General features: G+C 39.2%; 1 protein-coding gene across 4 annotated transcripts; it reads left to right on the top strand.

Moving 5' to 3' along the window:
- The first annotated feature begins 66933 nt into the window (after nucleotides 1–66933).
- On the top strand, nucleotides 66934–141962 carry TRIQK (triple QxxK/R motif containing). 4 transcript variants are annotated; one of them, XM_081952804.1, is made up of 5 exons: nucleotides 66934–67007; nucleotides 82825–82869; nucleotides 99025–99104; nucleotides 129153–129238; nucleotides 140064–141962. In XM_081952804.1, exons 3-5 carry the CDS (start codon nucleotides 99044–99046, stop codon nucleotides 140175–140177), a joined length of 261 nt encoding a protein of 86 aa, XP_081808930.1. In that variant the 5' UTR covers nucleotides 66934–67007; nucleotides 82825–82869; nucleotides 99025–99043; the 3' UTR covers nucleotides 140178–141962. The 4 variants fall into 4 exon arrangements, with proteins under 4 accessions (XP_081808930.1, XP_081808929.1, XP_081808931.1 ...); XM_081952803.1 differs by lacking the exon at nucleotides 66934–67007 and adding an exon at nucleotides 80781–80863; XM_081952805.1 differs by lacking the exon at nucleotides 66934–67007 and adding an exon at nucleotides 81890–81909.
- The last annotated feature ends 2217 nt before the right edge of the window (nucleotides 141963–144179 follow it).

The following is a 144179-nucleotide window of genomic DNA, read 5'->3' as shown; positions in this document are numbered from 1 at the left end:
TGACCCTGGTTCTTTCAAAATGGCGGAGTAGCTGGCAGATTTTAAAAAAACCCTGGTGCTGGCAATCCTAAATCCAGGCTCTGGCAACTTGGTAGAAAGCAATCCTGAGTAACAATCCCACCACTATTCACCTGGAAGTCCTGACTAGCTGCTGCAGTTCTCCAGAAACAGCCAAAAGGAGAGGAACAAAACCCTCCCTCCATCCACAGACCCAAATGAACAATGATTGAGATGCATGTGGTTTTGGGAAGATAGATATGCTTTGAGACCCAGGGAGGTTAAAGAGAGGGGGGAAAGTTAGGAGAAGATAAAGCAATGTATACTATAAAATAGTCATACAAAATATTATGTGATATAGGGTCAAATATTGTGGAATTGTAGATAGAATAGATTTGGAGGTGGCACCCTAAGTGATGGATATATTCAGTAGGAGAGGAAAGGCTCTTAAACTCTTTCACTACAGATGGTCTTTCTGTGTTAAATAATTTTCTCTGTCAAATGATCAACTTAAAAATACTGTTTTTCCTCATAGCATAGCAGAGTGATGGAGAAACTTTTTGGCACCGAGTGCTGAAAAGGCCAACAGAAACGTCACACTGGCTGGACTATTGCAATGCTCTCTACATGGGGTTTCCCTTGAGATGCACCCGAAGGCTGCAACTGGTCCAGAATGCGGCCGCGCGGGCAATCATGGGAGGTACTAGGTACTCCCATGTAACACCTCTCCTGCGCGGGCTGCACTGGCTACCTGTGGCTTTTCGGGTGCGTTTCAAGGTGTTGACTATCATCTTTAAAGCGCTCCATGGCACAGGACCTAGGTATCTGCGGGATCGCATCCTACCCCATACATCCCTGCGGCCGATTCGCTCTCACAGAGAGGGACTCCTCTGGGTGCCGTCCACTAGGCAGTGCCAGCGGGCGATGCCCAGGAGTAGGGCCTTCTCTGTGATGGGCCCGACCCTCTGGAATGACCTCCCCGCCGACATCAGAATAACCACCAATCTCCGCTCCTTCCGCAAGAAACTTAAGACTCACCTGTTCAACTTAGCTGGCCTGGCCTAACCGTAGTTTTAATCTTTCTAGCCTGTATTTTAAATTTTAGAGGTAATCTTTTAGGTTGCTTTTTAATTTTTATTACTGTACAGCCTAACATTTAATCTGATTTTAGGGGTATTTAAGATTATTTATTTTGTACATGGTTTTTAGCTTGCTGTCTGTACACAGCCCCGAGTCCCCTCGGGGAGAGGGGGTGGTCTATAATTTCAATAAATTCAAAAATTCAATACACACATTTGTGCTCATTGGGGCCACCTTGAGCCCGGAAAAGCCAAACCTCCGGGTTGTAGCATGCATATGTGCCTGACAATCAGCTGGCCGGCGTGCATGCGCACAACAGTTTTTGCCACTGGCATGTGCGTGAAGGGATCATGCTCCGAAAAAGCCAGATTTCCAGGTTCTGGCCTGCATGCACACCCAACAATCAGCGGGCGAAGGACAGCTGATCATCATGAATGCATGCATTTCGGAAACCTGAAAGATAAACAGGCAAGGCCGCATGTGCCAGGCATAGGTTTGCCAGCAGGGTTATAGCAGATTCACAGAAGAGAAGAGATTTGATCAGTCAGAATCAGAATGAAAACTTGGTAGTGATTTGGTGTTCATATTTGATGGTTGCAAGATACACACACAAGTTCAATTTATACTGCTAGGTCTTCGATATATCCTTAAAGAGTCAGTCAGTCAATCAACTAGTTTGTGAACCTGTATATCCCCATCCTTCACATACTTCATAGATGAATAAGCATAAATGTAGAGAAGCACAGAGGCAGTAAAAGACAGTTCTAGTTTACTCTTTGGGGGAGGAGGTTGAAATAAGCATAGAAAGTTGGCTTAGTATGACTCCTAATGCTCAAAACTGTGTTTTTGTAATTTATAAATCATTATGAGCACCTATCAGCTGCTAAAAGTTAATGTTTCTCCATAAGTTTCCCCCATTTAATATGCTGACTTCATATGTAGTGAGCTTGATCATGTGCTTTGAAACAGAGCCCTCACCAACGGTGATGATTTATCTTTTACACTAGAGTTGTATCTCCCTGATGGCTCTTTAAAGGCACTGTCAAATTATCACCCAAGTGTTGTAAAGAAAGATGGCCCAATTGGATTTAGAAGACATTTACTGATGGGGAGAAAAGTAACAGAATCTCTTCACTTGATAAAGCGTGCTAGTATCTTGCAGACAGTTGTTGAAAGTTTTAATAGTTCTAATCCCTCCATCATTAGTCATTATGAGAATCTAATTCAGAGGCTGTATAAATTGACTGGAAGGAAAGAGGAAATCACAAATGCATAGCTCTGAGCAGGGGTGGGATTGAAAATCTACCCAGTTGCTGGGTGGGGGTAGCCAGGGTGGGCGTGGCCTATTTGGCCTCCTGAACCACAGCAGGGGGAGCATTTTTGCCCTCCCCAGGCTCCGGAGGCTTTCTTTGAGCCTCCAGGAGGGCAAAAATGGCCTTCCCTGGGCTCCAGAGGGCCCCCTGGAGGCCAGAAACAGGGCCATTTCTGGATTTCTGGAACTTCTTAAAGGTCCATTTTTCACCGACCCAGAGCCTCCACATGAGTCCTGCACTTATCTGGCATCCAAAACAGGCCACATGGAGACTCCTGGGAGGGGCGGAGTGGGAGGGGTGGGGCCAGCCAGTCCTTTCAACAAATTCGGCAAACCAGATGTAAAATTAGCATCCGGTTCCCCCGAACCGGTCCGAACTGGCTGAATCCCACCCCTGGCTCAGAGAGCAAATTTGTTCAGAAGTGTCTTTCTTCAAACAATAAAAACAAACCCTAAAAACAAAAGCCAGCTTTAAAAAAATCCTAAGTGAAGTTTGTAGGAGATATAAAGTCAATCTCTACCCTGGAACCATTGGAATGCTTTTAGGTACAAAAAGAAATATTAAATGATCTTGTAGGATAAAAAGAGGGTCAGCCCCATGGAACACATGGGATCAACTAATGTACCTGTGAAGAAAACTGATATAGTCAAATTCTTGTGTACTATTGTTGTGCACTTGAATCTCAGTATGCCTCCTCTGGCATGCTAGATTTCAGAGGAACTCCAGAAAGCTCACTTTAAGGTTCAGTAGGATATTCACCAGGTTTGTTAGGAACCATTTGAAAAGAGTTCAAATTTAAGAGTCATGGTGGTGCAGTGGTTAGAATGTAGTATTGCAGGCTAAGTCTGCCCACTGCCAGAAGTTCGATCCTGACTGGCTCATGGTTGACTCAGTCTTACATCTTTCTCAGGTTGGTAAAATGAGGACCCAGATTTTTGGGGTCAATATGCTGACTCTGACAACCACATAGAGAGGGCTATAAAGCACTTTGAAGTGATATATAAGTCTTAATGTCATTGCTATAGTCTAGCAGCTAATTCTCTGATTAATTGGGTACCCTACTTCTTCCATAAATTAAGAAATGGGCCAGTGAAAGGGAGTAAAGCCCAGGGTAATAAGTTTATCTTGGCTGAATTGTATCAATCCAATGGAGATTGGTGGGGAACAATGCTAGTATCCCCATTTGCCTTTATGAACAAAAGTCCATCTGTCAAATAACTAGGCACAGTATTTGTCACACAAATTTATAAATGTGGTAGGAAATGTTTTAAGAAAATGACACCTGCAGCTTTTTCTAGATCCTTTACAGCAGAAGCCAAGAGAGGCATCTATCCTTTTTTACATGTAATAAAGGAATGTGTTTATGTCTATATGTATGTTTCCCTTCTCTCCTAATGTCATGTTATCACGTCTGTCTGCATTTGGGTGTATGTGTAGGTTTGAGAAGCATGAGAGGGATGAAGAGATAAATTTTTTAAAAGCTGTGCTCTGCCCTAACCCTGGGTTATTAGTCTGTTTAATGTTATTATCAGTTCTCACCATGCTCAGCGTAGAATTGCAAAGATAAATAGGAGGTAAAAATAAAGCACCATGCTGAACGAGGAACCGCTAATTCCAACACACTGATTGCACTGGGTGAGGGAGCAGGGAGAATGTTATTTCAAGTCTTCCATGGGGGAATTCTCTGCGACCTTGCTAATGGACAAACACAAAGTGTGAGAAAATACAGGCTGCGCTTTAAAGTGTGGACTTCAAAAAAACTACCAAAAATGAAGACTAAAATAGCATGACGGGGTATGGAGAAGAATGTAACTTTTAAAGCAGCTGTTTAAATCTACAGAGAAGTAGATACTCCATTGAGAGTTGTGGAGGATTTATGATTTAAAGCAACTTTACCATGGTATGTAAAAGATTAATGGCAGGAGCTGAATTAAAGAGTGCATTCTTTAGTATGGAACATATTCCCTCTCTTCTCCCACCTCCCTTACAATTTCTTCCTTGAGGCATTTAAGTGTACAGCTCAGTGATAAATGATATAAAGTATTTGGGAAAGCAAATTGCTGATAGACTGCTTGAAATCTCTGAACAACATTTGGATTTATAATCAAATTTATGTTCTACACATAGGCATCTGTGCCTAAACGTGATGATGCCAAATTGCATTGTGCATTGTGACATCACAATGCAAGCTGTGAATTTTGGCCTTATGTTGCAATGTCACATGCAAATATATAAAAGATGGAGTTTGGATTATGAATTGGAGCACCTGTTTTTTCACTTTCCATCCAACTTTTCTTGTATTTTCCTGACCCACATACAAAAGGGGTCAGGATCTGGATTTATGGGCCCAGCTACCATCTTGATATTTTTTACCTTTGCTGGATTGAAACTTTATTTGTATTTTTGGTCCAGAAGCTTGGTCCAAGCTAGGGATCCTTTTCTTGTACTGTCCTTCTAGCTTCACAGCAGTATCCCTACATGAGCTGCTCAGTTCCACCTCACAATTGGTGTTTGGTACACTTAGATTGGTAGTTCAATGGATTTTAATGATGTTCATCTGTCATGTTCAAAGAGAACCTTGGCATCTAACAGGTTGTGGGTTTGTTCATGATGTGTCTGCAGGTAGCTGGTAAGGCTTATATGGGGATGAAATGTTTGGCCACATGGTGGGCAGACATGTGTGAGCACCATTGTTGGAGCATTTGCAGCTCTGGCTTTGTGGAGTGCTTGCTTTTCTTGTGCTATGGTTGTTCTTCTGTCCTCAGATGTCTGGTAGCCTTGGTGGATCAGTGTGCGCCATGTTGATTGATCTTGTGCCAGGGTTTTCCAGGAGGTGATTTCAATATCCAGGGACTTGAAGGAGGCTTTCAACATGTCTTTGTATTGCTTCCTTTGTCCCCCATGCAATCACTTTCCTTGAGACAGCTCACCATAGAGGAACTGTTTGGGGATGTGGTGGTCTGGCATCCTTGCAACATGGCCTGCCCAGCATGTCTGGGCTTTCATCAGCAGGGTGTGAACTGATGGCAGGCCTGCTCTGGAGAGAACTTCTGTGTCTGGCACCTTGTCCTGCCACTGGATCCTCAATATTCTACGGAGGCAGGTCATGTGGAAGTGGTTCAATGGATTCATGTGGAAGTGGTTCAATAAATTTTAATAGGCTGCCCTTGGAAGTAAAGTTGGAAATGGCTCATGATTTTATGGCTCCATTGGCTTATTCCAGGTCATTATGGAAATGCTATAAAAAGGAAGTTTCATGTTAAATCTGCTCTATACCTCAGAACAACGGAGGCCTGATCTGGTCAGGAGTGGGTTTGTTTTGATATGTAATCCACTGTCATCATTAATCTCTGCAGAGAAGTCAGATTAGTTGGAAGACCCACCTCTCTCCATATATCTAATAGGTTCAGTTAGTTTTCAGTAGGTGCTTGAAGAGTTTCCATAGAGTAATTTTGCTCCAATATTCTGTAAAACAATGCCAATATGCAAACTTTCTTGTTTAGGAAGGTCGTTGGTGATGATTGCTGTGAACTGCCATTTTATAAAGAGATAGATAGATAGATAGATAGATAGATAGATAGATAGATAGATGATAGATAGATAGATAGATAGATAGATAGATAGATAGATAGATAGATAGGCAGACAGATAGCAGCAGATAGACAGACATTGCATTTGTGAAACATTCTTGAAGCAACAGATTATCTGGACCCTTTTCAGTTATGGTGCAGGTCTGGACATGTTGCTCTTATTATGACCTATAACAGCCTCTATATTAAAGGAAAATAGTTTTAATGCACTAAATACATGGCTAGGACCATTTGGAACAGAACATGTATCACCTATTTGCATTTTCCCACTGAAGCTACATCAAAAGGACAAAGCTATCCAATTTGTAATAATATGAACGTGAATATATGCCCACCACTTTCAAAGAAAATGTCAATTAATTGCTTTAAAGTCTGTTCAAGTTAGTTTACATCTGGATCTCAGCTGCAATGGAGAATACCTTCATATGAATCTTTGGGTAACATTATGAATAACAGAGAACATTTGCATAAGATTAAATTTATCCAATTAAAAAAAACAGAAGATATATATACAGAACAAAGAATGTCCAATTTAAGTTGTTGCAAGGATGTCTTGTTGTTGTTGTTGCTTAAAGAAATATAGACTGGGAAATGAAGCCTCTACTTTTCCCTCTTTGAAGCTCCTGGAAACATTTATCATCTTTAATAGCCTCCGTTCCTGTTTTTAGCAGAGGCGTAATCAAGTGTGGGCTAGGAGAGCTTAAGTTATACTACATTATCCAAAGCCATCAAAATGAAATACATCATAACTATGGCATCATCGAGGTTAGTAATTCAGTTATGAAAAGTTTTCACCAACTGCAAAAGACAGAAAACGGAGAATGCTCACTAAAAGACCAACCTAAACCTCAACTTTCAGTGTCCCACACTTTTAAATGTATGTGCATTATTGACAATTTGTTAGAGCCTGTCAGTGAAATCAGTCATTGTCTCCTTCCTGGCTTTCTCTCTCTTTCTCTCTCTCTCTCCCTCTCTCTCTCTGTCACTCCCCTAGCTCAGTTTTATCACGTTGCAAGCAACCTGTTCTCTTGGCCCTATTTACTGATGTAGCTGGAGGATCTCTGCAGAGCTTCCACCTTCATTTCCCCACAGAAAGCATTGATACATCTTGTCCATGTGACAAGTTTATGAGGGATGAGTCCAGTGATACTTCTCTTGTCTCCATCCTGCTGAATTATTCATCATTGGTGCAGCATTGGGAAAACTCAGAGAGAAAATGCGGAAAAAGGATTATATTTCAAGGAACTGGAGAGATGGGAGTGGGGAAACACACACACACACACACTCGCACACACACTCAGAAGCACAGAAACTTCTGACAGGCCTGTAAGGAAGAGGGCAACGTCCTCTCATGTGCTGGAGCCTATTCTAGGCATTATGCATGCCATTTTCAGAACTTGCCATCAAAAGCTCCTTTCAAGCTTGAGCAGCTATTCATTTATGCCCCCTCCTGTTTCTGGTTGCAAATGATTCAGAAGACAACACTGTCAAAGTAGGCGTGTCAGCCAGTCTGTCCTAGCTGAATTCCAGTCTGAATAGGGACATTCTATCGATGTGCCTTGTCTTGTTGATGCTCACCAGTATGCTGTGGTTGCTTTTACAATCTTGTTAGCATATACCTGTGTCAAAATAAAACAAAAAAAAGGTTGCCTGTGTCTTGCGTGGCTTTTAATTAGAGATGTTCACGAAAAACTGCCAAAAGGCCTAATCAAGAAAATGCAGTAATTCAACTGACTCTTTAGGGGATTGAGTGAAGACTATGAGAAGTATCCCTCATCTCTAAGGGCACACCATCTCTTCGTGATGTAAGAGCACTAGGGAGTAAGAAGAATTCCACACTGAATGCTGCTGTAAGAAACTTTATGTATTTCATCAACAAGTAATGGAATGTTTCCTGAATATGCAACCTACTTCCTTGAAGCAAAAGTCTACAATAGGATTTTTTCTAAATTGTATGAGTGGCTTCTGGCTTTTTTTAAAGAAAATAGACATTTTTTAAAGTGCCTCCTAGAATAGCCATGAGGCAAAGGGCTCCACATCTAATTGAATTTATAGATTTTGAGTTTTAGAAGTTGATATGACCATTTTTTAAAAGAAAAATGGAAATCTGTCCCCCAAATTAGGATGCTCTACTTTTTCTTAATGAGTTTCCCACTATGAAATTTAAATGTCTCTCACTCCAGTGGGAATTCGGGCCAAACGCTCATGCAGGTTTGAGTATCTGCCTACTCACAAAACACTTGGAGTGCCACTTCTTCATTATATAGTTTGCTTTGTGTGTGTTGATTGCATAGCTGCTCTTTAACATTTAATTAGGCAGGCTTATAAAAAGTGCATTTGCCATAAAAGAAATTAATCACCCTGAAGCCAAGCAGTGCAAGGAATTTAAACCTAGTAATGGGTATTTCCTGGACATAGGAGCAATAGCTTCTGCATGGGAGTGAGACTTATGGGTCCTCAAAACCTAGCAGGCAACTAAAAGCATAATTTCTACCAAGAAAGACATTTCCCAAAACGAAATACAATAGAGCTACTCATCAGTCATTGCTCATTTAATTAAACTTTGGAACAACTGATATTCTCTCTAGGCAAAGTTTCTGTCCTTTTTATAGATAGAAAAGATACTTAAATTCCAGGATGCTGGCTGGGGAATTCTGGAAGTCGACAGATCTTAAAGCTGCCCAGGTTGAGAAACCCTGGTTTAATGTTTGTTTTGCCTTATATGATTAACCTTTACTCTTTTTTGTGCTTATAAGGCACTTTGTACTCTTGCCTCCATCATGGAGAGTTTTATTCATCCTTACACAAAGGTAAATCTCCTTCAAGTTCAACTTCAAGTGGCCTTTTCTGAGTTTCCACTGCTTTCATTCAGGCTTCTCTCCTTTTCCCTTGACCACACTTGAGGCTGTCAGTGTTGTGGAAAACTCAAACTCCAAGGAAACTCCAAGACAGGCATTTTCTCAAAGCTCCCATTTGTTAGAATAGGTATACAGGCTCATCTGGGAAAACCGAAATCTGAGATTTCCGGGCTTAGAGTAAGAGTCCAAACCCACCCCCTGCACCCATCAGCCAATCACCTCATCTAATCCCAATCCATCCCAACTCGAGACAGCACTCCAACCACTCTTCCTCCAGGCTCTGGAATACCATGACCTTGACTGAAAAGAAGAATGCTATTTTGTCTAACTACATTCCCTCTACTAAATCCCCCCCCCACTCCTAATTTCCCAAGCACAAGAATGTGGCAGTGTGGAAGCTTCCGGTGTTAATATGGCTTCCAAAGCTGACATTCTCCCCCAACCTTCTTGCCCTCCCTTTTTCTCCTGCCCCAGAGGTGGCAATTGGATAAAGTGAACAGATGGCTCCCTTGCAACCTTTCCACAGGGCTGGGCATTGGCCTGGAAACTATCCACTCTCTGCTGTTGTGTCCCCTTCCATTTCTATTCTTTGAGAACAAACAAGACACCGTTGCAAGAACTAAAAGAGTGCATGATAGAAAAACTTGGTGGCAGATAATCAGGTTTTGTAGCCCAATAGTTGGTTAACTATTGTGGGATTTAGCTTCCAATTGTCAACCACTGCTTCAGTTTGGAAACATCTGCTCTCTATTCTGCAGGGAAGTGCTGATCTTGCAGTTGGTGTTTCAGAATCTGTTCTGAAGCAAACATTCCCTCCCCTCCCACTTTCTCTGGAAGAACTTTTCTTACTTGTTATTACATTGCAGGGCATTTGTTCCCTTAGCAGAACATATGTACCCAATCCCCTCTGTTAGAGGTTGGGAGGCTTGTAATAACAACAGGTTTTTAATTTTTGATATGGATACTAAACTCAGCGTGGAGTGGGTTTGGGTTTCCAACGTTGTGGAGTATACTCCAGCTTCTGTTTTTGTTGAGATGAAACCATTGTGGAAATCGGTGTATAATTTTTTTCTTTTTCATCTTGAAACTCAAAACTGATGTCCAGAAAAATAACCATCTCTGTTTCAGCTTCCATAGATTGACAAGTTTGGAAATATGGAACATAAAAAGGCCTCAACTACTACAATACTGGGTTCTTTTATTTCTCATGCTGGCCAGTATTGTGAAATTATTTAATTGCCATCTTACTTTATGATGCCCGGTTCAACTTAGTATGAACTTACTTCACATGCCCATAAATATAATAAATACCAGCTAAGAAGTTCATGTGCATTAGTTAGTATGCCAAGAACTAAATGGAGCTCTGAAGCAAAGAAAAAAGAAAGTCAATCTGCAGCTTGGCTCCAGTTTCCCACAAGACAACTGGCTATTTGTTGTGTTGAAGCATACTTCAATACAGTGTGACAACTGGTGAAATCATGAGAAAACTTGAGATGTAGTCTCATTAGGTCCTAATTGATTTTTAAATACTCTATTATGCCAAAGTTGGCATCTAATTATTTTCTTTCACTATCATGACATCTTAGTGGTAGTTTGAAGATGTAATGATTGTTCAGAATGTAACACAGTGGGCAATAGAGGGTTGGCTTGAAAAGGAGGAGGCAGTGAGATTCCCCCCCCCCTTTTGTGTGTGTGATCTGATGGACAGGTTTGATGGATTGTGCAGAACAGCAGAGAGGGATGTATGAAGTAGCAATGGGAGGCTTGTAGATGTTGTCAGACTCCAGCTGGGGTAGGACTTCAGTGCAGAGATCAAATACATTCCCTTTGTCAAACAAATCAGCTCAGACTTGGGTCAGTCATATTTACAGTAAAAAAAATCTAATTAGACAAACAATTGGGGGGGAAAGTCAAACAGCTTTCCATAGACTCAAGTCATGATTGCAATGTGAAAGGGAACCTGAAAGAAGAGTCACTTTTGGAGTCTTACCAGGCTGTTCTGCCAATATCAGCTGCCATGGTCAAGTGGACAACTAATCCCGTTTCTCCAATAATTAGCAATGTGTGTGGTAGTAACTTCAATCAGGCTTAAAAGGGGCAATTGAGAACATTCTAAATATAGCGGTCAGCAAATGTCTATGGATATTCTCAGTCATCTAGGTCATGGTTTTCCCAAAGGTGTTTTTTGTCAGTAAATGGATTCTATATTCTGAAGGCTGTATAGCAGCATTTCTAACTTAATGCCCCAAACCAGATGAATTAAACTATAACCATACAATTTTAATCACTATGGCAAACTTATCTCTAAAAATATCTAGACTAAAATAATCTAAAAATGCCTGGAGTGGGGAAGTTGAGATGGGACTCAACAAATAACAAAACAATCACTCAGCTTCAAGACCATTTCATCTAGTGTGTTTTCCCAAAAATAAGACAGGATCTTATTTCCTTTTGACCCTCGAAATAAGCGCTTGGCCTTATTTCTGGGAAGGTCTTATTCTTTTTGAGGTGCAGGAGGCAGTGAGTGTGAGCAGCCTCATGGCTGTTGCTGTGTTACAATATTTTCGGGGACGGCTTATTTTTGGAGGAGGGCTTATTTTAGCGCATGCGCTCAAAAGCCCAATTGGACTTATTATCCAGGGAGATCTTATTTTCAGGGAAACCGGGTAGTAGATTTAAAAGTTATTTATCCCTTCTCTTTAAGTGGGCAACCAGTTATTTAGGATGCTTCATTTTTGTTTGAAAATAAAAAATTCTTATCCAGCCGTGCTATTATTTGAGATAAGTCTAGTCGAGAAATCAAGATATGCTGTGACAGGTCAGGATATCTCTGATTTAATTCCAAATCTTGGTTAGAAAGCCTGACATACAACCAACCCATGGATAGCACCCAGACACGATTATATAGAGAAGCTGGAGTATGGAAATTCACTTTCTAATAGGCTGAAGTGTGAGCCAGGTCTGACAACAGACTCTGGGAATGGAGAAATAGAATAAGCCAAAATTTTAATTCAGATATGAGCCAGTCAGGAGAGGGAGGCTGACTTAACACAAATGGGTTAAGAACCATTGGGATGTCCATCAGTTTGTGATGTCATCTTACAATCAGTAGGTTTGAGAGTCATCTTCAGGCCAGTAACAAAGCTGTATAAAAACAGCTTTTTTTCCTTTACTTGTTTTGGATGAATGCTCCCCTAAAATGATTGCCATAGAGAGTGGTCAATGAAGAAGTCAACAAAGTGTTTTGTGTTCTAAGAACTAGGTTGTCAAGCATCAGGGAAACTAGGAGATCCATGAAGTTCAAATGGGGATAAGGATTTATTGTAAGCTTAAGCTCTCCACAAGAATCTGAACTACTAATGGTAAAAGCAATTTGGTGATAGACAAGGAATTGACAATGGGCTGAACTTAGATCTCTCGTGGTTGCAAAGGGACTCATGACTAATGACATGTTTGACCTCTCCGTGGTCAAAAGCCTGGTCATCTCTTTCATGGGTCTTAATATGCCTTTGGTGTCTACAGTATATATGGCCAAGAAATATTGTGGGAAATATGTGTTATACTTAAGACTGGTTCTCCATGGTCTGGATTTCCTACTACTATTGGTACTGGGAAAGTTTTAATAGATCACTGGGATTAAGTTGCATATGATGGGTGTAAATGACTTTGGGTGGATTTGAATTGGGTTTTCCTAGTCCTAGTTCAACACCATAATAATAATACCACACTGTCAAAAAGTTAAGTTTGCAAATCTGGGTTAAATTCTAGTATGTTTATTCTTTCCTGTAAATATATTTACTCACCAGAACAATATTTAAAATATTTTTGGATAATCATATTTCCTTACCTAAATGTGTGCAAACATATAATTATGCTGTTACTTTTGCTATGTGCAAATTTTATTCTGATGATTCATGCCTACATTGGCACTTTTCTTATTTAGCTTTTGCTCACATCTGTTTCTCATAAAGAAAATCCTATTCATGTGATGTACTAACTTGGCTACTTGCAATTATGAAGACTCTTTTTTCAAGACCTTACCTTGGTTACAGCAGCAGCCTTGGATAGTTACAGACCTTCTTTTAACACCTTTAGGCTTCTTTTATTTATTTTTTTAAAACTGGAGATTTGACATTCTTATTATTTCAGGAAATGAAATTGGATTTACATTTAGACAGATTGTTCGGGTATACAAATGGCTATAAGTGTTTTTTAAAATGCTTTGATAGTTTATGCTGTATTTTATTTGGTTAGAAGCAAAAATGAGAGTATTTTACTGTTGTGTTCAGAGCTGGATTGCTAATTATTGGCTGTATTATTATAACCATGTAGTTGAATCCGGCATGATATGAATAGATGCAAAAATAATTGTTGATGGCAGATCATCTACACTTTATATATTGTGGATAGTTTCATACCTTCATTTTTAAGTCGAACTATGAACCAGATGAGACAATCTCATCCACTGAGGTCAACATGTCCTGTTGTAACACCAATTATCTGTTCACAAAGAAAGGCCAACAAAACCATTCCTTCAGTTAGGATGAATGAATTGGTTCTTTTCAGACAATGTATTTTCAACACCACAAAGAAGCCAGCAATTATTTAACAAATTTCTCTAGCTAATCTTCTACTTATTTAATTAATTTGTAAGGCTGCTTAGCCCTACCAGGACTCTGGATTTTGTACAATATCAAAACAATGCAAAAGAACAAAAAGATCCAGAGAAAAAAAATAACACAATCTCTAGCATATCTTTCATGACATAAGGCCAGGGATTGATCTCTCTGCCTGCCTGCCTGCCTGCCTGCCTGCCTGCCTGCCTGCCTGCCTGCCTGCCTGCCTGCCTGCCTGCCTGCCTGCCTGTCTATCTATAAAGCAATCATATACTGATTGGCACCAGTCTGATAAGACTCTTCTTTCAGTCCAATCAAATGGAGCAATTTGAATGAATGTGAAGCATCTTAGTTGGGGCCAATACAATTTTCCAAATTCCCTTTTACATATTTGATCCAAGTTGTTGATTCAACTGTCCAAAGCTTCAAAGGAGCACTTCACTTTGATGATGGCTCATGCAGAACAATCGGTCAAAGCTTCTTCCCAAAGCAACAAGTTTCCTTGCATTGAAATGTGAGCAAAAATTTCCCTGAGGTATCCAATAAGGTGACCAACCGTCCTCCTTTAGGGAGGACAGTCCTTCTTTTGTAAGTTCTGTCCTCCCTCAAAAAGTGTCCTCCTACATGTCCTCCTTTTTGATATTTGAAGGCTAATCTGTTGCGCGTTATGTGACGTATTTTATTAAACAGTTTTTAATGGTGTTTTTTTTACTTCATCGCAAGTATATTGAACAGATATTGAATCTTGTGTTGAATTTTTATCTAAAGAAATGCTAGACATTAAAATAGACAACAATTGTCTCTTTGAAGAAATTAGAAGACTGAATGTATATTTAAATACTGAAAAATTAATACAATGGGAAAATCAACACGTTGAAATTGATAAAAGATGGATGGATATTTTCAGCCATTTCAAAAATGAACATATTCCATGTGAAAATTTATTTATACTTGTTCAATTTATGTTGTGCTGCCCTGGAACTAATGCAGCAGTTGAAAGAGTTTTTTTCAATTGCCAATGATTTTTCGACAAGTGAGAAATTGAGATTGAATGTTGATACTCCAGCTGCAGCACTTGCCATAAAATTCAATATGAAGGATATTTCTTGTTCAGATATTTCCAATATATTGTTAGAAGATGATACATTGACAAAAAATATTAATTCAATGGAAAAGTACTCATTTAAATAATAATTAACAAGCATGTAAGCATAATTACAATATAAAATGTTGCAAATGTTTTTATTATAGATATATATCATATTTTAGTGTATTATTGTTGCAATGAATAAAATATTTCTTTTATTTACGATATATTTTTTCCAATTTATTTGTCCTCCTTTTCATTGTAAAAAAGTTGGTCACCTTAGCATTTTGGACAATAGAACGTGTTTTGTCCTCCTTTTCATTGTAAAAAAGTTGGTCACCTTAGCATTTTGGACAATAGAACGTGTTTTGTCCTCCTTTTCATTGTAAAAAAGTTGGTCACCTTAGTATCCAAGCTTCTCTTGCAGGAGTATAAGTAGAGAAGTGGTGGGTTGCGGATTCTGTTCCAACTGGTACGGTTGGAAGGGGCTTGCCGGCATCCACGTGGCCGCGCGCAGCATGCGCGCACATGCACATAGTGCATGCATGTGTCTTGGCTCTTCTGCGAGCCTCCGTGATGCTCCAGCTGCTCAGCGGAGCATCGCGCAGGTGCTGTATGCACTGTGCACGTGCGTGGAAGCGCTGAAGACATAAAAGGATGGTAAGGAGCTCGGAAGGGCGGGTGGGCCCTCCGGAGCACCATACCAGAACAGTATCCGGTGCACCAGGCTGGCTCCGGTACACCCATACCGGGGTGTACCGCCTGCAACCCACCACTGAAGTAGACATAACTGACTGCGTTTCAAGGTAAACTCCTAAGATAATGAGAGAGATGTCACTGAACTCTCCTCCTAGGCTAAATAAAGGGAAGGGAAGGTCATCTAATGACTAGTTGTTTTCTCCTGAAGCAACAAATCTGACACTGTCACCAGTTCAGATATTCACTTTCTCATCATTTCCTTCTTCCATAAGAGAGCACAGTTGAGCACAGAGGAAGTACTCATGCACCTTTCCCTCAAAAGACTATAGGTCAGTGATGGCTAACCTTTTTGATGTTGGGTCCCAAAAATGCGATGGCATGCACGCGATAGCACATGTGCGTGCCAGCACCCATAATGCAAAGTATGCCACACAACAACCCCCACCCACATTCCTACCTCACGGGCGCTGCACTATGCACCTCCAAGCTGAGCTTGGTGTTTCCTCCAAGGCTGGGGGAGGCTGTTTTCATCCTCCCCAGGCTCCAGGAAAGCCACTGGAGCCTGGGGAGGAGGAAAAACAGTCCCAACGGGCCAACCGGAAGTTATGGTAGGCCGTTGGGCCTGCTTTTAGCCCTCCCCAGGCTTTCCTGAAACCTGAGGAGGGTAAAAGCAGCCTCCCTGGCCCTCTGGAAGGCTGAAAATCAGCTGGCTGTTGTGTGCATGCATGCTGGAGCTGACGACTTATGTTCTGGCAGATATGGCTCTGCGTGCCACCTGTGGCATGCGTGCCATAGGTTCGCCATCATGGCTATAGGTAAAGGTTCCCCCTGCACATACATGCTAGTTGTTTCCGGCTCTAGGGGGCAGTGCTCATCTCTGTTTCTAAGCCAAAAAGCCAGTGTTGTCCGAAGACTTCTCCATGGTCATGTGGCCAGCATGACTTTCCACCAAGGTGGTGGTCCTATTTTTCAACTTGCATTTTTTACGTGCTTTCGAACTGCTAGGTTGGCAAAAGCTGGAACAAGCAATGGGAGCTCACTCCATTATAGGGTTCCATTATAGGGATTAAAACTGCTGAACTGCCAACCTTCTGATCAACAAGCTCAGTGTCTTAGCCACTGAGCCACTGTGTCGCTATATAGACTATAGATACATCTATCTATCTATCTATCTATCTATCTATCTATCTATCTATCTATCTATCTATCTATCTATCTATCTATCTATCTATCTATCTATCTACCTACCTACCTACCTACCTATCTATCATCTATCTATCTATCTATCTATCTATCTATCTATCTATCTATCTATCTATCTATCTATCATCTATCTATCTATCTATCTATCTATCTATCCATGCATGCATCCATGCATCCATCTATCTATCTATCAGGGGTGGGTTTCAGCTCCTACTGCCACCAATACACTGCAATGGGAGCTGGGCATGCACCACGGGCACACACGCTCTGCATGCATGCGCAACCACTGCCTGCGATGCTCCAGCTGCTCGGTGGAGCTTATATATATACATATATATACTTAAATACTGTGTATATATATACACACACACGCGTGCACACACACACTACAGATATAGGCAAATTGCCTGGATTTTGCAGTGCAAATAGGGCCTGCCTTTTCCCATTTGTCAGTTTGTTCACAAACTGAATGGAAGAGAAGAGTGAACAGAGGAAGATAGTGGCAACACCTGCCAGCAATGATCATTAGGGAAACCACTAGCTTCTAAGGGCTGTTCGCAAGAGCTGCTGCTGTTGATGTGACAACTAATTTAGGAGCAGCATCAGTTGAAGAGGAGGAGACAGCAGTTTTCCCTTGCCTCTCTTTAACTATGTGGCCCCATGTGCTTGAGGTACCATATTCATGTTGAGAAGACACTTTACTGCCATTTAGTGGTCATCTGGATTTTTACAGACCAGATAAGGTAGTTTTTTTCCCCCTCCAAACAACAACAGATTTCTTGAAGGCATAGGCAAAATTAGCAGATCCCTGGTATCTGTGTTCTCTGCATATTTATACTATATTTATGCATATATCTGTAGCACACTGTCCATGTTATCCACATTTCTGCAATGAAGGCTTCAGCAACTGTAATGTCCTAACGTAAACTTTATTTTAAAGATTAATTTTAACTCAGGGAAATGCTTTTTGCTTTCGCTCTTTCTGAAACAACTGTTCTTTTGGGGTATATTTTTCGCAACACTCATTACTTGCTCATTCATTCACTTACTCATGATGTTTTTGTGGATAAATTGGGTCAGAAAAGGAAACACAACAGGAGATTCAATTCAATGTTGCCTCAATCAAGGCTATTTTGGTGAATTTTGTTTCCCTACATTTGATAGCAGTCCTTCTGGATTTAGGCCAAAATATACATCAGAGTGGCAACTTCCAGCTTAGGAACACATTCAACCTCAAGCTATATACACGTAGCTTTAAATTGTCTCAGAACTTTGGTAATAATTACCTGTTTTTTTCTCTTCAGCTGCTGAGAGGAAGCAGAGGGAGACAGAAAGAGAGAAAGGAAGGTCTATGAGACCAAATATCAGCATCTCCACCCACTTTTTCATTATCTCTAATAGCCATGGAGCCTCTGACAAATTGCCTCCAAGGAACTCAACAGAAAAAAATGTTTGCACATCCATAGTAAAAATAATTTGCAATCACACTCCTTTCTCACACACCCTTTTCCTATTTTCTTTAACATTATATACTAAACTATAATGCTGTGATGGCGAACTGTTGTGGCCCAGCAGGATCCAGTTGAGCTACTGATGGACTCAGATAGCAAGGAACCATATGAGTCTGTCCTGGACGATGTGAAGGACGCTGTGCAGGGTTCAGACTCAGAACAGGGACCAGAGAGGCTGGTTGGCCACCAGGAGGAGCCTGAGGCATGGAGCAGTGGGGAGGATCAAAGGCAGTTTGTCCCTGATGCTAGATTGACAAGGGCTGAGAAACAGAAGCAGCAACTCCATAGGCAGACTCACAGAAGATGATTAAGCACAGGTGGTTGTGGATTGGCCCCTCCCAAGAGAGATTATAGGTGAGGCGTTGGGAGGGGACATTTGCAGGAAACAACCGTTCGAATTAGTAGTTAAGAAAATCTATCTGTGTATTCTAGCCGTGTCTGCTCTTTTGGACTATCTGCATTGCTTCATTCGAATTGTCTGGGTTGCTCTATTGAATGTGAGTTGTCTGGACCCTCAGCCAAAGGATTCATTATCTTAGTAATTAAACAGTGGCAAACAACCAAGCCTGTGTTCTGGTTTATTCACAGGCGTGGAGGGGAGGGGGGGTTCAGACCAGCAAAACTATGGCATGTGTGCCACAGGTGGCATGCAGAGCCCTCTCTTCAGGAACATTAGCCATCACCCCAGCTCAGCTCCACTGCGCATGCGCACACACCTCCCGCTAACCAGCTGGTCTTCAGGTCTCTGCTGTGAATACATGAGGGGATGCATGCGTGAAGGGCACTCACATTGCATTTTGGGGGCTCGCATGGCATCCCCGTGCCCTGTTTTGGCTTCCAGATTGGTGCAGGAGGCCTTCCAGGCCCAAAACAGGGTGCAGGGGGCCTCCTGCACCACCCTGAAAGACAAAACGGGACACACGGGCCCAGCGCACACACACACAGGCCCCATTTTGGGCGTGGAAAGCCTCCTGCACCAACCTGGAAATCAAAATGGAGTGCAGGGGGCACTGTGTGAGCCCCCCCTTCACCCTATTTTGGGCCTGGAAAGCATCCTGCACCACATTGGAAGCAAAAAAATGTGTGAAGGGTGGTGGTGGAACACATGCACGGGGGGCGGGGGGCATGGGAGGGGGGATGCACACACATTGCATTATGGTTGCTGTCACACACCTGTACACGCTTTTGGTACAGGAGGACAAAAACGTTAGCCACCACTGCTCTAATAAATGCCCATCCAATTTTTCTTATGTGTATTCGATTTCATAAATGGAAAAACTTTTGTTTTCGCAAAGAGAAAAAAAATCAGGGGCAGGTGGTAGACATGCCTAGAATGATGCCTCTAAGCAACTGAAATAATACTATTAGCAATAAGCAAAGGTGAACAGAGAATGACGATGTGAGGTGGTTTGGTTAAGGTATCATTTCTCAACCTCAGAAACTTTAGATTGTGTAGAATTAGATTTCTAGAATAGGGGTGTCAAACTGGCGGCCTGCAGGCTGGATGTCTCACATGCAGGCCACAGCCACCCCAGCTCCGCGAATGGGGAAAACGTTACAAAACATCATGTGATGGCAACATGATGCAGTGAGTTGGAAACCCGTGTTCTAGAATTTGCTGTCCAGAGGAATTATGGGAATTGAAATCCACACATCTTAAACTTGTTGAGGTTATGAAACTCTGAGTTAAGGTAATATATTATTAATGGGAGATGCAGGTTCAACTTGACTCTCAGCCGTGAAGTCAATGGATGACTTTGTACCAGTATATCCCTCAATCTAGCTCACAGGTTTGTTACTGTGTGGATAATACTGAAGGAGGGAACCTAGTGTATATTATCTTGAACTTTTGGAAGAATACTAACAAAATTAATTAAAAACTAAAATCTAGTTCTCATCTTGGCAATGAAAAAAAGCAAATAGTAAATAATAATTTCAAGATTTTAAAAAGAGGACTAGATAGAAGAGGCTTGATATGGGCATTTAACATTGTAACTGCAAACTATGATGATCAGAGCCAGTATTTTCTCAAGGTAATAGTAACTGAATATTATGTTCATTTAAATTAAACTAGTTCCTTGGATAATAACAAAATAATTAAACGAGTCACCAAGGACAGGGAACCAATTTATTTGAATCATGTTCATAAAATCTACAGCAAGAATCTACAAGAAGAGCCTGGAGGTAAAACAATAATATTGTTAGGAAAGGAGAGACATTTTATTTTTTAAAACACCTTGCTATTAAAAGGTCTCATAGTTTGAGTGTAATAGAAATACAGTAGCTCCTGGTTTTTATATTTGTATCTGTTTTTTTAAAAATATATTTTTATATTTTTAAAGCTTCATAACCTTACTCCTTAAGTAAATCTTTCATTTTGGCTGTCTTTAAAAATAAAACAAAAAGCTTGCAAAGAAAAAAAAGGGGGGGGTGATTGGGGGGGGGTGAATCCAAAAGTGCTTATTGTTTTAAAGTCAAGATAGTGACCATGCAATCAGACCCCCTTTTTTTACTTATGTTGTGATACACATTAAAAAAATGGACATTAGAGATTAAATTGCATTAAATGGTAAAAAAAAACACTTAGAAATAGAGTACCAAAGACTCAGTTTAATACATTTGGTTGCAAAAATTGTTTTGATTTACAAATTAAATTTCCAGGCATCTCTCAATGCAGTCAAATATTTATGCAAAAATACCATCTTCTGTGGTCCGAGGGACACAATGGCGGACTTCACACAATAGTGTCATTCATGTATACGCCTATTGCCAAAGGCACAAACCCTCCTTGCTGTATTTGATGAACTCTTAGCATATTTCATTATAGCTCCTTTCTTCTCCTTTTCCAAGTCCATTGGAAGTCACTATCTGCTTACATTTTCTGTAGAGAAGAAAAAAGCAGTAATTGCAGAGAAACAAATAAAAAAAGGATTGCAAAGAATATGGCAGCTGTTATGCAAATAATTTCTTGTTTCTAAAGAGCATTTTTGAAGTAAAATAGTGTGCACAAAATAAAGATGTGAATATGCAATGTATTCTTTCCTTAGCAATTCTAGTACAAAGCAAAACCATCTTCTTTTTCCTTATTGAATTGAGATTGAAATCAGATGAAAGCTGTTATGACTGTTAGTCTCCCCTGATTTGGCCCTTCCTAAATGGATCACAACTCTTATAATTCTCAATCAATATACTGGGTGACAGTGGAGCCATAGAAGTCTACGTGATCATTTGCTTCATTGAATACATAATCCCATTATTTTCCAGTGTTTTTCACTATGTTTCGGAAATCCTATTTGCCAAACAATATTCTCCAATTTAGGCAGAAGCCCGTTGGTTTTGCAAGTAGAGGACTCCTGGTTCAACTCCAGAATAAGTGACGTCAAAAATGATGGAAAATATTTGGCCATAAGAACTGTTTTTAGAATGAGAAATAAAAATCTAGGGAGATATATAGATTTAGATGGAGTCAAATCATTTCCTATTTCCAATTGTGGCCAAATCCGTTTTTGATATTTCCTTTAAAAGGGATTCTGAACAGAATTGGATACAGTGGAGTCCTCATAGGATGTGGTTCCTTTGTAGTTGAATCATATAGAATTTGGCTTTCTGGACCAATCATTTCATCCATACTGCTTATGTCCTAGATGATGCTAAAGAAAATATTGCTTGAAATGAAAAGAAGGTTTATTACTGAACCGCCCTCATCCCTGCCTTCCATTTGCTCTTTTCTGCAGATTCCATCCCCAGCATAAATTTGGCAACACTGATTGTATACGTGTCCAACTGCCTGGTTGTCGCATAAGTGCCAACTAAGAAGGATCTTATGGTCTGACATCAGTGGCTAGTCAGCTGCCACCTTATGCTTGCTTGTGTCTTGCTACCTTGTGGTGACAGTTTGCCACAAATGCTGGGGAGGGTGACTGGGGGGGGGGGGTGATGCTCAGGAGAAAATGAATGTAAGTTCTGTATCTCCCTGAGACGCTGCCTCAAGGTCATCCGGCTGGGAAAAGAAGGCAGCTGCATACCAACCTATGCTTGAATTGACTGCTCTTAAAACATCTTGCTTGAACCTGATTGGTCATGGGAGGGGGGAGGTCAGTGATGGGAAGCAGTTAAGGGAGAGAAAAGGTGAACTTATAGATTTTGGTGCGTGATTCTCCATTCTGGCTATGCATTACTGCAATACACTTGACTTCTAATAAAACTATACCTTTCTCAGCAAATGCAGCCAAGATCATTTCTATATGGAGGTTTAAGTGGTGGCAGGTCTGGCAGCCTGCCTGGACAACAATGAAGCATCTGCTCCACCTATTAAGAAGGAATCATTCCTGCTTCAGTTCACCATCTGGACTCTTTCACCATTTGAATTTGTTCCTTCATGTTGCCTAACGATAGAGGTGGCATATCTTTGAGGTTTTCTGCTTCTAGGCCAGAATTTGATATGTGAATTAGGATGGTGCACACCTTTGAAGACTGTTTTGATTTGGTGTAAGCTCATGTAAACCACCACTTGGCAGTAGCTTATTTAAGAGATCCTCCACTCCTATGCCTTCTAAACAGTGGGGTGAAATGACTACGTTGATTTGCTGCATTAAATGCAATTCTGAACATGTAGGGAGTTTACAATTTAATCCTGAGCTACATATAGTCTCTTCAATTGGAACAGAGGTTATTTCCATCTATGAAATGTCCAAGGAAGGATGTATCAGTACAGCTTTAGTAAAGAAAGTGGCATGAAGCATATCATCATCAAATGGATTCCATGTGTCTTGCACAGCTTTAAGATGAATGGTTTATGGCTTAAATCATTTGAGATTATCAATTATTTCATAGACCATGTTTAAAGATCTAGCTTAGAAAAATGGATATCTTTACCACATATAAGGTTGCTGAACAGACTTCTTGCAGATTGTGAAAGGGAGATGACATGGAAGAAAGTTAACACAAGTTGGGTTAATATTCTATTTCTGTGACCTACCTTGTGGCATTAAGAGTGGCCAAGCGTCAATATTGTGCCACTCTTATTGCGTCCGCAGAAAACCGCCCTGCCGCCCTGTTTCGGGTGACCCACTCCCTCCTTTCACAGAGGCCGCGGGAAGCCCCCTTGCAGGGTAGAGCAGAGGAATTTGGGGAATATCTGCAGGACAAAATCGCTCAGATCCGTAGCAAGTGGGTCCCCTTCAGTAGTCTAGAAGGGACGCCGGAGGCGAGTCTTGAGGGACCATTCTGAGAGGAGTTTGACTCTGTTACTGCCGATGATATGGACAGGTTGCATAGGCGACTGCGAGCCACTACATGTTTATTGGACCCGTGTCCCTCCTGGCTTATACTGGCATCCTGGGAGGTCACACGAGGCTGGCTCCAGGAGTTAGTCAACGCTTCCTTGAGAGAGGGGTTCTTGCCGGCCGTCTTGAAAGAGGCGGTGGTGAGGCCCCTACTCAAGAAGCTTCCCTGGATCCAGCTATGTTAACGAACTATCGTCCTGTCTCCAACCTTTGCTTTTTGGTGAAGGTTGTAGAGAGTGTGGTGGCACAACAGTTCCCACGCCACTTGGAGGAAATTGATTATCTAGACCCACACCAGTCCAGTTTCCAGCCCGGCCACAGCACGGAGACGGCCTTGGTCGCGTTGTTGGATGATCTCTGGAGGGCCAGGGATGGGGGTTGTTCCTCCATCTTGGTCCTATTAGACCTCTCGGCTCCTTTTGATACCATCGGCTACTTGATACCGGCTCGGCTACTTTTGATACCTCTCGGCTACTTTTGATACCGGCTTCCTGGAGCTGCTTTTGACACCATCGGCTACTTTTGATACCGGCTCGGCTACTTTTGATACCTCTCGGCTACTTGATACTGGCTCGGCTACTTTTGATACCTCTCAGCTACTTTTGATACCGGCTTCCTGGAGCAATGGCGGTCTGCCTCTGAGCTCCGTATGCCTACGGGGCTCCTTTGATGGGGCAGGGATGCTGCAGGTCCTCTTTCCCACCCTGAGGACCGGGGGTCCAGTAAACGATCACCCTGGCTTTTTCCAGGACCCAAGTTGGTCCCCCAAGGTGGTCTAACAGCCAGGGAGAGTGGGGAGAGCGGGCCAGCCGACCAGCTGATGGGGAGACGGCGTACAAAATTGGAGGAGATGCGTAAGAGGGCTGGGAGATGGCGGCTGGAGTGTTCGGGGGCGCGCTGGCGTCGGTGGAATCAGAAGCCTGCAGCTTGGGCCGGGAGCTTGAAGAGGCGGTGGCTGGAGACGCCGAGCCTGAAGCGACGGTGACCCGAGCGGTGGCGGCGGCTGGAGATGCCGAACGCCGAACTCCCAGCCGCTGTGGACTGCGCAGGAAGCCTGGCAAGGGCCGAGCGAAGGCCGAGCGAAGCGCGAAGCGCCGGAGGCCGGCGGGAAGGCTGGAGGCCGGCCGGGGCGCTGGAGGCCGGCAGGAATGGCGTTAGGGCCTGGAGCGGCAGCTGGGAGATGCCGAACATGCAGGGAACTACGAATGGTGGATGCAGGCCATGGCGGGAATGGAGCGCCGGAGGTCTGGTAGGAAGAGGGAGGCTCGTGACACTGGAGGCCGGGCAGGGATCAGGGGGCATGTTGGTGACTGGCAGGAGGCTTCAACGCCAGGTTTGGCAGAAGAACCATCTGCCTCCTGCTAGCTGCCTACTTGGTTGTGACCATCTACCCCCTGCTGACTATTTACTAATTATCTGCCCCTCGTTTACCATCTGTGTGCGCCCGGTTGATCACCTCCTTACCATCTATTATCCTACTGTTTTACTGACCATCTGCCCCCTGCTCATCATCATCATCATCAACTATAGACCATCTGCCCCTCGCTGCCAACCACTGACCACTCACCAGCCTCCACTTGTAGACCATCTGACCAGCCTACCATCCTCCACCTAAGATTGTGGTCTTCTGGCATTTGACAACTTCCACTTGCACCCGAGCCCCGGCCTTCTAAATTATACTGGACTTAAAGGTTTACATGCCATAACATCTACAGCACCTATAAATGATCTTAGGCCCTGCTGAAGCCATAGCTTACCATGTATCTGAGGTCAGACATGATTTTACTGCGGGACTCCCCCCTCTCGCAGGTATGGCCCTCCGCTCTTTCGAGGGCCCACCTTGATGACGGATTTATGAATCTAGAGAGGTAGAGGAAGCGGAGACTTAGGGGTTTTTTAACCAAATGTTATTTAAATGTTTTAGTGGGTTCCAGGGTGGGGGGGGGTTAACCAGGCCAAGCGAGGGGTTAGTGCCAGGCGGACAGGCGTGGTTGGGAGGGGAGTGAGTGGAGCGGGGGAGGGGAGGGAGAATAACGATGTTCCATCAGAGGGTCTTTTTATCTCAACGGTCGTAGGGAGGGGTGGGTGCGAGGATAGACGAAGATTCTGTAGCCGGTTGGGAGACCGTGGTCGTTGGACACGCCCGGTCATTTGTACCAACCCCCACACCCTAGGTGGCCAGGATCTACAGAGCCAGGGCCTGAGGCTGATGTTGTGCAACGCGAGGTCCGTTGTCAATAAGGCCCCCCTCATTAATGATTTGATCTCAGAGGGGGTGCCAGACCTTGCAGGGATAACGGAGACCTGGTTGGGCCACGAGGGGGGTCTACCCCTCATGGAAATGTGCCCACCGGGATACTGTTCATTCCATCAGCCGCGGGCCCTGGGTAGGGGTGGTGGGGTAGCGGTGATTATAAGGGAGGATCTGGAGCCGAGAGAGTTCACTGTGCCACAGATATCCGGGTATGAGTCTCTATGCGTGAAGTGGGGCCCAGGGAGACAGTTGGGCTTGCTGATTGTATACTTGGCTCCTCGCTATGCATCAGCAGCCCCACCAGAGCTCCTCAAGATGATTGCAGAGATGGCGGTTGAGACCCCCAAGCTACTGGTTATGGGGGATTTCAACCTGCCGTCGATAGGCGAATCATCAGAGGCGGCTTGGGAGTTCATGGCTTCCATGACAGCCATGGACCTGACCCAAATAATTCAGGGCCCCACACACGAGGGAGGCCACATGCTGGACCTCAGCAGTGGCAAGGGGGGCGTTCCACCAGGTTCGCCTGGTGCGCCAATTGCGTCCCCTATTGGACCGGGATGCCCTCCACATAGTCACCCATGCGCTAGTGACGTCCCGACTGGACTATTGCAATGCTCTCTACATGGGGCTTCCCTTGAGATGCACCCGAAGGCTGCAGCTGGTCCAGAATGCGGCCGCGCGGGCAATCATGGGAGGTACTAAGTACTCCCATGTAGCACCTCTCCTGCGCGGGCTGCACTGGCTACCTGTGGCTTTTCGAGTGCGTTTCAAGGTGTTGACTACCATCTTTAAAGCGCTCCATGGCACAGGACCTAGGTATCTGCGGGATCGCATCCTACCCCATACATCCCTGCGGCCGATTCGCTCTCACATAGAGGGACTCCTCCGGGTGCCATCCACTAGGCAGTGCCAGCGGGCGACGCCCAGGAGTAGGGCCTTCTCTGTGATGGGCCCGACCCTCTGGAATGACCTCCCCCCCGACATCAGAATAACCACCGATCTCCGCTCCTTCCGCAAGAAACTTAAGACTCACCTGTTCAACTTAGCTGGCCTGGCCTAATCGTAGTTTTTATCTTTCTAGCCTGTATTTTAAAATTTTTAGGGGTAGGCTTTTTTAGGTTGTTTTTTAATTTTTATTACTGTACAGCCTAACATTTAATCTGATTTTAGGGGTATTTAAGACTATTTATTTTGTGTATGGTTTTTATCTTGCTGTCTGTACACTGCCCCGAGTCCCTTCGGGGAGAGGGGGCGGTCTATAAATTCAATAAATTCAATTCAATTCAATTCAAATTAGCAAAGAATTTTCTGAATGGAATGATATTTATTTCCTGCACAGGGCAACCTCTAGAGCAGTGCTCTCAACTGTGAAAGGGATCTTGGAGTCCTAGTGGACAACCATTTAAATATGAGCCAGCAGTGTGCAGCAGCTGCCAAAAAAGCCAACACAGTTCTAGGCTGCATCAACAGAGGGATAGAATCAAGATCATGTGAAGTGTTAATACCACTTTATAATGCCTTGGTAAGGCCACACGTGGAATACTGCATTCAGTTCTGGTCACCACGATGTAAAAAAGATGTGGAGACTCTAGAAAGAGTGCAGAGAAGAGCAACAAAGATGATTAGGGGACTGGAGACTAAAACATATGAAGAACGGTTGCAGGAACTGGGTATGTTTAGCTTAAGAGAAAGAAGGACTAGGGGAGACATGATAGCATTATTCCAATATCTCAGAGGTTGCCACAAAGAAGAGGGAGTCAAACTATTCTCCAAAGCACCTGAGGGTAGAACAAGAAGCAATGGGTGGAAACTAATCAAGGAGAGAAGCAACTTAGAACTGAGGAGGAATTTCCTGACAGAACAATTAATCAGTGGAACAGCTTGCCTCCAGAAGTTGTGAATGCCCCAACATTGGAAGCCTTTAAGAAGATGTTGGATAGTCTGAAATGGTATAGGGTTTTCTGCCTAGGCAGGGGATTGGACTAGAAGACCTCCAAGGTCCCTTCCAACTCTGCTATTGTATTGTATTGTATTGCTTCTCAACTTCAGTAACTGTACAATTTGCGGACTCCAACTCCCAGTTAAGTTCATAGATCTTAGAGTTTTCCAGGTTGAGGAACAATGCTTTAGGGAGCAGGAATAACTCACACCAGAGAACACTGTCCAGATAATCTTCTTTCCTCACTTAAAACAGTTCCACCAAGTGAAGTTATAGGATCCAATCTGGATTGGTCACTACAACCAGAGGTTTAGTCTTCTGAGCTTTCAGACTCATGCTGGAGTCCATCTTTGTGGAGCTTTTTTTCTCACCAGAATGTGAGAGAGAAGTTCCCTAAGGATAGGCTCCAGCATGAGTCCAAAAGCTCAGGAGACTAAACCTCTGTTCCTGGTGACTGACCCAGATTGAATCCTGCAACATTATCTTGGGACATGTATATTTGCCTCCATTTGCAAGTGAAGTTATCCCTGTACTCACACCCCGTGGCTAGATCTAACACAAACAATGAATAAAAGAGAGGCAGTGTAGAGTGGTTGCTGATCTGTAATTCTATTCTTTCTATTGAAAAGGAATTAAATGATGGTTCTCATTATCCCAAGCACATATTTGCTCCAAAGATTATTCTTGTCTGCCCACATGTCACCTTTTGACTTTAGCTTTGAGGCTGTCATTCTCAGATGTCTGACAACCTTATCCCTCACCACCACCCCCAGACAAACACATCCCCCCTGTGATGTGCTTTCCAGCATGCTAAATAGTCCTGCTGACCAAACATTCTTAAATTGTTTGAGAAGCTCAGAGTCAGACAGTTTCAACATCCTGCTATACCAGAAAACCCCGCTTTCAAAATGTTGACATTTTTATGAATGTCCATATTCAGTACAGTCCGTATGAGACTCTGCTTCTTCACCCTTAAAGAGCTTTAAGAGGTTGTTTTGGCTAAATAAAGATTATCTTCCTTGTTGTTATTTTCATGGTGAGCAAAGAAACAAATTTAAAACAGTGCTGAAAGAACTTTTTCTGTAGTAAGTTGTGACACTGAACTGATCATAGCTGATCTCAAATGGAGAGAAGAGCTCAAGGATATCCAAGGGTTCTTAGATCACACTTGCTAATGCGATAATAAATTGGTTAATCTTTCAGATGCCCCAGTAACTGTTACAGTACAGTTTATAGCCAAATATTTTCAGTTCGATTAACCTGAATAGGATTCAAGCAGCTTCACTAAGTGCAGGATTGAAACCCTTCTGGTTTCATTTTCCAAACTTGATAGTTGTTTTCTTTTTCTTTGAAATGCACTTATCTATTGAAGATAATCTACCAGTCTTAAAGGTCTCTCCCTCTATGTCTTTTATGCAACGAGCTTTCATTGAGAACCAGTCAAATCCTTTCACTGTGGATATATTTTTGAATATTAAAATATTTCTTTAAATGCCATTAATGTAAACCGTTGCTGGGCAGGCTTTGTGTTTTATAGACTGAATCGCATAAAAGGTCATTAAAGTTACAGGCTGTGCTTTACTTCCACATGTCACACAAAAGGTGTCTTAGGGCTAATTTAATGACACGTGAAATTGGTAAACACAGGGCAAGATGGTGGCTGCCTGCGAGGACCAGAAAGCTTTAAATTCTTCTGTAGTGATGGCAACTGCCTCCCCTTCCTTGGAAACATTCTGACCTGGAAGGCTGAATCAGACAAAATAGGCCAAGGAACAAAACAGGAAGTCAAGTCAGCTCACTAATAAATCAGATAATGGTCCAATATCATTAACATGTGGTCTCTTATTGAAATTCATATAGAATTTCTTTCCTTACTTTTCAGCATCACTGGAAAGAGCTTAGCAACCTAAAAATTACCCCTTGTCTTCTGCAGTTGTTATTTACAAAATCAGTCTACCATAAGTTTCCTCTAATTGGCTATCCATAAGTCCCAATGAAAGAAGCTGTGGTTTCATACGAATCAATTCATCTTTAAAATTATTTGCATTATCATTTCGGTGTTTGTTTGTTTTTACTTTGCTATTTGGCAAGTCCACCGTGCATGGTAAAATTCCCCTTCATGTTTGTTACATTTCTAACATTGATTAGAAGTAGCTTTGTAGATCTTAAGATAATGTATGTGGTGTCACAGGCCAATGTAAATCATTTTATAAAAGTTGTCTCTTAACACAATGTGAATTTTAGTCCTTTTAGCCACATTGTCTCCACACGTTGAAAAGCACCATGCTAAGGATTGCTAGTCAGAAAAGGCTTAGAAAGAAGTTTACTCTATTATAAAACAACTTGCACTTAGACAATAATTTCTGATGTAATATTTGGAGATTTGAGGGTGATCCAATGATTCATTGGGATCAAGCAAATTGATTTGGTGGCTTGAGAAATTTCAAGTTAATGATTATCCTTGTTATTGTTTTAAAAACAGGAATCTGGTATACGGCAAACCAAAATACCAGCCTCCAGCATACAATGATGTCCAAGCATACCTCTGAAATTTAAATCGCCCCAAAGATATTGATAGTAAGCCCAGGCAAGTACAACATTTTGACATGTGTTCACCTGTTCCAAAGAAACAGCCATTCTGTGAGAACATCCATTATATGCTTTCTAAATTCCCTAAATTCTAAAATTATGAAACAGAGTACAAAATATATCTTCTCCATCCACCTTCTGAACCGGTGCATATATTTCCAAAATCTATCCCCATTCACCTTTTCTTTATATACTGGGAGAAAGAAAGGGTTTTAGGTTGAAAGCTGTGAAGGACAGAGAATTTTTATTATGTCTAGAAACTTCAGATAATCATGGCATGAACTCAGATTAACTCATTCATAAAAATGTAATGATTTGAAGATTATTAGATATGCTCTTTAGTCAGATCCACAGCCTACTTCCAAACTTAACATATCCTTGAAAGATTGCGTAGAAGAATCCACATCTGGCCTAGATGGTCATCCACTCACTAGCTAAACACATCTGAAGTGACTTTGAACAATTCTACATGAGATCCTGTTCTGACTCAGGGTTAACAGAATCACGAAACAGACTCCTTGTGCCCTGAAAAAAAACACAGCTTTTTATTTGGTTAATGCCTGGCATTCATATCCAGAAAAGTCCCAGCAATAAGCTTTTTAAGGTTTAATTGCAAAAACAGTCCTTATCAGCCCTTGGATAGTTGCCCGGCCGAGCTTCCAGTCACAACGCTGTAAAATGAAATACCTGGCAAGGAGTCTCTGTGAGATACAAATTCAGATAAGCAAATCTTACAATAATACAATACAATACAATACAATATCCCAAGATCCCTCCAAGATCCCTTTCACAGTTACTACTACTGAGCAAGGTACCACCTATACTGTACCTGTGCATTCCATTTTTGTTGCCTAAATGTAGAACCTTACTCTTTTCACCATTGAATTTCATTTTATTAGATAGTGCCCAATGTTCAAGTTTGTCAAGATCCTTCTGTATCTTAAGCGTATCTTCTGGAGTGTTGGCTAGCTTGGTGTCATCTGCAAATTTGATGAGTTCCCCATTTATTCCCTCATCCAAATCATTGATGAAGATGTTGAAGAGTACTGGGTCTAAAACAGAGCCTTGGGGTACTCCACTGCATACTTCCCTCCATGTAGATGCAGTTCCATTGAGGACTACACGTTGAGTGCGGTTGGTCAGCCAGTTACGAATCCATCTGGTGGTGATGCTGTCTAACCCACTTTTTTCTACTTTATCTAGTAGTAGGTTATGGTCTACCTTATCAAAAGCCTTACTGATGATGAGCTAATTGCTCATCCCCGATGGCCAGAGATGGGATGTACTGGTTGAACCGGGAAGCCGGGAGCCACAGCCACTCTGTCTTGGAGGGGTTGAGCTTGAGCCTGTTGTCCCCCATCCAGACCCGCACGGCTTCCAGACACCGGGACATCACTTCGACGGCCTCGTTGGGGTGGTTTGGGGTGGAAATGTACAGCTGCGTATCGTCAGCGTACAGATGGTATCCCACCCCAAAACCACGGATGATCTCGCCCAGTGGCTTCATATATGTGTTGAACAGGAGAGGCGAGAGGACCGACCCCTGTGGGACCCCGCAAGTAAGGGGCCTCGAGGTCGACCTCTGCTCCCCTGCCAACATGCATTGCGTCCGGCCAGAGAGGTAGGAGCGGAACCACCGCAACACGGTGCCTCCGACCCCCAACCCCTCCAGATGGCGCAATAGGATACCATGGTCGATGGTATCGAAAGCCGCCGAGAGGTCTAATAGGACAAGGATAGAGGAACAACCCCTATCCTTTGCCCTCCAGAGATCATCCACCAACGCGACCAAGGCCGTCTCCGTGCTGTGGCCGGGTCAGAAGCCGGATTGGCGCGGGTCTAGATAATCAGATTCCTCCAGGTGACGCGGGAACTGCTGAGCCACCACACTCTCAACAACCTTCGCTAAAAAAGGAAGGTTGGAGACAGGAGGATAATTTGCTAGCTCCTTTGGGTCCAGAGAAGGCTTCTTGAGCAGGGGCCTCACCACCGCCTCTTTCAAGGTGGCTGGTAAAAGGCCCTCACTCAACGAAGCGTTCACCAGTCCTAGTAGCCATCCTCATGAACCCTCCCAGGAAGCCAGTACAAGCCAGGAGGGACACGGGTCCAGTAAACATGTGGTGGCTCGCAGTCGCCCGCGCAACCTGTCCAAATCTTCGGTGACAACAGGGTCAAACTCCTCCCAGCGTGGTCTCTCAAGACTTGCCTCGGACGCCCCCCCTGGAGCACTGAAGGGGGTCCATCCCCTCGGGATCTGATCGATTTTATCCTGCAGGTATTCCCCAAATTCCTCTGCCCTGCCCTGCACTGGGGGATCCCGCTGCCCCTGTGACAGAAGGGAGCGGGTCACCCGAAACAGGGCGGCAGGGCGGTTCTCTGCGGACGCTATAAGGGTGGCACAATATCGACGTTTGGCCACTCTTATTGCCACAAGGTAGGTCCTTAAGTCTGCTCTTGCCTGTGTTCGGTCAGATTCGGAGCGGGAGGATCTCCACTTGCTCTCTAGGCGTCTCCTGTGGCGTTTCATCGCCCTAAGCTCCCCGTTAAACCAGGGAGCCCGGGTCGATCGATGCCATCGGAGAGGCCGCAAAGGCGCAACCCGGTCTAAGGCTCCGGCAGCCGCATTATTCCATGCAGCTACCAGGTCCTCTGCCCGGGAGCGGGACAGGTCTGCAGGAGGTGGCCCAAGCTCCGCCTGGAACCTATCTGGTTCCATCAGACGCCTGGGGCGGAACCATCTGGGACAATCTGGCTCCGCCTCCCCGCGGCGGGGGGTAGCGCCAGGGAAGTCCAGCTGGAGAAGTGAGTGATCTGACCATGCCAGGGGCGTGATGACTAAATCCCCTATTCCCAGATCACTCGTCCACTGGTCGGAGACAAACACAAGGTCCAGTGTGTGGCCTCTCTTGTGTGTGGGGTCCTGAATTACTTGAGTCAGATCCATGGCTGTCATGGAAGCCATGAATTCCCGAGCTACCTCGGATGCTTCTCCCATCGACGGCAGGTTGAAATCCCCCATCACTAATAGCTTGGGGGTTTCAACCGCCATCTCAGCGATCCGCTCGAGGAGTCCGGGCAGGGCCGTTGATGTATGGCGGGGAGCCAGGTATACTATCAACAGGCCCAACTGTCTCCCTGGGCCCCATTTCACGCCTAGAGACTCACACCCAGCTATCTGCGACACAGTGAATTCTCTCGGTGCCAAATCTTCCCGAATAATTATCGCTACCCCACCGCCCCTACCCTGGGCCCGTGGCTGGTGGAATACACGCTAACCTGGAGGGCCCATTTCCCCGAGGGGCAAACCCCCCCCTCCGGGCCCAACCAGGTTTCCGTTATTCCTGCGAGGTCCGGCTCCCCCTCTGTGATCAAGTCACTGATGAGGGGGGCCTTGTTAACCACGGACCTCGCGTTACACAGCATCATCCTAAGGCCCAGGCTCTGCCAATCCTGTCCACCTAGACTGCGGGGGTAGGTGCACATGACCGGCCGTGTCCAGCAGCCCCGGTCTCCCAACCGACTATACGTTCTTCTAATGTCCTCGAGCCCGCCCCTCCCTACGACCGTCGCTATTGCAGTGCCCCCTGCAGGAATGCTGTTTTCCCCCACCTCCCCCACTCCGCTCCCTTCCCCCCTGACCCCACCTGTTGGCCTGGCTATATCCACAACCCTAGGCTGGATAACCCTCCCCCCCACCCTGGAACCCCTTAAAACCTTTAAAAAACATTTTACTAAAAAACCCCTAATCCCCCGCTTCCTCCACCTCTCTGGGTTAATAAACCCTTCATCGAGGTGGGCCCTAGCCAGGGCAGGGGGGCATGCCTGCAAGAGAGGGGACCCTCGCAGTCGTAGAAGGTCAGACCTTGAGTAGATTAAGATGTTGGTATCAGACCATAGCTATGGCTATGGCAGGGTTTCATTTGTTGCAGGTCCAAGATGTAAATGGGAAAGCAGAGCACTTAAAAGGCAAGTGAGAGGGGAGAGGAAGAAACATCCACAAACCACAATCCACACTCCACAATCCACAATCCATCAGGGCCCAGAGGCAGTTCTTAGAGTATAGACGGAAATCGCAGCTCAGCGGGGGGGGGGGGGGATAGACAAAGTGCCAAGGCCAGTTTCCCGGCCTGTTGATCTTATGGAGGCCTCCGGTGGCCCCCTGGCTTCCTTCTTCGCTCCCGCGGCTCCTCTCCGACCCCCACCGGCCTCCTAGTCAGTCAGGCAGCTCACCACGGCCAAAGAATAGAAGAAAGGTATGGCGCCCGATGTTCCAGCGCCATCTCCGCCGCCGCCGCCGCCGTCACCACTGCCGGTCGGGCCTGAACGTCGCCCCCGAACGTCTAGGTGTAGCTCCCACACCGTTCTCCTCACCAAATCGCTCTTCCGCTATTCCACCGCCCTGGCAGCTGCGCAGACCTCCTCACCATTACTCCGCTGCCGCGGCCCAGCCTCTGGGTGCGTTCTCTCCTCTTCACCGATGTGTTTTCTCTCCTTCTCCCGTCCTCCTGGCTGCCTGGCCCCCCCAAGGGGGGGCCAAGCTGTTCTCAACAAGAGCCAGGGTTGCCACTCAACAATTCCAGACCCCCAGAATGACAAGTGGGGGCCGAAAACACCCGCTATCCCTGCCAGGGAGCCCCATCGTTCACGGAGCTCTGAGAAGGTCCGCCATTGCCCCCGGAAGCTCCTCCTTCCACACAAGAAGCTCCTCCTTCCACACAAGTTGTTCCTTGAGGACAACTTGCATGTTTCCCAGTAGTGGTCTCCAGGTTACTCAATGCTAATTGTTACTCATAAGATATCCTGCCATCTTTGTGCTCTCTTTTGGATGTACTGCCTAATTTCAATATCCTTTATAAATGGTCATGCTCAAAACTGGAAGCAACATTCTAGGTATAGTCTGACCAACTTAAAACAAAGACGATTTCTCATGATTTTTGATTCAATTAACCCAGGAATCCCAATCCCTGGACCGTGGTCCACTACTGGGCCATGGCCATTCAGAACTGGGCCACACAAGCAATGGAAGAGTATGTGCGCACCTGCCATTTTCTCACACATGCACCTGCCGTTTGCACGAAATCATCCCTTCTCCCCCTGCTGGTCCACCAAGCCAGAAAGGTTAGGGACCGCTGAATTAACCCATTCAACTTTTATGCTAGTTATAATTAAAATAAGTTTTAATCAATTAATATTATCATCCCCCAAATTTTATTTCATTTCAGCCATCTTCAGGCTGTTGTCTTTGGCTTAAAATGCGAACGGAGCTGCCGTCTTTCTGTAAATCTTGGTGGGGGGGATATGGAGTGCTGGCTTTGTTTCAGTAAGTGGAATGATTGGTTGTGTGGTTGTATCATGATTGGTAGATTGGTGCTGATTGGTGCTGGCTGTGTGTGTATTGTTGTTTTGTATTGTAACGGCCTGGCTGGTGGGTGGTGTTCGTTTGTTGACTAAGGCTGGTTTCCAGATAGGTACAATTTGTCATAGGTGGCCTGCAGTGGGTTGCACATAAAAAACAGATAGAGCTTTGATCACACTATTGTGGCCACTGCCTTGTCTTTTTTTTTTTTTTAATCATATCCTGCAGAACCTCCCTGATCTGGGCGCAACCTCTTGAGATGCTGGACAATTTTTGTTCAGCCACTTTCGCTCCTCGCCTGCATTGGGATCAAGCAAATTGACTGGATGGCCTGAGAAATTTCAAGTTCCACACAGAGAAATTCCTCTGGATAGCAGTTAAACAGCAACAACAACATTGTAGGCAGTTTTTTTTTTAAAAAAAATGAAATAGTACCTTCTATAACTTGCAGGCTAAAGAAGAGCTAAGGATTTAATTGTAATAGAGTTCCTTTTGCAAGGGGGGAAAAAAGAGTGTCACTCAACCTTTGCTTGCTTGCCTTTGGTGAGCTGTAATTATAGGTTGACCTGCTGACTTACATGATATACCTGAGAAAAATAAGAGGAGTTACATATATCAAAATATGCCTTTATCCTTTATGTGCTGCTCAGTGTGAGATGGCAGGAGAATCATTATTCCACGTCAGCCTTTGTTGACAATCCTGTTTGGAGTTCAGGTAATGGAAAACTATCACACTGATTTGCTTCAGTTTAACCTAATCTTCCTGTCACACTACAGAGCTTTTCCATTATGCAGAGCTTATCTATAGTGATAGGTAAACGATTTGATGAATTCTGACGCAATCTTTAAAATAGCATTCTTTTAGAATTGACAATGGCAGGGGTGGGAAGGGGGAGTGGAAATGGCATCTGTCAAATGTCCATGGTAATTTCATTTTGCAAAAGTAGTGTGTGTGTGTGTGTGTGTGTGTGTGTGTGTGTGTGTGCGCGCGCGCGTACATATTACCAGTTGCAGGAGAAACTATTTTTCAGCTTCAGGATTAAAATTGGGTGGGTTTAACATTTCCTACGTTTCAGCCTCTTGGAGGCATTTTTTTTTCCACCCGTGTCACAGAATGCTGGACTCCACCCAATCCAGCAGGAGTCTTCTTAAGTTGCCTACTGTGCACCATTACAATTGGGTGTCAGGACATTGAGGTAAACCAGATGAGGAAATAAAATCCACAGGCAGACCAAAACTTGACTTTATTGACATACTGTAGGCTATCATAGTAACAAAATCTTGCATGTGTGCTAATTTCTTTCCCCTACTGTAACTTGGGGAGAAATCCTCTCTCTTTTTTTTTCTCTCTCTCCCTTCCTCTCCCCCTCCCTCTCCCCAGAGGTGGGCATCACATACTGTAACAACCAGTTCACCCACACCGGAAATGTGAGCACATGCTGTTAGCACATGTGTGCGGTGTCAAAAAAAAAACACCACATGGCAATTCACTCACATACGCGGTCCGCAAATGTGTGTGGCATGAAAAACACAGTGATATAGGATGGGATTGCACCTGGGTGGGTGTTCGGGCCCGGGCTCACCTGCAGGTCGCAACTACCAGTTCACCCGAACTGATCCAAAGCAGCAGCAGCCCATCACGGCCTCTCCCTCTCTCCCTCTCTCCCTCTCTTTTCCAAAATGCTTCTGTACTTTATTGATCAAACATGAAGATGAAAATATTCTGTCCATAGATGGTGTGGTACAACCTAAAACAAAGGTTTTGGGCATGAACTAGAGCGAAGTGTTTCCATTAATCCCGAGTTGAAGATTTTCTATAATTACACTTTGTAATTATTGTTCTACAGTTAGAACAATTAATAAGTGGAACAGCTTGCCTCCAGAAGTTGTGAATGCCCCAACACTGGAAGTCTTTAAGAAGATGTTGGATAGCCATTTGTCTGGAACAGTACAGGGTTTCCTGCCTAGGCAGGGGATTGGACTAGAAGACCTCCAAGGTCCCTTCCAACTCTGCTATTGTATTGTATTGTATTGCATTGCATTGCATTGCATTGCATTGCATTGCATTGCATTGCATTGCATTGCATTGCATTGCATTGCATTGCATTGCATTGCATTGCATTGTACACATGGTTGAAAGGTTCCTTTCAGAATCAGGACACCTTATATTGTGGAACAATACAACTTCCTTTTAAATTTTACTGCTATATTTTAACAGAAATTTATTATAGGAACATAGACTGGAATTTAAAATATTAACAAATTACTTTAAAGCTATTGACAATGAAAAAGTCATTTTAGAAGTGTTTTTAAGCTCTGAAGAAAAATAAGAAAATCTGCTTCTTTGGATTAACATTCTGAAAAATCTGGGGTAGCTATAGAGCAGGCTCGTCAGCAAGAAAATCCATAGCATTTGAAGACAAATTTTCTTAATGTCTTTAGAGATCAACAGAATCATATAGAAAGGGGTGTCTCTTAGATAACGAAGATTCAAACAATCTAGATTTTAAAGGTAAAAGCAAGCATACATATTTGCCTCAAAATGAATTAGCAGCTAATGCAACACTTTTATCACAGGAAATTGCCTTCTCTGTATCTTAACCCAACAGTGCTACAGTTGGTCTTCAGACCTTAATTGTTTAACTCAGGGCTGTTAAACTTCACACAAGCTTCACACATGGCCATGCCTCTACCCAGTTTAGCAAATGGGGAAAAAGTCCCGATACGTCATGTGACAACAACTGCCATGACAACACGAGTTTGACACCCCTGGCTTAGATAGATGGTAGAGATGAATTGTGTCAGGGCAAAGCACATATTCTTGGGACCATTCTTCTTTATAGCAATATAATTCTTGAAGAGAGTTATATGTATTATTAACAAAAGTTTACTGCTCTCCTGGCCAACAGAAGAATAAATGATAGATACTAATTGACATTGTTAGGTAAGAGGGTTTTTGGAGGGTTCATCACTATTAGGTTCTAATCTGAAATTAAGAACCGCCAATAGAAATGAGCAATATTTGTTCCATTTTAAAATCTATTTTATGCTGAACTATCATCACATTTTTAATTTGCTGCATTTCAAAATATTTATGTGAAAGTTACATTTTTGTTTGTTGGACTGCTGATTTTCACTTATTGAGGAACTACAGATTAATAGAGTTGGAAGGGACCTTATAGGTCATCTAGTCCAATCCCCCGCTCAAGCAGGAGACTCTACACCATTTCTGACAAATGGCAGTCCAATCTCTTCTTGAAAGTCTCAAGTGATGAAGCCTCCACAACCTCTGAAGGCAAGCTGTTCCATTGGTTGATTGCTCTCACTGTCAGAAAGTTCCTCCTTATTTCTAGGTTGAAGCTCTCCTTGGTCAGTTTCCATCCATTATTCCTTGTCTGGCCTTCAGGTGCTTTGGAAAATAGTTTAACCTCCACCTCCCCATGACAGTCCCTCAAATATTGGAAGATTGCTATGTCTCTCCTGGTCCTTCTCTTCACTACACTAGCCATGCCCAGTTCCTGCAACCATTTTCCATATGTTTTAGTCTCCAGTCCCCTAATCATACTGGTTGCTCTTCTCTGCACTTTTTCTAGAGTCTCAATACCTTTTTTTATAGTGTGGTGACCAAAACTGGATGCAGTACTGTCATCAGTACTGTAATGCAGTAGGTGTGGTCTTACTAGGACTTTATAGAGTGGTATTTGTATCTCACTTGATCTTGATTATATTCCTCTGTTAATGCATTTGAGGATTGCATTGGCTTTTTTGGTTGCCACTGCACCTTGCTGGCTCATATTTACTTGGTTATCCGTTAAGACTCCAAGATTCCTCTCACAGTCATTGCTATTAAGCCTGGTTTTACCCAGTTTATATGTGTATTTTTGGGTGTTTTTTTTACCAAACAAAATGAACTTATTGTGCAATAGGGTGGGTTTGCCATGTAGGTAAATAGATTACAGGGATTAAGAAGATAGGCTAAAGATACAGAAGGATCTTAACAAACTTGAACATTGGGCACTATCTAATAAAATGAAATTCAATGGTGAAAAGAGTAAGGTTCTACATTTAGGCAAGAAAAACGAAATGCACAGGTACAGTATAGGTGGTACCTTGCTCAATAGTAGTAACTGTGAAAGGGATCTTGGAGTCCTAGTGGACAACCATTTAAATATGAGCCAGCAGTGTGCAGCAGCTGCCAAAAAAGCCAACACAGTTCTAGGCTGCATCAACAGAGGGATAGAATCAAGATCATGTGAAGTGTTAATACCACTTTATAATGCCTTGGTAAGGCCACACTTGGAATACTGCATTCATTTTGGTCGCCACGATGTAGAAAAGATGTGGAGACTCTGGAGAGAGTGCAGAGAAGAGCAACAAAGATGATTAGGGGACTGGAGACTAAAACATATGAAGAACGGTTGCAGGAACTGGGTATGTCTAGTTTAATAGAAAGAAGGACTAGGGGAGACATGATAGCAGTGTTCTGATATCTCAGGGGCTGCCACAAAGAAGAGGGAGTCAAACTATTTTCCAAGACACCTGAGGGTAGAAAACTAATCAAGGAGAGAAGCAACTTAGAACTGAGGAAAAATTTCCTGACAGTTAGAACAATTAATCAGTGGAACAGCTTGCCTCCAGAAGTTGTGAATGCTTCAACACTGGAAGTCTTTAAGAAGATGTTGGATAGCCATTTGTCTGAAACGGTACAGGGTTTCCTGCCTAGGCAGGGGGTTGGACTAGAAGACCTCCAAGGTCCCTTCCAACTCTGCTATTGTATTGTATTGTAAAACATTCCATTAGTGAAAAGAATTAGGGAACGCCTAACAGCAATGGGAAGAACCAAAGTAATTGGTTCTTTGCTGACATTCTCACTGGATGGATAAGAATCCATGACATTATGACTTCACAAAAGTGGAACTCAGAAATTCTCAGCAGCTCTGTACTGAAGATAAAAGAATGATTCTGAAGATGGAATTAAAGAAGAAAAAGAATAAAGAGGGGGAAAAATAAAGGCAAAGGAAGAGTTTTAAAGTAAAGCAGATGGTGTTAAACCAAGTCATTCTCGTCTCTGACTGACAGGTATGTGTCAACGGATCAGACAGTACTTTAGAAATGATTTAGAGTTCTAAGCAGAAGTATAGCTGGATCAGAGGTGAAGAGTTTTAAAGTAACCCTGCATGTGGTCATTTCTTGTATGTCAGACCCACAGGGCAGGAAATGATTAATTTCTCTAGAGTAATTTTCTGCAAAATGAAATGGTGATATCTTTTTAAAACTGAAAATGTCAAGCTTGTACAAAGAATGTTCTTGGGAGCTGCATTTGATCATTTGTTAACTATTATGCTATAAAATGTAGAAAATTCATGTGCAATGCTGCAAGTCTCTAATCTGGTTTAAAAGGTCAGTAGCAGCCTAAAAGGACTTGACATTTTCCCTTTAAAACCTGACTTCTGGACTCTGAGCTAACAGCATTTTGAGCATGAATGACCTAAAGGATAAATGCAAAAAGCTGATTTCAATTGAACTACTTAGAAAGCAGGGGATCTTCTAATTTATAAGATAGCATTCATGGGGCTTTTTGCCATTATGAACTCAATCGACTGAAAAAATGATTTCCTTGGTTATTCCACCAACTTTCTGAGCTTTTGTAAATTTTACACAGGAGGGAGTCAGTGATTGAAGCTCAGGATGTGTAACACCATGCTAAGAAACTGGAAACATCAAGCAGAAAGCTAAACAAACTAGCTTGTAAGGTATCCTTCCGGCAATATGTCCTTATTTTAGTTACTTAAGGCTGCAGCCCAGTGCACTCATTCCAAGGAAATGAATCCTACAAAGTAAACTGAAATGTGTTGTCATCTTCTAGTAGTTTGTTAGAAGAGTGCCATTTTGGTTGTATTTTCTCAATTATGGAATGCCTTGCTTGAACACTTGTTAGGTGTGCATATTTGCTTGGTATATTACCAACTAATTTATTTATTTAATAGATGAATGTGCCACCCAACTCATCTTTGTTGTTTTTAATTATGAACTCATGTCCAACCCATCTCGACCCCATGGGCAACGTTCCTCCAGGCCTTCCTTCCTCTACCATCCTCTATTTCAATCCATTTAAGCTCACACCTATTGCTTCAGTGACTTCATCCAGCCACCTCATTCTCTGTCATCCCCTTCTTCTTTTGCCCTCAATCTTTCCCAGCATTAGTTCTTTTCCAGTAAGTCTTTCCAACTCATCTATAGATGGCTTTTAGTTGTTGGTCCTTGTTGATGTCTAATATTTATGTGTTTAAAGTTCTAACACTCATAACACTATAAATTCAATTATAGCAAAGATGTAGATTGGGTAATTTTTATTCTTATTTCTCAGTATTCAATTGTTTAATAAATATATACAATCTTCTGAAGCCCTGGTGTTGAAGTGGTTAGACTGCAGGACTGCAGGAAAAAACTGCCCACAGCCTGGAGTTCAATTCTGATGGGGCTCAAGGTTCACTCAGTGTTCCATCCTTCTGAGGTTGGTAAAATGAAGATGCAGAATGTTGGCGACAATGGGCTGACATTTGTAAACTGCCCAGAGAGTGCTGTAAAGCACTATGGAGAGGTATATAAGTCTGCTATTGCTATTGCTTGTCCAATTAGATATGTTCCAGCTTCACTTGTATGACTACTGAAGATAATATTCCAGCATCTTTGGCAGATACCCAGCTGGAGAAGACTCACCTAAACTGTTCTTAATATTTTATGGCCCCAAGGAATAAAATAGGTTAAGGATTATAGCTTTATATAAATCAGGGGTGTCAAACTGGTGGCCCGCAAATGCAAAAAACATTGTGATACATTATAATATGTCACACAACATGATCGAGTTTGACACCGTGATATAGATGTATATGGTAATCCATTCCCATTATCTTTGGCTAAAAATCAGCTAACCATATAGAAGAGATCAGTTGTAGAATTAAGCCATGCCTGAAACTTCAATGGAAGTCATGAAATGGACAATGTAATCACAATATTAGATAGGATAGGGACACATTTGACAGAGGCACATAATCAAATTTTTAGGAGATAACAAAATTTAGGATATGCTGACCTAGACATCTGGTCATTTATGCTGATGTTCTTTCTACTGCATTCTTTATACTATTAGCTGCTTTTCTCAGGTTGCTATTCTCCAATCCTAACGATATCTTGGATGTGAGCAGGAAAAATAAAGCAGGGCTAGAAATACGAAATTATGCAGGCTGTTTTTCTCTTCCCAAATAAAAATGAATAGCGGATAGCATGCTTCTTTTTTTATTTTTAAAGCATGTTAAACTTTTAAAAGCTAATGGCTGGAACATGGCACAGTGAGAGGGCATTTAGATGAACATTCCTCAGACATAATGACTACATCTACATCAGTCACTTGGCATTGGAGAAATAGTCATTTTAACAGAGCATTATCACAGGATCAATGTCTGTCAGCTCTCCTTCAGTGTTTATTTTTGATAAATGTCTCTGCTCTAGCACAGCATTTATCCAGCAGTTAGGGGCTATTATAGTGTGACAAGCTCCTATTCCATTGTCGTAGTGTCAGATTCTTGAAAAAGATAATAGGCATATTTTCTTTCTTTCTTTTAAAATGTTAAAGGGGGAAAAATGACATGGTTGTCCCTTTAATTTTAATAAATAATGATAGAGGTACAGTAATTATAAGATTTCTCCTCTCTCTCTCAACCTCAAATGTAATGTTCGTCAACATTACTGGTTGATTGACTAATTTTTATTAGCTATATTTAGCCTGAAATCCTAAACCCATTCTCAGGATGTAAATTTAATTGTACTCACCGGGACCTGTTTCTGATATGCGTAGGATTGTACTATTACATATTGTTTATCTGCCAAAACATGGAAGGGGCTTTATACAGTAGCTGAAAATAATAGATTGCAATCCAAAATTGAATGTAAAAAGCAGGGGGGAAAGCTTCAGAAACCATCTCTTTGGTACATATTTCAAAAGTGAAATAGATATGACATGTCCATACTCTGAGAAAAGGACAAATGCTTGTTTTAAGTTTTAAATTTGAGTAGAAACAAGGATATCACAAGTTGACTTGCCAGTAGAATTGATTTTCCTTTGTTTTAATAGGTGAATAAGGTGATAATGAGGCTTTCAAGTTTTATTATTGTTTGTGATACATCATCATGAAGCAAACTTGAGAATAAGGATCAAGCCTAGAATTATTTTTTCCCCACTGTAGTCATAGTAGGACAGCTTTGTTAGTCTATGGTTGCAAAATATCAGAAGATGCCTCCTCGCATCTTTTCTGACATGCGTTTTGATAAAATTTGATAGTTGTAAAAGACATTACCAGACTCCTTTTTATTCCTTTCCTCTAATGCAGGGATGTCCAAACTTGGGAACTTTAAGACTTGTGGACTTCAACTCCCAGAATTCCCCAGCCAGCCATGCTGGCTGGGGAATCCTGGGAGTTGAAGTCCACAAGTCTTAAAGTTCCCAAGTTTGGACACCCCTGCTCTAATGGCAATTCCTATATCATGTTATCAGTTTAAATAGAAATGCTTGCAAGACATTTTAATTAAGTATTGGTTTTCAGATGGTTAAGGATAACTTTCTATGTGCAATAGATACGTATGTACGTATGCATGCATGCATGGATGCATGTATATACACTATATTGCCAAAAGTATTCGCTCACTTGCCTTTACTTGCATATGAATTTACTGTAAGTGACATCCCATTCCTAATCCATAGGGTTCAATACAGTGGTGGGTTCCTGCCGGATCGCACCGGATCGCGCGCGCTCCCTTTCGGCGCTAAACCCGGATCGCGCGCTCCCTTTCGGCGCTAAACCCGGAAGTACGTTCTTGCCCCGCCCCTGGCGACGCGATGACGCTTGCCTGCACTCCACCAGCTCGGCTGGGAACGGAGACGTTTCCTCAGCAGAGCGGAGCGCCTGAAAGGGACGCAGGCTCAGCCTGCCAGGCTGCCACCACTCCACTGAAGACATTGCTGAGCAGAGAAACGTCTCCGTTCCCAGCCGAGCTGGTGGAGCGCAGGCAAGCGTCGTCGCGTCGCCAGGGGTGGGGCAAGACCGTACTTCCGGGTTTAGCGCCGAAAGGGAGCGCGCGATCCGGGTTTAGCGCTGAAAGGGAGCGCACGATCCTGGTTTAGCGCCGAAAGGGAGCGCGCGCGATCTGGTGCGATCCGGCAGGAACCCACCACTGGTTCAATATGACGTCGGTCCACCCTTTGCAGCTGTAACAGCTTCAACTCTTCTGGGAAGGCTGTCCACAAGGTTTAGGAGTGTGTTTATGGGAATTTTTGACCATTCTTCCAGAAGCGCATTTGTGAGGTCACACACTGATGTTGGACGAGTTTACGTGGCGTACCACTTTGTGGCTGAGTTGCTGTCATTCCCAAACACTTTCACGTTCTTATCATACAGCTGACAGTTGACTGTGGAATATTTAGGAGTGAGGAAATTTCACGACTGGATTTGTTGCACAGGTGGCATCCTATCACAGTTCCACGCTGGAATTCACTGAGTTCCTGAGAGCGACCAATTCTTTCACAAATGTTTGTAAAAACAGTCTGCATGCCTAGGTACATGACTTTATACACCTGTGGTCATGGAAGTGATTGGAACACCTGATTCTGATTATTTGGATGGGTGAGCGAATATTTTTGGCAATATAGTGTATGTATGTGTGTATGTGTGTTTGTGTACACACACACACACACACACACAGATGATTGCAATCTGTGGTATGTATTTGTGAATTTTATATTGTACCTTTAAGAGTACCTGCTCTTCAAATTTATCATTATCCCATTGCATAAAATAAACATGTACACAATACATACCCTACTTATTTTAGAATACAGTGCTTACAGAAGTGGCATACATAGATACTCATCAAAACATTTTGCTGTAGGGACCATATAGATTTTTTTTAACTCCTAGGGACTATATAGATCTGTCCTTAACTTAGTTTTTGAGATATTCCAACAGGACATTCTTTGCCACTAAAAGTGAGTCTATCTTCTTTGCTGCTGGTTGTCCTCTTCTCTTTCTTTTTATCTTTCCTAACATTACAGCCTTCTCCAGAAAGCTAAGTCTTGGCATAATGTGTGAAAAGTAGGATAATTTAAATCTGGTCATTTGTGTTTTGAGTGAGAATGCTAGGCTGATTTGTTTGATAATCCATTTGTTTGTTTTCTTGGCTGTCAATGCTCATTTTGACTCCTGGTTTTTCTTCTTTTTTCCACATTGGAGAACCACTTCTCCCTCATTGCTAGGAGTGTGCAGGATGTAATTAAAAATGTCGAATTGTAGCTAACTGCCACCATTTCTACCTTGAGAATTATGGTAAGTTGAGGTGTCTCTTTTACAGTTATCCTATTACGACTTTATGGGTTTCTCATCTTTAATTCTGGGATTTTGATCGGAAATTCCAGGAATTTCCGAGAAAAAAACATTTCTTATTATTCCAATTACCAGAAAAGAAAGAGGAAAAACAGAAAGAAAGAAAATTAAAGGAGGAAATTACTTAAAGATAACTTTAAGCATAATGAACAGAGTTTACTTTTCCTAATATGTGGAAATATCAGCTATCTTTCCAAACAAGAACTTCTGACATTTTGCTTGAGAAATATGAAGGGCTTATTTAATTTACCTGTACACTGATGATGTTACCTAGTTCAGGTAATGAAATATCTGCAAGATAACAACCAATTTCAGATAATACCAAGGAGCCCTCATAGATGTGGGTGCTGCTTGGTGTGACTTGCTCCCAACTTCTTACATAAAAACACTAGTGTAAAAAATAGAGAAGGGGTTGATTACTGGAAAACTTGGGCAGGACATTCTTAAGTAAGGATATAGCCATCTGGTTGGTTTGCCCCATAAGATTATCATGTCACATATCCAGTGGTGGGTTCCTACTGGTTCAGACCAGTTTGGCCAAACCGGTAGCGGCTTGGTGGCCTGGGTCACTGGAACAGGCAGCAACCCAGGCATGCCACGCCCAAGAACTGGTTCCCCGGGCGGCGGCATAAGCACCGCCATCTTGTTTTTCAGTTCTGCGCATGCACAGAACAAATTTAATTGTACTGCGCATGTGCGTGCAGTGTGCATCAAGTGCGGACTCACAGCGCGTGCACAAGCAAACCAGCAGTAGTGCCTGCCGGAACCCATCTCTGTACATATCTCATTTGCTGTATGCAATTATGAGAGTATACATTTTACCACTTCAACTCTTGATTGGATGGAAGCATATCTAAAAGAAACTTTTTCATGAAAGATTGCAGGCTGGGCAAACAATGGTTGCAAACGACTGCAGAAAGTATGACAAAGCGGAGTGGTTTTTGTTTTTTTTCATCTTCCACTTGACAATTCTAACTCCTAAAGCATCACTGTTCCCATTGAAAATAAAACTTGACAAAAATTCGGCACAGCACTAATTTTATGTTTTACAATAAAACAGCTGCCAAATTAGTTCTATTGGAAATGACCTGTGTCAAAGCTGTAAATGTGTGCAGTGTCCTGCTGTGGCAGCCACAAATAACAGGACTGCTGCCCACTCTAACTCTCCCCACCCACCATTTTTAACCATTTAATCTCAAGACTGTTTCCTGAAGTTCTTGAGACTCTTCTTTATTCACCATCGAGTTTTCAGATGAAAGGCACAAATGTTGGAGCTGGAAGTTTTTCAGAAATAATAATAATACTAAAAAAAAAAAAATACTGCCTTTCCCTACCCCATCTATATAAACAGATCTGTAAGCTGTGCATTTTTCACCATCTGGCCCACAGTGTGAAATGACATTAGTAACATGTCAGGTTTATTCTCTTGTTGAAAAGAGGGAGAAAAAAAGAAAGAAAAACACATAATCCTAATCTACAATATGAAGAGTATTAAAATGAAACATCTGCCTTAACAGAAAAAGCTGAAGATGAACTTTGCAGTCAGCTGCTGGGCTTTGTCAAATACATGATTACACTGCTGATGGCGGTAAATTTCTAAGATGTTGACACGTTCTCTACACTATCTTATTCAAATGTTTTTAAGCACATGGCTTCCTTCTTTTTCTTTTTCTTTTACCTTGTCAGCTTAATTGTTGCCGGCATTATTATTTTCCTTAAGTTAACTTTTCTTCATCCCAAAGGCGAAAGAATGCTAGGCTAGCAAAGTGGTAGAGGAAGAAATCACGACAGACAGAAGAATTTGCATTTCTTAATTAAAAAAAGATTGCAATGGGAGTAAGCAGCACTGGAAAAAAGGGGGATAAAGATAGCATACGCCTCCAAAGTATCCTCTGGTTTTCAATGAACCTTACAAAATATGTTGCAGAAGTTTTAATAAAGGTAAAGGTTTCCCTCGCGCATATGTGCTGGTCATTCCCAACTCTAGGGGATGGTGCTCATCTCCATTTTAAAACCAAAGAGCCAGGGCTGTCCGAAGACATTTCCATGATCATGTGGCTGGCATGACTAAACACTGAAGATGCACGGAATGCTGTTACCCTCCCATCAAAGGTAGTTCCTATTTTTCTACTTGCATTTTTACTTGCTTTCGAACTGCTAGGTTGGCAGAAGCTGGGACAAGTAATGGAAGCTCACTCTGTTACATGGCGCTAGGGATTCGAACCACCGAACTGCCGACCTTTCTGATCAACAAGCTCAGTGTCTTAGCCATTGAGCCACCGCATCCCTATAATATAGACTAATATAGACACCAAATGAATATGCTTAAAATATTAAAGACTGACTTGTCTAAAAACAGAAAACTGTTGGTGTAGTGAGATAATTCATCTTTATCACTTTTGCTACAGTAAAATGACTTTCCCTCCACTATCTCTGCCTCCCCAGTTGCATTTCAATTCCTAGCCTTAATCCAATACAATGATTTCTTTCCCTCTTTTTTCATTGAATGGTACAAATTTCCACCATTGTTGAGTTGGGAGATGGAGAGAATTTGATCCTGCTTTCCTTCTGGAGCTCCAGGTGGAAACAGCTTAGGACCTTCAGTGGTAATATCTTCAGTTTCTGGCACTAATTTCTTGAATAATGCCCCAAATGGAAACATTGGAAGTTGCTTTATGTTAAGGAACAGATTCCCACCGAGGTCAATTTCAACTCCAGGAGTCAGGTTCCTACTATTGGAACTGTGAATATGTGCATGTGCACATTCGTGCACATATGCTCACACACACTCTACTGGGGGGGGGGGATTGTTCAAAGGATTTTAGTACAAATTGTTTGGGCTTGATAGTTTATCTAACGGATAAATTATGAGGAGCAACCTCAATATTATATACTGATTGTGTGTGTGTCTGTCTGTCTGTTATTTACATAGGTATAACAGAGGGAAAGGCTTGATACAAAGTGTTTCAGTTGGAATGAACCTTGCCAAAGAAAACAGACAGGCAGCTGTTTTCATTGCATATAATTTTTTTTGTTAAATATGGCTGCACCTGTGTAAACACAAACTTTATTTCTAAGAAATGCCCCTGCAGCTGCAAAAGCTTTTAGACCTTGCCAGACACGTTATTTTTATTAAAACAGGCTACATATGAAATAGCTCTTGGCTTAGGTGCCTTAAAAATGTATACCATTAGAAACTTTGCACATTTTTAATGCTTATATGCGCAGCAGACATACACAGAAAAAAATGTGCTTCATTGAATTCTCATATAGGCTTAGGTTACTTCATTGTTTAATTTTTTATTAACAGCCCTTATAAAAGTTTTCAATTACAGTACCATAGTAATTTTCAATAGTCATAGCTCAGCATGGAGATGGTAAAATCTTACCAGAATCCATGAGAATTATTCTGCCTGAAGACTTCACCATATTCTTCAGGTTTCACAGAAAAATATGTAGAAAATTTATCATTATTGTACACTAATTAACTGGAACAACAGTTGATGGCATTGATTATACCATTTTTATTTTCTTATATGTCATTACTTCTGCTGTATGTCCTATATCACCATCAAGGATCTGCCTATCACACAATTACTACCTGGAAGCCATTTGGACAGCAAGAACACACATAGTTTAAGAACCAGCATCCAAGCATTCTGGTTTCCATCTTCAACTTTCATTCCAATTCCCGCTGAGTCCTTTTAGATTATAATCTTGGGGGAGTGACTGTTTCATTTAACAAACTGCAAGCCATACTTGTAAAAGGAAGAAGCTGAAATATGAATACGTAATTCTGCGTATCTTTGTTTAATCATTATTTCATAACGTATTTGAAAACAGCACTATTTTTTCAGTATCTTACATTAATGTTTTGCTTGCTAAGAGTGAAACACTTCACATGACCATAAGTACATTTAGATTACAAATTTCCACTGATGTTATATCCCCCAAAGTATTATTATCATAGCTTATCCAGGAATTCCAGGAATTTTTGCTCTAGTTCTTATTCTGTTAGAAAATCTACTTTTAGGATTAAGATACTGAATATGGAACTACAAACGAGAAGCTAAGCAAATGATTTGGAAAAGGATGCTTTACTTAATATACAAAAGAAACTATCTGGAATTTTTTTTCTTATTGGAGCTACAAAACAGGCTTTTTAAAGCCTTGAAAAAAAATCTCTGTAATGGGAAGTACTGAAGAATTGAAGAGAAATTAAAACCTACTGTACGACAATATTTTATTGAATTAAATATTATTAGAAGTAGAAGGAAGGAATATAAACTTGTCTTGTTTGATCAATGCAAGTTGATCAACCTTTTTCATGTTATGGCAACCTTTTATGAATTTCTTTTCTAACATCAAGGTTTAAAAGTTTGGTTTATGGATTTGCTTATAAATAAGGAATGGAATATGAGAGTAAGAGATATGTTTGCAACCTTATAAAGAGTACAAGGTTATTAAATGTATTTATATTTGCTGGGTTGAAGTTTGGAAGTCATTCTTTTATATACTTTTTTTCGTCTGTCTTTATTATGTTCTTTCTTTTTTCTTCTTTCCTGCTCTTACTATTATCTTTTCTTTCTCTAAGTTAAGTTTGTATTAGTTTTTACAATTGCAATTAAAGTTCTTAATAAAAATTATATTAAAAATTAAATGTTAATATAAATGATCCCTTATCATTTTGTAATATTATTTTCTCTAATGTAGGCTTTTAAAAACCAAATCAATGTAAACATTTTTTTAAAGAAATAAAATCATTTAAATATTTAATGGAATGTTTTTATATTTCTTCTATTTTTATAGAATATTCACTAATGTGAATACTACATAGCTTCTGATTTTTTGATCAGCAAAAGATGACTCCTAACTAGTTATTTCCTTTTGCAAAGTCCACTCAGATACGAATGTCCATGTCAGTGCAGCCTCCATCAGTAACCAAGAAAGAAACCACTCAAGTCCATTTTTCAGAATTAAGATAGCTGCTATCAAATTGTGCGCAATCATAGATATCAATATGTGACCCAGCTCCATCCCCCTAGTGATCCCAAACCCCAGTCCAATCCCCACACCCCACAGATGTCATGTGGGCTGCACTTTCAAAACCCATCATCAAGATGGTATGCCGGATGGATGACCTTAGCGGCAATTCCACTATCTGCAGCATGCGCAGTAGATGGTGAGAAAACGACTCCCTTCTTCATTCACTCCTGTGCTCAAGCTTCCCCTCCCAAATACCATTTATCTCCCCCCCTCCCCGTTTCAATGGCAGCCGAAAGCGAGCAGCAAAGCAGAGGCTGACAGTCCAAATTCATAGTGGGTAGAATCTGTGGTAGAATTCTTTTACAGCGACATGAATTTGGTTAAGTGTCTGGGCAGCTCAATTTCTATCCATTGTTGTTGTTGTTGTTTTAAGAAAGAAGTTGTACAATATATACAGTAGAGTGTGATTCAGTCCCAGGTGAATAAGCCCTGGATCATAGCTCTTGCTTCTCTCTGTTATGTAACACTGAATATAAAGGGGCAAACAGTGGTGGGATTCAGCCAGTTCAGACCTATTCAGGAGAACCGGCTGTTAACTTTCTAAGCAGTTCGGAGAACCGGTTGTTGGAAGAAATCTCATTTTGTTTTATTTCCACTTTCAAGGCTAATCCTGTAAGCAAGGCAGGAAGGAAACATTCTGTGTTGTTTCTAGCCTAATCTTTATTGCCCTGCTTACAGAAACTCCCTCTCTGGTTAACACCTATTACATTGTAACAGCTAAGGCCAAGCGCCCGTCAACATGAGTGATGTTGAGTTGGCCACGCCCACCTAGTCACGTGACCACTGAGCCATGCCTACCCAGCTGGTCATTAGGCAGAGAACTGGAGGGTTAAATTATTTGAATCCACTGGGCAGCCTCCTTCATGTTGTTGGGCTTGACTCCTGATGACTTCAAAGACACTGTTGTGCAATTTTCTTGGTACCAATACAGAAATGGTTTGCTGCAGTTTTGTTTAAGACATTTGATTTCCCACTTTAAGATTAATTTAACTGCCCTTGACATAATTCATGGGAAAGCTTTTAAAGAAGCACAATATGAAGCTTTAGTTTATCATTATTTACTCTTTTGTCTTGAAAATATTGATTATGTGGTACAGCACAATACCCTAAATATCCATGTCATGAAATTATCCCAGAAAGCAAATGAAAGTATTGTAAGTGACTCTTGGTGCTAATCATGCTGATTCAGATAACCCTCAGGTTTTGGCAAGTTCCCATTGACAGAGTTTTTAGAAATGTAAATGATTTCCAGGTTACAACTTTTGAATCGTAAGGATTCTGTAGAAATATATTACAGAAGTATAGAGCACTAGACCTCAGTAATACTCATTAAAATATTTTAATAGACGTTTTGCAAGTCACTTTATTCAATGATCACCTTGTTATAATGGTGGGGGAGTGTTATATGGCTATAAAGCTATTTTATAAGGGAAGTATAATAGCACTGTGAAAGTATAGGCTTATACTTCTGTAATGGTAATAAAGAGCAAGGATATTTTTGCCGTGTCGCTTCTATTAACAATCCAGCTAAAATGGTGTTAAATGGAAATGGCTTTTTTCTTTACCATTTTATTGCATTTCACAGGCTTTTCGACAGGAAAAGCCCTTTAATGTAGGGGTCAGTGTCACCAGCCTAGACTCTGTTTTTAAAGCATTCTTCCTCTCCTTGAGTAAGAGTAGGAAGAGACTGCCTACACTTACATCAGTGGGCTCTCTTGCTTCTTCATCTCAGTTCAGCATGGAAGCTGAGAGTGAACCATACTAATACAAAATCCCAAAGTGTCGCAATACTATTAAAGATAAAATCTAACTTCCAATCAAATATTTATTATGATCATAGACCAGTGATGGCAAACCTTTTCAGCGCCAAGTACCGAAAAGGTCACATGGAAACATCATACGCACACGTGCATACTCGTCAAGGCTGCGGTCTGGAAAAGCCAAACTTCCGGGTTCTAGCATGCATTCTCACCTGACGATCAGCTGGGCAGTGCACATGCGCACAGCAGTTTTCGGCACTGCCGCGTGCATAAAGGGACCGCGCTCCAGAAAAGCCAAATGTTCGGGTTCTGGCATGCATATGCACCCAACAATCAGCTGCCGCGTGCATGAAGGAAAGCTGATTGTCATGCACACATATGCACCAAAAACCCAGAAGAGAAACAGGCAAGGTCACACGTGCCAAGCGACATGGCTTCAAGTGCCATGTTGGGCACAAGTGCCATAGGTTCACCATCATGGTCATAGACCATCATATAGATATAACTTCAGGGACATATCCAGGTACATTCCTTGGCAATGTTTTGTCTTCTGGGATGCTCCCAGGCTTTCTCTGGTAGTCTTCTGATGAAGGATTAACCAGAACTGAATCCAGACCCCATCAATTAGGAGCTGCTGTTTGCCAAGCCAACTGATTTTATATCAATGTATAAAATGAAAGACATTCATTTAAAACATTTTCTGTTTCCAGACTATGCAGTCTGTCTCTGCAGATGCTGTACTTTCCCCTAGTAATTCTGCAAGGAACTTTTTCTATCTACGGGCAGCTGTGGAAGCAGATGCTAGCTGGGGAAAATTAAGGGATTTGCACAAAATGAAAAACACATTTTGTTTTGAGTTCAAAGCAAAGCAGACCCATCTGGAATTTTCCAGTGGAACAATCTGAATTGGAGATGTTCTGAGTACACAAAATTCAGACGGACTTCAGTATTCTATGAAGATGAAAATTAATATGTTCTGAGCATTCTAGTTAAATACGGGTCATATTCCAGGATGACCTGCTTGCTCCCTTTTGACAATTAAGTCCCAAAAGTATGTTGGGTGCTGTAATCCTTATTGCTGGTTGTTACCCAAAACTGAAAGAAAATTGCGTATTATGCTAAATAGATAGGCTTAAGATACAGAAGGATCTTGACAAACTTGAACACTGGGCACTATCTAATAAAATGAAATTCAATGGTGAAAAGAGTAAGGTTCTACATTTAGGCAACAAAAACGGAATGCACAGGTACAGTATAGGTGATACCTTACTCAGTAGTAGTAACTGTGAAAGGGATCTTGGAGTCCTAGTGGACAACCATTTAAATATGAGCCAGCAGTGTGCAGCAGCTGCCAAAAAAGCCAACACAGTTCTAGGCTGCATCAACAGAGGGATAGAATCAAGATCACGTGAAGTGTTAATACCACTTTATAATGCCTTGGTAAGGCCACACTTGGAATACTGCATTCAGTTCTGGTCGCCACGATGTAAAAAAGATGTGGAGACTCTAGAAAGAGTGCAGAGAAGAGCAACAAAGATGATTAGGGGACTGGAGACTAAAACATATGAAGAACGGTTGCAGGAACTGGGTATGTTTAGCTTAAGAGAAAGAAGGACTAGGGGAGACATGATAGCATTATTCCAATATCTCAGAGGTTGCCACAAAGAAGAGGGAGTCAAACTATTCTCCAAAGCACCTGAGGGTAGAACAAGAAGCAATGGGTGGAAACTAATCAAGGAGAGAAGCAACTTAGAACTGAGGAGAAATTTCCTGACAGTGAGAACAATTAATCAGTGGAACAGCTTGCCTCCAGAAGTTGTGAATGCCCCAACACTGGAAGTCTTTAAGAAGATGTTGGATAGCTATTTGTCTGAAATGGTATAGGGTTTCCTGCCTAGGCAGGGGGTTGGACTAGAAGACCTCCAAGGTCCCTTCCAACTCTACTATTGTATTGTATTGTAAATTGTAATAATAATTAAAAAATAGCCTTTATTATTACCACCTATAAAGCCATAAAGCAGCGGTTCTCAAACTGTGGGTCGCAACCCCTTTGGGGGGGTCGAAAGATCTTTTCACAGGGGTTGCTAAGACCATTGGAACACTAAACTTTAGACTCCCCCTTGTGTTCCTCGAAATCCCCCACGGATGGGCTACGGAGTCATCACCGGCTGTGCAGAGCGTCGCAGCGGATCCACGCCATGGAAGACATAGGTGCGCGCGCACACCCCATACAAGTTCAGCCTCATGGAATCTGGATCACATAATGGGACCACAACCCTGATTGCTGAAGCTGCTGCTGGTAGAAAATACACTAAATGACCCAGGCCTTTTCTTCTGGAAAAAGATCTGTTTCTTCTTCTTTGCTTGGGTCACTTCCAGGAATTTTCTACTATAGGGGAAATTGTCACCACAATGTTTCCTTGACCTTAAGCCATACAGACTGGCAAGCACAAACTCATCCTTTGTTTCCCAAAGAGATTCAGCCAATGAACAACTCCAATATTTGCTTTTGTGGTCCTCAGAAACAGCTTCTCCTTGAATTTATTCAGAGCAGAATTGAGCTTAATCTATTGTTTCTGTGCTTAACAAGTTCAGTATAAAGTAAAAGGCTTCATTCCATTGGAGAAGAATGTCTTGAAAGAACAGGTGTAAATCTAAGTGGGGCTTGAACAAGCACTGGACTACTACCTCTCTTTTACATTGTGGTGGAACTAACTATCAGAGGACTATTGGTAAGAAACGTCATGAAAGCTCTGATGGCCAAGGCCATCCTTCCCAATTAGATGGAATTTACTGTTTGTGCCTGCCCTTTGCTCAGAACCACCCTGAACCACATGGATTATAGCCATTTTATGTGCCATCTGAATAGCATCAGCATCTTGGCATGAAGCCACATCCACCATGGAGACATCCTCTCAATTTGCTCTCTGAATGAAAACCTGTGAATGAGGAAAGAGGGGTAAGATGCTCTCACTCCAATTCAAAAACTCAAATGTCTGAGGAAAAGGGAGTACATGTGTTAAGGTAAAACCACTCCTGGGGGTTTGATACTTCCTCTCTGCAGTAGTGACCTGTGCGATGAAGCTGATGTACAAGGAATTCTGATAGTTGGAGGCAATCATATCCATCAAACTGAAAAGTATGCTATCTAAAACAATAACGTGACAACACCTTCATTAGTTAAACTAACACATGTTGGAATACACACATTTTAATTCATTGCAAATAGCTGAGGCTTAGAACATAATGAATTAGAAAGGAGAAAGTAGCAATGGTGTTGAAGATCGATGTAAGAATAGCAAGCATTTTCTAGAAATGGCTGTTGCCTTATTCACTACTCACAAAAGGAAAAACCAAAAGCCATTTTTAGTTTAGGGCCCACATAAGAAATACAGTCTCCTGTGCAGAGAAGCTTTGGAATATGTAGCTCCGATCACATGGGAAAATTCATGTTTTATTAAATCTAGTCCTAAAACATAAAACATTAGTTGATTATATGTAACCAAATGCTGCTAGATGTCCATGGGCAATTATACTAAAATATTAAAAACGATTTCATTGCTTGGGAAGAGAGATAAAAATATAAAGCTGTATAATTTTGATTTAGCTGCTTCAATTTCCATTTTTGGACATTAAAAATGTATACAGTATAAGAAATACCATCTTCATTGCAAAAGGATATGAAACTGTTTCTGTCCTCCCCCCCCCAAGCCAGAATATCAGGCCAATTTAATGTGGTGAGTTGCCAAATGTCACAAGGAATTGCTGCTGCTTAACCTACTTAAGCAGAGACAGAGTAAATCCCTCCATTAGTTTCTATGGGACAAACCCAGCAAAAATGGCATAGATAGTTTTAGAGATATTTTAATTCGGGCAGAATTTCTGTGGATGTGTCTCCAAAAAAATCAACACAGCCACCCTCTTTTTACCCATCTTGACTTTTTCACCCCCTTCTTGCAGACTTCCCTGACTCCAAGCAATGGTGGATTAAGGCTCACTGGTCCACTAAGCACTGACAAATCTTGGTGCTTCCTTTGTACATACTGTACAAATCTTCATTGGGGTATTTTTCTTTCTCAACTTTGTGGTGTCCCCTTGGGTCTGATGCCCTAAGCATGTGCTTAGTCTGATTAATGGTTAATATTGACTCAGGGAGGGGTTCCTGCCAGCATTACTACCGGTACAGCGCGCAAAATGTTTTGCATGCCAGATGCGTGCTCCACACATGTGCGCATTTGCAACTATAAAGGTCTGCACATGCACCCCAAGGCACACATTTAGAAAAGGGAAAAAATTACATTTTTTCAATGAAGATAGTTTTGCGCATGAAAATCAAGATGGCGGCCGCAAAGATAGAACCGGTTCGGGTGCGTGTCCGGCCAAGTTACTACCCACTCGGTCGAACTGGTCCGAACCAGTAGGAACCCACCTCTGCACTGACTCCAAGCTATATTGGAAAATTTCTACAAATAATAAGGAAAATGAATATATTTCTGAGCCCTTATTAATCATGGAGCTTTCATTCTAGCCTAGCAAACACGGCTAAAAACAAGAATAATGAAATTCTGGGGGGGGGAAAAAAACCTCTTCCTATTTGCACAAAAGCCCATCAGTCATTTGGCACATGCATATAGTAACAAAATAAACCAGAAACATTGGATAAGTGAACACCTTTACCTGGAAGCCTGGGTCTGGTCTATTCAGCAAGTATGGACAAAGGACACTGTGGTAATGGAGCCATGGACAATGGTAAAGCAGGGCCATCTGTATTTTGAGTTAAAACTCTTGTTTCTATCCAGGACATATTTTTCTTCTGTATCATTATGGGCTGGTTGATATCCCAGAAGATGCTATGGTCTGATAGTGTTAAAGCATATTGTTGCAGGTGGTAAGGTGTTCTAAGTAAAGCAGCCTTTTGCAATTGACTGACGGTAATTTTGTCAATGACAACGATATTGAAGTAGTGATCCAGATACTTTAGGGATTGCACCCAAGATGCCTATAAATATTGGTACTATCTTTGCTTTCTTTGTTTTTCTGCTTCAATTTGCAGGTCTTTGTATTTTGTGATTTTCTCCAGTTCTTTTCTGTTTTGTTGTCTCTAGGTATTGACATTTCCACTATCCAGATTTGTTTGTCTTTCTTATCAACAATTGTCTTGGGTATTGCAGATGCTTGTCTGTTTGAATTCTAAAGCCCCAGAACATGTTCGCTTCTTCATTTCCTATTCATTTGTCTATTTTGCATTATTTATTTATTTATTTATTTATTTATTTATTTATTTATTTATTTATTTATTTATTATGTCATAGTTATATAGTGCATATTGGAGGTGGTGACCCTCTGAGAAATGTATGCAATGAAATTTCATTTTATTGCATACCAATTAGTGTACATTCAAAGTAACAATAAAGTTATTATTCTATTCTGCTCTGTTCTGCGCTATGCTGTCCTTTCATTCTTCATTTTCTATTCATTTTCTATTATTTTATTATGTAACAAGCAAAACAACAAACTAAGATCCTTACGAGAACAGAATATTGTTTTATTTTGGGGAAAAAAATAAGACTCTGGTGCAGGAGTCTCTTGGAGAAAAAAAGAAACATCTTGCTTAATAAAGTCCAAATCATTCTTTAGGTTTGCTAATAGAAGCAGCCATGGTTACGAAATTAATCAGTCCCTCCTATTACAGCAAATTGGTGAAGATTCTATTGACATGTCTTCATCTACATGTCTCATCAGAGGTGTCCGTGCCATTTAGCTACAATACCCCAGAGGGTTTATTCTTCACAGAATCTTATAATACTTCAATTAAGGGACACCAAGCTGCCAGCCAGACAGCCAAGCATTTATTTCTTGATGACTCCTTAAGTTGTGCCACAGGCCTATCATTAAGAGAATATTTTTCACAGCATGTTGCGAAGATCCTCGCGCCATTAAAAGGAATTGAAATAGCATCCAATTTGTTGTTTCCACCTAACAAAGATATTTTTCATTGCTGGAACAGCCATTAAAAACAATCTGTTTTATTGCCTTCTGAAAGATCACAGGAAGTACACACGGTGATTTATTTCGGGGATGACAATAGTATTAAAGGCACCATGAATTTGTAGGATTTTGAATAAATATTCAGAAAAAACATTAGGGAAGTTTTGTTTTTATTGGTGTTCATTTATCATGTCTCCTGCTTAACCTAAGTTTATTGACACCCATGGCTGACCCCCAAACTCAATTGATACCTATAATGATGCAGACAAATTAAAATGGAGCACAATCTCTGGGAAATTCTGGAAACCCCCACTGCTATTCATCAATTCCGTGTAAGTCTCTGTACTGCAGGCATCTGATGAACTAGATTGTGATCCATGAATTGTTATGTGATAATAAAGTTGTTGGTTATTAAGATGTCATAAGAGTTATCTTTGCTGCAGAAGACTAATTATATAACCAAAGATTGCATTTTCCATAGCTTACATATGCCTCTCTTCTGCACCACTTCTCAAAATGACAACCTCATATTGCCTCGGCGAAAGCTGTGTCTGTTGTCCACCTATGTAAGTGATGTGAAGATGTCCTTTGGAATAAAAAATTAAAAAAGAGAAGGAAAGAATGATATTCACAATGCTACTGCTGGATGCTCTGCTGTGAGACCGCCTGCATCATATTGGTGGACAATATAAAATTCTCCTTCAAAAGCTATTATTTCTTCTATTTTTCCCCTTTTGCTTGGTCAGTAGGGCTGATCAGCCACCCCAGAATGTTGCAGTACTCAACAAAGAACCAGAGAGATTCTAGAGGAAATAATAATGTTGTGGGTGGATGGTAGCACTTTTATTTGAAGTACGATCCGTAAAGTTACCAATTTGTCAATAGAAAAAATGTAAAAGATGGCTTCCTTTTTGATGCCTCCTAAATGGAGAGAAGCAAAACAGCCAGAAGCTGGCTGGGCATGATCCAGATTGAAAGAGGAAAGTGGGGGGAACTGAATTGATTTAGAATTTACCCAATAAAGTGAGACTAGGAAGATTAACTGAAGTAGGAAGATTGCATGCAGAGCAAAGGAAGAGGTTAGGAAAATTGTGGGGTGATACGAAAAGCAAGGATACTGTTGTTGTGTTGCAGTTATTAAACACTCTTTTCCTTATTCAAAAATTCCTGTATAGATATTTCTCACTAAGTCAAGATTTGTATGTTGGGAGATAGCACATTGTGTTAGCATGAGAAATGAAAACATCACAGCAGATTGGTGAGAGGGGTGTCCAAAGGGGCTACGGTATTTCCTAATACTTTAATACATTAAAAAAAACAAATGTGTGCGCTTTTCAAACAGTATTTATTCCTGGCAACTCCCTGGACAAGTTGTTTGTTTTCCTGGCAAAATTTTGGAAGTGTTTGCCATTGCTGCATTCCTAGGGTTGAGAAAAAGTGACTGGACCAAGGTCACCCAACTGTTTTATGCCTAACGTGGGGTTTCTAGTTAGCATTTCTTCTTAAGCACTACACCAAAGTGGTTTTCAGTATATTAATTAGGAGGTATTTTTGAATACCAATTTTATAAAATGAATGTGTAAAACTCCTTAGAGACTAAGTAAAATTTCGATATGCTGCTATCTTTTCAAAGCCTTTTTTTAAAATGTGACTTTATCCCCTTGTACTGAACAGCCTTTTCATCCTATTCAACAACTGATGCAATCCTGCAGCCAATAAAAATCACAAATCACTCTGTTTAGAGTATGAGCTGATCGAATTTAATGTTTACTATGTTGCTGTGTGCTCAAAGGTATTAGATATTTGCATAAACTGCTGTAGTCTCCACTCAGGTCCGCCACTAGGGCGGGAACAAGGGGTTGTTCTGATTGGACGGGAGGTCTGCCAGCTCCCCATAAAAGGGGAGCTGCACAACCCCGTATTCAGCTGGATCACCACTACCTAACTAATAAAGAGCTGTTTGTCACTATCGTCTGGAGTCTGTCCTCTCGTTGCCCGAATCTAACAAAAGGTCTACCTCAGTGGTGGGTTCCTGCTGGATCGCACCGGATCGCGCGCGCTCCCTTTCAGCGCTCCACCTGGCTTGCGCGCTCCCTTTCAGCGCTCCACCTGGCTCTCACGCTCCCTTCCGGCGCTGAAACCGGAAGTACAGTCTTGCCCCGCCCCTGGCGAAGCAACGATGCCTGCCTGCGCTCCACCAGCTCGGCTGGGAACGGAGATGTTTCCTCAGCGGAGCGGAGCGCCTGAAAAGACTTTTCAGGCGCTCCGCTCCGCTGAGGAAACATCTCCGTTCCCAGCCGAGCTGGTGGAGCGCAGACAGGCGTCGTTGCTTCGCCAGGGCCGGGCAAAACTGTACTTCCGGTTTCAGCGCCGGAAGGGAGCGCGAGAGCCAGGTGGAGCGCTGAAAGGGAGCGCACAAGCCAGGTGGAGCGCTGAAAGGGAGCGCGCAAGCCAGGTGGAGCGCTGAAAGGGAGCGCGCAAGCCAGGTGGAGCGCTGAAAGGGAGCGCGCGCGATCTGGTGCGATCCGGGAGGAACCCACCACTGGTCTACCTCCTATCTTCCTACCTACATACACACAAAGAGGAGCCCATTCATATTTTTTTCATGAGATGGTAGCCATACTTGAATGGTTGTACGTTCCTTTTCTTTTCTTTTTTCCCCAGAATTTTATTTTGTTCTCTTACATAGCATTGTAAGTATACATTTACATAATTGTTATTCTTCTTTGCATTTATCATTCTTATACATTTGTTATTTCATTTAATAGGTTATAATATACAGTTTGGGTTGCTTTATTTATCATCCCTTCCTCCTATTGTAACACCACCTTATTTTCCCTTTCTTTTTTCCCTCTCTCCCTTTTCTATTTTCTTCCTTCTTCCTCTCCTTCCCCTTCCTTCTTCCCTTACCTTTCTCCTACTCCTACTCTTCCTCTTCCTACCCTCTCTCCTTCTCTTTCTCTCCCTTCCATCCTCTTCTCACCTCTTTCTTCTTTCTCCCATCTTCCTTTCATTTTCTCCTCCTTTCTCTCTTTCTTTTCTATTATGGTAGGTGTCTCTTTCAGATCTCAGTTTATTTCCGCAAACCCAAATATAATTTGAAATCATTTCTTATTCTCTTACCTTCGCTAATCTATCCTAACTATATTCCCCCCTCCCCCTTTATATCTTGCTTTTGGATGTATACTTATATATTTAATATTTTATTTTCTGTTTTCCCCTTCTTCCCCCCCCCCTTTCCATTTATCAGTGCCTCATCCGGGTTCTATATCTTCTCCCCATTTTCTTTTCTAGTTTCTAGGTTCCTTTTCTATGGCATTCCAATAGCAATACTGAGTTGGAGAACAGTGGAATGTCTCCCAATAAGAATATTGCTTGATATGATAACATAGGTTATCATCTGAGATGAAAAGAATATCTGCATTCTAACTAAGTTGATTCCCCTTAATTTAAACTGTTGAATTACACTCATACTAAACATGTCAGAATGTCAAAAATTATGATGCTTTTCCTGGATATGTGCCAACTTAACATTAATTAAATGTTATTGTGATATTTATGCCATCAGTGACATTTTAAAGGATGCTAAGAGGATGCTGTCAGATGATACTTACTTCAGCTATCAATAAAAAAAATCCTTCATTTTTAGTCACCTTCAGATGAAAAGCTAATCTCCCTTCTATGATAGAAACCAATTTGCACTCTGAAGAAATGATCCAAATTATACCTAAGGTATTTCCCAACATTAAAACAAAGTTAAACATACATTGCACATAAAACTGATATTTTAAATTATCAGGCTGACATAGAACTAATCCACAATTCTGTGCTTCCTGCAGTGATTTTGATATATGAATTATGACATGCTTCTCAATGAATTTCCTTTAGAAATATCTTGTCTAAAAGATATTTTAACTATACAGCCTCATGGGAATTCTATGGGGCCAGGAAACCTCACTGATATTCTAATGGGAAAAAATAATCAGGCTGAATTGTTTAAGTATTTAGAGCAACAATCCAAGCGTACGTTGATTCAGTGCTTAAACTAGGGCAACCTATGAGTTTTTTTCTTTTCTCTGTCCTCTCCTAGGCTATGCTATATCTGTGATAGTAAATAAATTTGGATAATTAGTGCTGGTTAGAAAAAGGTCTACATCTGATGAAGAGACATGCCGTTTTATATGGAATATTCTTGGAATATAAAATATGTGATTAGGGGTGATATTTTATATGGTTAAATAAATATTGTATCATGGGAAAATCATCATTTTCTCATCTCATGTTTTGCACATTTATTGCACTTGCCAAAATCCAGTACATTTGGAGGGCAAGTTGAGGAAAGCTGGATTACATGAATGCCAAGGCAAATATAATTTGGAGTTCTTGTTCTCAAGGGGAAATAAGGCTAAGTGTGTCGCTTGAGCTTTAGAAAAGTAGATTTTTAATCAACATGGTGCAATTATAAATAGCATTTCATGGCAAAAGAAACTAAAGCAAAAGGGAACCCAAAATGAGGGGGAGGTTCCTAAAAAAGAGTTATTAAAAATACAATTGCAAATAGTTCCAAAGATGGAAAAATGCAACAAGAGAAGAAGCCAATATATATATGGGCATACCAGGGGTTGTAACACAAATACATACCTATTTCCCTGGCTCAGCTGATAAGGAGGAGAGCCTGTGGCTTAGTGGCTAATACATCTGCCTAATATGTAATACAGCCCAGGTTCGAATCATGGTGAGGGTATGGCTAGCTGATGAGAGCTAAATAGCTTGAAATAGATCTATACTGGTTTCCCTTTATTTATTTATCAGCACAAATACAACACAAACATAGCAAAGGAAACATTAAAAATAAAAATATGGTTTTCTGCCTGGATGGTCTTCTGTAATATGCCGAAGGACAGAAAGGGGGAGTAGTGAGCTCCCTCCCATATTTGGACATACCAGGGGTTGTAACACAAATACATACCCATTTCCCTGGCTCAGCTGATAAGGAGGAGAGCCTGTGGCTTAGTTGCTAATACATCTGCCTAATAGGTAATACAGCCCAGGTTCGAATCCCAGTAAGATGTTGTATTTGTGCTGATAAATAAATAAAGGAAATAGGTATATATGTATTTGTGTTACAACCCCTGGTATGCCCAAATATGGGAGGGAGTTCACTACTCCCCCTTTCTGTCATTCGGCTCATTACAGAGGACCATCCAGGCAGAAAACCATATTTTTATTTTTAATGTTGCCTTTTTATATTTGTGTTGTATTTGTGCTGATAAATAAATAAAGGGAGACCAGTATAGATCTATTTCAAGCTATTTAGCTCTCATCAGCTAGCCATACCCTTACTGGGATATATATGGAAAGAGAACCAGTTAATTAAGAAAGACTAGAAGTAGCCTGGAAAGGTGGATATTAGGACATTAGGACAGTAAAATGGAAAATGAGCTGAAGCATACTAAAAACAAAAGAACTTATTCAGCTAAGTCTCAAATAATTAAATAAATAAAACAGAAGAGGATAGCAACGGTATACCAGCAGCTCAATGAAGGAAGGAAAATACCAACAGCGTCTTGATTACTATTTACAATCATTTAGTCTTTTCCAACAAGTTAAGTATTCCATTTGATGGTTGTAAACACCAAGAAGAAGGCGAAAGACTAAAGCTTGAGGCTTAGAGAATGATGGTCAGGGAAAAAAACCTATTTCCTCTGAATGAGTAAATGTTGTTGTATCTCCAGAATTACTCTGAAGAAACTGACGGCCTGAACTTATGTAATAGCTGAGAAATTTTGGAGACATGGTAAAGTACAGGATAACTGGAAATGAACAACGTTGTTCCTATCTTCAAAAATGGTGAAAAATGAAGATTCAGACTAGTCAGTCTGATAATGGGAGCTTCTAAAGCAGATAGTGATTGCCTCCCTGTAGAGTCACCGAGGAGGCCCTGTAGCAAATGTTTAGAAGCCCTTAGGTAAACAGAAGCATTCTTTAAGTCCTAGGAAGTGAGACAGAATTAAGAGACTCAGGATGACTCACTCAAGTATAATAGCAATAGAAGACTTATAGGCAGTCCATATACATACTCTTCAGGTTATAAGAGCAATTGGGACTAGGATTACTATCACTAAGTGGTTGTAAATATGATATCATGTGACATCATGTGACCACAACGCTTAATGGAAATCCTGGTTGCTGTCTTAGCTCCAGGGCCATATGGTTTGATAAGCAGGAAGAGGTGAGAATTTTGGTCAAAAAACCCCTGAATCCTCTGAAGAGAGGGTGATCAAATTGAAAACAGTTAACCCTGAGAAAATTGATGTAAAATATAAACACGCTCTCCAAATATCTGAAAGGATGTATATAAAAGATGGTCAAAACTTGTTCTCTATTGTTCCAGAATTTAGGACACAAAGTTATAGACAACTGAAAAGAAGATTCTGAATGTATATTAGAACACATTAAGAGCAATTTGACCATGAAACAATTACTCACACAGTGGGTGGAGTACTCTTCATTGGAAGTGTTCAAGTGGAGACTAAACAGCCATCTAATAGAGATGGTTTAATTTGATTTTTGCATTAAGCAGGAATTGGACTTAATGATCTAAATGACTGGTTCTGACCATAAAATTCTGTAATTCAGAGCTGAGGAGTTTCTCAGAGGCATCTGAGTGGTTTCCGTTAAAATGCAGTTTTGGACGAAAAAGATGTAGGAATATTTCATTAAAGCAATTATGACATTCTCTTTCTAAATTAACCTTTCAGATCATTAATGTCTTCAAACTGTCTTTCTAATTGCATTATTTTCTTTTATCTTGTCTAATTTTGGGGGTAATCTATCCAGAACAGATGCACCTATTTTGGCAGAATTTTTATATTACTCTATAGAGACAGAGAAATAAATCCACCAGGAAGCATGCCTAATCTAAAAATTCTGGGAAGACATTAAAACAAGCAGGAGGAAGCTTCTCTACTCTCTTAAAGATAATTTAATATTTAGGAAGGGGCAGAGAAAATGTTAGGCAGTTGTTTCTGCGTTTCCATTCCAGCCAGGGGCCTGCTATAATGTTAATTTGTAATCTCCAAAAGAGATTGCTTTACAGATAGCTATAGATACAGATAAGATTATATGCTATGTAAAGTGTTAAAAACAATATTTAAAAAAATCAGAAACATTTACAATTCTCAGTTACAATCATTGACCTGTTAAAGGTTATATAAATTGGACCAGCAAAATTTCATTCCAATAGGTCTTCTCTGATCAATTTAGGGACAAGTTTAACTAAAGCTATGGGCAGACTAATTCAGAGCCTGTCCGTTACTAACGGGTAACGTTCCTTTGTAATAGCTGAGCTGCACTTTCTTCTCGATTAATCCAATTAGGCTTAATTATTTTTGGATAATTTATTTATTTATTTTACATATCTGCTTCATCTTATATTTATACAAAACCGCATTGCTGGAAAAAAAAAGGGGGGGGCGATATATGTGTAAAAAACTGGATTTCAACTTTAAATTTTACTATTTTGAGTCTGGCAGATACTCAAATATTCCATCGGTTAAAAGAAGAAAACGATGCATATTCTGATTCATTGATGATCAAGAGGATTTATTCCCCCCCCCCCAAAAGAGTTTCTTGTAATTTCAGCTTTATACCACACACCAATCCTGAATTCAATTCTGAATGTACGTGTGATTTAAATATATGAATTTGATTTTAATGTTTTATTAATTGTGATGCCTCTTTAGCAAATAGGTCTGAGAGCTAAGAATATTTTGTGCAGGAAGGACCTATGTATTTTGTAGGCTTCTGGCCTCTGCAAGGGACTAAAATGCCACTAATGGTACAGTAAATTGCATTTTCTCATTTGGAACAATGTAATAGATTTCTCTACAGAGTGATATATCATGCAACAATTAGGAGCCCTGGGGAATTAGATGACCATTTAAAATTTTATCAGCTTGTTTCAATAAACTGTTAATGTGACCCTAATGTTTGGGAAGCACTTTAATATAATCAGATTTTAGTTGTTCAATCTACTGGCATTAATGGCTAACTCATTAATCATGGCATTCTCATTGAGACCTTCAACTCTGTGCTAAGTTCAGTGGGGCCAGTTCTTGCAATAATAAAAACTACAGGCAATTTTGTATGAAGGAAACAAAAATAAAAACCCTTATTTCACAGGAAAATATTGTTTTGGTTGGTCTCCAGCAGCTGACTAGGTCAGTTAGTAATTCATTAAGGATTCTGAGGGAGAAATTCCCTCTACACTTTATATATTAGAAAATAACAAAATAAAGTGTATTTTCTTAACATTTTTTTCCAGAATTAGGCAATTAAATAGAAGCTATTAATACATCAGTCTTCTGTCCCAACATGGCTGAGGAGAAATGGTGAAAGGTAACTTATGTATTGTTTCATTTACACACACACACAGACACCACACACACACACACACACACACACACACACACACACACACACACAGCACAAAGCTAAAACAAATGTCACAATGCTCTGGAACTGGAAGCATTATTATACAGAATTGTTGAAAATGAAAACACTTTTGATTTTATTTGGTACTGGCCATGCTTGGTCAAGTTGGGCATTTTTTGTTTTTTTGCACCCTTCACATATCTCAAATAGCTTGCAAAGCTTTATCCCAACTGTATTGGGCTGCTTTATACCTTCCTCCTACTTTCCAGGTAAGTTCGGCTTTATGGCTAAAGCAGGACTAGAACTCACAGTCTCCTGTTTTTTAGCTTAGTACCTTAGCCACTAAAACAAACTTACTTACTTACTTACTTTCTTTCTTTCTTTCTTTCTTTCTTTCTTTCTTTCTTTCTTTCTTTCTTTCTTTCTTTTTCTTTTCTTTCTTTCTTTTTCTTTCTTTCTTCATTCATTCATTCATTTATAATCATTGTACATACTGCATATTAAAATGTATTTAATATACATGTTGTATATTAAAATGGCTAAATTAATGAAGCAATTCAATGGAATGTTCCTCTGTTTGGTTGCATTTTTTTAAAAAAATGTTTCTGTTTGAAATGATCATATAATTTCAGGCTATTGTTCTAAACCTCTTTAGTTAGTATCTTATGGGGAATAATAGATTAGCTTGATTTAAATATTTTGATTCCCCATACTTTTTGGATGTCATATAAGGCAGTCTTCTCTACCTGGAACCCATCAGATGAAAACACCAATTTCTAGCTATATGTAACAGAGATATACTTTAATAAAAAGGTAATTTAAATAATAATAAGGTAGTTGTCTTTATTTAAAAGTAGGATCTCGCTATATGTAAAGCCATTTTAACTGTTGTTGAAATCCTAATATTTTTGCAAATAATAATGTACCCTTTATAACTCAGATGTCTTATATTGAGGAATATTATATTAATGAATTGGGTCTGATTTGGATTTTAGGCATCTTTAACAGCAATGGAAGAATTCATTTTAAAAACTGATTTTGAAGAGCTTTAGATTTCTCTAATGATACTGCAATCTAAATTATGTAATGCAATATATAAATTATTTACAGTACTGTCAGAATTGACTAATGCATATTTAGTCTACAAAGACAATTAAGTAAATAACCAATGTCAGGAAAAGTATTTTTATAGTGACCATTTGCATGGTAAACAGGCTTCAGAATTATAGGTTGGATAAAGGCTAACTTAAATCCTATTGATGCAATAGCTCGACTTTGGATCTAATCCAGTGCATTAAGTTAAGTCACTAATAGTACAAAACTGGGCATACTTTAGTCTCATTTTGTTAAAGTTGAAACTGGAAGTTCTAAACGAATAATCACTTGACGGGGAGATGGACAACATATAAATTTAATAAATAAATATTTATTAAATTAAAGTTGGCTCACTGATATATAACAGAATGTTATTCTTACTCTTTAGATAGGAAATCAACTTGATAAAAATAGAATGGACTTCAAATTTCAGAGTAAATTATGTAGCTAACAAATCAGATGAAATGGGCCCCCTAAATTTAAGGACTGACATGCCTCATATTTATTAATCCAGAGCTCAAAATAAATATGTTGTTTGATGCATGAATTTAGAAGAAAACTTCTGGGGGGCGGGGAACAAGCTCAAATGATTCAATGAATTGCAAGAAGACAACAAAACTAGTATCTCTGACTCAATTCCATTTGGATCATGGTATCTAAAAGTGGTGTTGTATATGAAAAATATTATTTATGAGAGAAATATCTGAGTAAATCTGAGAAGTATTGTTAGATCAAAAGTATGACAGCACTTGCTGGATGGCAATTTGAAGATGCAATGTTGGTAGACTGAAATACCATTCTTTGGAACTTCCTAGAATTTGGGGAATGATACTCCCAACACATCTAGAGAATACCAAGGTAGAGAAGGATATTTTATATGATTTCTTTTGGCATGTTTCAAGTTCTGCGGTTTCAGGAGCGCACGACACAACTGAAGAAGCAGAAAGATTAGTGAAAAGATGAATGTGAAAGAAGAGATGGACAATGCTCCAGGGAAAAGAAGAGATTTTAATTTAACCTGCACTCTTCTTCTATTTAAAAAAAAAACACTGTCCTCTGTATCAATGGCATGAGTGGGTTTTGAAGAGTGGACTAATATGATATACAACTTGAGTGCAATACATGACAGTTTTAGTGCACATTATCTGCAGTCCATCATGGAATAATGTGTCACATTAGCTGCTGGAGCCGTCCCGGTTTGATTTAGGTGACTTCATCTGAAGTTAGTGGACTACTTTGAACTACTTTGGTCAACTGACTCCTAGATTACATTGCTAGTGAATGTAGTTTGTTGTATGAGCATAAAAAAGCATTTAATTAAGTACAGGAAAGCTAAATTATGACAGGAAAGATATTCAAAACTTCAGAATTACACATCTTAAAAATTCGGCTTTTTAAAAAATGAAAATATTTCATATTAATAAAAATAGATTTAGAAGCAGGAAATGCAGCACTATGTCAAAACTGTCAGATAGATAGATGATAGATAGATAGATAGATAGATAGATAGATAGATAGATAGATAGATAGATAGATAGATAGATATGTATTTGTGTTACAACCCCTGGTATGCCTAAATATGGGAGGAAGGTCACTACTCCCTCTTTCTGTCCTTCGGCTCATCACAGAAGACCATGCAGGCAGAAAACCATTTTATTTTTATTTTAAATGTTGCCTTTTTATATTTGTGTTGTCATTTATTTATCAGTACAAATACAACATATATATATATATATATATATATATATATATATATATATATATATATATATATATATATATATATATATATATATATATATATAATATATAACATATATATATATATAATATGTTGTATTTGTACTGATAAATAAATGACAACACAAATATAAAAAGGCAACATTTAAAATAAAAATAAAATGGTTTTCTGCCTGCATGGTCTTCTGTGATGAGCCGAAGGACAGAAAGAGGGAGTAGTGACCTTCCTCCCATATTTAGGCATACCAGGGGTTGTAACACAAATACATATCTATCTATCTATCTATCTATCATCTATCTATCATCTATCTATCTATCTATCTATCTATCTATCTATCATCTATCTATCTATCTATCTATCTATCTGACAGTTTTGACATAGTGCTGCATTTCCTGCTTCTAAATCTATTTTTATTAATATGAAATATTTTCATTTTTTAAAAAGCCGAATTTTTAAGATGTGTAATTCTGAAGTTTTGAATATCTTTCCTGTCATAATTTAGCTTTCCTGTACTTAATTAAATGCTTTTTTATGCTCATATATATATATACTTTTCTTTCTGCAGTTATATCTTTGCGTACAAACAAGTTGTAATACTCATTAGCTGTTAGGTGAAGAGTAGACATAAATTTCCATAGTATTGACAAAAGATTGGGTTCCACAATAATGCCAAAAGGAACGGATTAACAACATAATAAAAAATTAATGAAGGCTGAAGGGGAAAAAAACTTGTTTAAGTAAAATGACTGTACTAGAAGGGCTTTATTTGCCAACTTCTGGTATTTATTTGTTTAAGCATCACGCTCACTGTTGTTGTTTTTTATTAGAATGCAATGCCACATTTTCATATCAGTCCCTTTGTCTCAGCCCCTTTCCATAACAGAAGTAGCTTAAAAGGGGCCTTCAGCTGATCTGCCTTTATCATAGTGTTTATCCAACACACTTTTTGGAACAGACAGGATCTAGCATACTTTACAGTGCTTGGATTGGTAGACATTGCTTTATGGAATAATTTTGTTCTGGCTGCAGGAGAAGCTGGACACTTGATATCTTCAGGGGCTTTTGCTGGAAAAATTCCCAAATGGCTCTTTATATCTTTGTAATTGAGTTAATTTTGGCAGTAACACTAGGTGCCATTGTGATGATTGCAAGCACACACCAATCTCAACTACTTAATTTTTACATATATGCTCTCTGTAGTTATTTCCTGACAATTTTTATATACTAGCCATAATGTCAGAAGTCCTTGGTCAATACAGGACTGCTATTCCCTTGCAAAGAATTGTGTCAGGCAGAAGCATCAGAACAGATCTCTCTTGTATCATCCTTTCCATGGATATTCAAGTTCAGAAATAGTTCTAATGATACATAAGAGGTATGGACAACAGACTGATAACAAGGAGAAGTCCCTTTCACTCTGCCCTGAACCTCCTCTTATTTTCTGTCACCTATTAATTGGACACTTGTCATTCTAAGTGCCAATCTAAAATAGCTCTTCACTGTTCCACTTCATTTTAGGGAGAGGGGTTAATAGTTATTTTCTCATTAATAGGTTATGGTTGGTGGGAGTGGAAAAGAATATGGGGAAATATCTTGATTTACAGCCTTTATTACTGTAACAGAGTCAAGATAACAATCGGGTCATCACAATTGATGCTGACTTTTCTGGTTGCTGAAAGGCTGATGGATATAACTTTAACTTGGTTATGGGGAAGCACTAATTTTAATAGAAACATAGGAGACAGGCTTATTATTATTATAAAACAACAGAATATTATTTAGGCCACTGAATTAAATTGATTTCCCAGTTTAGGAAACAAATTAAAACATTCCTGGTAAATGGCTTTCTAGTCTCTGCTTGAACATATACACTGAAGGCAACCCACACCATTTTGACAATTGATTGCATTGTTGCATTGTTCAAAGTGCTATGAAATCTGTTACTTTGATTTTTTTTCTTAATTAATCTGTACCTACACTCTGGAACGGTAGAGAACAATTCTTGGCTTTTCTCTCTCTTTTTCTTTTTGCAAGAAATTTTTATTTTTTATTAAACAAACACCACCAAAAAAAATTATCATCTTACATTACATCTTGTAGAAAGTGTGTCAATTGGTTACAATTAGCTTTAGTGCATCTCTTCCACAGTCATTACTTATATTCATATCAAATGTCAAAGATGAGTCTTACTATCAACATAGCATAGTTCTCATTTGACTGAAGTTATTTTAGTGTCATTTTGCCTAAAATAATCCACAACCAACTGATGGCATTTCATTAATTATTACAAAACTATCCAATAGCCTTGAGCCTTTATAACATATTCTAAATAAAGATTAGTTGACAAAGTTTTTAAGCCCTTTTCCCCCACAAATCACTGTTTACAATTTGTGTTCCTTTTGTTATGGTAGTGTACACACACACACACACACACATACATACATACATACATATATGCACTATATAATTATCTGTATCCCTTATCCTTATCATTCCATTATTAGTTGTTATAATTAATATTGGTTAACAGAAGATCCATTACTGTTTATATCCATTTTCTTCTCATCAAACCAACACATATGTGTACCTTATTGCCCTTATCAATTACTAATTTAACATAACAATCTAAAAGTTACTAAATTACTACTTACTAATTATAAAACTTAGTTAATATTTTGTTATCAACTTTCATATATCCAATCACATTACATCTTTATAACATATTCAAAATAAGAATTAATTAACAAAATTTCTAAACCTTTTTTCCCAAATCAGTTTGCAATTTAAATCCAAATTCCTTGTTAAACCAGTACGCACGTATGTACGTACGTACATACATACATACATACATACATACATACATATATATATATGTGTGTGTGTGTGTGTGTGTGTTGTATTTGTGCTGATAAATAAATAAAGGGAGACTGTTTATCAGCACAAATACAACACAAATATAAAAAGGCAACATTAAAAATAAAAATATGGTTTTCTGCCTGGATGGTTTTCTGTGATGAGCCGAAGGACAGAAGGAGGGAGTAGTGAGCTTCCTCCCATATTTGAGCATACCAGGGGTTGTAACACAAATACACACACACACACACACACACAACTACATCTCTTATCATTTCATTATTATTGTTGTGATTAATATTTGTTAACAAAATCATTTACGAAAATCCTTTATTATTTATATCCACTTTCTTCTAATCAAGCCAACACATATGTGTACCTTATTGCCCTTATCAATTATTTATTTAACATAACAATCTAAAAATTACTAAATTACTACTTACTAATTATAAGATTTAGTTAATTTTTTATCAACTTTCATATATCCAATAACATTACACCTTTATAACATATTCAAAATAAGAATTAATTAACAAAATTTCCAAGCCTTTTTTCCATGTCACTGTTTGCAATTTATATCCAAATTCCTTATATTGAATCAGTATGTATGTATGTATGCAGTGACGTGCGGTGAGGGTTATGGCTGGGGAGGCTGGTGACGTCATCAGGAAGGCGGGGAATGGGACCACGTGTGCAGCACACGTGGTCTCATTCTCCGCCTTCCTGAGTGAACATTAAGGGGACCGCAGCGTAGCATTGCTTCCTCCACCGGCACCAGTCCCTTTCACCCCGCTCAAGCCTTGCCGCCTGCAGCCACCGCCCGCCCTCGCTGCTCCTTTCGTTGCTTGCCCGCCCGCCTCTAAGGCACGCCAAAGCCTCCTTCGTCCCCCCCCAGCACACGCCCTTTTTATTTCCCGCGATACCCACCCCCCCATTTCGGGAAAGCTTTCCCCATTGCCTGGGGGGTGAGGGGGGCGGCTCCTCTCCCCCCACTCCCTCCGTCCCTGCCTCTCTCCTCAGCCCCAAAGCTCCGTCCGCGCGACTCACTTCCAAGGCGGTGGCTGCTCCATCCCACTCCGGCTCTGGAAGCGACCGAAGATCAGGCTGCGTCGCTCGCTCGCTCGCCGGACTGCTTCGGTGCCATTCTGGCTACCTCCGTCCATCCGCGCCTGGGAGCTGCAGAGGCAGAAATGTTGTCGGTGCCTCCGGATGACGAACTAGTCGCTTGCTTTCGTCATCAGGAGGCCGATAACATTTCTGCCTCCACAGCTCCCGGGCGCGGCCGGACGAAGGTAGCCAGAATGGCGCCGAGGCAGTCCGGTGGACGAGTGACCGAAGATCTCGCTGCCTTGCTCGCTCGCTCGTTCGCCCGCCGGACTGCTTCGGCGCCATTCTGGCTACCTTCGTCCGGTTGCGCCCGGGAGCTGCGGAGGCAGAAATGTTATCGGCCTCCCGATGACGAAAGCAAGTGACTGGTTCGTCATCCGGAGGCGCCGACAACATTTCTTCCTCCGCAGCTTCCGGGCACGGCCGGACGGATGTATATAATATTATATATATATAGTATATAATATTATATACTATTATTCCATGAAGAGAGGTGAGGCCCTGCCTCCCTTGCCTCTACTGACCACACGTCACTGTATGTATGTATGTATGTATGTATGTATGTATGTATGTATGTATGTATGTATGTGTATATATATATATATGTGTGTGTGTGTGTGTGTGTGTGTGATTAACTATATCTCTTATCATTTCATTATTATTATCATTAATATTTGTTAACAAAATCATTTATTACTTCTATTCAACTTCCTTATCTCCAGCCAACATAAATATGTATCTTGTTACCATTATCAACTATTTAACAAAGCAATCTAAAAATTACTAAATTCCTACTTACTAATCGCCAAACTTAGCTACTTTTTTATTAGCAACTTTCATATATTAACCTGTATCTTTCCAGAAGGCATATCGTCTTATTTCTTTTGCCATTTGTGGAGTTAATCTTCTGTTTATTTCCTTGGTAAAGTTTTTATAGACATCTCTCCGCACCTTGTTACTTGTTGCATCTCTCAGGTAATTTCGGCGCCCTCCATTTGCTACTTTAATTAATTTATCTTTGATTGTCAGTCGTGCTTCTAATAAGATTTCTCTCCTTAAAACCATCATTTTTTCTCTTTCTACTTCTTCTGTGCCTTGAGATTTGGGGTAGAGCTCCAGTCCATCAAATTCCCTTTTCCATACTCCCATTTTTTAGCTTTCAACCATTTTCACTCCACAAATCAAATCATTAGTTTTCTTATCTCTGTATTCATTTTTCTCTTCAATTTTTGGGACTCCATCTCCATCATTTTTTTCTAGTATAAATTCTATCTTCTTCTCAATTCTCCCAGTTACCTCCAATAAATTTTGAATTCCGTCCCAAATCTTTTTCAAAGTTAAAGTTTCCTCTTCTGAAAATTGATCCATGTTGCCAAATTGTAAATTACTGCCACTCTAGCTTTCAACACACACACACACACACACACAAACACACACACACACACATCTTAAACACAAAATCATTTGTAATCTTCACAAGAGGTTCCGTTTTTCCCCCTCTCCCAGTGCTTATAAGGCTCTCAAAGGACAGCTGTGTAAACATTTTGTGCCCTTGGCTCTTATCACTTTTAATTTCGAAACTTTGAAGTACAAAGCCAGTGAAATCAAAGGAGAAACAGGAATGAATGTGTGGTTTCAGAAACTCTAGCCTCTAGCCTCCGAGCGAAAGTATTGCTTCCTTTCACTCTCTGATGTTGTCTCAGGTTTAGGGGAAACAAAGTTCTTAAATGGAGTTTAATAACAAATAATAAAAGATTTTTGTTAGAGTAGAGAAGGAGATTTTAATCCTTAAGTTAAAAAATAAAGCAGGAAAAAGTCAAAGAAGAAAAACCAGTCTGTTCACTTTAAGAAGAGGAGAGAGAAAAAAAGTTGCGAGCACTTCAATCCACAAAGTGTAATTACAAAAGGGAAAAAAAAGCATACTAACCAAAACAATCCAATGTAGATCAATTCTGCCGATTACTTCTTCTGCTTAATAATTTAATTTAGCATAAAAACAGAAGATTTTTGGGGCAGTCTTTTTCAAAACAGAAAGGATTCCTCACCATATGGACACACTTTCTCTTTCCGTTTCCTTCCGTTCCGGAGCCATCCCAACTTCATCAACCTAGGCTTCCTTTTGTCGCCAGCTTGAAGGCCTTCTCTTGGATCGATCAGGGACTTTGCGGGGTCCCTGAGATCAGCAAGACGTGGTCTTCCTGTTCATCATCTCTTCGGGACGGTTTAGGTCCGATTGGACCACCCAGCGGCAAAAATATTGGCGGCAGTCTCGGAACATCGAGACCGCACGTCCGTACCATTGGGACGTTGGCTCCTCCTCCTTGGCTTTTTTCTCTTTTGATATCCTCAGATTGAAACCTGCAAGACCCACAGAGTGCAGTGGAACTTTCTCCCAAGTACAGAAAAACCGAATTAAGTATCAACTACTTTCAACAGTAGAAAACCTGTTAAATCTATTTTTAAAGAAACAAAACAAAATAAAGGGGAAAAAACATGCACGATGCTCAAATATAATAAATAAAATCTGCCCCACTTCATGAGGAAATGTTAGAACGCTCAACATCTATGTTCTCAATAAGTAAATAACACATTCTTTGGCTACATTATGACCAGATTATATCTATTAGTTACTGCTGTGCACAATGTAAATCTCCAGATTCCCCTGGGAGATGAGAAAATCATTTCAGACTTCAATAACTAACAATCAGTTATTGCTCTGGGCAATAATAAAGCTGAATGCAATTACCTAAAGTGAAGTTAGTAGTGTAACAAATGAAATACAGATTTCTCCCTTTCTTTCTCTCTCAAAGTAAATGTAGCATCTCCTCATCACATACAACTGCATAGTGTCATACTGGCCTTTAAAATGCATTATTTGAACACTCTGCTTGACTCCTTGAAATATATGTGATTAAAACTTACAGAAACAAAGATAGTCTTTATACCATTACTTGTGTGGTTAGTAAATGAGTTAAAAGACAAAGAGCTATAAAAATGGAAAAAGAAAAACATTCTTCTAATAAAGCAGGCATCTTTAAAATCTATGTATTTTTGCATGCCCTTCTTTATAAAAGTCATAGTATTTTTTTTACATATACACACATGCACACACATTTGTGCAATCATGAATATATGCTTACGATGCAAATAATTATAGAATAATTACTATGGATCCAAAAGACATCACAATGCATTTCTCTAATTGCAGTTCCACTCTTACATTTATAGCAAGTTTCTCTGAAACTGACTGTATTAAACTGTATATATATATATAAGAACTGGTGCCAGAGCTCGTTTCTTTCCTTTTCTCTTTGTTTCACCATTTTAGACTGTATATCTAAAGGCAGGAATCATCTTACTACGAATCTAAGTAAACCACTCTGGAATCTTTTTAGTTAAAGGTTAAAGTAAAATGTCCAAATACATAACCATTAACAAATCTGATTTTCATTTTCTAAGGAAGCTAAAAAATATAAATAATCCCTCTGGAGGTAAAAAGTTATATAGAAGACTAATTGTAGCTTCAGGAATTTGTCCTATTCAATTTTTGCTAGATCGTATTTTCATTTATATATCAGTGTTCTGAATTGGGCTATAAAACACAATTTGAAAGTACTGGCATGGGGAGAGACAAAAAATAAATTAAATGCATCTTCCAGTGAAGCAAGTATTATGAAGAATTAAATAGGACAAATTCTTACTCTGTGTGGTTCATTGACAGTATAAACAATGCAAACAATAGTAATAATTAAAACATAGTTTCATGCTGAGATGAAACTTTCTAGAGCCTCAGTTGTGGGAAGTTTATGATTTTTCCATTTTTGTATTTCTGATCGTAATTATGTCCCTGAGGCAGCAAGAGCTGGGACTTGTCATTTCCCATTTCCCATTTCCCTTCCCAAAACAAGATTAATTATTTTATATAGAAATCCAAAAGTTGATGCCAGAACAATAATAACTGTAAACAAAATATTTTATTATTATCTTTAAAATCAAGAATGCATAATTTAGTGGCATCGTTGAATAAATAATGAAAAAAATCATATACTCTAGACAATTCAGGGTAAAGCTAAAAGGCAATGTTTAATGAAATATTGACTCACATTGTCAACAAAATGATAGCAGACAACTGTATGGATGACAGCATTTAGCAAAATGCTATAAAATCAATAGGGTGAAAGCAAGGGATGGGGAGAATGGCTCAGTCTTCAAATAATGGAATATGAAGCCATTTGTCCTTATTCCCTACATGAGAGAAGTGTAAGTGACAGTGCACAACTTTCTGATGGCCAACTTTATTTTTAGAGGACTCCCTAGTGAGGAGATGCTTACATAACAACGTTATTATGTACTACTTCAAATTATTCACAGTCATTCAGTATTTATTAAACAAATTTATATGGCCATGCAACTCATACAGCAACTCCGGGCATCTTACATTGTCACTGTATCTTTTCACTGAATCAAGTTAAGAGAATATGGATAGAAAAGCAGAGACATAGGTTCATAAATTGTTTCTCAATGTACAAAGCTCTGTGGCATGTATACCCTTTGGTTGGTTACTGACTGATTGGTTTTTTGGCTTTTGGTTACCAATCAGATTTTAAAATCTTGATATATTCATCTATACAATTTGCTCAGCATAGTTGTAAAGTCCGAGAGCTTCGAAATTGAAATAATGAATGCAGTGGCGTAGCGTGGGTTGTCAGCACCCGGGGCAAGTAATTTGCGCCCCCTAACCCGAGGGTGGCCCGACTGCAGCTGCCCCTGGGTCGGCATCAGTCAAGTGAGGCTCTCCATGCTGGCCTCCTGCCTTCCTCCCGAGGAGGAGCTCGACAGGGCAGCGGGAAAAGGCTCGACTGAAGGGAAGCAGGTGCCGCGGGGGTGGGAGGCGCACCGGGGGCTTCGGGAAGGCGCCGGCTCCCCGGGGCGCTCCAGGCGGAGCAGGAGGACGCGGTGGCGTTGCAGCGGCGGGCAGACGGAGCGCAGCGCCGCTCTCCTTCGGCTCCCGCGGGGGCGGCGCGGCGGGTCTTGCCGGCTCTGCTGGGAGGTAGGCGGTGCGCAGGAGGGCCCTGGGCGGGCTGGGGAGCTTAGTTCGCGGGCCAAGCCGGGCGCGGAAAGAGGCGGCCACAGTCCGGCAAAGGATGGCGCGGGGCGAGTCAGGGCGCCCCCCCAGATGTTGCGCCCGGTGCGGCCGGCCCCCCCTGCACCCCCCACGCTACGCCACTGAATGAATGACCTTTAAAATAAGGACTATACCAACCAGTATAATCGGTCCTCCCATGAAGCAGAGCAAGGTATCAGAGGTATTCTGAAAAAAGTACATCTGTTTATATTGATTTGTTGTATTTTCTGTTTTCCCAGCTGAAAATGGAAAATAGGCTTGAAGAATGTTTGGGCCAGCTCTGAATGCAAGGCAGATTGTTGTGTTTGGGATAACAATGTCTCCAAGGGCAAAGGTTTTTAAATATTTATATGCATGACAAGAAATAAAAGGGGTACTTGGGGACACAATCTCAAAGGATGTGGAAATCTGCTCACTGTCCCTGAAGACTATAGCTATGGAGACTTAAGCTGGTGTTTGTTTGCATGGTAATAGAAAATGGACTTAGCTTTACTACTGCTGTGACTGCTACTACCATTGCTGCTACTACAGCAGCTGCTGGAATCTCTGCAGACAACTGCCTGTATCAAAAGCTTTTCTGTTACTACACAAGTAATGCATTTCACAATTGCTCCTATCAAGAGTCCTCAATTTGAGCCTGCCAAGTTTTCATTTATTTACTGGACTTAAATATCAATGCACAGTAAATAAAACTTGTTTATTCTCTTGATGTTTAATCCTGTTGTTCACCAACTAGACACACCTCACAAAACACTTTCTTTTGTGAAGTTGGGCCAAGAGCTGGGCACACTTATCTATCTAAATGTCTCCTTGAACTGGGGTACAATACCCTCACTGTGCTACACCACCTTGTCACACTAGGTCAAGCCCAACTTCTGCTGACTTCATGGATGAACACCTAATTTTCTTGGCAACAAACAAATATTGTTGCTATTGCCTGCTTCTTAGGGCTGAGAGAAAGTGTCTAGCCCAAGATCACACAGCTGGCTTGAAGCCTAAGCCATAACTTGGACACAGCATCTGCTGGTTTCTAGCCAGGTGCCTTACCCACTACACCAAATTGGCTCCCATGACTCTCAAGTCATAACTCACTCCAACATCCTACTTCTCCAGAATCAGATAATCTTTGAGTTACAACCACAACTGAGCCCAACATTTATGTTGCTAAGTGAAACATTGAGTTTTTGCCCCATGTTATTACACCTTTTCTTGCCACATTTGTTAAATGAATCATTGCATTTGTTAAATTAGCAACGTGGTTGTTAAGTGAATCTGGATTCCCCCATTGTCTTTGCTTGTCAGTCTCATAAGCCTGGGACACTGCAACCATCATGAATGTGAGCCAGTTGCCAAGCATCTGAATTTTGATCATGTGCACCATGGGGATGGTGCCAAGTGTGGGGGAAAAACGGCCATGTCACCGGTTTTTTTTAGTGCTGTTGTAACTTTGAACGTCACTAAACGTTGTAAGTGGAGGGTTACTTGTACTACAATTCCCATCCCACCAGCTAATGGGCTGACAGTCGATTGCTGTACAGGTGGATCAAATAAGGCACTGAGATTGTTGATCAGAAAGATCGGTGGTTCGAATCCTAGTACAGGTCTCCTGCATGAGCAGGGGGTTGGACTAGATAACCTCCAAGGTCCCTTCCAGCTCTGTTACTGTTACTGATCTGCGGGACGGACAACAGGTAACCGCGGAAAATGGTCTCAGCAGCCGGGGCAGCTGCTGAGAAGGAGCCGGGGGAGGGCGGCTTCCCCAGTCAGCGCCGCTATCTAGAGCAGCCTTTGCCTCTCCCGGGCAGCCAAGAGAGGCGGGCCGTTTTCACCCAACGGGGGAGGCGTCACTCCGCCACCGAAGAGCAGCGGAGGCGGCACTTGATATGCTTGACTCAGAAGGTACCGAAGCAGTAACGCTACGGTTGGGAGCGTGGCGGCTGTGGGGGATGGGAAGGGACGGAGAATAAACCGTTCTCGCTTTAGCCTGACAGGCTCGCGAACGCGCGCGCGCCTGGCAAGACCGCCATCATAATCATAGTTCACTTTCGAGGAAGAGAAGGAGCGGGCCATTCCCTTAGTCAAACTTCGTACTTCCTGTCTGATTGGTAGGGGGAAGAAGCTCTTAGGCCGTTATTGGTTAGAACTTGCTGCCCATCTAAACAGGGTCTCGGCTCATACGTTGTCTTCGGCGAGGGGTGTTGTCTAGAAAGCGATAGAACCGCCATATTGATTTCGGGCAATATCACTTGGGCAATGGGGTGGAAAGAGGAAGAACGGGCAAGGGAGGGCGTAAACTCTTCTCCACTGATTTAAATCTTTTCAACCCACCGTTCGGCTTCAAGTCTCCTACAAAGGGAAAAGAAATACGCTTTTTTTTCAAGTGGGAGTCGCGGGGAGGGGGCAAGTTCTGTCCTTCTGCCAGCCCTTTGATTGTTAGGACGTTGTTTTTCTTGCCAATCTCGCTTAATTGGAGGGATCGTTTTCCTAAAGTCAGATTGCTTCTTAAAGTCAAATTTTGCTTTGTTCGTCCGCAGTTTTTAGATATCGCTAGCCAGGCATGTTATTCCCAACTTTGCATCCGCTGATGGAGAGGGAAAGTAATCCTGATTATATCTAGTGGCCAAAGTAGATAGCGCTACATGGTAAGGAAGTGACCGAAATTGGGAAAATACAACTCGTCGTTTTTCAAACTTAGCAATTTTAAGTTGTGTGGACTTCCAACTTCCAGAATTCCCCAACTAGCAGCTTGCTTACCAGGGAATTCGGGGAGTTAAAGTCCACAGATCTTACAGTTGCCAAGTTTGAAAAATACCGATATAATTCATGAGATGTTATTACCCATTTACTTCCTGCTTTCAGCCTGCTTTGAGATAACGCTGGCAAACCTTGGATACTCCAAATGTGCAAACATTTCTCTTGAATACATTGGATAGGAATCACAGAAGGTATAGTTCCCAAAACATCTGGAAACCAAAATTAGACTATAGATAGGAATTATCCAATTGACTTGTTTTTCCCCCCCTTAACAGCTCTAAAGTTAGTTCCACATCTATCCTCTTCCACTTGAGTTTGATAAGAGAGGACACAGCAGGAAGAGGTTAATTTCTTTTTGTGTTGATGACCGTGGGTTTATAACTAGCTAGTTAATAAAATATTATTGATGTCCATGTAAATATGGATGCTTTTGGCCAGGATATTGAGTTTGTGAGACTATTTCCCTTGTTTTCGGTCACAGAGATAATGGCTCAAACATTGGAGATCATATGTTAAATTGTTTTCTCATTACCTCCCTTTCCCATTAAATTGCACACTTTGTTATTCATTACTATATAAATCCACTGGGACTGATGGGGGCTTGTTTCGCTGACGTTTCATTACCCAAACTAGGTAACATTATGAGTGCTAGGACTGGTGTTGATATAATATGTTTGCGGAGTTCTAGAATGGTAACGTTAAATTTAATTGGACCCTTGAAAGTATAGGTCCAAGATACTTTGCTGTCTATGCCAGCAACAGATAATCTTGGAAATCATTAGTCAGGCTTTGACCCCAAAGTGGGTGGGATCTCACATTTTCATTTGTGAGCCATGATTTCCTGACAAATCAGAGGCATAAGGGATTATACATCATCCTAAATTATTAACCTCAATAGTTAAACTTCTACAGTGTGCTAAATCAAGAACAAATGAACTTCTATATACCTTTACTTGTTGTATGAATATAGCTCTTTTTCTGTCTATTGCTTATGCAGTCACCTGTCAGGAGGAAAAAAAAAATCACTTTTTAAATAGCACTTGGAACCAAGCCAAGGGTCATGTGAAATTAGTCTAAGAGCTGTATATTATCTCCTTCTGTTCTAGATCATCTTCCTGGAGATACTTTTCAGTGGTGCTATTGCAGCTACAGTAAGTATTTTCCTTAAGATATTCTATATTCTTATGGATATTGGGTGGTACATCAAGGGGTTTTTGTTTTTTTGTTTTGGCAGTGGGAGTATTGTGCTAGGCAATTTTGGGGCTAAGGAACGAGCAAGTTCGCATTTTAACCTTTATACTATATCTTGCAATATATGCATGAGTATGAGAAGTAGTGTCACTAAACTCCCTTTCATACTCAGAAAATTGTGCCTATAAATAGCTGTTATACTACCGAATCCAAGCTTGTGTTGGCAACTGTTCTGCTATCTAAATGTGTGCAAGCATATAAAAAGTCAGCCTGGTGGCAAATTGTAGAGGGAACTGCTGTTGCTCGGTGCAATCTGGGAACACTGGAAGCCAATGAGAAATAAAATTTTAAAATCAAAGTAGAAGAAGGAGGCTCAATATTGTTACTCTGTATTTATATATGCCAAGCTAAAAGGATCATATTGTGATATGAGACCCTAAACAGGAAAACAATGAATTTAAACATGAGCAGTGCCTTAGGGGTGCAGAGCTAATGGGATTTGGGCTTTTAAAATAGAACAAGACCTCTAAGCATGTGTTTATTCAATACAAATATTCAAGTGCCCAAACAAGTTTTGTCTGTACTTTTTAGAAACATAGGTCAGGGGTTTCAAAATTCATGAGTTCACACTAGAGACCAGGATAGAATGAAGGAATTTCCAAACCCAGCTGGTGATTTAAACCTGTAACTATTCTTTTACAAAACTTGGGTATGTAAATGCCAAATGCATGTATCATATTTGTTTTCTTTTACTAATATTTCATACTTTATCTGTCTGACATATGCTTATACAACACGTTTGGCAGGTATTATTGTTGGCTGAACTTCTTTGGCTAGGTTTATTTCTTTGTTCCTGTCTATTTAGAATACTTCTGTACTTTAGTGGAACTTCGAGAAAAGCAGAAGACCTGGGTCAGTACCTTCACACATGAAAAATTAAAAATAAAGAGCCGGGCAAACTTGGAATGAATATGTATAGAGGAACTAATATTTCTTATGCTAAGTGGCCATTTAATTTCTTTTTAACTTTTGGGATGTGTTTTTTAATGTTGTACGCCGCCCTGAGTCCTTTGGGAGAAGGGCGGCATATAAATCCAATAAAAAACAAACAAAACAAACAAACAAAACAATTTAACTTTTAAATTTTAAATGTATTAATGAGTTTTTTGTTAAGATTACTTGGAGTTAATATTTATTGAGAAAAATTGTCCTAAATCCACAAATTCAGTTAGATACAAAAATCTTTAAGAATGTATATTGCGAAAATTTCTCAATACTTGTTTTTTTTAAAAAATATTCCGTTTTTTTATTACTTCATTTAGTAAAAAATGAAAGAAAGAACAATGAAAATACACTAAGAAGAATATATTATGTGTAAAATTAATGAAAATGAACTAAAAAAAGAAAAAAAACCTGAACTGATAACAGTTAGCATATTATAAATGCTGTATTATTGCTTATTCTTTTCTGTTTGTAATAAGAATGCCCCAAGAGTCTAATAACAGGTTCAGTTTACAAATATTTCATGCTGTCTTTGGCTGGATCTTGTTTCTTTTTCCAGCACAGATGATCTTGGCAAACTGTAAATTGAAGCCAGAGCTGCAACAATTTTTCAACACATTAGCAGCAAATTTAGTGCTTAAGATGAAGAGATAGCAATCACATTAGGTTCAACAGCGGTGAGAGGGATGGCGTGAACTGTAGAAGTTCTGCAGAAATCTTTATCAGCTTGTTTCAGCTCCATGTGGTAGCATTTGCCATTTCACTTCTCAAGCAAAACATGCCAGCTTGTATGTTAGCTTTGTGACATACACTAAGAAGAATCAATCATTAACTTTTACAGTCCTAGCTTTAGCAGGTTATGAATATTGAACTGTGTCATCTGTAGTTTATTGTCACTCTCTTGTCCTGAGACCTAAGGCTAGGATCTTTAGGTTTTTTTCAGGACGAAGTTTGCCTTTAGTCTTGGAATGGCTGCACTTCCAAAAATTGGAAAAAGGAAACTAGGTTTGATCTTGTGCCGTTTGATTAAAATTAAATGTAGAAATTATTTTTCTTCAGGCATTTCTTTCATAATTTACTGCTTCAGTTTACATGGTAGCTTTTGGAAGTCTCAGTGGGCTGTATCCAAGGCTTTTAAAAGGGCTGAATGCAACCTTGGAGACTTGGATCGTGCATCATTGCATGTTTTGAGTGCTTTAATTCTGTCTTTTTTAATAAAATACATGAATGAACTGGTCCTATTTATTGGATCATCTACACTTTAAAATACTGAAAATGAGCTGTTTCCCATGTAAACAGGTTCAGAACTGAAAGTGTATGTTGCTGTCTAAACAGTCTAGATATTTACATTTTAGAATTAGCAGGCAGCTTAAGCAATATTGCCAGTTACTATTTGAAAGGCCAGGGCTGTATGTGGTCCCAAAGCAGACATAGAATTAGTGTACTGAAGCCTAATGTACTTGATGGTTAGACATAGCCATCATCAATATCAAATGGACTTTTCTGGTACCTTGTACAATAAATAATAGATAAGACAAAATAAAATTAGACATCACATTACCAAAGTGGGAGTTATATATTACATATGGAAATAAATGAGCTGTAGTCCACTTCGGTTCAGTGATGCTACCCAGGAGCTAGAAAATAATGTCTTCAGAAAAATCTCAATCTTAACAAGAATCTTAATCTTGAAGTATTATGTAGTGATTTGATGTAGCTAACATTTAATCTACTTATTTGCTTAATGGAATACTTTCCCATTTCAGCCTGGTTAATAACTATCTCAGTAGTACTGATAAAAATCACCTCCCCGTTCAGGTAAGGACTTTGATTGTGGATCTTTGCTGTTACAGACATTTCAGCCTCATACTGAATGTCAGGAAACATCCACTGCACTGTAGGACAAGTATGACAATTTTGGCCCAGGTGGCTATGGGTTTTAGGATCTTTCCCCACAATTACAGACTATCCACTCAAACCTGAATCTGCAAGATTTTTCTGTTCCTATTACCAGTGTTTCTCCTCTCTGTTTGGTTCATCTGATCCCCCCCCTCCCAATGTATGGGGTAAAACAAAACTAACCTATTTTACATGCATTGAAGTTACAAGTAACACCCCTAACGAAAGAAGACTCCGAGTCTTGAGTTTCCTCAAAGTTCCATTTTATTAGAGATGTCATATTGGCACATGTGAGAAAACCTGAATCTGAAAATTTCCGGTTTCCCCCCACCCAAATGAAAGTTCAAGTCCCTGCCCAGCACCACATGACCCAATCAGGCACCGTCCCAACTAGAGATGCCTCCCAGTCATACCACTCCAGATGCAGGGCAAGACATCTTTGACACTCTCAGAAAGGAATGTTATTTTGACTACATCTATCACATTCCATATAATTCCCCCTCCCAATTTCCCACAGCATTAAATGTGGCAGGTCTGATGGCCCAATGCAAAACATGACTTCCAGGCCTGACATTACCATTGGACCATGTTAGAATAAGAGGAAAACTAGCATTATTAGAAGATTAGAACAGCTAAGGATGTCTTAGGTCACTTTCTAATGATCTAGGGACAAATGTAGGAAACATAATGGAGATCAGGTAGGAAAAGAGGAGGTTGCTAGTGCATGTTTGTGTCTTGGTGAGAACATGTCCATGCATGGAAAAGTGTTTGATAGACTTCTAAGGAAGCCCAAGTTTCCCTTGAAAATCGCTAGCTATGCTGCATCCATTCTTAAAGCTAAACTACGGCATTCAGAATTTTGATCTTTTGGGCTTCAGATTCATGTTTTCCAGTGGTGGGATTCAAATTTTTTTACTACCGGTTCTGTGGGTGTGGCTTGGTGGGTGTGGGTGGTGGGCGTGGCAGGAGAAGGTTACTGTAATATCTCCATTCCCATCCCACTCCAGGGGAAGGTTACTGCAAAATCCCCATTTCATCCCGATCAGCTAGGACACGGGAGGCAGAGAATAGATGGGGGCGGGCCCAGTCAGAGGTGGTATTTACTCATTCTCCGAACTATTCAAAATTTCCACTACCAGTTCTCCAGAACCTGCTGAATACCACCTCTGATGCTTCCCCATTTCTTTTTTCGTTGGTTGCCCAAAGTCTGAATATTAAAGTTCAGGCCGAAGAAACATTTTATGCAATAGTATATATTAGTACTTTTATAATATTCTTGCAACATAGAAATTGCTATTTTCCTTTCTAAATACTCTCCTCCCCGCTTCCTATGGGACTTTTATGTCTGTTTCAACACCAAGGAGAAAGCGTAATCTGCTCTTTCTTTCCTATCTCATTTTTACTTTGCAAAAGGGGCTTTTCTGTTGCCATGAAACATATATTACATGGGCTTGCAGGCAATATATTGTTCAACTTTCATATTTAAAAGCAAAATGCTTTGTTGCTGTTTATCAGTCTAGTTTGTATATTGCCAGGTTTGGCAGATCACAGTTTTAGCAATAAGGCTGTTGTGCCTAGAGTAAAGGGCAACTGTTGTTTTCCGTTGTGTTGTGATGTTTTGGAATAAGAGATAATCCTCTAAAATAAAGCACATCTGGCAATCCAGTCTGTTGTCTGCAAATGAATCCATCAGCTCTGAGTTGGACAGTTGCCATTGAACAGTTGTGAACTGAAAAAGTGTTCTGTGAACTGATATATGGCCACACCTGAGCTTTACTGCACATACTGTATATCAGGGGTGTCCAAACTTGGCAACTTTAAGACTTGTGGACTTCAACTCCCAGAATTCCCCAGCCGGGGAATTCTGGGAGTTGAAGTCCACAAGTCTTAAAGTTGCCAAGTTTGGACACCCCTGCTGTATATACAGCCTTCACATCAGAATGAATTCTTCCAAACGATGCACAGTCTTCCATAGTATGGCATGTGCTCTTCCTCCTTTGCTTAAGCTTTTTGAACTGTAGAAAGCTCAACAAAAGGAAACACATTTTTTCTTTCTACATAAATAAAATAAATTCTGCTGCAATTCAAGCACAGCTCATGTAGGGGTTTTTTTGGCAACAAAAATGTTTTGCTATTGCTCTTCATGGATTTTTTAACAAAAGCTTCTGAATCTAGCTTATCATACCGGAGCATCCCTTCTAAGTATGGAGTAGATCAGGTCCTTCTTAATTTCTGAATCCAGATAAGATCACATAGCAAAATAAATTAAATTATTAAATTAAATTGATTATCTTTGAATTCCAAGCACTCTTTTGAACTGGAGGATATTCTCCTTTCTTTCTGAATTTTTGTTGAAGTAACGCTCTCTCATGTTCTGCTAAGATCCAATGGAAGGACAGAAAAATCTGTCTCCCTTCTCAGGACGATTGCTGAATATATCACTGAAGAAATATAAGCCTGCTTAGAATAGATAAAAGATTGAGAACTCAAGGATCATCATTTTTTTAAAATGTTCTGAATGATTATAACATGTTCTTATAAATCCTTACAAAATGCTCATGCTGTAATCCATATCTAAATTTGGCCATTTTGGAGGCCGATATAGAATGCAGTTTTTTAAAAGCCAGTCATGTCCTTTTAGGTAGAGTTGTATTTTTTGGGTCAAATAATGTTTACTTTCCTCTGTATCCTTTTGGGTTGCTCCTATTCTGCTTTGGAAGATTGGGTGACTCTCCAGAGCAGACTTGAAGAAAATAAGTGGGGTGGAAGAAGGAAGAGAGTGAAGTGAAGATATGTACAAAGAGTCAGGTTGCATAATTTTAAATGTAGTAACATTATTGTAACAACTCTGCCTTAGAAAATTGAATGATCTTTGGATCCAGGTGGTCTTTGATATTCTTTATCACGAGGGTAGAAGAGTTCCAATTACCTCTGGAAGCTCTTACTTTTGTATATAGAGAATGCCACATCTCCCAACAGTGACCAGTGTCTTGGCTTTGCCATTTTAGCTTTTAATAATAACTCCACATGTTATTTTCTTTATTTGTGTTTTGGCTGCTTACATAATATGATCACAGTACTGGATCTGTTGTCACGTGGCATTTTGCCAGATCCGACTCTACATCCAAGTAGAGAACAGAACATGCTAGACTCGTGATGCCATGTGGAGCCATTTCTGAGGGCACACGAGGCGTTGCCCTGTCAGCTCCAGCGTGCATCTGGTTTGTGCATTGGGTTGTTTTTCACCCTCTGGAAGCTTCAGTCCGTTCCCAAACTTCCCTAGAAAGCCTCTGGAGCCTGGGGAGGGCGAAAAACAGACCTGCCGGGTCCACTGAATGTCAGAAACGGGCCATTTTTGGCTTCCGGAGGGCCTCTGGGGGGCATGGGAGGCTGTTTTTGCCTTCCCTGGGGTCCAAGAAAGCTGTGCGCGCATGCACGGGGCATAGGGGAGGGTCATGTGTGTATGTGCAGGGGGAGGCATTAAATTATGGGGGCACATGAGCACGCCCGTACTTTTGGCACCCGGGGCAAAAAAGGTTTGCCATCACTGTGCTAGACTGTATTGCCTACAGGACTAGCCAATTATATTCAGACCTCTTATTGTATAGTTGCTTCACCCAAAGGAATTGTCCCAAAGTTAAGGATATCCAAGCTAGTCAACTATTTTATATATTGGGCCACTTCACAGGCAGCAAAAGAAAGTTAGTGATGGCAGAGCTGCTTTTCCTCTCCTAACAAGCACTGGTAACTCTGAGGAAGAACAGTTGCCTCCATGCCTTTGTTAATGAACTTTCTGTATGGTTGGCAGGATGCTGAATTGAATAGAGCATTGATCTGATCAGGTTGGATTCTTGAATGTGGAGGACAGTACATTAAGTCCACATCACCTATCAACTTAATTTAAGTGCTTGAAATAACACATCTGCCTCCAAAGATTTTTGAAATATTGGTGACAAAGTTCTTCCAATGTGTAACGGTGTGTGAGAATAACCTTGGAAAACAGGCAGAGGAGGAGACACAGCCTAGGTTATGGTAAGACAAGAGATGTCTCAGGCTGTAGAAGGAATGGGGAGCACGGGAAGCATCTCAGAAGGACCCTCCCTAATTCTTTGGAAGGCAAGGGTGAGAAACGAGAAGTGATTTGAAACTTGCAAGCTATGTAACCTTACAATAAAAGTAGTGTTAGATTCATGGTTTTGGTTTCTCGTCTGGACTACCTTGAAGGGCTAACACTGTGAGACCTCAAAGCTAGCTTGGTATCAGGCTTTAATAGATTTAAACCAAAATCCATTAGTTTCCCCAGGATCAAATCATACCAAATCTAATCTCAATACAATACAGTACAGTACAATACAATACAATACAATACAATACAATACAATACAATAGCAGAGTTGGAAGGGACCTTGGAGGTCTTCTAGTCCAACCCCCTGCCTAGGCAGGAAACCCTATACCATTTCAGACAAATGGCTTTCCAACATCTTCTTAAAGACTTCCAGTGTTGGTGCATTCACAACTTCTGGAGGCAAGCTGTTCCACTGATTAATTAACCCAAGATACATGAAGTGAAAGGAATGGGATAACAAGGACTTCTCCAACTGAACTTGCATTGGCATCCTTCAGTCTCAAAAGACTATGGTATCGTGCTCTGGAAAGAGGTAAAGCTGAAGTGTCGTCTCCAGAGTACGAGGCCTGGGTAGATTAATATGGAGGATAGATTACTACCCAAGCAGCAGATCCCCCTTCTCCATGTCGCTGAAATAGTCAATGGAACGGCAGAGCCGATACGATTGGTTCCAGCTGAATCGCAGGAGTTACCAGAATGTGGTTGTACACAGTTACGAACTGCTTCCAGGACTCTGGCTCTGGATTTTGCCTCGAGGTTGACTCCTGAAGCCTTTTCCAGTAATGGATATAGCCACAAGGCAGTGGAGGTTTGTAATCAGAGTTTCCCTTCTCCTAGAAGATGGTTCTGCTGCTTTATCTGCCATTGGGGCGTAAAGCACTCTTCCGTCTTCAAAACTCTTGATCGTCTTCTCCTGTAACCCTGGAAAGGAGCTCTTACGAAGTGCTACCAGCTGGGCCAGCTGGACCAAGGTTTTTTTAAGGAGATGTTACTCTTCCATCACTCACCTTTTGTCCTGGCTTGTGACAGGCAAAGCCTGGCTTCCCAAATGTTGGGCCCAGAATGGTGGGTTTCCAACTGAACTACTTCCCTTCTAAAAACAAAATGAAATGAAATCCTAAAATGAAAGGATCAAGACTTTTAAAAATTTCTTATTAATGGCTTTTCTCAGAACTAACAAGAAGGTGCATAGTTTTATGGTAATTGCTTATTTTACTAGTGTTTTTAGGAAACTGCTTTCAGAATGCTTATCAGCCTGAGAACTGACCCCTTACATCAGGGTTAGATTTGCTGGAAATCAACGTAAAACAGTCACATCATCCCAATATGCTGATACTCACTCAATTCTTGTCACTCTTCTTATTCCCCCAGTAGCCTGACTGCCTTGAATATAAGAATTGGGAAATTCAGTAGTGGCATTTTGGTCTACATAGAATATCATTCACATATGTAATTAAAGTTGAAAATTCATGGAAGGATTTCAGAATATGGCAGCAGGAGAAGCCTCCTTCCCTTACAGGCACAATTATATCCTCAGATGTTAGTGTAATTATTGATGTAAGTCTTCCCAAGCATATTTGCAGGCATAGCAAGTCTTTGGAAGAACACTTACTTTTTTATGTGGCAGATGTTGAAAACTATAGTACTACATTGCAAAAGAGAAGAGGACAGCTGAATAACATTTATGAAACATATTTTTAGTGAGTGGAAAGTATTTGTGTTGTTGATGTGCAAGTTCTATGTATAATTGCACACATATGCAAGCACACATGTTTATTCAGTTATTTTCATTTCCATTAATACATGTTATTATTTATGGGTAATAGTGTGATCCAGATTGGTCATTCTGGGAACAGATGGTACCCTTTCCATTTATGGAAAACACTAGGATTCAACAGAGGCTTTCCACTGGAATCAGGCTAAGTAATATAATTTTCCTTGCCACTCGAGTTGCTCTGGAGAATCCCTGGTCTGGATGAAGTTTTCCACAGAGCATATTGCGACAAAGAAGGATTAAAATTGTTTCCATCAGATCCGGCTCACACTTTCCTTATTTTGAACTTACTAGTTTGTAGTTCTGTTTTCTGTAACTGTTGCCTCCTTGGTGAATGATTAATTTGTCTGAATGACAGCTCGCAGGAATTTCCTAGAATTTTTGGATTTATTTTGGTCTAGAAGTTCATAGCTTCGCAGCTATGAACTTTCCAGCTATGGTTAAGTCTGTCCATGTATTATGAGATGGAGTTTTCCTTGGGTCATCTGACTGTTACTTGTGTTCAAGTATGTGCCCCACCAGTCTTCTGCCTGCATCACTTACTGCATCGGCATCGTACACAAACCAATTAAAACTCTCCAAAACAATTTAAATAAACCAAAATACCTAGTAGTCCAAAAAAAAAAAAAGGGGGGGGGAAATCTACAACATGTGTAAGCACTGTGACAATCACTATGTAGGAAGACAATGTGGTGACAGTATCTTGCACTTCTGTTAAGTACCCACAAGAATTTCTTATCGGTATGTTTTAAATTAATGAAAGCATAAACTTGGAAGCTGTCCATGAATCACTATTTCATGGACAGTATGAATTGTAGTCCATGAATTCCCTTGTTCTATCAGCCTATCATCCTGTATTCAAAGGTGATGGCTCAAGATGGCTCAGGGTGGGGTTTCTTATCATTAAGGCACCCTATAATGTTTGTCTCAGCAGCTAATAAACATCAGAACACTGTCTCTAAATATGGAGGGCTGATTTACCTAGATTCCTAATAAGCATGAATAGACTTACTGCTATTGAATTTGTCTCTTTTGTAAGCCATCAAAGTTATTGACTACTGCAATATCTCAGGGAAATGAATTCCATGAACAAATGAGTTCTGTAAATTAATTACACGTTTCGTGCATTTCTGTAAGTTAATAAACATAGCTGATTGCCCAACCTCATCTTGAAAATCTCTAAGGAAAGACATTCCACAGCTCAACAATTATTCTGTTGCTGAATTGTGTAAAGTCAGAATTTTTTTCTTCATTTTTCCGAACTAAATTTTGAACTTCTGTAGGAGTGGGAATAGTAGCTCATCTATTTTCACTGTCTAAGCATGTGTTCTCTTCCTACTTCTCTCCTTTGCCTCCCTTATTTACTTTGCCACCCATTCCCACAGGCTCTAGATGGCTAACAATATACTGCAAATTATATATATATATATATATATATATATATATATATATATATATATATATATATATATATATATATATATATATATATATATATATATATATATATATATATATATATATATATATATATATATATATATATATATATATATATATATATATATATATATATATATTTGTGTTGTATTTGTGCTGATAAAATAAAGGGAGACTACAAATACACAAATACAACACAAATATAAAAAGGCAACATTAAAAATAACAATATGGGTTTCTGCCTGGATGGTTTTCTGTGATGAGCCGAAAGGACAGAAAGAGGGAGGAGTGAGCTCCCTCCCATATTTGGTCATACCAGGGGTTGTAACACAAACACACACATATATATATATATATATATATATATATATATATATATATATATATATATATATATATATATATATATATATATATATATATATATATATATATATATATATATATACACACACACACACACACACACACACACACACACACACACACCACACCATTGGTGTATATATATATATATACACCAATATATATATATATATATATACACCAGAAAGCCTGCAATTCGTGTGTGTGTGTGTGTGTACACACCTCACCAAGAAATATAAATGCGTCCAACTCCATATTCAAATCACAGAACAGACTTTTGTACAACGTAGGTCTTCAGCATTTTCCTGAGGCCTCAGAAGGATGGGGTGGTCTAATTTCTACAGAGAGGGAGGGCAGCTATTGGAAATACTTCTTTTTGTTGTTCCGTCATGTGGCAGCCCTGTAAGGACAAGATCTATAGGACGTTTATTGCATTTTAACTGGTTGGATGGGGACAAATGAATACAGGAAAAGGCAGTTCTCAGATAATTGGGTCTGGACCATGAGAAGTCTCAAAGATAGCCATCACATAGAATTACATCTGGAAATCAACTGATTACCAATGCAGCTACCGAAGCAGCAAAATCATCAGCTTCCATTATTCATTCTTCCTGCGATATCTATAGAAATTCCTCCTTCCTTTCATCCACAATAAACCGTGGCTATGGATGGTTTTATGGTGGAATGTAGTCTGGATTCCCAAGAGAGAGGAGTTGCATTTCAGAGGGCCAAGAGATAGCAAAGTTTAGATAGTTTGGCTGGGAGAAAATGGGCTAAAACATCACCTCCTTAGCAATTCTCAAAGTGTATTTTTAATAATGCAAGTATAGATTTCTATCCATAGATGAAAAACAATTAAGGAAACTGCTTGGAAATAAGTCTATATGTCATTTTTGGTTTTTGGCGCCTGGCAGGACTAAAACCTAATTCTCTCTGTTGTCATTCCAACATCTTAATCTCCACACTACAGTGGCTCTCAAAATGTAGAAAATTGAACACTTAGAGTAATTAAACACAGTATATAACATTTGTTGCTCTACTTAAAATATTAATTCAATTTATTAGCTACTGATTCTTAATTTTGTTTCTAATGAAGAACTACCTTTTAAAATTTCATTATCTTCATGATCAAAAACACTTATTAATATTTTATCATCTTCGGCAATTGAAGCAAAAAGCATTGAACAAGATCCACTAATTTCCTGAATTCTTCCATGCCAGTAGATATTGCTATGTATACAGAATGTACCTTTGGATATTCTTATTCTTATTAATCATTCAGTGCATATAGAACCATAAATGAATGAAAATAGTATGTGTGATTTATAGCTTGTACATTTGCATCTGTGTGCATGTATATGTATATATGCAACGCCCTGTGTATGCAATAAATGATTCTTGGGATAGTGAGATTAAGAAATAAACTTCCTTAAAATGTAAAAATAATGTCTTTTATGATGAGTGAGTCCAAATATGTTGCCTAAGAGAATGTGTATGTGTATGTGTGTTAAATTTTTAAAGGTAACCAACCTTCATCTTTCTATTTGTAATGCTTAAACAGCAAGCGTGTTTCCTTTATGCATCTTTAAGGACCCTAATGTTAGACCATTCTGAGATGGAACTGATTATTCATACCCAATTGAATATAAAGAGTACACTGTGAATAGTGACATAAATACTAGATGTATTCAGATGCTGTTGAAACCAGAACCTTTTGAATGTTCTGGTTAAATTTAGCCCCTACTAATGTCTCAATTGACATTTCCAGGATAAATCGTATACATGTACAAGAACATGTGGAGAGGCTTCCACTTAAATCAGGTGAATGCCAAGTCCTCTTTAGTATTCTGTACATATGTAGGCTTTCCCTATGCAGATATTAAGACAGCAACATAGGCAGAGGGGTTATCTGAAAAACTGCGTTGGTCATTGTATCTCCCCTTTGGAATAGCATCCACCTCAAAGACCTGTGTAGGTTTCCATCTTACCAGCATTGAAGCATTCTTTAAAAAGACTTTCCCCCAGGTTTATGGTTAAGATAGATGGAGGGCCCCTTTTGATGAACAGAACAGAACAGAATCGAACAGAACAGAATAACAGAATAAATGAACTGAAGGAGAATGTGAAAAGATGGTTTTGTTCCCTTTGATGCTAATTTTATAGAGTTTTGTTTTTTCTTTATGGAATTGTTGCTTTTCTACCTTTGTGACTTTGCTCAGGGCTGTCTAGAATTGGATGTTTATTAAATAAATTTAGAAAATTATTCCTTCTCCTCCCTTATTAAAGTTACATTAAAATACCGTTCTTCCCATGTTCAACCACTCTTAATCAGCAAATCCACAAATCACCAGTTCATTTTCAGTCTTTAATAAAAATACTTATTGTTTTATCGGTGATCAAACTTGCCACTGGGTATCTTATGTAAGATTTTCTATAAATATAGAGTTCTTGTGGTATTACTCAGGTAATACTTACAGTAAATGTTGGTGTTTTTTTTAACGAAATTAAGAACAGTACAAATTTAACAAAACAAATGGTTTACACGTAAACAAGGCATTGTCGATTTCTACCAAATTCCGGCAGTACACAATGCCTGAATATTTTTTTTTCTAAATTCAGAAATAGAATTCCTTATTCCGTAGTGCTATGATAAAGTTTCTTTCAAATGTAGATTTACAGAAAGAGCCAAATGCACTTCTATTGCATTTCTACACACACAGACCAATTAAAAATTAAATTAAAAAATAAAACGTATTTCCAAATACGTCATTGATGAATACTTGGAATCTAGGAATGTTTCTAATAGTATTGGTGCAGCAGAAAATGCAGCTGTGATAGGGGAAGAACAAATAGTACATTCAGTTTTGCTACTGCTGAACATTTAAAGTTGATGGTAAAGTTCTTAGTGTTTTATAGCTTTAACTTCGCATAATATGTTGGATAGTTTATTGTTATTTAATAACTTTGGTTCTTAAGAGACCGAATTGATGCATTTATAGGTTATAAATTATAAATATAAATTCAACGTGAACACTTCTTTTGGGGAAATCAAGCTTTTATCAATTTTATCATTTTTTTCTTTTTCAAAGTCACTTTTTCAAATATTTGAATTAGGCTTTGAATGTAACCTCAGAGATTCCCAGAGATTTGTATGACTCCTATCCTAATGACAATTGGTTGTTTCTTGGAAAACAATGCTTTTTATAGTCTTTAGGCTTTTTTTACTGGTAGTATAGATACTTCTAGTCTGCTGTAATTTTTTCTATATATGTTGTTTTTGTTTTTTAATTGCAAGGGAGCCAAAGTTATTAAGAAATTGGGTGGCCTCAAAATGTAATTTAATGAATTAACCTCACTGCATGGAAACATATACATTTTGATTATGTGAAAATTTTCATTAAATAATTGATCTGTCTCTCTCTCTCTGTCTCTCTCTCTCTCTGTGTGTTTGTGTCTCCCTAGTTTGTTTATTGTATTGAGAAATGAGTGGTTAGAAATGTTAAGATGGAGACAACGTGCCCTAGCTAAACTGAACTGAACCTAGCTGTTCTTTATAAAGTAGAAAGCCAGGGTGGGGACAGCGAGATGGTACTTCTCTTTGTGATGGCATTTTGATGCAAGCCAAACCCTTATATACAGAATCACTATTTCCACTTTACGTCACCAGAGCAAAGAAAACCATTTACTTCTGCTATATGTGCCATAATTAGGGCTTTCTCGTGTTCATACAGTAAAAAAAGGGTTGAACTCATTCCTTCTTTAAAAAAAAAGGAAAGGAAAGGAAAGGAAAAGAAAAAAGAAAGCTGGGTTAATTGTATAAAGACGAGATGGTTTCCTTTGTAAAATATTTCGTGAGGCGGTATGATGATTACAACAAAATTGTTCCTCAACAGGATGAATAAATAATCAACATTCTTTTCCTTATGAATCCATATTTTAGTTAACAGGCTTAGAGCAACTTGCAGGATTTCATTTTTTTTTTAATCAGGGAAAGGTGATGAGCTTTGGTCCCCTGGGAATTCAATTGTGAAAACAATCTTAGTTTTGTACATGCTAATATAGATCTGTTATTCCCTTTCCACATCTATTGCAAGACATTTTAAATTGTGGCTGATCTTTTATGCAAATAGCTGTCTTATTAGACGTTGTGGCTGCATGTGCTAATGTCTCAGTGGGTTTCTTGGGAGTTTGCTATCTAACTATCAAAGAGTTGAAATGAATGATGATTACTGAGCAGCTCTGAAGAACAAAGAAAAGTCACAGCAGTTTTAGAGGTATTGGCTGCTACAAAATTAGTGACAGTTTAAAGCACATACACACCTAAGTGCTTCATCTTACTAGCCCAAACTCCTTCTTCTTTAATAATAGCATTGACATTATGATCCATTGAGTATTTTACTGGAAGTTAAAAAAAAATTTTTTCATTGCTGATGTTTTGTGGCAAATATTAAATTGCAGTAAGCATTTTTTTTTTTAAAAATTAGCTCTTTCTGATGAATGAAATAAACTATAACTTGGGTATAATACCTATTCATCTAATTGTATGTTTTTATTTCTTTTTGTTCCTCATATGTGAAATTTAAGGTAGGATAAAGAGGGGTGAAATAAAAAAGAATGCATTTATGTTGTTTATTTGTAGTTCCATTGTGTGTGTCCGTATAGATGGATAGATGGTTGGATAGATAGATATATTTTGTATTTATATTGTTATCTATAGTTTGTGTGTGTGTGGGTGTAGGTGTAGGTGTAGGTGTAGGTGTAGGTAGACAGACAGATGGATGGAGAAACAGAATCAGCAGAGGAAATTATAAATGTTCCATACAGAATTTATAAATAGTTTATGAATGATGCTCACAATTCAAAGAAAAGGGGATAAATCTATTAATATCTGCAGTGTATCTTTGAAGAATTAAAAGATAATTAGAGCTTTCAAGGAAGCTATAGTGTAGTCATTTTGAAGGACTGATTCTTTAGAATAATGTTGAAATGCCTTGTTGATGCAGGCATTCATCTGATATTCCATGGTTTAGCGTTGTGAATGGCACTAAATATTACAGATCAAGTTGATTCCTCCTTGTTTTGCTAGTATTCTCTCTTTCTGGCTGGCAGGTGACTGGTAAAACCTTAAAGAAGCTAACATGTGTTGCTTGGGTCATTGAGAAAAAGAGGAGAGAGCTGGACTTTTCAGGAATGTTAGGAAGAAACGATTGGAAAATACAAATACTGTCAGAATAAATTTCATTTTGTCAAGCTATGTAACACATGTAACTTGAAAGAAATAGTTTTCGTTTGTTTAACCACACATTCAGCACCAGTCTATGCTGTTCCTAAGGTTTTTCAAATCTATTTTAAGATTATATGGATTATTTTCTCCATAACCAAATTCTGTCCTGTTTATATTTGCCCTGTATGTATATAATGTATTGATTGATTAGTTATGTTGATGCATGAGGCTTGCATTTAAAATGGCTGTGAAGTTTCTTAAGCATTTTTAATCTTTTGTTATAGAGTTCATAAATACGGAAAAATGGGTAAAAAGGATGCTGCTTCTGCAAAAATACCTATGGATCAGTACAGAAAACAAATAGGTAAAACTTTGTTGGATTTTATCTTTATCCCATCTCATCTTACATAAAAGTTTTGCATTAATACAGTTTCCTAATGAAAACACAGTGAATATTAATATAAATTTGTTTTCTTTTTAAACAAAAATCATGAGAAAACAGAATTGCTATTATGTTTCTACAGTGTTGCCTATATGAAGTCTTTGGATTGGGGTGGGTTATAAAAATGATAAATAAGAATAACTGAATGAATATAGACTGTATATATGCATATACATAAGCACGCACGCAAACACACTCACACATATATATGAATTAAATATTTAATAATAATTGTAATAATAAGCCATATGAAAATGCATTATCAGGCAATCCAGGTATTATATGCTCAGAATAATTTTATGGTCAGTTGGGATAAAGTACAACGGATTCATTGTAACATATTAATTAAATTAATCCCTGATAAGGACAGTTAAGAAGCTGTTGAGGACAGCCACAAAATGGACAAGTGATTGTTTCATTGTGTAGCCAGTCTTCCAACTTCCAATATGAATTCCAAAAGAAAAGGAAAAATAAGGAAAAACAAAAGTAGCAAAAATTTAAAATGAATTTCTACTAATCAAAGAGTCAAAGTCAGAGTATATTTTATGATGCTCTTTCCTGTCTCCTCTGTATGGGCTATAAACCCATTTTTTTTTAAAAAAAAAAACCTCTAGAATAAAATGTTGCAGGAAAAGAAGATCACAGCATATTTTTTTTGTTCAGGAGCTTCAGCAACTACAGGATTGAATCTATAGAGTTACATCTGGCTGCTGTTTGGTTTTTCTTTGGTTTGCTGTGAATAATAGATATAAGAGAAAGTGTTCCACAGTTTGTTCCTAGATATACCTTTTCAACTGAAAAGCACAATTAAGATCTAGGAAACTGGAGTTTTCTGTTGTCCATTTTTAATGTCAGATTTCCTTGAAACTCTGTAGATATCGATATGAATGTTTAAAAAGTCATAGTGACTTCTGTACCAACGTATTTATACTTCACCAAAACTGATTTTTTTTATTTGTATGTTTCTGCAATTAATACCCAATCCCACCTTTAATTTACTACATGTTGTTTATTATAATATTTGCATACAAAAAGTACAACAAACTTCAGTGAATCTGACAACTTTTTTGCTGCCTTTAAATGAGTTGTTAGGTTTTTGAACTTGAAAATAGGTTTGAACTTAGCCATTGCTCTCCTGACATGAAAATACTTACTTAGTCATATCAAGTTCAGATGTTCCTATTACCACTCTTTACATATTGTTCCATGTCTACTTTGAGGGAGGCAATTTCAGCAATCCACTCAAGAGTTTGCACCTCTAATTTGATGAAAATAAAATGTGTTGTTTTATCATTAAGCTTTCATAAATCAGAACTGCACTCTGTGTGCATATGAGAGGTGGTATTCAGCAGGTTCTGACCAATTCTGGAGAACTGGTAGCAGAAATTTTGAGAAGTTTGGAGAACCGGTAAATACCACCTCTGACTGGCCCCGCCTCCATCTATTCTCTGCCTCCTGAATCCCAGCTAATCGGGAGGAAATGGGAACTTTGCAGTAACCTTCCCCTGGAGTGGGGATGGAATGGAGATTTTACAGTATCCTTCCCCTGCCACGCCCACTAAGCCATGCCATGCCTACCAAGCCATGCCCACAGAACCAGTAGTAAAAAAATTTGAATCCCACCACTGGTGCATATGGTGAAGTAGACTGAGAACAACAAAAATTCAGGCAATAAAAGACTCCTACAATACACTTTTGAAACAGAGATGTTCATCTCTACTGTACGTTTCATGAATTGACATGAAACGTTGGGATACTTACCTACGTTTGTATAAAGTGAAATTTGCATTGATGATGAAAAATAAGTGTCTCATTCCTATCTTAGACTAGAATATTTTGTTTACACTCACTGCTTGCCCTGGAGGAGCAGATTGTCTTACTCCCCGATGCCTTGAATGCTGGAACAGTATGGTCCAAGGACATGAAGGACCTGCTGGCAACACTAGATGCTAAGTGTCTAGGATGCTACTCTTTCAAGGCAACCTAGACAGTTGGAGAAATGCCCATTAGCCAATTACAATATGCACTAAAGATGATTCTGGGTGACTGGTAATTTTGCAAAGCATCATAAGCTGTCAAAGTTTGCCTCCAAGGCACATCATGGCATATTTTACTGATGAAATTACCAGCAAAAATCTTGGATAAATATTTGCAACTCACTATTGGCTGTTAAACTCACTGTCATGGCTTTGAAGAGAGATACTGTATTTATTTGTTTATGTATCATCACTCTTACATCTTAACTCAGCAGCATTCACAAAGTGAATATAGATAATTGCCTCTGTGAGCAGCTGTGGAAAAGACAACTCTGAGAACTACTACAACTGTGCAAATCCTTTGAAAGAACGGATGTGCACTATATAAGCAGATGTGCATTAAAAAAACCTTCCTTTCTTAAGATCATTAAAACAGCCATATCTTTTTCCACACTTGCACAGTTGCTTCATAATCAGTTACTGTTTGTCTGTGTATTCAGTTAATGAGTCAGTTCTACCAATTTGAATATGGCTGCTTCAATGTTTCAAAGAGATGAGCTTTTATGAGCTTCCGCACAAACACTTTGAAAGGATTGGCATAGCCCTAACGCTTGCTAAAAACAGGGATTGACCCTCAAGCCCATATAATAAGTATGGACTGTTTCCTAAAAATGAGAAAATAATTGTCATTTAATATTGATAGAATAAAAATCTAACAACATGAAAAAGATGTGCAGGATAGCATGCTGATGCTGTGAGTGCCCGATGCAGATGTCTTGACAAACTTGACAGGATCTTGACAAACTTGAACATTGGGCACTATCTAATAAAATGAAATTCAATGGTGAAAAGAGTAAGGTTCTACATTTAGGCAACAAAAACGAAATACACATGTACAGTATAGGTGGAACCTTGCTCAACAGTAGTAACTGTAAAAGGGATCTTGGAGTCCTAGTGGACAACCATTTAAATATGAGCCAGCAGTGTGCAGCAGCTGCCAAAAAAGCCAACACAGTTCTAGGCTGCATCAACAGAGGGATAGAATCAAGATCACATGAAGTGTTAATACCACTTTATAATGCCTTGGTAAGGCCAGACTTGGAATACTGCATTCAATTTTGGTCACCACGATGTAGAAAAGATGTGGATTCTCTAGAAAGAGTGCAGAGAAGAGGCACAAAGATGATTAGGGGACTGGAGACTAAAACATATGAAGAACGGTTGCAGGAACTGGGTATGTCTAGTTTAATAGAAAGAAGGACTAGAGTAGACATGATAGCAGTGTTCCAATATCTCAGGGGTTGCCACAAAGAAGAGGGGGTCAAACTATTTTCCAAGGCACCTGAGGGTAGAACAAGAAGCAATGGGTGGAAACTAATCAAGTAGAGAAGCAACTTAGAACTGAGGAGAAACTTCCTGACAGTTAGAACAATAAATCAGTGGAACAGCTTGCCTCCAGAAATTGTGAATGCTCCAACACTGGAAGTCTTTAAGAAAATGTTGGATAGCCATTTGTCAGTATAAGGTTTCCTGCCTAGGCAGGGGGTTGGACTAGAAGACCTCCAAGGTCCCTTCCAACTCTACTATTGTATTGTATTGTATTGTATTGTATTGTATTGTATTATATCATATTGTATTGTATGTCTAGAAAATTCCCCTTGTAATGGAGTTTTACAATAGATGAGTTTGGAACACTTCTTAATAACTTTTAATAATTGAACTATTTGATGAAATTTAATTAGGGAAGAAAGTTGTAATTAATCATTCAATGAATTAATCATTATCAAAAAGTGTTCAATGGATGTCCAATTTTGCCATTAACCAATATTGTGATTTAATTACTTGGGGAAACTGATGCTTTTGTTATAGTAGACAGAGCAAAACTTTCAGAACACATACAGTAAACATTAATGGAATAATCGACACAAATTCTTAAACATATAACTCATCTTCATAATAAGAAGTCATCTTCATAAAATGTAGATTAAAAATGCTGCATATAAAATACATACTGTATGCTGTAATGCAACAAATATATATTTGTACCAACTGACTGTTCTTTGTCATAAGATAAATCCAGTAATTCACATTTTAATAAACCACTTCTCTTTTTCACATCCTTGTATTAATTTCACACATACAGTTAGAGGTATATTACTTCTCATTACACAATACTGCATTGTAAGAATGTTGGAATGTATACTATTCTTTACCAAACTCAGGAAGAACTAGTCAGGATCCCTAGTGGATCTGTGATTGGATCATAAATTGATTTGTTTTTGTTCCACTGCCATAGAATTGTATTCTCTAAAGCCTCCCACTGTTATCCAATGTTTTTCCTTAGTTATAAGTAGTACTGAAGAAGGAGATAAAAATTTCCAGTAAATGGCCAAATGCCATGTTTAGCCTTTCATATCTGGACTGTGATATACCTTTAGGCATGACTAATTCTAGGGAAGTTTTCTGCAGATAAAAAAAATAAGGTGCCTTCGAATGCCAATTAGAAGCAAGCATGGATTCCAAATATATAACAGCAAAAAAAGGAATTTTGCAAAATTCTCAGTAAGTTCTTTGCTATGGTATATTACCCACTGCAACATTAGTACTGGTCACAAGATGAGTGGATCAGAATTTTGGGTTATCTCTTAATCTTGGTTTGGCGTTCTCTCTTTTCAGTTGACATAGGACTAGTAGCCTGTTCTTGTGTAGTATTTGACAAATGTATGCTGTAAAACCCACCTTCTTCAGCATATGTTTTGCTAGAACTCTCATCATTCTGAAATGCATGGCTATACTAGTTACGTTGATCAGGAAGTTATTTGACAATTGGAGGAACTAAAAAGGGACCTGCTTTAAATCATGTTAGGACTCCTGCAAGCCTGAATGTGTAGGTTTGTAGGTATTTGTCAATCAGTCTATTAATTGTTGATTTAAAGTAAAAATTAACAAAAAAAGCTTCTTCCAACATGTTAAAAACAAGAAAAAAGTTAAGGAAACAATTGGTCCATTGCTAGGAGAAAGTGGCAAGAAGGTGACAAGCAACAGGGAGAAAGCAGAACTATTTAACTCATGTTTTGCATCTGTCTTTACACAAAGGGATAAAACAGTCCAACCTATCAAAAGCAGCACCACAAAATTAGGAACACAAATTGAAATAGGGAAGAAAATGGTAAGTGAGCACCTGTCTACCCTAGATGAGTTCAAATCACCAGGACCGGATGGATTACACCCCAGAGTTCTGAAGGAACTAGCAGACGAGATCTCAGAACCACTGAATTATATCTTTCAGAGATCCTGGAACACCGGGGAACTACCAGAGGACTGGAAAAGAGCTGATGTGGTTCCCATCTTCAAAAAAGGGAAAAAATTAGATCCAGGAAACTACAGACCTATCAGCCTAACCTCAATACCAGGAAAGATTCTGGAAAAAATAATCAAGCAACGAATTTGCGAACACCTAGAAGCAAACAAAGTAATAGCCAAAAGCCAACATGGACTTGTCAAAAACAGATCATGCCAGACTAATCTTATTGCATTCTTTGATAATGTGACAAAATTAGTGGACCAGAGGAATGCCGTTGATATAGTTTACTTGGACTTCAGTAAGGCTTTTGATAAGGTAGACCATAACCTACTACTAGATAAAGTAGAAGAATGTGGGTTAGACAGCATCACCACCAGATGGATTGGTAACTGGCTGACCAACCGCACTCAACGTGTAGTTCTCAATGGAACTGCATCTACATGGAGGGAAGTATGCAGTGGAGTACCCCAAGGCTCTGTTTTAGGCCCAGTACTCTTCAACATCTTCATCAATGATTTGGATGAGGGAATAAATGGGGAACTCATCAAATTTGCAGATGATACCAAGCTGGCAGGAATAGCCAACACTCCAGAAGATAGGCTTAAGATACAGAAGGATCTTGACAAACTTGAACATTGGGCACTATCTAATAAAATGAAATTCAATGGTGAAAAGAGTAAGGTACTACATTTAGGCAACAAAAACGGAATGCACAGGTACAGTATAGGTGATACCTTACTCAGTAGTAGTAACTGTGAAAGGGATCTTGGAGTCCTAGTGGACAACCATTTAAATATGAGCCAGCAGTGTGCAGCAGCTGCCAAAAAAGCCAACACAGTTCTAGGCTGCATCAACAGAGGGATAGAATCAAGATCACGTGAAGTGTTAATACCACTTTATAATGCCTTGGTAAGGCCACACTTGGAATACTGCATTCAGTTCTGGTCGCCACGATGTAAAAAAGATGTGGAGACTCTAGAAAGAGTGCAGAGAAGAGCAACAAAGATGATTAGGGGACTGGAGACTAAAACATATGAAGAACGGTTGCAGGAACTGGGTATGTTTAGCTTAAGAGAAAGAAGGACTAGGGGAGACATGATAGCATTATTCCAATATCTCAGAGGTTGCCACAAAGAAGAGGGAGTCAAACTATTCTCCAAAGCACCTGAGGGTAGAACAAGAAGCAATGGGTGGAAACTAATCAAGGAGAGAAGCAACTTAGAACTGAGGAGAAATTTCCTGACAGTGAGAACAATTAATCAGTGGAACAGTTTGCCTCCAGAAGTTGTGAATGCCCCAACACTGGAAGTCTTTAAGAAGATGTTGGATAGCTATTTGTCTGAAACGGTATAGGGTTTCCTGCCTAGGCAGGGGGTTGGACTAGAAGACCTCCAAGGTCCCTTCCAACTCTACTATTGTATTGTATTATTGTATTGTATTGTATTGTATTGTATTGTATTGTATTGTATTGATTTAGAAGTCTCACTGGAGTTTGAATGCTTACATAAGAAGCCAAAACCCAATTGTTATCTACTTAGAATTGATTTGCAGACTATCTAAGTTTCTTCTAACTCTTTATTTAAAGACAAGAGACTCTAGGTCTAGGAACTGTTCTTTGTTGCAGCTGTTCCAGTTAAATAGGTATGTTATTTACTGGGCTGCTAGTTAAATTTTATGATATTCTGCTGCCATCCTTAAAATGATAAATCCCAGTAATTGAACGACGTTACCAAACCTAGACTGGATTTCCAGTTTAAAGCAATGAAAATGTCATCAGGAATATTTGTACTGTACATAAAAATGATGGTGTTGTTAACATCTCTTTTGTGAATATCTTTTGAAAGTTAATTTTTGTTTTCTGATTTTGATTTTTAAAAAATGCTTCGTGCTGAACCCTTTCTATAATTACATCAAAGTCAGTTTGGCTTATTTCCAAGTAGATAGGGCTGCAAATATTGAAGACACTCAGCCAACAAAGAGTGGCAATTGCAAGAATGATGAGTAGGATATGATCAGCTTTTTCAAATATGCAGCACAATATCATGTGAATTACAAATAGGTAATGGAAACTTGTAAAGGGACATGGTGGCTCAGGTGGCTAAGACGCTGAGCTTGTCGATTGGAAGGTTGGCAGTTCAGCGGTTCGAATCCCTAGTGCCATGTAACAGAGTGAGCTCCTGTTACTTGTCCCAGCTTCTGCCAACCTAGCAGTTGGAAAGCACATAAAAATGCAAGTAGAAAAATAGGGACCACCTTGGTGGGAAGGTAATAGCGCTCTGTGCGCCTTTGGCATTTAGTCAGGCCAGCCACATGACCACAGAGACATCTTTGGAAAGCGCTGGCTCTTTGGCTTTGAAACAGAGATGAGCTCCGCCCCCTAGAGCTGGAAATGACTAGCACATACCTTTATCTTTCATGGAAACTTGTAATGGAAACTTCATATTCTTCATTTGTAGGCAGACTACACGGACAGGATAGTTTGAATTCAGCTTAAAACAGTTGACTTTGTATCTGCAGGCTTACAGTATTTGCATGATATGGAATAACTGGCATGGAATTATAAGAATCCTCTTTCTCTATGCAAACAGAATATAGAGACACTTAGGATCAGGAGAAAATCATTCTTCATCTACCTTTTTCTGTTTCCAGTGGTCAAAAGGCAGGAAAAGAAAACAAGATTTGCTTGAATGAAACAATCACTGCAGATGAATTGAAACAAGAGTCCCAGTATTGTGATACACATATTATTCTAGTGTATTTTAAGGAGAATGGATGTTGCATTCATCATGACCAATGGTGTAGTTCAAAAGAATTCACAACAGAATGATTAATACTTTTATTTTGTTGAATTAAATAAGAAATGCATGCCAAGTGACTGTATAGTCATGATTAAATTTTGCCAAGCATCCCTTGAACTGCTACATCTATCAAAATGATATAGCAGAAATGGGCTTGTTTCCAAGCAGCGCTTTGTAACAACAAAGTGTATTTTTAACCTGTCAACTACCTCTGTGTCACTGCTGTGTCTTCAGTACAGTTACGAACAATAATATATAGTTTGAATTGCAAAACAAAAAACATATCCTCTTGTTCTTTTGTCAATACAATGATTGATGAAACTGCTCTAATGTCATTGAACAAAGATAAATATTCCCATCAATAAGACTGTTCATCATGAAAAAATAATTCAAAATCTATTACGAAAACAATTATTATATTCTGTCAAAGTGGATTCTACAATACCTGTTGTAGAAAAAGGGTCTATCCAATTGAATACATTATTTGATGAAATTCTAAAAGATGTTCTTATTGAGCCAGATCCTTGATGCACCTACTGTATTATTTTCAACACTGACGGAAATCTCCAGGCTTCCAAACGAGTTTTTTTCTAATTCTTGTTGGTAATATCAGAATATGAACTTAGAATCTTCTCATACAAAATATACACTTTATTGTTTGATGCAGGTGAATTGTTCCTAGATTAGAGAGAATAACCACTGTTTTCTGCATTGAGGGTATGAAAGAGGAGCAGTGGGAATCAAGGAATGGAGGATGTAGTGGGGAGAGGACTGTCTGTGTCTAACAAAAGCTTTATCTAAAAGAACAATAGTGGATTTTTTGCTAGGAAGTAATAATAAAGATGTGATAAGTTTACCTTCATATTGTGATTAAATGTTTTGTTTCCAATCCACAAATAGCTTTGATATAATAAGAATATCAATAGACTACATGAGAATTACCTTGTGTAATTCTTTCCTGTTTTTCTTTATTTTAAAATTTTCAGAAAATGATCTCTCTCTCTCTCTCTCTCTCTCTCACACACACACACACACACACACACACGGAAAGAGAGAGGATACATTAGTTTTCAAGTCTGGAAAGTTTTGCAATTGTGCAAAATAAATATTTCATAAATATTTTATGAACAAATAAAAATTATGATGTTTATTTCTTTAATATTGTGCTGTGAGGGAGATATTTTTACAATATATTATTTTATTGATCTTATAGTTACATTTAATTCTTTTCCATCTTTAGAAATTCTATGTATTAGGGTTGAATGCGAAGCAATGCCTCTCATGTTATAAATAATCGACAGATGGCAGTACGTTAGAAGCTCTGACATGTTCCTTAGCATCAAGGAGAGAAGCAACTTAGAACTGAGGAGAAATTTCCTGACAGTTAGAACAATTAATCAGTGGAACAGCTTGCCTCCAGAAGTTGTGAATGCCCCAACACTGGAAGTCTTTAAGAAGATGTTGGATAGCTATTTGTCTGAAACGGTATAGGGTTTCCTGCCTAGGCAGGGGGTTGGACTAGAAGACCTCCAAGGTCCCTTCCAACTCTACTATTGTATTGTATTGTATTGTATTGTATTGTATCTTTTCTTTCACTTCAGTTGCTGGACAGTTGTAAGAAAATGTTGTGTTGCTGTTGTTTGTGAAATGGAAACCTGCAGTAAAATACTCATTGGCGTGGTTTAAGCAACATGCCATGATTGATTTTTGATTGCCGAAAGAGTCTCACCGGTTGAAATTCACTGCCAAATGTAAGTTGTTTATGGTATTGATTTTGTTGTTGTAAGTGTATCACTGGGCCAGAAGAAGGTGGTGACTTGGAAAGATCTTATTTGGTTGATCAAGAACAAAGTGAATGACTTGTGACAGAAACTGACGTTTCATGTGAAAAAGGTTGAACTGGTTAAGCTCAATTGGTGGATCTTTCAAAAGAAAATTGCTGTCAAGTTGGGCATTTCACACAAATGTGTAGGGTATATTACTAATGTTCTACAAATGTTGGAAGTTTTGTGCAAGTCAAGTTCCTCACATGGCAGAAAGGAAAGCTTCAATAGTTGAAATTTGTCAGCAATTGTCCCGCTATGAGAATGAATGTGAAGAATATCTACACAGCATCAGGACAGCTGATTAAATATGCCTTTGTCACTGTAACCCCAAAACATTGGAGTATTATCACAATGTTTCACCAGTGGAAAGAGGAAAATTATAAGTCCAGTAACAAACCCTAGTTTAAATCATGATAAACAAAACTTAACCGTATTCCCAATTTTAAATATCATACTGCATTCTTTCAGCTGATTTGTTTGCCTGCACAGATCTGCAGAAGCAAACGAGAAGGTCCCATTACGACGCTATAACTCAGGATTTTAGAATCATTATTATTACATATAAACACAGTTAGAGAGCTGATTTTGTCCTGGTGCTAGACTTCTGTAGTTTTGGTCACATTTTGTGCTTTATTTTTCTGGGGAATGGGAGTCTCTGTGTTGAGGGAGATGGTTTCCTAGGAATATTTTTGAGAGTTCAACTTGCAAGTTTCTGGTTAAGAAGTTCCTGGTTGTAAGTTACATCTTAGGGTTCCAACTGGTTTTGCGTAACTTGCTTTGAATCCTCCTTTTTCAGAATCCTGGCATTTGGTCTGAAATGGCTATGATAATCTCCCTTCTTAGGTGTATTGTTTGCATTTGTTCTTCTGGGTCTAATGGTTTTATTAATAAAATCTATTTTGGTTCGGTTTAGGGTTTTTTTTTTGTACTTCTTGGTACCATGTGCCATATGGTGGCATCCATATACTAAAATAAATCAGGCTTCAATACCAAAAATTGATACTTTCATACTGTGAAAGGAATAGAAATCAGATGGGAAAAGGCATAATATAGTGTTCAATCTGGTGGAGTAAACAAATCTTCTCAACAATTTGTTTGGATTAATTAGTATTTCACTGAAAAAGCCTCAAAGGTGATTCTTGTGTGTTATTTTCTACTTCTATTTCCCTTCAACTAAATCAGAGCTTTTTCTGGGGATTTCTGAAACCACAGCAAGCGAATCTATTAATGTTGTTTTCTTTATTATGCTTACAGTTTCAAATGAATGTGAACTTTGTCTCATTGAATTTTTCTTTTTTCAACCTCCTGAACATCTTCAGTGCACTATTGCCAACTTCCTGTCTATCTGTTGGCAGAACTAAAATATAAAAGATGCACTTTTTGAATGATTTTAGAAGCCAAACTATAGATCATATTTAGAAAAAGTGGGATTTTCATTTGCCACTGTTTTTCCCTAAAAGTTTAAATTAGGTTTGCTCTAATAATAAAAACTAACTTGTTCAGTTTTTTAGCAACAAAACTAATGAAACAACAAAGTACACAATTTAGCAACAAAGGTCAACAAAAATTTTCAGCAGCACTATTTTTATTATGTTAATTAGACATAAATGAAATTAAGCACCTTATAACTATTACAATTTTAAGAATATATTTCATATGAAAGCAAAACTAGCCTCTATAATGTCAAGATCAGAGAAGACAATTTTCTTCTCTATTATGTGTTGGTCAGACCACGTATAGAATACACCATCCAGTTTTGGAATTCTAAGGAAGCAATGATGGATTGAAGATGGCTTTGCTTTCAGTGGAACCACCATAGCAAGGAGCCAATGAATGGATCAGCCCCTCAAAATTCCTCTCTGGATATGGTGAAGATCTGGGATCGCCCACAAGTGAGCCATACAGAGGTTTCCCACAAAGAAGTCCATAAAACAGTGGTCTCTGGTGGATGTTAGAATTCTGAGATCCAAGAAAATCCAGCTTTGCCCAAGACATGATTTGGAGCCTTCAGACAGACACTAGGTTTGCCCATTTCCTTTCTTAATCATTTCTGAAAATTGCTTGTTAATTAAAAATCTTCAAAATGACAAGTTTTATCATACTTGATTGCTTTCCTTCAATTCTCAGTGAAAAAAGTTTCATGTAAGTTTCAGCTTAAGCAAAAGGATAACTATAACACTGATTTTGGAAACTCATAAATAGACTAAGGGACCAAATGAATGGAAATATGACTTTGAAATTAATTATAAGAATCCATCCTGACGCTTGTTTAAAATCCCATTAAAATATATGAATATTTTGAATCTAAATGTAAGAAATCTTCCTGTGGAAAATGTGGATTAGAGAAAACCTGATAAGATGAGACTTTGAAGGCTGAATACTAGAGACAATGAGCAAGAACTATAGAGACCCACTAATGCAGAATGGAGAAAACATTTTAACTTCGGAAGAATTCAAGGATGTTTGGGAACAATGCACTTAAATTTTTCTCTTAAGATTATCTGCTACCATAAAAAATGGATTTAAAAGAGATTAGAAGAGGATACAATTGAGAGGCAGGCTGTTTTGGATTTGGATTTAAAAATGTCAAGTTGCAAGAATGAAACCGAGAAAGATGCTATACTGCATTGATCTCTTAATAACAAAGATATTTTGGACAATTTTCTTATCTTGGACTTACAAAATACATATCTTAAATTTATGATGGAGTTTCTTAGCAGAGACAAAGAGAAAATGAAAACAAAGTAAACTTTTGGGAGATTATTTAAAGGGACTATAGATTTCCTTCCAAACTTCTAAACACAAAAGGAAGGAATTTAAAATTGACTTATATGATCAAGGTTGAAATAGATATGGTATTCTTTCTAATGGCTCTTAATGGATTTTTCTTGACCAGGACTAAATGAGCAGGTTTTAATAATTTTTTTTATAGAAGAGATAGGTAGAAGAGAGGTTTTTTTGTTGTATTTTCAGAGAAAGTAATAAGTTATGGTGTTAAAAATAAAGGAAAGTAAATTAAAGTTGGCTTATTTGATTAAGGTTAAAATGTAAAAGTTATTGTTGGTAACTCAGGACTTTTGCTGGTTAGAACTGAATGATAAGGCTTTAAAATTAGATCAAGAGATGAGATATGGGAAGAAGAGAACTTTTGTTGTAATAATAAAGTTGATAAGTTCTGAAATTGTACTTAGCATGATGAAGGGGGATGTAATTTCTTTAAATATCTATCTTGTTTTTCTTTTTATTAGGATTTTTTTTTACTGTTTACAATTTCTTTATTTTTTCCTTATTTGAAAAAATATTTTTCTGTTGGCACTTTTTTACATTTATATTTTTCTTAGTTTGTATTAGTTTTTTAAATCTTTATATCTACAAACTTAAATAAAATTATTTATATAAAAAGCAACACTCTATCCACCTGAACTACACATTTGAAAATTCACAACTTGTGTAGATGGAGATAAAAGCGCCAGGATGATAAAGGGCCAAGAAGGAAAAAATTATGATGAATGGTTGGGGGTACTGGATACATTTAACTTGAAGAAAAAGACATTATAATTGTCTTTAAGTATTGAAAAGCAGTCATGTGGAAAACAGGGCAGACTTGTTCAACGGTTACAGAGAACTGGCTGAGAAACATTTACATTACAAGGAAGTATATTTCAGATGGATGTTGGGAGAATTTTGTAATGATCAGAGCTTCTTCAGAAATGGAAGAAATTGCCTTCAAAGGTGGTAGACTCTGCTGAAATCATTGAGGCAAGATGTCAGGAATTATTTGGCAGTGGATTCTTACATTGGGCCTGATTCTTATACTCTAATTCTGAATAAAATTATCATTTTGTGCAGTTCAGAAGGTCTTCTGGATGTTAAAACTCAAGAATACCTTCATAACACATATTGTTTCTTCTCTATTATACAGCTGAGTACTATTTACTCAGCTGTACAGTTCTGTTAAACCTTTTTATCCTCCTTCGTATCTATTTATCTATTTAATAATTTTAATTGCTTAATTTTATAGTTATTTATATGATGTATTTCCGATATGGACTGTACACCGCCCCGAGTCCCTTTCGGGAGAGGGGGCGGTCTATAAGCGCTCAGTAAATAAAATAAATAAATAAATAAATTGTAAAATCTCCCTGAAATGATCAAACTTGTTCCCACCAATCAAACCAAACCAAGTATAAAATTGGAAGCCTGCTGAAAAGGAAATTAATAAACAGTGGAATAATTTGAAATTACAAAGGGGCGAGCCAAAATTTTGCCCATGGAAAGAAAACAACTTGTTAGAATTGCTGGAATCAATAGTCGAAGATTGTTCCTTGACTTCATTCCATCACACGTTCTTGGCTGTGCCATCTGTGCTCTATATAAAATGGAAAGAATTTGCAGGTAGATATGTCACCATGGCTTTCTGACAATTATTTTGTGGAAAATCCTTTCCCCTACTGAAGTCTAAGCCCCAATAGCTTAACAGAAAGGCTTTGGAGTGGCATTTAACACCTAGGTAAACAGATGCGGAGTAATATTTAATTTTTATTTTGCATTCTGCACACACTGACATTTTCATGGCTGTCACTTTTCCATGATCTGAGATACGCTAAAATTTGCAAAGGTAGCATTCCATCCATCATTTTCACCACTTGCTTATTCTGTGCTTTTTTTAAACATGTCCAGTACAAATCATTCTCACAGTCCAAAACTGCAGTCCCTTTCTTGACTGATATTTTAGTTAATATTTCTCTATATAGTTGGAGCACATTGTTTTGCATTTCTCTGCTCTTGCTCCATCTGGTTATAAGTATCTACAGCCTCTATTCTTTTATGTAAACTGATATTGGTGTCATTTATTTTATGGTTGAACTGTTAAGGCCTGTCAAGTGACATTTATTTTGAAGGAAAGTAGTTTAGAATTACAAGTTCCCTGAAGATGATATAGTGCAGAAATTATGAGTGATTCAGAGAGATTGAGATGATACTGTAGTTTGCAGTAAGGGAAAAATATTGTAAGCACAATTCCAAATAATGCCAATGAAGAGGAAAAATATGGAAGACAGCTGTGGAAGCCAGTGTAGCTGCAGAAAAAAACTTTCTGAATATGTGAGGGCAAGAAACACACGTCTCCAGGCAAAAGCTAGATGGCCATTAGTATACAGTGCTTCCATTTGAATTTTTGTATTGAGCTGTATATTAATATATTTGTTGAAATGGCTTCATGTAACTCTACAATTTTTCTTTTAATAAATAATTTAATATTTAATGCTTCTAGACCGCCCCCTCCCCCAAAAGGGACTCGGGGCGGTGTACAGTCCATACAAAATATAACAAAATACAATAATACAATATATTTTTATTCCTCACAAGTAGATACCTCGCAAGAGATAAAATGCATGCAGAAGTAAATCAATTTCATTTGAGCTCTGAAACATCTTTGGGAAAATATTACCAATATTTCTTCAGTTAAGTGCCACCTGCACTCAATACCTTGTCCTTGTTTCTAAATCCAACTAGAAATGGACTATAATGGTAGCTGATATCAGAATATAGGGCCAAATTATATATCATAGGAGCCTTTAATCAGAGAGATTATTTGAACTGGTCACAAAGACTACTGATTATAGAATTGGAAGGTGTCAAATCAGAATGGCAGCCATGACTGTGCAAAGTCTGTTGAACTTAGTAGGTAGACCAGGAAACATCAGGAAACATGACAAGCTAATTCTACTTTATTATAAAGCTACATTAACAGAACCTTGCAAATCTAAAAGTGCAATTCTCATTTGCAGTCTGAGAGTCCCATCCGAGCCTCTAGGCCCACCCACTATCCAGTCGCAGGTTATGCTGTCTCTTATTTGACTGTTCCCTAGGCATCACCTCTTCACCTCTTCTCCCAAGGTCTTTCCCACAAACCATTACAAAGTAATGCTTCACATGTAAACAGAAATATATAAGCTAAATATTTAAAACTGCTTGAATGTGGAAAATGGTGGGAGGCTTCACATAGTATACACAACGAGATTCATGGGGCTTTTGGATCTCTTTTCCCTGTTGCTCTCTTTTAGTATGCAACATAGAAACAGGAGCTAGATGTTGTCCATGGCGTATAACCACAATTGAAACCAAAACTTTGGTTACTAAGCAATGCAATCATTAAAGCAAGTCATTGCATGACTGGAACTGATTTCACAACCATTTTTACCACCATCATGAAATGAATCACATAGTTGTTAAATCAATCATATCATTCACCAAATCCAGCTTTCCCCATCAAGTTTGCTTGTTGGAAGCCAGCTGACAAGGGACTAAGTAGGGATGCTACAACCATCGTAAATGCAAACCAGTTGCCAAGCACTCAAATTTCAATCCTGTGACCATGGAGGTGATGCAAAAAGTGTAATTTTGAGAATGAATCGTAAGTCACTTGTTTCAGCACCATTGTAACTCTGAACTATTGTTAAATGAATGTTTGTATGTCAAGGATTATTTTTAAGCATAGATACAAGCAGAGGTGGTATTCAACAGGTTCTGACCAGTTCTGGAGAACTGGTAGTGAAAGTTTTGAGTAGTTCGGAGAACCGTAAATACCACCTCTGACTGACCCTGCCCCCATCTATTCTCTGCCTCCTGACTCCCAGCTGATCGGGAGGGAATGGGGATTTTATTTATTTATTTATTTATTTATTTATTCAACTTATTAGCCGCTCCCTCTCCTCGAAGGGACTCGGGGCGGCGTACAATTAAATACACAACATATTGCATGGAGGAGGTATATAAATAACAACAATTATTATAATTCATAAATAACAATAACAATAAAGTTAAAAAGACAATAACAATAAAGTTAAAAGACATTAAAATACCCAAAATTTAAAATTGCCAGGGGGATTAGAGGATAGAGTTCTAGTTAAGCCAGGCCGGCTAGTTGGAACAGGTGGGTCTTGAGTTTCTTGCGGAAGGAGCGGAGATCAGTAGTAGTCCTAATGTCGGGGGGGAGGTCATTCCAGAGGGCTGGGCCCATCACAGAGAAGGCCCTACTCCTGGGCACCGCCCTCTGGCACTGCTTAGTGGACGGCACCCGGAGGAGTCCCTCTCTGTGAGAGCGAATTGGTCGCAGTAACCTTTCCCTGGAGTGGAGACGGAATGTAGTTTTTACGGTGTCCTTCCCCTGGAGTGAGGTGGGAATGAAGATTTTACAGTATCCTTCCCCTGCTACGCCTACCAAGCCACGCCCACAGAACTGGTAGTAAAAAAAATTAAATCCCACCACTGGATACAAGTGTGATTGATTTGCAGAATCTCCACGCTATCAGCAGATGTACTTTGCCATCAGGAAAAGATTTAGTATCTTTTCTAAATACTAAAGAGTATTAAGTACGACCCATGATAGGTTGCTTTGATTTGCATGAACTTTATATCGGTTTGACTTTCTGTATTTGTACAACTTTTGCAACAGGATGTCCTACAAATATATTAGGGCAAACAGCTCCCAGAATTCCCAGTACCAAAACTGGGAGATATCAGTTTGGGGAAGCTCGCTTAAGCATATAGAAAAGGATTGCTTTATGGATTTAAAATTGCAGTTTAACTTGTGCAAGCCAGATCTCTCAGCCGAAACTGCAGGGGGAAGGGGACTAATTGAAGGTATACGTATTGCTATACTCAAGAAAGGCTTTTATTCTGAGAAAGAAACCCTTGGTGATAGCATAAAAGAAACTTATTCACTTTAATGCATCCTTCTTGTTGGCTTAAAGCTGAAATACAGTTACTTGAAAATTAATTTACCTCTCATGAATGCCTGGCTGGATTATCTTTGTGGCATAAAATGTAATGATATGTCAGCCCTGAGCTCAGAATGCCTTGTGTCTGCTATAAAAAAAAAGTTGTTCCTGAGCACTTAATGTTGTGTTAAATGATGATGTGTCCTTTGCAAATGTATTATTAGTGTCAAGCTGTTCCATCTCTCAAGATTGAGAAATGGCCAATGATTTGAGCTACCATTAAACCTGAATTTAAAAAAAAAAATAGAAAAGGGCTGTGTGCTGGGAAGGAGGTTCATGCACACTTGAAGTACTTACGCTCTGACTATATTCAATGCATATCAAAATGTTTCAGTTCGCAAGAGACTCCAAAAACATCTTTAATCACAGCAATTGAAACTGTATTAAAGCAAAATCTCTCTCTTCCTCTTTTATAAAGGAAAAAATCCCCGCATATCTATGGGTGTTAATAGTAAGATCCAATAAAAAGGGCACTGTGATATTGCTGATGAAGTTATAGTTTGATAGGTTTGCTATTAATTTAAATGCTAGTGTGGCTGGGGTCCTTTTATTTGAAGTGTGAAGTTTCACATTACTAATGCAATTAGCTTTGTGCATATTAACATCCCATCTCCATAGGCTTCCCAAGAACGCTTTGTAATAGGGCCTAGCCCTATGGCAGTGATGGTGAACCTTTTTGTAAAAGTGTGCCAAAATTGTGTGCACGTGTGCTATCACGTTCCCACACCCACAATTCAATGCATACCGGCCACCTGTGCATGCACACACATTGATTTCTGAACTTCCGGTTGGCCCCTTGGGCCTGTTTTTCACCCTCCCCAGGCTCTGGAGGCTTTCCTGAAGCCTGGGGAGGGCGAAAACGGCTCCCCCCTGTGCCCCAGAAGGCCGAAAATCAGCCGGCTGATGTGCACATTTCATTTCATGTGCGCCTCAGCTGACAGCTCACGTGCCAGCAAATATGGCTACGCATGCCACCTGTGGCATGCATGCCATAGGTTCACCATCATGGCTTTATGGCAGGGGTGAAATTCCGCAGGTTCTGGAGAACCAGTAGCGGAAATTTTGAGTAGTTCGGAGAACTGGCAAATACCACCTCTGGCTGGCCCCAGAGTGGGGAGGGAATGGGGATTTTGCAGTAACCTTTCCCTGCCACGCCCACCAAGCCATGCCCACAGAACCGGTAGTAATTTTTTTAAAATTTTTTTTACCACTGCCCTATTGTATTAGCCAGAGGAAAACAGGGACCTGATACCATAATGAGTCAACTCTTCCTCTATCAGAGTTTTGAAAAAAAGTTCCAAAAATAAGATTTATTTATCGTCTCTTCTTGGACAACTGATTTCATTTTAATTTAAAGGTATTCATGCCAGCATGTGAAAATAGATTATGATTAACCAGCATGCCAATTAACTGCAAAATAGCTTAATGTTCCTTGTATGAGGGTCAGCTGAAGTTGTCCATATCTAGGACAAACCCATATATTTAGCACAAACATCAAATGTTGAATTCCCTTGCATGTAAATATGTTTAACAACTTCATAGCATTAACAACTCCCATTTGGTGGGCAGAGAAACCTATCTTGATGCCTACAAAACTTTCTGCCCTATTATGATTTAATTTCATACAGAGGCCTTCTCCTTGGGATGTAAAGGACTTATCTCTAACATCATCCTTGTTTCTAAAAAAGGCCTCCAGCTTATATTAAGCATTCTTATTAAATGACAACCATGACTGTAACCTAATGCTTCATATCCACGTGCTCTGGAAACAAACAGTTCAATTTGCCCCATCTTTAGTTGGCTTCTCATAGTGGCTGAAAACAAAAGGACTGTGGTTGAGAGTTGATACAAGATGCTGATTTGGGTTGTATGTTTTTGTATTTGTATTTTTGATTTTTATTATTATACAATCTTGCACTGTTAAGTGTTCTGAGCCATTAAGAATCCATTCATGATTGTAGCAGAATACAAAATTTATAAATGCATAAATAGAAGGGGTATAGGGCCGTGATGGCAAACCTATAGCACGTGTGCCAGAGATGGCGTGCAGAGCCAGCTGCTCTTCGGGTTTCCGGCACGCACATGCCCCCCAGTTAGCTGGTCTTCGTATGTGCCAGAAAACCGAAGTCCAGCTGGTCTTTGGGTTTCTAGAGTTCTGGAGCTTTAATGTTCCGGTTTAGGCACTCGGTGCCAAAAAGGTTTAGGGAGCATAATGGAGTATGATAGCAATTATGGATGGATTGTTTTCTGGTAAATTGCTGTTAAGGCATCAATAATGTCTAGTATATCTCTTTGGTGGAATGGTAAGCCTTATTTCACACTCTGAACTAAATAGAAAAGAACTTATTTGAAGCTGATAGGCTGGCAATGATGATATAAATTGACCCCAAGGACAGTAAATGTATTTTAAATATTTTTCTTTTTAAAAATATATGTCAAACATTAAGGTCATATACTAAATATTGGGAATGCAGGATATATTTTCAACAGTAATGATACATTCAGAAATGTGTCTTTGTAGATTACCTCCTTCTGTGTAGATTTGCCTTGTGTACTGTGAATACTTTTAACGATGCCACATCCAATAAATAAAATAAATAGGTAAAATTACACTTGGAAAAGAGCTCATAGTAAATTCAGACAGCAAGGATATTTGGTGCATCAATGGATGAGAATGTGCTTGCTTTCAACTTTGATGTGTTTCATGAAAGAGAGATATTGAAAATAAAACCGGATGGGGGGTGGGGGGGTGGGATCACAATTTTAGCAAAGAGATCTGCAAATGAAACCACACTTAAAAGGGAGTGCACACTGAATAAATTAGTAAGTAGGAATTGGTGTTGCAGATATCAAATTATCCTTAACATTTAGAGACAAAGAAGTAGCAGCTGACCTCCCAGTGCTGGAAACACAGAAACTGACTGAGCATTGATGCTACATTAGCTTCTATTCCAACACCACATGTGTGCTTATTTTGTCTTCTGGAATGGTAGGATTATTTATATCCATTTAATAAAAGGCAAAAAAAAATTGTGCTACCTCACAGAACAGGATGCACAAAACTTAAAGGAATGTAACAGGACTGCTTAACGTAGAGAAAAGTCATGATTTTTAAACAGTCCTTAATAAAAAAATAAGTATTAGACAACCTAAGCTGCACTGTGTAGGAAACTTATGTATTTTTATTATTGTGGTACAAGCACAAAAATATTCAGGGCAGCAGTTTCTTGGCAGATATAAATTGGAGAGAAAGTGCTGAAAGGGATTTTAAATCTGTAACGTTGATTTCTTTTACTGTATGTAGGTTTTTTGGCATGGAGTAAATAACTCATTTTCAGATACTTTGCCTGCGTAATTAAATTTAGATTGTACATTTCGCATTTCAAATATTTTGACTCTTCCTTGTTTGTCATTCAATTGTGGCATAATTGGTGTGGTCTGTATAAATGGGCAATCAATTTATGGACTTTTGTTTGGGAGATCGAGCAATGAATAGAACTTGGTAATCATCCCAGGAGGAATTATCTTGAACATGCACGTGAGAGTTAAAGAATTGAAATTAGTTTTGTTTTTGAATTAAAAACAATTAGATATTTCCAGGCACCCATAAAAGACAATGAATTGAGGAACAAGTTAGAAGCAAGTCCATTTGCAGGTGAAAAGAAATGTTTTTGAATTTGAACCAGCTGTATTTTCTATGAAAGAGAGTGTTTGCCTGAAAGCATAATGTGCTCCTACACATCATACACTGTGATGATATTGAAGAAATAGTCATGCATTAATTTTTAGAGTTCCAAATGCAAGGAAGGAACAGCTTTGGCTGAGGATAATGGATAAGGATAATGCCCATGGCAGGAACTCAATTGCCAACTAAGGAAGTCTTGAAGCTTGCTTGCCTGCCTGCCTGCCTGCCTGCCTGCCTGCCTGCCTGCCTGCCTGCCTGCCTTTCTGTCTGTCTGTCCGTCCGTCCGTCCATCCATCCATCCATCCATCCATCCATCCATCTATCATCTATCTATCTATCTATCTATCTATCTATCTATCTATCTATCTATCTATCTATCTATCTATCTATTGTAATTTGTCAAACCAAAGCAAAAACAGGAATAATATAAAATACAATTACAGGGACAATAGGCACGTTAGTACACTTATGCGTGCCCTCTCTGCAGACCTCTTAAGCATGAAGTTAGGTCCACAGAAGTCAATTTGCGACTAAAACTGAAAATTTGTATCTGAGACAACTGAGTCAGGCAAAGAATTCCAGACTTTGACAACTCTATTACAAAAATCTTATTTTTTTACAGTCAAGTTTAGAACGATTTGCATTGAGTTTAAAACGGTTGTTTATGCGTGTATTATTGCGATTAAAACAGAAAAAGACATTTACAGGTAAAACTTGACTACGTACAATTTTGTATGCAATACCTAAGCCTGACTGCAAACAGCGCAGTTCCAAGTTATCCAGATCAAGAATTTTGAGCCTAGTAGCATAGGGAATTCTATTATGTATAGAAGAGTGCAAAACGTTTCTCGTAAAGTACTTCTGAACCCACTCAATTGTACCAATGTCAGATATATGGTATGGATTCCAAATAGTTGAACAGTACTCTTAAGATTGGTCTAGCACATAAGTTTTATAAGCTCTAGTTAGCAATACAATGTTTCCAGAAAAGAAGCTTCATAGAATTAAGTTTACATCTCTTAGTACCTGGTTAATAGCTGCAATCAAGACATAAAGGAGAAAAGAAACACCCTGATAAAGTAGCTTTAGGTCACAAATTATAAACTAACACGATCAGCAGCACTTAAAGAAAATATGTACAAAATGTTTTATCGTTGGCATTTACCACCAACAAGATTGGCTAAAATGTACCCAAACATGAAGCCGACCTGCTGGAAGTGCAAAAAAGTACAAGGGACTTTTTATCACATATGGTGGACCTGCCCGGAAACACAAAAAATATTGGACAAAAATCTGGAAATGGGTGCAAGAAATTACAGGAGAACTGATAAAATACAAACCTGAAATCTTTCTGCTAGGAATAATCAAAGGGAAATATACAAAGAAAATTAAGTACATATTAACACATTTGCTAACTACAGCTAGAATAGCATTTGCCCAATGCTGGAACAAAATAATAGCCCTTCGGACAAATTAGTGATAAAAAAAAACTTTGGATTGTGCAGAGATGGACAAATTAACACTGAAATTAAAAGATAAAGAAGAGTCGGAATATTATGAAATTTGGAACAATTGGTACAAATGGCTGCAAAACAAGAAAATTAAGCCGAAAAACATATATAAATACATATAGAACTGTGTATAAAGGTGTGTAAATATAGAAGCGAAATATTATATACATGTACAGATATGATGACATAACAATGTTGATATAATGACTGTAATGTGTTGTAGAAGGGAAAAAAATAAAAAAAATCTGCAAAAATAAAAGGGGGGTGTCAAACTCAATTTCATTGAGGGCCGGATCAGCATTGTGGTTATCCCCCGGGGGCTGGGGAAAGTAGGGGCATGGCCTAGGTGGTGGTGGGCCATGTGAGGTGGAGCAGGTGCATCGAGTCCTACTTGGAAAGGGAGCGGCTAATAAATTCAAACTTATTATTATTATTATTATCAAGTGGTCTGCATCACGTGCCTCCCTCCCAACTCTGCCTGCTGCTTGTGCTGCCTGTTTCTTGGAGGGCCATCTGTGAAGCCCCTAGTGCCGGACAGCTCCCCCCCCCCCACGTGCACACATAAACACACACACACACACATGAAAGGCCTGAAATGCTGGTGTGGGCGCGGCGCTTATCTGCAACCTGGTGGCATCTACACCGAGATGAAGTGGGCTGACCCAAGATGACAATAGCCCAAACCTCCTGGGTGCATAGGCCCGCCCCACACAGGAGGAGGTGGGCACTTGCCCGCACAGGCCCAGCCCATGCCATCCTGGCAACCTGTGTGCACCTGCTGCCTCCTGTTCGCACATGTGCCTGCCCAAATGGCATGGGCCAGGACTGTGCAGGCAGGCACCTGCCTTCTGTGTGCACAAGCATCTACCCGGATGACGTGGGCCGGGCTAAATCTACGCGGACCAGCCCCTTACAGTTTCCAGGATGGCTGATGGGCCTGATTTGACCACGTCACAGGGTGCATATCCAGCCCGCGGGCTTTGAATTTCACACCCCTGCTTTAGGGGATAACTTAAGGCCAGTCATAAGCCAACTAAAATTCTACCTGTAAATTACACATTTAACTACTATCACTTTAATTTACCTGATTAGCCCAGGTGAATGAAAATGATCACAAATTTAGTTGGTTACCTCTGGAGATCATCAAGTGAGAAATACTAATTTAGCAAATGTATTGTTTGAAGAACTTTCAAAGGATTTTGCATTGCTTGTATAAGCTAAATATTTCGGTTTGCAATCTTTTGGATTCCTCTGGTAGCTTTGCCATACAGGTGGCTATCTTGGGATTTTTATTCTTTTGTTTTGAAAAAGGATGAGTCAAGTATTTAAAGGAAGTTACTATTTTCCTTTTATCTTTCATTATGTCTTTTGTGAATTTTTACACACAATTGATTCAAACTTGTATTCTCTCTTTTGATTTTTAATACTTAAAAAGGCGAGTGAAAAAAATTAATCACAGATGCTTTGTTTTTGAGATTTATCAACTGTAGATTCGTTTGTAAACATAGATTGTTTACAGTAAGGGTGGTTTCATTTCTTCATAACTATGTTTGCAGCAAATGTAGATTCAAGTTGTTAATACTGACTTTAAATTCCGTTTGCATATATTGCCAATTATAAATTGATTCACGGTCAGATTTAGGAAATAATAATACAGAACATAAAATTTATTTCAGCAGACTACCTGAAACCATTTACTGATACGTGGCCCTGATTAATGGGCTCTTTCTGCATACTTGGACATAGTCATGCAGCACATCAATAACCTTTTGTTGAAAGCAACTGATTCTTCTTAAGACATAATGGTACCGATTAAAATCTTGTATTACTTCTCCTCAGATGGATCTGATGTGCATCCAATGCACGTAATTGTCCTTAGACCTTGTGCTTCAGCCCAAACTATTTTTATCTGCATTTAAATGTATTGCTGCAGAAATTATTCCTATATATCATTGTTTTGTACCGCGTAATTGCTTCGAAGATGAATGATTTATTGGAAGAAGAAGGTACTTTGTTTTACATCTTTCTACTTAATGGAAAAAGAAGGTATATTGCTGTAGGGCTGATTCAAATATCCCTCCTAATACTGTCTTATTTAAGGTTTTTTTGTGAAAGAACAAAATAATTCTTGATGATTTTAGCTAGACCTGCAGATCAGGATAATGATAAACCAGGTGCTAGGTTTTTTAAAAAAAATTATTATGCTTATATGTTGCCTTCAAACTAAACATTTATTTCACGAAGGCTTAAAAATCTTATATCTAAAAATGTGAACTAAAAAGGGCTGGATAAAATACATATTAAAAAAATAACTTAAACTAAATATTTAAACCATTAGCTTCTTGACAACAAAATTAAGGTTCATTAAAAAGCAGTTCCCACTCAACTCTTGCTATGCTACCTCATTGTCATGGGGACAGTTGTCTTGGGAAGAATGAGCAATGAATTTTGGGAAGTAGGGCCAAGAACTCCCCAGACTCACTCAAGGTGTGAAAGTTATCTCAGTTGGTCAAATAAAGCAAGTAGGCATCTATATTGAGAAGCCAGCAAAGGAATATGTTGAAAATGGATGATCTCTAATAATTATAGGGAAAACCACATGAATAGATAAGATAATATGTTGCTACATGATGGGCCCATCATCATGGATTGCACTCAACATGCTACTGAGGAGCAGCTGAGGAAACTGTGGTATTTGTAACACAGCTAGAGAAAAGCTTTTGGAATATCTTGTTGCTGATGTTACTTTGCGGGAAAAGAACATCAGTAGCTGCAGATATAGAATTACTGTGGGGATATGGAATGTAAGAAGCATGAACATGGGAAAGCTCAGACAATGAAAAATGAAATGAATCAGCTACACGTTGGCATATTAGGCATTAGCGAATAGAAATGGACTGCAATTGGAAACCCTCATTCAGAAAATCATAGTGTTTATTACTTGGACACAAAGAAGAAAGATATGTTGCTTTTATAGGAAAATTAGGATGGTACTTAGGTGGGGTCAATGGTGAAATAATACCAATTACACTTGATGGACTACCCTTTGATAAGATGGTTATTATATTCAAGTTTATGCTTCAACCACTGAAGCATAAGAGACTGGCAGCTTTTATGGTTAAGTTCAATATGATGTTGAAAGAATGTACAAGCTACCATAGTTGTCTTTATTGCAATTGTGGTGCTGACATGCGAATTATTAGACATATTGTGCAAGATTAGCCCACAATGTGTGTTCTCTGGTTCCCTAGAAGATCTGCATGAAGCAATACCAAGATAGCTGAATTGGACATCCAGTTATGAGGTCATGCTGTATCCCTATAGAAGTTTTGTATCTACTTAACATGGATTGTGTGTACATGTTTACTCTTCTTTTGTCATGCTGTCATCATACCCTAAATAAATAATAAGCTAGTTGTCTTTGTTATGGCTGGAGAATGGAATGCCAGTTAGAAATAAAAAGAAGAAAAGATAATTGGACTCTATGGCCTTGGAATGACTTGCCAGATTCTGCGAATCCAAATATTTTTTCATTGATGGAGATCCAAAGGAACTGTGAAATTAAATCAAGGAAATTGTTAAGGATGATACTAAAAGACTCTAACCCAGCGGTTCTCAACCTGTGGGTCGCGACCCCTTTGGGGGTCAAACAATCTTTTCACAGGGGTTGATAAGACCATGGAAATCTAAACTTTAGACTCCCCCTCGTGTTCCTCAAAATCGCCTGCGGATGGGCTCCGAAGTCATTGCTGGCTGTGCAGAGTGTTGCCGCAGCTGCACGCCGTGGAAGACATAGGTGCGCGCGCACACCCCATACAATTACAGCCTCGGAGACTTAGTAATGGCGGGAACTTGTTCCCACTCAGCCAGGCTTCTGCAGAAGCTGCTCTCCGAGACTTTCCAAAGCTCTCTGAAGCCCTCCGAGGGTACTGCCAGGTAGTTTTAAGAGTGAGTGATTAAGTGAGTGAGACAGACAGGCCAGGGATGGGTTGCTCCCTCTTTTCTGGTTTGAATGCGGGCAAGCAGGCGATTTAGTGGCCCACCTTCTTTGCCAGTTCGGATGGGTGGAGAAAGGAGGCATGCAATAGTCGAGGGCGAAGGTGCTCCCCATCGCCCTTGGTGACAGGGGTGCTTTATCAAAGCCTCCTTTCTCTGCCTGCCCGAATGAGCGAAGGAGGTGCTGGCCCCAAACCGCCCGCTCATCCGCATTCAAACCAGCCCACCCCTCCTGTCTTTCGGCATGGGCTCTCTGGAGGGGAGTGAGGTTTTTTCTAAAGACTGGCTTCTTACCCTCCTACGGCTGGAAAACAGACATTTTCACAGTGATGGCAGAAACACAATCCTGGGCAGTCAATTCCAGCTCTCCCTTCCACAAGCATGTCCTGTTGTTGCTGGAGCCGTTTTTGCTGAATCTGGTGGGGCGGGACTCTTGCCATCGCTAAGAGCTTCGCTGGCAGCCATTTTTGGCCATTGCCACCGCATCGGATTCAGCAAAGAGGCTCCAGTAGCAACGGGACATGCTTGGGGAAGGGAGAACCGGAACTGGCTGCCAGGGATTGTGTTTCTGCCGCTGCTGTGAAAATGTCGGTTTTCCACCCGCAGGGGAAAGAACCTCCCTCCCCCTCCAGAGAGCCCATGCCAAAAGACAGGAGGGAGCGGGCTGGTTTGAATGCGGGGGAACGGGCGGTTTTGCTAGTTCGGGCAGAGAAAGTAAGGAGGCATGCGATAGCCGAGGGCATGAATTCAGTGCTTGATTCAGCAAAAGCAGCTCCAGAACAACGGGACCAATAGGGGGTGGGAAATCTATGCAGAGGGAGGAAAACACATGCATTCCCACCCCCTCCATTGGAAATGAGGCAACTGTCAGAGAGAAGAGAGCAGCGCACGCCACGTGGGCTTGTGCAGCAGCCAAAGAACAGGAGACGAGGTGACCACAGTGTGTCTGTGTGAGTGAGAGAGACAGGCACAGAGAGAGAGGCAGGGAGGGAAGAAACAGACACAGAGAGAGAGAGATAGAGAGAGAGGAAGGGAGGGGAGAGACAGAGACACACACAGAGAGAGACAGAGATGGGGGAGGGAGGAGAGAGAGAATTACAGAGAGAGACAGAGAGGGAGGGAGGAGAGTGACAAAGAGCCACACATAGAGAGAGAGAGACAGACACACACACGCAGAGACAGAGAGACAGAAAGAGAGAGAAAGTGAAAGAAAGGAAGAATTGGTGGCTGTTTTGTTTTTTCTTTCTTTTTAAAAGAAAGACACTGTTTCCACTTAGAGCCGGGAACCTGCTCTTAAACTTCCCAGACAAAATTTCACTTATTTGTAATTAGAAATAAATATTTCACAATATATAATTACATATTGTTTTTGTGATTAATCAGTATGCTTTAATTATGTTCAATTTATAACAATAAAAATACATCCTGCATATCAGATATTTACATTACGATTCATAACAGTAGCAAAATTACAGTTATGAAGTAGCAACGAAAATAATTTTATGGTTGGGGGTCACCACAACATGAGGAACTGTATTAAAGGGTCGCGGCATTAGGAAGGTTGAGAACCACTGCTCTAACCCAAAGTATGTCAGCAAATCTGGAGAACAGCCAATGGCGAAACATATTAGAATAAGTTAACCTCTACATACATATCAAAGAAAGGAGACATAACAGCCTGCAAACTATAGTACAATGTCCTTCATTTCATATGCTAGCAAAATAATGCTTAGGAACAGTCAAAATAAATTACAGCTCTGGTTAAAAGGAAGATACCAGAAGTTCAAGCTGGTTTTAAAAAAAAAAAATTCTGAGGGAAAAGGAACTAGCAAACAAGAAAAATACCATAGAGTAGCATTTGGTAGGGTAGATTTGCAGAAATGACATTTAAATTTGCATTCATTGTGGAGTAGGATACATTTTTTTTATAAAAAGTAGATTCACGGGAAAATCTTTTTTTTAAAAAAATGATGAATGGCTCTCTGCAGCATCAAACATATTATAAAATAGATTTCTCAGGTACCTTTTGTTGATCTCCCACTTCTTGCCCCAAATGGTATATTACCATTGCTAAACTTGAGTCTAACAAATACTTGGCATGGCACTTATTGTCAATATATTTGCCTATGATTGTAGCCTAAACAACAACTTTATAAAGTGTAGCTTTCAGCTAATCTGACTCTGCTAAGGCAAAAAAGCAAACTGCTATCGTGCAGTTGAAATTATTTCAAAGTTGTCAAAACCTATCATTACTAAAGAGGAATGCATCTTATTTTAAGGACTGAATATGGGAGTAGGGATAATCATCTTTTATATACAGTAGAGTTATTTCCAAGGAGTATAGTTTTTCATGGCAAACAGAGAAAGTGTGCTGCTTTCTGCATGGCTGGCTCAGGGATGCTGGGATGTTCACAGGTCATAAAGCTACCATAGCTGCCCACCCCTGTGAAGTTACATCCCCCTTCCGAGATCCCCAGAGATTTGTGTGACTCCCATCCTAATGACAATTTGGGTTTTCTTTTTTCCACAGGTCTTGGAAAAGAATGGTGATGGTATCTCCATGGTCTTGAGGTTTTTTTATTGGTAGTGTAGATAACTTCCAGTCTGCTGTAATTTTTTCTATATATGTTTTTTTTTCTTTTTTAATTGCAACGAGCCAGAGTTATTAAGTAATTGGGTGGCCTCAAAAGGTAATTTAATGAATTAACCTCACTGCATGGAATAATTATATACATTTTGATTATTATGTGATGTTTTTTTCCATTAAATAATTGCTCGGTTTGTGTACCTCCCTCCCACCACCTCCCTCTCCTTCTCCATGTACTGGAATTGGCATGACAATATGGTATGTTTTGGCAGCAGTGTTTTAGAATTGTATGTGATCATCTCAAGCACAAAATAATAAATTGTTCAGACTAGAGTCTCATCTAATCCCCATTTAAGCAAATTTTTCAGTGTGGTTCCATACTAGCTCTTTGTGACTATTAAAGATAGCAATGGTGTCTTTTTTGGGATACTCCACAGTCATTAAACTATTGCCCCACGTTTACTCAGAAGGGCATTCAGTGATACATTTCCACACTTCCTCAACAGGAAAACAAGATTATAAGAAAACCAAACCAATGTTAAAAGCAGCAAGACTGAAAGCAGAGGCCAAAAAAACTGCACCAGGCATAAAGGTATGGCTAGTATATATTTGCATCAATATCCAATAAATATTGCGTTTCTTTTATCCAGAAAAAAAACTGTTTGGGTGAATTGTGAATTCTGTGAATTCTTTATCTCCCACCAAATTGCTTGACCATTAGTAGTTCACATTCTTGTAGAGAGATTACAATAAATCTTATACCCATTTGAACTTCCTGGATTTCCTGATTTCCCTGGCGCTTGAAATAGGTTTACAAAAGTTTGAAAAAGTTTGCTCCCCCCCCCCCCCGGAGAGTATGGCCTTAAACTTTTCTAAATCAACCCCAGTGTGATACTTTTGATTTCATCTCTAGCATGTTAATTAGTTTACTCTGGTATATTTTGATTGCCTGCCATTTTCATGTAGGCTTGAAAATAAAAAAAAGTTTCATTTAGTCATTGCCATTTAATACTTTGTTAATTTCCCCAAAGAGTGATTTTTATCTATGTTGATAATGTCAGTGTAGCAACTTGTGAGCAATAAATATCCACTATTTTTTACTCTTCCTGAAGAAGGATGACTGTTTGATTGCTGTATTTGTATGCTTTTTGATACATATTACGAGCTATTCGTGTGCTGATAGTTTCAGTATTAAAATGCTAGTTTCATGGGTATTGCTTTTAGCTATTCAACAAAAATCACACCTGCATTCAAACCATGGCCATCATTGATAATTTCTCCAAGTTTAGAAATGAACAGTTTCATGCCATGTCTCACAAGATGCTTTGTTAAATACCTCATCTGCTTTAACATAATGACCTCATGCACATATTGCACTAAGCCAAAGTGTAGTTTGTTTATTTTTGGCATATGTTGAGCAAACCCAGGTAGTTGTAACTTATATTGAAAGCCATGGTTGAGTAACTATGGCTTAATGTGATATTGAAGGTAAGCCAATAGATTTTCTTAAACGTCTAAGAATGCTTAACATATTTTTAGTATAATGCTTACATATACCTGCACAAGTACAGTATATGTGGTACCTTGTTCAATCGTAGTAACTGAGAGGGATCTTGGAATCCTAGTGGACAATCATTTAAATATGAGCCAGCAATGTGCAGCAGCTGCTAAAAAAAGCCAACACATTTCTAGGCTGCATAGGGATAGAATTCCCTGCAGAGGGATAGAATCAAGATCATGTGAAGTGTTAATACCACTTTATAATGCTTTGGTAAGGCCAGACTTGGAATACTGGATCCAGTTTTGGTCACCACGATGTAGAAAAGATGTGGAGACTCTAGAAAGAGTGCAGAGAAGAGCAACAAAGATGATTAGGGGACTGGAGGCTAAAACATAGGGAGAACTGGGTATGTCTAGTTTAATGAAAAGAAAGAAAGACTAGGGGAGCCATGATAGCAGAGGGAATCAAGCTATTCTCCAAAGCACCTGAGGGTAGAACAAGAAGAAATGGGAAGAAACTAATCAAGGAGAGAAGCAATTTAGAACTGAGGAGAAATTTCCTGACAGCCAGAACAATTAATCAGTGGAATAACTTGCCTTCAGAAGTTGTGAATGCTACAACACTGGAAGTTTTTAAGAAGATGTTGGATAACCATTTGTCTGAAGTGGTGTAGGGTTTCCTGCCTAAGCAGGGGGTTGGACTAAAAGACATCCAAGGTCCCTTCCAACTGTGTTATTCTATATTCTATTCTAAATAGCCACTGATCCAAGAAACTGGAATTTCTATAATTGGAGGACATCAGCTTGACAAAGGCTGATTTCATAGGAAACATTAAATTATTAAGATTTAGTGCTAACATCTGAAAACAGAAAACATGTAATTATGCTGACATACATAAACCTTTATTGAAACCTGAAACGGAAGACGAACAAGCAGAAGATTATGAGAAGATGGACTAAGAACTTTGAAAATAACATTGATTGAACACTGTGAAAATTTGTGGTTAAAATGATTGACATTTATATTACGTTATAACTTAAAAGAAATTTGTTATAAAGTAATGTACCATTGGTGTGTAACTCCGGAAAAATGGTCTAAAATGTATAAAGGTACTTCAGATTTAAGTTGGAAATGTGGACAACACGAGGAATCATTTTATCATGCATGGTGGACTTATAAAAAAGCCAGAAATTTTGGGTTTCAATTACATATAATGGTATAGATTTTTTTTTATAAATCAATGGTCAACTAAAATCAGGATCTTTTTTTGCTGCTTAATAACAGTCAATTAGAAAAGAACCATGGAAAATTATGTTTATATAAGATTATTGCTGTGAAAGTGTTGTATGTGCAAAAATGGAAAGACTCTGAAATATATGTTGGATGATTGGTCTGTGAAGATGACAGAACTAGCAGAGATGGCAAACTTAACTTGTTGGATTAGAAAAAGATCAATAATTATATTTATTAGTAACTGGAAATCCCTTGTGGACTTTGTTGAAAAAAAGAGAAAAATAAATTTGTGATTTATTGTTTCAAGATTTAAAAAGTTAGCTTACAGAAAGAAATTATGATGTAACGAGAGAGAGAGAGAGAGAGAGAGAGAGAGAGAGATCTATATACCACTTTATAGTGCTTTACAGCCCACTCTAAGCGGTTTTACAGAGTCAGCATATTGCCCCCAACAATCTGTGTCCTTATTTTACCAACCTCGGAAGGATGGAAGGCTGAGTCAACCTTTAGCCAGTCAGGATTGAACTAATGGAGTGAGCAATGAGTTAGCATGCAGTACTCCATTCTAACCACTGCGTCGCTATGGCTCTTATAAAGGTACAGTATCTATAACCACTTTCAAGAAGATCAGAAACCTTTAGAATCTTCCTTTCTTTTCTCTCCTCCCCTCCCCTCCTCTCCTTTTCTAGTTTTTCTTCTCTGTTTCTCTTTCATTTCTTATTACTTTTCTTTATTCTTCTTTAATTCAACATTTGTAGTTTTTAATTTTGTTGAAAAACATTTATTATATATATTTTAAAAAGAAAAGAAAGCATGGCGTGCTCCAATATGAGGTCAACAGGGATAAACAAGCTGACTTTAAGGCAATTTTGTACACCAATTCTATTTTTTTACTAAGAAAGTTTGAGCTTCTAGGATTCAGTTTAAAAACACAAGTGGAAAAAGAAGGACATTTCCTATAATTTCCAGAGGAGTTCAATGCACGATGGAATTTTGGTGAGTTTTAATATAATGAGAGAAATACGTAACAAATCCATTAATCAACTGGGTCCAATTTTGAAGCTAGTTTAGCCTAGGGAGAAAGCCAGCTACCAGGCAAAATGAAATGGAAAAAGCAGGCACAGTAGAAACTATAACATCCAGGGAGATGGTAGGATCCGCTCCTGAGCAGAAGAAGCTTGTAGTTGTGTGCCATTCATGCATTGTGTTTTTTTGAGATGTTCGATGATCTGCTGCTGGGGTTTCCTAGAATAATTTTGGAGATGATCTGTGTTTTTAATTCTCTTAGATGAAACCAGAAGATGATACTGAAGCTTAAAATAGCCTTCTTAGATTCTTTACAAAAATGGTGATTGGTAATAGAACACCGGCAATATAAATAGGGTTTTAAAAAAAGAGTTCATGAGTCAAATTATTTGTATGGAAAAGAAAATTTGGGTTATCTGCAGAATGATAACCCACAGAGAACCTTAGCCCAAGGAAGCGATAATTGAAAAGTGTGTAAATGGCATATACTGAATTATGCATCTAAACTACTGCAAAAATATGAAATGGATTCCTGTATATGTAAGTAAAGTATGTTGAACATGTCATATCACCCAGCATATCTCCCCATTCTCAGAGGTAGACAGAAATTTAACTCTTTAGAACAATGTTCTTCCTTTTAAGTTAGTTTTTTTGTAAAGTTTTTATTTTTAGACAGACATAAAACATACAAACAAACACACACAAAATAAAAACCCTTCTCCAATTGCTTACAGTGTGTTGATTGGTTACAAAGCTTTTGTGCTTTCTCACAACAGTCTTCATTTGCAATTTACATAAAGACACATCATCATTCTAATATGTATACAACTGTTATGGTTATTAAACGTTCATTTGACTATAGCTATTATTACATCCTTTTTATGTAAATTATTCTAAATTTAAGATAAATTTATATTATGGCATTTTCATCATCCTGAAATCATCCAATAGTATTACATCTTTCTATTCTATTCTATATAGAATTATTTATCTTTTATAACAAAGTTTTTAAGCATCCTCTCTGAAATCCTCACTTACAATTTATATAAAATTTCATATTATCAATCTAATGTGTGTGTGTGTGTGTATGCATTATTATTATTATTAATCATTTATTTAGCTATAACTATTAATACTTTATTTTTTACATGATACTCTAAATTTAACTAAATTTAACTCAATTTTTATTCTAACATTTCATTTCTTCATCCTGTATCCTTCTAGTAGTAGTGCAATCCTATATCTCTTGCCATTTGTGGTATTTGTATTCTAACTGTTTTCTTGATAAGTCTTATGTGGACTTCTCTTGGCACCTTGTTGTTCCTTGCGTATCTTGTAAAGACTCGAAACCCTCCATCTGTTCCTTCCCTCCGCTTGTCTTTAGTTATCACCGGTGCTTCTGCCAGAATTTCTCTCATTGTTTCTGCCAAATTTTCTCCCTTTTCTTCTTCCATGTTTTGAGGTTTGAGATAGGGTTCCAGTTCATTAATCTCTCCTTTCAACATTCCACTCCTGTCGTTTCCAACCACGCTCGATTTGCTGTCAATATCAACAATTTTCTTTGTTGATATTTGTTGATGAAATTTGAAGATAGAGTTCAAAAAATTGATGGAAAATACATCAATTTTTTGAACACTATCTTCAAATTTCATCATCATTTTATAGATATTGTCAACTGTTCCTTCTATTTTTTCTCTTTTTTGTTCTACGTTTTCCATCTTTTCAATGTTTTTTGGACTTATTTGTACTTTTTGAATTTCAAACATAATCATTTGCAATGTTAATTCTTTTTCTTATTCATGTTGCACCATTCTTCCAGGTTATAAACACTGCCACTAAAACATCCAAAGCTTTTTTGTTAAGTTTCAAACCAGGTCACTATAATCTTCCAGGTCAAGGTTTTCTCTTCACTCCAGTCCAGCTATTGATAGTACTCCAGAAGAGCACCTGCATAAACATTTCATACTCTTCCCACTATCCCTTTCAATAAACAAAATCAAGAGCCTTGAAGTACTAGATATGAGTCAATTGTTAACAGGGGATAATAAAAAACAATGTTTCCAAGCCCCCAGCCTCTAGATGGCAGTGTTTCTTCTTTTTCCTCTGCCTCTACCCCTCTTTTTAAATTCTGAGCTTAAAAAAAGAAAAAAAGTGCTTTAAAGCAAACAATCCAACCAAGCGTTGTGAAAAGAAGAGAAAGAAAATCATAATCCACAATTATGAAAAAAGAAAAAAATAGAAGAGGGAAAAAAGAAACCAGTCCAATTTAAAAAGTAAGAGGCATTTGTAAAAGTTCCATCCATTAAAAAACCTGCAAAATTTTAAAAAAAGATAACACACTAAGTTTAATTCAGGCTTAATTCGCAGCGTGCTCTCTTCTGTCTTCAATTTTAATTTTACTCTTAAGTCTTTTTGGGTGTTTTCTTCTCTAATAGTAAAATTTTATCTCACCATTTCGACACACTCTCTCTCCTGCTTTTCTTCTTGTTCAGGGGCTGTCCCAACCTTCTGCAGCTTCAATGGCTGCTTCTCTTTCGCCAGAAAAAAGAGCTTCTCCTGGATCAATCAGAAACTTTGCGATGTCCCTGAGATCAGCAGGATGTGCCCTTCTCTATCACTATCTCTACGGGACGGTTTAAGTCCAAAAGGACCGTCCAGCAGCAGAGATATCAACAGCAATCCTGGAGCCCCAAGATTGCATGTCATGTCTTAGCGAAGTCAGCCCCGCCCTCCACCAGATTGTTTTTTTTAATGTTCATGAAAATAAAATCATTGCTTTGAGAAAATCATTCAGTCAATTCTGATTTATGTAATGCAGAAGAAATCTGTTTCCAAATCCCATTTATCTCTTTTCTCCTCCTCTTGTTACTTTATCTAAATCATTATTGATAAAATGGTGTTTTATTTTATTTAAAAATTGGATATCGTGTCTTCATGCTGCAAATTTGAGAGCTGAGCGATAATTATACCTTCCATAAAATCCATAACTTTCACAAGTTTTACGTACCTGTTATGGATTTCAGTTGTTTTGAAAATGCAGTAGGCACATTGCTTTTTAAATCTGAAAGAATTTAAAGAGCTATATTCTTTTATGACTGGATGGCATAAAATATTAAATGACCCTAAAGTCTTCTGTGAATTCTGCCTCTCACAAATTAGAATGATTGCCCATTGTTGCAAACATTTTTCAGAATGAAACTTTCTAGGCTAAACAATTACTTAATCAAAAATACCATATGTTTGCATATATTCCATGTATGCATGTATACACACACACACACACACACACACACACACACACACCTCTGAATCAGTCCCATGAAGAATAAATGTCCTAAAGGTGCTTTTTCAAGAGGCAAATGGAGATTCTTTGTTTTTATTTGAAGACGTTTCACTTCTGATCCAAGAAGCTACTTCAGTTTTGACTGCATGATGGGGAATTCGGATCATGGGGAAAGCTAGGGAATTCCAGAAAAACATATACTTCTGCTTCATTGACTATGCTAAATCCTTGAATCACAACAAATTGTGGCAAAAGATAACCAAGCAACGAATTAAAGATAATCAAGCAACGAATTAGCGAACATCTAGAAGCAAACAAAGTAATAGCCAAAAGCCAACATGGGTTTGTCAAAAACAGATCATGCCAGCATTATTTGATAATGTGACAAAATTAGTGGACCAGAGGAATGCCGTCGATATAGTTTACTTGGACTTCACTAAGGCATTTGATAAGGTAGACCATAACCTACTACTAGATAAAGCAGAATAATGTGGGTTTGACAGCATACCACCAGATGGATTCATAACTGGCTGACCAACCGCACTCAACGTGTAGTCCTCAATGGAACTGCATCTTCAAGGAGGGAGGTATGCAGTGGAGTACCCCAAGGCTCTGTTTTGGGCCCAGTACTCTTCAACATCTTCATCAATTATTTGGATGAGGGAATAAATGGAAACTCATCAAATTTGCAGATGACACCAAGTTGGCAGGAATAGCCAAAACTCCAGAAGATAGGCTAAAGATACAGAAGGATCTTGACAAACTTGAACATTGGGCACCATCTAATAAAATGACATTCAATGGTGAAAAGAGTAAGGTTCTACAGTTAGGCAACAAAAATAAAATGCACAGGTACAGTATAGGTGGTACCTTGCTCAACAGTAGTAACTGGGAAAGGGATCTTGGAGTCCTAGTGGATAACCATTTAAATATGAGCCAGAAGTGCAGCAGCTGCCAAAAAAGCCAATACAGTTCTAGGCTGCATAAACAGAGGGATAGAATCAAGATCATGAATGAAAAGAAGGACTAGGGGTGACAGGATAGAAGTGTTCCAATATCTCAGAGGTTGCCACAAAGAAGAGGGAGTCAAACTATTCTCCAAGGCACCTGAGGGTAGAACAAGAAGCAATGGGTGGAAACTAATCAAAGAGAGAAGCAACTTAGAACTGAGGAGAAATTTCCTGACAGTTAGAACAATTAATCAGTGGAACAGCTGGCCTCCAGAGGTTGTGAATGCTCCAACACTGGAAGTCTTTAAGAAGATGTTGGATAGCCATTTGCCTGAAACGGTATGGGTTTCCTGCCTAGGCATGGGGTTAGACTAGAAGACCTCCAAGGTCCCTTCCAACTCTGCTATTGCATTGTATTGTAAGTTCTTAAAGAGATGGGATTTCCAGACCATCTTATTTTCTCTTGAGAAACCTATATGCAGGTCAAGAAGCAACAGTGAGAACTGGACACAGAACCACTGATTGGTTCAAAATTGGGAAAGGAGTCCAGCAAGGCTGCATACTGTCACCCTGCCTATTTAACTTATATGCAGAGCACATCATGAGAAAGGTGGGGCTAGATGAATCAAAAGTTGGAATTAAGATTGCCAGGAGAAATATCAACAACCTCAGATATGCATATGATACCACTCTAGTGGCAGAAAGTGAAGAGGAACTAAAGAGCCTCTTGATGCGGGTGAAGGAGGAGAGTGAAAAAGTTGGCTTGAAACTCAACATTAAGAAAACTAAGATTATGTCATCCAACCTTCTCAATTCCTGGCAAATAGATGGGGAAGAAATGGAGGTAGTGAGAGATTTTATTTTCCTGGCTCCAAGATCACTGCAAATGGGGACTGCAGCCAAGAAATTAAAAGATGCTCCTGGGGAGGAAAGCAATGACGAATCTAGACAGCATACTAAAAAACAGAGACATCACCCTGCCAACAAAAGTGTGTATAGTCAAGGCTATGGTTTTTCCAGTTGCCATGTATGGCTGTGAAGGTTGGACCATAAGAAAGGCGGAGTGCCAAAGAATTGAGGCCTTTGGACTATGGGCTGGAGAAGACTCCTGCGAGTCCCTTGGACTGCAAGGCGATCAAACCAGTCAGTCCTAGAGGAGATGAACCCTGACTGCTCTTTAGAAGGCCAGACCCTGAAGATGAAACTCAAATATTTTGGTCACCTGATGAGAAGGAAGGATTCACTGGAGAAGAGCCTAATGCTGGGAAAGATTGTGGGCAAAAGAAGAATGGGACAACAGAGAATGAGGTGGCTGGATGAAGTCACTGAAGCAGGGGCTTAAATGGACTCCAGAGGATGGTAGAGGACAGGAAGGCTGGAGGAAGGTTGTCCATGGGGTCACAATGGGTCGGACATGACTTTGCAACTAACAACAAGAATGGAGAATTCCCCACCATTCAGTCAGAACTGAAAAAGCTTCTTGGATGAGAAGGGAAACATCTTCAAGAAAAAACAAAGAAAGTCCAGTTGCTTCTTGAAAAAGCACCTTTGGGACAACCATGAACTGGATGACCGAGAATCTCAATATTCTGCAGAATGAATGCCTCTTCATTCTGCAATGCCAGCGGGCGACACCTAGGAGTAGGTCCTTCTCTGTGATGGGCCCAACCCTCTGGAATGACCTCCCCCCTGATATTCGAACTACCACCGACCTCCGTTCCTTCCGTCAAAAATTAAAGACTCACCTATTTCAATCAGCTGGCCTGGCACTCTCTTAGTTTTACCTCCTGGGGATATATTTTAATTGGGTTTGGGTATTTTAATTGGGGATGTTTTTAGGGTTTTTATGGTATATTTATTTCTTGTACAGCCTTATCTCCTCCACCCAAATGTATTTAACTGTTTTATATTATTGTATTTTTATCTGCATTTGACTGTACACCGCCCCGAGTCCCTTTTTGGGAGAGGGGGCGGTTTAGAAATCCAAGAAATAAATAAATAAATAAATAAATATGTTTTTTTTTTTTTATTCTAAGCCAAAGTGGGATTGTTTGGTCCAAAGTCATCCAGCTGATTTCCATTCCTAAATGCGATATAGAACTTGGGTCTACTCACTCCAGTCTAGTGCTGTAACTAGTACATCACATAGCCTCTTATGCATATGTGAAATCATGATGCTGTCCACCAATAGAAAACGTTGCTGACCCCTAATATAGCTATATAACCCCAAGCAAGACTGAAACCACAATGTGGGTGATCCTGATTCCAGTCAAAAATGTCCCTTGTGTTACCATAAAGGCTGGCAATAATAAGAGCTTTTATTCCAGTTTGAAACAGCATCCTCTGACAAATTGTGTGTCTAGTGGGAGGTGAGAAATGAGTTTCATTAAGATTGTGGCAGGAAGAACTAAATTCCCCAGCTGACTTCTGCTTCTACAGATCTCCACATAATATTTCAGGTGTGTTTATGATATGTCATTTCATAGTCTAGAACAGGTTGGAAGCCATAATCTGAAATAGCTTTCTGCTGAAGTATAACACCCCAAATCCCTCACCACTGCCTGCATTTTCAAGAGTTACTAACCAATCTCCCAGCTTTGCTAACTAATTTCATAGCCTTGGTCTAGAAAATATTGACAAAAAGTAGCTCTTTCAAAATAATATTGTGTTAAGATATAGGCTCTGGAGTTCAAAATAAAAACAAAAACTCCCTGAAATCTTCTGATTATGTAGATGCATTAAGATAGTTTACTTGATAGCAATACAGAAGTGGTTTTCAATTGCCTTATTTCAGGATTGTTGTTAAAAAAAATTAGTAGTGCAATCTATAGCCCTTAAATTTGCTCATAATCTTCTATCCAGATAGATATTGCCAGGTGTTATGATTCTCTTGGGTACAAGATTAAAAACAAAAAACTTCAAATGTAATACTTAGGTAAAGGTAACGGTTCCCCCGCACATGCGTGCTAGTCATTTCTGGCTCTAGGGGGCAGTGTCACCTCTGTTTCTAAGCTGAAGAGCGAGTGCTATCCAAATATGTTTCCGTGGACATGTGGCCGGCTTGACTAAATGCCGAAGGCGCACGGTGTATTGTTGCCTTCCCACCAAAGTGGTCCCTATTTTTCTACTTGCATTTTTTAACGTGCTTTTGAACTGCTTGGTTGGAGAAGCTGGAACAAGTCATGGGAGCTCACTCCGTTACATGGTGCTAGGGATTCGAACTGCTGAACTGCCAACCTTCTGATTGACAAGCTCAGCCTCCTGCATAAATTGCAGTATTATGGTCTGTGTTAAAAGTATTTGGAGGATCTCAGTGGCTATTACTGATTATAATCTTTATATTTATAAATGTAAATATTACATCTTACTTAACTTAAAATGATGCTTAATTCTTTTTCTCTCTCTCTCTCTCTCTTTAATACAGGAAGTCAGCCTTGTCCTTGTGGCTATATTGTTATTCTTATTGGCATGTTATGCTTTCTTTTATCTTAACCTTTCTGAAGAAGACGACCTAGGCCTGGAAAAAGATGGACATTAGCTAAACTGTTTTCGAAGATTTCTTCTAGAAAAGCATTACTCTTGTCTGCTTCAGCCATGAACAGCTGCTCGTCATGAAAGTGGACAAAATGGGAATCAGTTCCTGCAACTCTGAAATTAACAATACACTCGAGACTATCTCTGCCAGACTTACAGATATTAATGAGGTTCTTCTCCTTTTCAAACTGTGGTTTATTGGCTAAAGTTGACCTTTTTCCTCATTTCTTTTTTAAGCTGGAAATATTTCATTCCAGAAAACAATTTTGTATATTCATTAGTGTTATTGTGTGGGTGAAAAGAATTAGATTTCCTTAGAGCTTGGCAAACAAATACAAATTACAGATATGACTCAAACAGAAACCAATATAATTTCATATCTATACACATATTTCTATTACATCCAGATCGTACTAATTGTTGTGAGTGATTCAGCACGTTTTTAATTCTTATCTCCAACACAAAAAGAATTTAAGTGTGCTGAATGTATGTGAGTCATGCATGGTAAATCTGGGATTAAAAACTGTATATAGCTGGTCCTTGACCTACGATTGTAATTGAGCACAGAATTAGAGTCGTAAGTCATGCCACTTTTTAAGTGGGTCACCTTGTGACTGCACCCAATTTTATGACTTTTTTGGTAGTGAATTTTTAAGTGAATATTGCCATTGTTAAGCAAACCCATTGTACCCAATGGGCATTTTAATGCAGGTTTTAATGCTGGTTTCAAGCAAAAAACATAAATCGCCATGTGATTGGTGATGTAACTGTAGGATGCAAATGCAGAACAGTTGCCCAGCACCAAAATGTGATCATCTGACCGTCATCTGACTGCAAAACTAGGTCATAAGAAATGTTGGGGAAGTTCATCATAGCAATAGCACTTAGACTTATACAGTATACCACTTCACAGTCCTTTACTGACCTCTATAAGTGGTTTACAGAGTCAGCATATTGCCCCCCCAACAATCTAGGTCCTCATTTTACCGACCTTGGAAGGATGGAAGGCGGAGTCAACCTTGAGATGGTCAGGATCAAACCCCTGGTAGGTAGCAGAATTGGCCTGCAATACTGCATTCTAACCACTGCGCCACTACAGCTCATCGTCATAATTTCTAATGGTCATTTAATGACCAGTCATAAGTTGAGGACTATCTATAGCATACTTTGCTTTATAAGTTGAACTGATTTACCAGGAAGTGAGCGTCTTATGCACAGTTCTGTCATTACAACATTATAAGGGCTTCCTCTTTGTACCATTGGACCAATGTATCAATACCACATTTCTTATACTTTTGGTTTTAATAGGACAGCAAACCACATGCCTACATTCCACTTCATTAGGAATCTTTTAAAACTTTCTTTTTTGTAGAACACAATAATTGATCTTAATACTATGTGAAGAACATGCATATTAGCTCTGTAGTAAAGCCCTAGAAATAAAAATGTTTCACAGTCGGTCTATTAAGAGTAGAATACAGAGCACAATCTAATTCAAATAAAAGGCCTTTTTGAGTTAAATGGAAACAACTGAAATACGCATATTCAAAAATTCTACCAAGCTGGTTGCACTTCTGCAAGTGCAGGTGTCAACAGAGTACTTTTTATTTATATATTTTAAAAACAATTTCCAATGGCTACCTTGAGTTCAAAGTTTCTTTTAGAAAAAACAACTGGGGATTCTATTAGAATAAAAGTTAACATTAAACCAAAACACAAAAGATATCAGAGATGTGCGATATATTTGAATGTATTTCCTAACATCAAATTAAACAATGTTTGAATACTACTGTTTGTGAGAAAAACCAGACTCAATAACAAGGGAAATTTATTCCAAATCCTCTAAAAAAAGTGGGATGGGTACTATGCAACATGGTCTCACAGAAAGGACAACCTCGAGCTACCATTGACTCATGCTCTACTACATCTTTTTATGGAAAGGGAAAAGTTTCACCTTACTAAGAAATAAAACCTTCGTGTTGTCAACAGAAATTGAAAGAAGAGATCAAATAGTCATATTTTACTCATTTTTAATGACAACATATCTATATGGGAAAAGGACACGGTGGCTCAGTGGCTAAGACGCTGAGCTTGCCAATCAGAAAGATCAGCAGTTTGAATCCCTAGCGCTGCATAACAGTGAGCTCCCGTTACTTGTCCCAGCTTCTGCCAACCTAACAGTTTGAAAGCATGTAAAAATGCAAGTAGAAAAATAGGGACCACTTTGGTGGGAAACTAACGGCGTTCTGTGTGCTTTCGGCATTTAGTCATGCCGACCACATGACCACATGTCTTTGGACAGCACTGGCTCTTCAGCTTTGAAACAGATGAGCACCTATGTACGAGGGGAACCTTTACATTTATATGGGGCCTACATCAAATCTCTCTCTTCAGAAAAAAAAAATCACTCCCATCTCATTACCACTTTGGTGCAAATTTATTTTCAGCATTCTCCTAACTCCTCTATAGCTGGGTATCAGCAGTCATATTTTTTGTTCATTGCCAACTGTTCAGAGCACATGTGTTCTGTCAGAAATGGCACCTGAATAATAGAAACACTAGGATTCACATATGCTCTGAAGCAAAGTTCCTTCCTCTTGGGCTAACTGAAAGCGTGTAAATAGAAAGTTCACTCAGTGCTGATTTTAATTAGTACACTGCTTCATTAACATAAAGTTGAAAATTCTATTTTAATCGTATCATGCAATATCAGCAAGAAATACAAAATATATGGTAGTTTTAAAACAATTTTCATCTCAATATTGGCTCTGAAATCGTTCTCATACAGAAAACAACATTTTGGGTTTCATTACTTTATTGAAAGATATTATTCTAGTTATGTTATATCACAACTGCCCTCTTCATAACTTTCATTCCAAAGAAATATTATTTTAAAATATATATGAATGGAGTATTTTATTGGTGTTTTTCTGTTCAGAAATGTTGGCTGCAAAGGTCCACAAACACAGATGCTTACACTAACCAAATATCAGCAGGGTGGTAACATGACCCTAATTATTGATCAGAGTTAGGAAGTTTAATAAACATGCTTTCAGTTCGTTTATTAGCATGGGATCACAATACTTCTTGGTTCTATCTATAAGCTAATTGAGAGAATGCTGATTATTCCAAACTTAAGCAACTACTTTAAACAATAAAAATGTGTGGAGTATATCAGTGGTGTGTTGCTCCCATTTCTGCCCGGTTTGGCCGAACCGTTAGTAGCGGTGGTGGGAAGCCCCGCCCGACCGCTTCTGCACATGCACAGAAATGTTGCGTGTGCGAGCACGCATGGGAGCACACCCAAACTGGTAGTAAAAATATTTGCAACGCACCACTGGAGTATATACTGTATGTATATTTGCACAATCATGAAAAATTGTTGTGATTAAGCAAATGATAATACAGCCCTTTGAGACACACAAAAAAAAAATAGTGGTATTGCAAATGTTTCTCTGATAACTTACTGATAAATTCTGCTGATATTATGGAGAATGAACAATTGGATTCATTCTAGTAAATCAATTGACTGACAAATGTTCCCTCTCATTGAAGGGGTCACTTATCAGTATGCAATCATGTTGACCTCCACCTTGCACAATCTCTGCCTTTTGTAAGGCAATTTACAGTGATTAAGCTATATTTTATGGTCAAGGAGGGCTATATATTTGTATATGTATCCATTACCATTGGTCTGTGAGTTTATATGATTGGATCCGAGTTGGATATGATAATTTTTTATGCAAATCTTATTTAATGTAATTCAGAATTCCATGTGTTGTGTAGTAAATGCATTCTATAGATATGTCTTTTTCTGAGAAGACGAAAACAATTTCACATAGCACATCAGTATACTAACAACTCATGTTTACTAAAAATCCAAATTGGTGAGGAAACAGCCAAAATGTTAGGTGCTAGTATTTCTCAAACAGATGTCTCAGCATAATTTTGTCACGTGGTTGGAAAAATAAACATGCATAATTCTGAATTACTACACTGTAGGTGC

This window comes from Natrix helvetica (assembly GCF_964273705.1).
Source record: "Natrix helvetica genome assembly, chromosome: 4".
NCBI lineage: Eukaryota > Metazoa > Chordata > Lepidosauria > Squamata > Natricidae > Natrix > Natrix helvetica.
Note: the sequence above shows the minus strand (reverse complement) of the source record. Positions and strands in the feature narration are given on the sequence as shown.

Bases quoted from the DNA above. Each gene is read 5' to 3' on its own strand.
- TRIQK (XM_081952804.1), top strand. From the start codon at position 99,044: ATGGGTAAAAAGGATGCTGCTTCTGCAAAAATACCTATGGATCAGTAC. The intron at 99,105-129,152 runs GTAAAACTTTGT...CTTCCTCAACAG, and splicing joins TCAGTACAGAAAACAAATAG to GAAAACAAGATTATAAGAAA. The intron at 129,239-140,063 runs GTATGGCTAGTA...TCTTTAATACAG, and splicing joins AAACTGCACCAGGCATAAAG to GAAGTCAGCCTTGTCCTTGT.